The 112,772-nt window shown below is 46.1% G+C and overlaps 2 protein-coding genes across 16 annotated transcripts; both read right to left on the reverse strand.

Moving 5' to 3' along the window:
- Positions 1-10,933: 10,933 nt before the first annotated feature.
- On the reverse strand, positions 10,934-45,692 carry Ube2f (ubiquitin conjugating enzyme E2 F (putative)). Of its 15 annotated transcripts, XM_076914777.1 has the most exons (13): positions 45,143-45,537; positions 43,284-43,416; positions 42,712-42,828; positions 42,314-42,426; positions 41,564-41,697; positions 33,814-33,843; positions 30,774-30,839; positions 21,035-21,102; positions 19,978-20,048; positions 18,146-18,203; positions 16,917-16,949; positions 14,642-14,704; positions 10,934-12,180 (listed from the first exon to the last, which is right to left on the reverse strand). In XM_076914777.1, the coding sequence occupies exons 5-13, from the start codon at positions 41,679-41,681 to the stop codon at positions 12,130-12,132; spliced, it is 558 nt and encodes a 185-aa protein (XP_076770892.1). In that variant the 5' UTR covers positions 41,682-41,697; positions 42,314-42,426; positions 42,712-42,828; positions 43,284-43,416; positions 45,143-45,537; the 3' UTR covers positions 10,934-12,129. The 15 variants fall into 15 exon arrangements, with proteins under 15 accessions (XP_076770892.1, XP_034377310.1, XP_076770891.1 ...); XM_034521419.2 differs by lacking the exons at positions 42,314-42,426; positions 45,143-45,537 and adding an exon at positions 45,552-45,690; XM_076914776.1 differs by lacking the exon at positions 42,314-42,426 and having other exon boundaries at positions 41,564-41,694.
- Positions 45,693-66,759: 21,067 nt separating this feature from the next.
- Positions 66,760-112,303, reverse strand: Ramp1 (receptor activity modifying protein 1). The gene is made up of 3 exons (XM_034521078.2): positions 112,146-112,303; positions 96,917-97,055; positions 66,760-67,329 (listed from the first exon to the last, which is right to left on the reverse strand). Exons 1-3 carry the CDS (start codon positions 112,195-112,197, stop codon positions 67,074-67,076), a joined length of 447 nt encoding a protein of 148 aa, XP_034376969.1. The 5' UTR covers positions 112,198-112,303; the 3' UTR covers positions 66,760-67,073.
- Positions 112,304-112,772: the final 469 nt, after the last annotated feature.

Consider the following 112,772-nt stretch of genomic DNA (forward strand, 5'->3'; position numbering starts at 1 on the left):
ATCTTTTTTTAAAAAAATTGAAAGGCATGAAGCAGGGTGGTGGTAGCACAGGCCTTTTCATCACAGCCCTTCGGAGGCATAGGCACAATCTCTGTGAGTTTGAGGTCAGCCTGGTCTACAAAGTGAGTTCTGAACGTGTGTTTTTAGTGTCATATTCACTCTGAAACCTATCCATCCTCATCAGCACGCAGACCAGAACACCTGTCTGCTTAGCTGAGTGATGGTTAAGTGGGGCTGAGCTGACTGCATCCCAGTCAGTCCTCTATGAAACTAGACTGGAGCTCCAGCTTCCCTTTTTCTCAGATCGTCACCCTTATCTTAGATGATCTGGACCATCCTGGGCAGGTTTTACCTTCACTTTCAGTCCTTAACATGACTTTGTTATCACACAACAGCGATGTTTTCACACACCTGTACCAGATCTCTGTGACAGTTTGACACATTCTTATAATTCCTGATGTTACATCAGACACTATAATGACACACATCATAGCTTTCATCACATGATTTGCATGTAGTAGCCAATCCTCGAGCTCCAAACTCCTCCCAAATGCTGGTGTCCCACACACTAAACTTGGCCAGCTGTTGTTGCGGCCCAAGAGTGGCCATATACTTGTGGTACTCCCTGCCCAACCAGGGCTTCATCACCATCCCCCTGGTCTATCAGGCAACAGGAGGACCAGTGGCTTTGCCTGTTGCTGCTAAGCTGGTAGAAGAAAAGTGCTGGGATGTGGGGGACAGTGGGGAAACACAGCTGCAGCCAAGCTCCAGGAAGGGTTGGCTGCTAGTGCTATGCTTGCCCACCAGGGGGCAGTGATGGACACAGCAGCAGCCGAGCTCCAGGAAGGGTTGGCTGTTAGTCCTGTGCTTGCCCACCAGAGTGAGCTGGACATGCAGCTCTCCCTGTGAGAGTGTGGGTGAGGCACGTGCACGATACAAAAGCTGAGGAGGATGAGAGAGTGCAGTATGGATGGCTAATGGGGGCTACCTCTCCACTACCTTCCAGAACCAAGGATACAGGATGGGTTTTCCACTCGAAAGAGACCTCTTCTCCTTTCGGTGGTGCTTTGTAGTCCTCAGGGCATAAAACTTGTGGTCTTTTGATTATTATTATTTTTTTTTTGTGGTAATAGCAATGGAACCGAGGGCTTTGCTCATACTAAGAAAGCCCCAGTGTTTTTCAAATCGACAACTACTCTGTTTTTTAAACATTGCTATGGTGGAATTATTTTTCATTATTTTACTCATCTAGTGATAGTGTACATGACTCCTTGGTGCTTTGTGCATTGGTCAGTCAGGTGTTTTGCAACATAGGAAAAAAAAATCACTGACCTTGCTGAACTGATTCAAATCAAGAAAAAGCCTTACATGTGGGCTCATCCAGGGAATTACTAGATTTCTTGAGTAATGGCACATTTCCTTGGGAAGGAAGGCTTCAGAGAGCGACCTCTTCATTCTGCCCTCTCTGGTGGCTATAAAAATGAGCGGCATGATCCTGACACTACTGTGGGGTTCCTGTCAGTCTAAGTTACAGATACCACACCTCTGTTCTCACTGAGCTCTGTGGAATCCTCAGGATTGACATAGCCTTTGCTTTTTTTTTTTTTTTTTTTTTTTTCCTTTTGCCAGTTAATTTCTTGGTGAGCGGTCTCAGAAGCTCTTTGCCATCCAATACTGTTGAACATCCTCTCAGGTGCTCATTGGCTTATCTGGGAAAAAGCCTCAGCTGGATAGGGCAGCATGCAACTGTCGTTGCAGCCACATCTGTTCAGGCTGTCATTTAATGTTTCTTCTTAAGCAGTGTTCAGTGGCTACTATGGGTATTATGACACACACACACACACACACACACACACACACGTGTGAGTTAAGTCTGCTAGCACCAACATTAGGAACACTTTTTAATTATGCGGATCTGTCCATAGGAATGGGTACATGAGTACACGTGACCATGAATTCCAGAGAAGGGCTTTACAACCCCTGAAGCTGGAGTTACAGATGTTTTTAAGCCACCTCATGTGAGTGGTAGGAACCAAACTTGGGTCTTCCAGAAGAGCAGAACATAGTCTTAACTCCCGAGTCATCTCTGCTTCCTAGTGTCAACATTTTACCATTTTTGATGAATTGAGGGAATCTTACCTGAATTTGGTTTACGTTGTCTCTCTGCTTTTGGGGGGTGAGGCAATACTAGAGATGAAGCCAGGGTCTCACTTACGGTGGGTTAAGTGCTAAGTGCTGAACTGATTCAAATCAAGAAAAAGCCTTACATGTGGGCTCATCCAGGGAATTACTAGATTTCTTGAGTAATGGCACATTTTCTTGGGAAGGAAGGCTTCAGAGAGCAACCTCCTCATTCTGCTGGGAGGTCACCTCAGCCCTTTCCTCTTTTTTAAATGAAAATTCTTGAGAATACATAAATGCTGTATTTGCTTAATCCCTTCCTCCCATGATCCTCCTGTTTGCCCAGCCTCTCCTCTACTTTCATCACTATGCTTGAGCGCCAGGTGGGGGAATTTCTATTTAGCCACCATCTGTGACTTTTAAAGGCTCCATCATTCCATGTTTGAAGAACTTTGGTTTTACTTAATATTTGGGAGAGTCTCACTATGTAGCCCCGACTGGCCGTGGACTCAGAGATCTGCCTAGCTCTGCCTCCTGAGTGTTGAGTACTTCAATACTGCAGCAGTATTGAAGGTTTTAGTCAACCTTTACAAATAGGTCAGGAATTCATCATTTTACTTCATATGAGGAATGGAGCTGACTTTGTTTCCAGAAACAAGGTTTTCCTACATATAAACTTGCCAAGGGCTCTTACCAGCTCTTACCACACTTAACTACCACATATCTTCCTTCTGGCCTGTATGCTTTCTGAGACCATTGTTATTCAGTTTGGTGTCTCCTATAGGTAATGCCCACTTTTTTCCTCAGACTTTTAATTTTTTTTAATTAATTAATAATTTTTTAAAAGACCAAGCCACTAGCCAGGACTACACAGAGATAGCCAGGACTACACAGAGAAACCCTGTCTCAAAAAAACCAAAAAAAAAAAAAAAAAAAAAAAAAAAAAAAAAGACCAAGTCACACTATGGAGTCCTGGCTGGACTGGTACCAAGTAGACAGGCTGGTCTTGAACTTACAGAGATCTGCCTATCTCTGCAAATGTCTCTACTTGCTGAGCCATTTTGCCAGCCCAGTTGTTTTTAGTGTTTAAGAGATTGACGCTACGCCTTTAATCCCAGCACTTGGGAGGCAGAGGCCAGCCTGGTCTATAGAGTGAGTTCCAGGACAGCCAGGACTACACAGAGAAACCCTGTCTCGAAAAACCAAGAGAGAGAGAGAGAGAGAGAGAGAGAGAGAGAGAGAGAGAGAGAGAGAGAGAATTGACTGACGCTTTCTTCCGGTCTGGGACTGAACACTGAGCAGATCTTGGGTGGCAGCTCTGCCCCCAATCTCAAAGAACCCAGAGGAAGTGGGGCTCCAAGGTGCTCTAACCCGGGCAGTATCTTAGGTAAGCAGACAGGAACACCCGCCCCAAACAGGGAGTAACTGGGATCCACTAGGACCCAGGAAGTCACTGCTGACCAGGAGCACTGGTTCCTTCCTGTCTGCGCCTGAGCACTGAGCAGATTTTGGGTCCCAGCTCTTACCCCAGTAGTTACACCCACCCCACAAAGTTCTGATACAACCAAGATAATAGGAAAGACAGGCTCCAGTCAGGGACAGGGCAGGTAGCACTAAGGCGATCCAGATCGCGAAAGGCAAGCGCAAGAACATAAGCATCAGTAACCCAGGGTACTTGGCATCATTACAACCTAGTTCTCCCACACAAGAAAGTCCTGAATTCCCCATATTACTAGGAAAGTAATATTCAGATTTAAAGTCACTTCTAATGATGATGATAGAGGACTTTAAGAAGGACATACATAACACTCTCAAAGAATTTGAAGAGAACACAGGTAAATAGGTAGCAGCCCTTAAAGAGGAAACACAAAAATTCCTTAAAGAATAGAAAGAAAACACAACCAAACAGGTGAAGGAATTGAACAAAACCATCCAGGACATAAAAACGGAAGTAGAAACAATGATGAAATCACAAAGGGAGACTACCCTAAAGATAGAAAACCTAGGAAAGAAATCAGAAGTCATAGACGCAAGCATCACCAACAGAATACAAGAGATAGAAGAGAGAATCTCAGGTGCAGAAGATAGCATAGAAAATATTGACACAACTGTCAAAGAAAATGCAAAATGCAAAAAGTTCTTAACACAAAATATCCAGGAAATCCAGGACACAATGAGAAGACCAAACCTAAGGATAATAGGTATAGATGAGACTGAAGATTTCCAAATTAAAGGGCCAATAAATATCTTCAACAAAATTATAGACGAAAACTTCCCTAATCTAAAGAAAAGATGCCCATAAACGTACAAGAAGCCTATAGTATAGAACACCAAATAGACTAGACAAAAAAAAAAAAAAAAAACAAAACAACAACAAAAAAAAACCCTTCCATCACATAATAATCAAAACACCAAGTGCACAAAACAAAGAAAGAATATTAAATACAGTAAGGGAAAAAGGCCAAGTAACATATAAAGGCAGACCTATCAGAATCACACCAGACTTCTCACCAGATACTATAAAAGCTAGAAGATGCTGCACAGATGTCATACAGACCCTAAGGGAACACAAATGCCAGCCCAGGCTACTATACCCAGCAAAACTCGCAATTACCATAGATGGAGAAACCAAGATATTCCATGACAAAACCAAATTTACACAATATCTTTCCACAAACCCAGCATTACAAAGGATAATAGCAGGAAAGCTCCAATACAAGGAGGGAAATTATACCCTAGAAAGAGCAAGAAAGTAATCCTCTTCCAACAAATCCAAAAGAAGATAGCCACACAAAGATAATTCCACCTCTAATAACAAAAATAACAGGAAGCAACAATCACTGTTCCTTAATATCTCTTAACATCAGTGGACTCAATTCCCCAATTAAAACACATAGGCTAATGGACTGGATATGTAAACAGGACCCAGCATTTTGCTGCATACAGGAAACCCACCTCAGTGACAAAGACAGACTCTACCTTAGAGTAAAAGGCTGGAAAACAATTTTTCAATCAGAGGGTCCTAAGAAACAAGCTGGAGTAGCCATTCTAAAATCTCCAGCCCGAGAACACAAAGTGAGGGACTAATGGCTCCACCTGTATAGGTAGCTGAGAGTGGTCTTGCCAGGCATCAGTGGAAGTAAGATGGCCTTGGTACCTGAAAGTTTGGATTCCCTAGTGTTGGGGAATTTCAAGAGCAGGGAGGCAGGAATGGGAGGATGGTGGGAGCACCCCCTCATAGTAATTGGAGGAAGGGAGATGGGGTAAGGGGTTAGGCATCAGTGGAAGTGGGGGGCCTTGGTGCCTGAAAGTTTGGATTCCCTAGTGTTGGGGAATTTGAGAGCAGGGAGGCTGAAATGGGAGGATGATGGGAGCACACTTTCATAGAAACTCCCAGAATTATATGAATTAGACATGACAGAGGCAGGCTGCCAGAAGACTAGATTCCAGAATTCAAACAAAAAATTATCTTGCTACTAAAATTTGTTTTGAGAATTGTATATTGCAGAATACACAGCCTTGGTGTATCTACTCATCAAGCAAGCTGAGCAGACCTGCTTGAACCTCTGATGTCCTGGAATTCCAGCTGGATGCAGTGAAGACACAGTGTCAGAGGCTTATCAATTTACTTCCCCCCCCACCCCTGCCGCCCCTCTTCTAATATCTCAACGCCCATAATCATCTTGAAGAAGTTAATGAAGAGTCAGCGCCCCTATTCCCTGGGCTTGGGGACTGAGGTGGTTAATATTGATCTGTCTTTCTAGGGAAAAGTAGTGGTTTTGTTGGAATGGGGGATTAGCTAGGATTTATTGCATAGCCATAACCTATTGGTAGAAATATGCATAATTAAGATGAAGTCATAATTTCTTAAATGGTACAAAATTTACTTTGATTTCAAATTTAAGGTTTTCATTGGTACGAGCTTCTTATTGATATAAAAGTGAGATGAATATTGTTAGTCTCATAGGCATTGTGCCTGTATAACACATTTAGGAATATAAGGCTTAAACCCAGCTTGGCAACATTGGGTAGTGCTGGTGATGATTTGGCAAGCCTCTGGCTGCCTACCTTTCTCTTCTGGGAGGGCAAGCTTAAGTCTGCCTGATGGAAAGCCAGAAATAAACCTGGCTGGGCAGTCACTCTGAAGGGTGCCTCCCATTCATCCCTCTCCAGGGTACCTGTGTCTGCATGACCTGTGTCTGCTCTGAGTTCCACAACCTAAGATTCAGTTCCTTTGAAAGCTGGGGAGCTATGGTTGCCACGAGCCAGAATCTGGCAAGTGTCACTTAAGGGCATTGTCTGTTACACTGGTTGGTGATGAGTCTGAAAACTGACTTGTGTGTTACATGGCCAGATATTATTAGCTTGGTTAAGTGGGCAGGATCCTTTCAATCTGTTTTTCCAGCTACTGAGCAAACATGCAGTTTTCTCTGCACCCTTCCGAGGGACTGTGTTGTCTTCTGCATGATCCAGGGTCTGATTTGTCTCCATGTCGTGGATCCATCTGTATTGGCTGGTTTTGTGTGTCAACTCGACACAAGCTAGTCATCAGAGGAGCCTCACTTGAGGAAATGCCTCCATGAGATCCAGCTGCAAAGCACTCTCTGAACTCCTGATCAATGCAGGAGCCAGTCTATGGTGGGTGGTGCCATCCTTGTAGTCTTCGGTTCTTACAGGCTGGTAAACAGTACCCTTCCATGACTTCTACATTATCTGTCTCCAGGATCCTGTTCTGTTTGAATTCCTGTCCTGACTTCCTTCTCTGACAAATAGCAATATGGAAGTGTAAGCAAAATAAACCTTTTTTTTTTTTTTGTTTTTTGGTCATGGTGTTAGGTCAAAGCAACAGAAACCCTAACTAAAACACCATCCTTAAATTTTTAAAAATAATTTTTATTTCACATGCATTGGTGTTTCGCCTGCACATATTTACAAGGGTGTTGGATCCTCTGGAACGGAGTTACAGTTGTGAGCTGCCATGTGGGTGCTGGGAATCGAACCCGTGCTCTTACCCACTGATCCCATCCCTGGCAGGTGGATGGCTTTTGTCATGGCATGGCTTTCTCTGTTGTCTTTCACTTTAGCCTGTCTTTCCCTGACATTTTTTGGTCTGAGTCAGCATGTTATTTAAGGGGGCTGCCTACATTTTTTTCCATCCTATACTTTATTTCTATTCACATGGATAGGTAACTCTGAGCCTCTAGGAAAGATTTCTCTGTTCTTCTTTCCCTAGGCTCCTTACTCAGGCAAAGAAAATGGCATAAACAATGCAGACCAGCTCCCTCATCGGTGGGCAGATCCCTTCAGTCTCTGCATGGCTGGTCAGGGAACCCAGTTTCTTGGTAGTTCCTTGGGCAACCACCTCTGGTACACACTCCATACTCTCTATTTTGCTCAACAGTAAAGAGCCACACTATAACCTACCCAGGTTGTCAGAGGGCCAAGGTAAGGCTCCAGGTGTTTACCAGCTCCCAGAAGGACAGGAACACATATAAGGCCACATGACATTCCCACCGTGTTTCCTGATGGCTGGAAAGACTGGAGTCCTCACAAGTGCCTATCTATCTATGTGTAAAAAGTATGTGAACTAGATACGGACAGAGCCCCAAGAGGAAAGCTGAGACTAGACTGAACTGAGTAGATGTTTCAGGGCGTGAAGGCACTACTTTGAGGCTGGGGACCTCAATGACTGTTTCCTGTGGGGCTGGCAATGTGAGGGCAATGGAAACACTGGACCTCTGCCTATGTCTCCTGATTCATCTACAGCTCCTTGTCAGTCCTCCATCTTTTTCAGACACTAGTGTGAGGCCAAACTTCTGAAATGGAAGAAAGCTGTTCACCACAGTTCCGCCTGGCACGGACCCTCGGCTCCCACTCTTCAGTAAGGAAGGGTCTGGATTGTAGACCTGCAGTTTTCTTCTCTAAACAAATGTTTGCTAACACGAATGGCTGGCTTGATACCAAATCTCCCAATATCATGAGCTTCCTGAGTGAGGAGTGGCTAGAAAGTACAGCAGGGATGCAGAGGTGACAAAACTCAGGGTGGAGGAAATGACAGACAGCCTAGACCTGCCAGTGCCAAGTGCTTAGCAGTGTGGCATCAGCACACTGGATGCTCAGGAACAGCCTCAGGAACGACGTCAGCTCAGCTCCTTTCTTTTCTGGATGGATACCTGCCACAAGTGCTCCTGTCTGAGGCTGTGCAAGAGGCCCTGTTCACAGTAGCACTGCAACACCCAGAAGGCAGGCCCTGCTGTGGCCAATGGTCTTGATAGCTGAGAACCTAGGACATTTTTTGGAAAAACTCTGGCTCAGAAAATTTGAGAATGAGAGCAAATGAGTCCAAAGCTGAGATTTGAGATGATTCAGTTCTTTATGTCACTCAACATGTACAATACATTCCTAACTAAGGCCTCCAGCATGTGCTTTAAAATGTAATTCTTTCAGTATGCACAGACAGGTAGTGTGGCCTCCTGCATCAGCCCTCCCGTGCTGGTAGTGCTTGATACAGGTCATGGAAGGGAAGAGGCGTCACAGGCTTTATTGTTAAAGTTCTTCTTTGGCAAAAGTATGCCCAGCAACGTTACCATACCCTAGCATTTTACTAAGCATATCTTACTTCATCAACAGTGGAACTGTGGTGTCTGAATCTTAGATGGAGTATTTGTAATGGCTGAAGGTGAAAATCACCCTGGGACAGGCAATGAGAAAATGCCTACCGAGACTATGGCTACTGGCTTATAGCCTCGTCTTAAAATTTATTTTCTTATTATTAATGTATGAGCACGTGCCATACATAACTCACATGGAAGTCAGAGGACAGCTTTATGGAGCTGGTTCTCTTTCCACTCTTACAGGGGCTGGGAGGAGGGAGAAGAGGATCAGACTCAGGTCACCAGGCTTGTATACAAGCACCTTTGTCAGTGAACCGTCTTGCCAGTCCATTATTGGGTATTTCTAACCAAAAAAGAAAATTCTGCTGGGTTGTCAGCAAAAACCCTGGTGCTGGACTGGAGACATAGCTCAGTGGTTGAGAGCACTGGCTGGCTCTTCCAGAGGTCCCAAGTTCAATTTCCAGCAACCACATTTCTTAATAAGGGGATCCAGTTTCCCTTCTCTGGCATGCAGGAGTACATGCAGACAGAACACTCATATACATAAAATAAATGAATGAATGTAAACAAACAAAGCAACCCCGATGGCCACAGGGATCTGTGAGTGACTTTTCTGGTTTAGAAGAGTAAGTTCAACAAAGGTTAACCAGAGCATAGCCCCTACCACAGGCTTCACAGGGGAGGAAAACCAAAACCATGTGGGCTCTAGGTTGCTCTGAGAGTTGTCACTGCCATGCACCTACAGAAGTGGGTGGAGTTTGGGTAGCATAGTGGCGTCCCCTAGGAAGAAGCTCCACAAAGCTTCTCTACAGGACTGCTCTTGCAAGTACACACCTTGCTGTGTTCAGCAGCATGTACAGGCCATCTCTGGGGTTCTCAGCACTTGGAACAGGACGGAAAGGGAGGTCACCTGCAACTGAAGTCCCCGCTCCCTGGGATCTGCTTGCTAAACAGTGGGCGTTGTGACACCTGTCATGCTAGCTAGCACTTAGGAGACTGAGGCAGACGGCCAGCTTGGACCACGCAGCAACAAACAGAAAACCAACCAACATTAAATAGCAAGAGCAGGGCTGGGAGGAAAGAGGCACAGTGGCGTGCAGCCAAGACCTGGATGCTACCTAATGGTGCCCCTGCCTCAGCTCCTTAGAAAGACTGCAGGCAGAAGCTGCTGGGTGAGTGTTTAAGAGACAATTCAAGATGTGATTCTCCTTCTGAGAGGCCTACCCTGCAAGTGCTTCCTTCTCTGAGCACTTGAGAACACACGACTTTCACCCAGTTTGAGCAGCAGCCTCCAGGGCAGAGCCAAGACTCAGGAAGCAGAGGCTGATAGTCAGCAGTGTGTTCAAGCTACCAAGAGCTTCCATGCCCCAGGACAGACCACGAGTACCAGCTACCCATAGAGGGCTGGCCCAGCCTCTGCACAACTTTGAGGATCATATTTCCTTGGCAGACTAGAAATTATCAGCCTGGCTGGGGTCACAAGAACTAGAGTGTTGCTTTGTCCAGGGTGAAAAAAAAAAAAAATCAAGAAGCTGGCAGTCTAGAGGTCAGGTAAGCACCACTGCTCACTGTGAGTGGTGAGGCTACTGAGTCTGTGGATTGGGAAGAGTGATTTCCATTCAACAGAATGAGAAGGTATCCTCTTATCTGGAAATGTTGTGTCATAAACCATCTGACCTCTAATAAAACGCTACTGTGTGATACCCTGAGGTTAGCACCTTTCTCACAGTGCAGGCAAGCTGCTCTCCCGGCACTGTGAACACTGACAGGCACTAGTGTCATTTCTTCCACTCAAGCATTCTTGTGAGGATGTCCTACCTGTGATGCTAGCACTGCCAGGCAGGTACCTTGGTCAGCTGCTGGGCACCAGGAGTGCCCACGGTGCATGCCAGCACAGTGCCTGGCTGCTGAGTGACCAATGATATCAACACTGGCAGAGGGTTTGAGTCAGTTTTCCTTAGGATCTGGGAGGAGGATGCTGAGGCTCCTGGGCAAGTCTTAAACCTAAAGCACCGGAGTACTACCATCCTTCCTGCTCTGTTCCTCTAGGTATGTGGCTACCAGCAGAGGCCATCCTCATGGCTAACTGGCAAACTCCTGATGCCAAGTGGGAAGCAAAACTGACATTGCAAAGCATACTAAACCCAGAAGATGACAGGCAGGAAGACTGGCAGTTACGTGTGAATGCTAGGCAGGCAGTGAGTAAAACCAGACATGCATTTATTTTGCATTCGATTTCACTGGTTCAAATGTCTAAAGCCAGAATCAACCCACCTGTCTCTCTCCAGGGCTGACCCTGAAGTGCACTACTCTGACTATGGCGTACACGCTGCAGCTGCTGCTGCTTGGACTGCAAAGGGCTATGAGACTCCCCCACTTGGAACCACTGGCAAGTTGGAAGACGGTCACAGTAGAGGTTTGGCAGGGTCAGAGACCAGGCTGGTTCCCCAGGCAGGACAGCAATGACAGAGTCTGTTAAGGAGCCCCTGGCTTACGGTATGACAATGACAGAATCACCCACCCTCTGTGCTTAGAGAGCCCCAGCCTGCTGTGTCTGGGTAGCACATGAGGGAAGCCTCCCTGCCTTTGGTTTTGATCATCCAGTGCAGGTTCTAAGGCTCTAAGACATCCACATGTAGACCTGAAGGAAGAGCTGATGTCTAGGAGACAGATTCCTGCTGCATATGGAGAAAGTGAATTATATGCCTAGCATGGTCTCTTTGTATTTCTCTTCAGTAGTTTCTTGACCCAATATCTTTGTGTTTGCTCTATACAATGAATACAAAGTAAATAAGAATAGAAAAAATAATTAAAGCATCAAATTGTACAAATTACAAATCTGTTCCAAAATATACTTACATTAAATAAAATACGCATTTCAGTAAGATCTACAGTGAATGACTATGCATTCTGGGAAGCTTCACATCTAGGTAGGGTCAACATTCGTGGAAGAAGCTAAGAGAATGTGCATCCAATCACAGTTTATAGCGGGTTTCTTATTGCCAACCTGCCAGTCACACGGAACATGTCATTACATCACTTGTGCAGGACACCGATTGTTGGGGGAAAGGAAGCAAGCGCTACATCCTCAGCAGTGAGTTCATTACAACTTCGGAGGAATTCCACCAGACAGCCTAGACAGTAGTTTCAGTAAACATGTTAAGGGAAGCAGACAACTCTCTCGAGGCCCAGACACACTTTCTTGCTGTATTACGTTGTTCGCCACCTACAGTGGGTAGTCAGGAGGGTCTTCTTCAGGACAGCATGGTCGCAGGACTGGGACAATCCCAAGGGGCTGACAGGGTGTATGAGGATGGGGAGGAGGGCTACCTCGAGCTGTTTCACATCAGAGACAACTGTGACAAAGTCCTCAGACCTGCGATCTCTCCTCTTATCATCTGGCATAGCGTTTGATGTATTCATCCACTTTGTCCCGAAAATCCTCCTGCAGAGAGAGAAGACACAGCAGAGTGAGAGACCAAAATGACACTTCAGGAACACAGCAAACCGCCAAAGTGAAGGCCCCCATGGAGAGACCTGGCTTCCTGTCACCCATGGTCCACCTTTCCATGACTGCAGTGCAGTGTGTGGCGGGGAGGGAGGGGCACAGAGCATGTCTGAGCAGGGAAAATGCTAAGAGCAGCTCACCCCACCCCTCTCGTTTGCCAATAGGACCATCAAGTCTAGAAAAGCATGTTCATGGTCCCAATGCCCACACTTTTCTGCAAGGAGTATGAGCCACTCGGCTACTTTCTGAAGGGTCTCTGCTTCTAGATCCATCTTCATAGGACACAGCTGCCCACTTATAACGTGCTCACCTTTACAGTCCTACCATCCCTGCACCCACCACACATGAAGGAGAGGCATGTGGGATTATAATCATCTCAAGTCAAGAAAACAATGTCTACATGGGCTCCTCAGATGGCAAGACAGCAGAAACCCTAAGACTCACCCAGATCAGTATGAGTAGAAAAGCTTCCTAGATTTGGGCGACTGCCCAAGGTTCTCTACAAGGTTAGGAGCCAAATCCCATGGGACTGAAGCTCTCAGCTTACTCTTAGAATGCAGTTACAGGCCACTGCTGTCCCCACTGCAAAGGTATCAAATCATAAGCTTTTTTCCCAAGTCCTGAAGCATGGAGGGCTCCACATCTTGTTCCCTACACAGTACTGAGCACGATACAGACCAGAGCTTGGCACATCTTGAGAGGCTATACTCCTTAAAAAGTGTGCCTACCCCCAACTGTCTCTCTGCAATGGGGTCTCACCCTGACCAGCTCTATAGCAGGCCCTCCTGCTACATGCTGAAGAGTCACAGCTAGCCCTTCAAGGCTCAGCATGTCCTCAATTTGAACACTGTGAGAAGTTCAGGGACTTGCCTTCAGCCTAAGTGGTGATCTGACTCTAAAAGACCCTGCTGTGCACAGGGCAGTGTGCAAGGGTCCCACATTCGCCATTCATTCAAAATACAGGGTATTTGGGAAGGGTGACATAGAAATCCATCTTAACTCACACCCATCCTTAACTCAGGACAAAGACTTCCATTCCACTCTGGTCCCTACTGTACTGTTCATTTCCAGTGAATCCAGTACCAGGCCCAGAGGAGGCCTCCTACTGCAGTTCCTGCTGCTTCTAAGGCCTCTTCAGTTAAGGATATAATCTTTAGAAAGAAGACCACGGATGTTCAAGCTCAACTCCTTGGGTCTGCCCTTTGTGGCTGTGCAGACAGGATGAGCACCTTAGTCACTTACTGAGGCTGAACAACTTGAGTCACCTCCGCTCAGGTCACCCTAGAAGCTTCTCTGTATTTCTGCTCAGGACACACAGGACTGTTTCTGGTCTTCTGTAGAAGTCCCTTATGCAAAGTCATTCCAGGTGCATCTCCCTCAGTGCTCCATCCCTTCCCTTCCCTTTTCTTCAGTTCTGATGTTTTACTTATGATCCACACCCTGCTTAGACACAGGCCCCACAGTGCAGCCGCCGTGCACTGCCACGGCAACTCTTGCCAGCTTGGTACACTGACACTGGTTCCTTCAGGGGGCTTTTTCTCAGAAGCATCTCATACCCATCTGAAGTAGGTAAAACAGAAAGTGTGTGATGTACAAAACAAAGCTCTGCCCCCTGCGTGTTTAAAATGATGGCCTCAGAGTCAGGCCCTTAGCAGGCACATCAGAAAAAAATTTAAAACTCAAACAAGCTTCTGAGAATGGCTCAAAAATAAGAGCAAACTATTCAGAGATACAAAGCAAGTATACTCTGCAACACTTGATCTGCCTACAAGTTTCCCAGGCAGTGTATACAGGCTCCAGGGTTGTGCCCTGTTGAGCCTCAGAGATAAATAATCAGTCCACAATTCAAATTAAGGACACACAGTATCTCTGATCCAGTAATCTGCCTGTATTACAGGACCAAATCAAGTATCAGTACTTAAGGATGCAGTTGTATTTACTGACTTGCTGTGGGGAAAATCAGAATGATAAAAAAAAAACAAAAAAACAAAAAACCAAAAAAAACCAAAAAAACAAAACCAACAAAAACCAGCCGAGGAGTGAACATATGGACTGATCAGAAAGAAAAAGGAAGAATACAATGAGGCCTGATGTTACTCATTTCCCTTCTGTCCCTCTGAAGCACGTGGGTTTTGCAGTGCTAGACAAGTACTCTACCACAGAGCTATACCCTAGTCCTCTCTTATTGCCAATGAAGTAATGAAATTTTATTATGGTTTTACCTGTAATAAAAACCATGTTCACTATGAGCTAATCACACATTTACTGTTCCATCATATATAAATTGCCTTAAATGGCTGCTTGGCATCCACTACTAAAGTCTCACTTACCAGTTTTGAGACTCCTCCTACCTTTTACCTAATGTATCTACCTAGAAACAGCTCATTCGTCAGCTCACCTTGTCCCGCAAATGATGTTCTGCAGCTTCAATATTCAGTGGATCATCAAAATTCAAAAGATCCTTAAAAAGAGAGCAACTCATAATGAGTGTGGGAAAGATTCTGCTTTACACTGTAGCAAAACTTCCCTTTACAAAGTCTCAGTGCAGAATGACGTTTGAGAGCTCCAAGCACTCATGTCCCTCGCTGCAGAGTGCTGAGCAGGGGTGCCTTTCAAAATGGTGAATGACAGTTGAGTAAAAGGTAAGTGCCTGTTGACACATGACTATCCCCCACTTTGGGGGAACTGGAGACAATAGCAATCACATTAATTGAAGCTATCTGATAAGTAGTGAATAACAATCATTCTCTTAAGAAGATTTATTTGTATTTTTTATGTATGAGTGTTTTGCTTGCATGTATGTATGTATACTGTGTGTGTGTGTGTGTGTGTAAGACAGAGGAAGGAACTCAAGTTACAGGAAGTTGTGAGCTGCCATGTGGGTGCTGAAAATAGAACCTGGGTCCTCTAGAAAAGCAGCCAATGCTTTTAACCACTGAGTCATCTCTCTGGCCTTGAGTCACCATTCTTTGGGGGAGGTGGGGCAGCTGAGACAGGATCTCTCTGTGTAGTCCTGGTTCTCCTGGAACACATTCTGTAGACCAGGCAGGCTTCAAACTCAAGAGCTCCACCTGCCTCTGCATCTCAAGTGCTGGGATTAAAGGTGTGTGCCAGCACTGGCAGCTAGAGCATATTGTTTGAGACAGGGTTTCTCACTGGGACCTGGAACTCACTAACTAGGCTAGACTGGGTGAACTCAGATCCTCATGCTTATACAGCAAGCATTTTACTGACTCAGCTATCTCTCCAGCTCTACTGTTTTCTTTTTTGCAATATTTATTGTCACGCATTTTGACAGCGTATGCATGCATACACATGGTTAGAGGACAAGTTCTAGGAAGTGGTAGGTTTTGGGGATTTGAGATTATCATCAGGCTAGGGCCTTTCTCTGATACACCATCTAACTGGCTCTTCATTTCTTTTACTTCTGGAGACAGAGTATCTCTGTAGCCCTGGCTAGCCTGGAACTCACTATATAAACCAGGCTGAACTCAAACTCTGAGATCCAACTGCTCCTGTATCCCAAGTGCTGGGACTAGGCCTACTACACCCAGGTCCATTCCCTTTTAAAAGCATTCATTTCTCTAATTTCCTGTTTCCTCAGTGTGCACAAAGTTTCTCTTTTGACCTTGCCTGAGTGGTCTTATTCTTTTCTGACTTTCCTTCATCAGACGTACTAACTCAAAAATCCAAAGAGAACAGTATCTGGTGTCCCCAAACTCAGGGGAGCAGACTCCTTCCTCCTCTCCATGTACACCCAGGCTCAGCACAGAGGCCACAGCTGACCTGCCCAATCCTCTTGAACTCCAGCCCAGATATACTGTTCATATAGTAATTACTGCTTCTCAAAGGATATCTGAAAAGGCTTTGTTGCAGAGACTACTGTATTCCTCTGCAGTACTGTGTTCCTAATGAGAAAAAAACAAAAAAACATATACAGCTGTGAATGTTAATTCCAGCACACAGGAAGTTGACCAGGAGGAATGGCATGAGTCCATGGATTCCTTGAGTTAAGGTTTATAGAATGGTACCCTGGTTCAATTCCCAGCACCCACATGGTGGCTCACAACTACCTATAACCTCAGTCCTATGGCCTGTTCTGGACTTTGTGAACACCAGCCACATATGTAGTACACAGACTCAGATATAGGCAAAACACCCAAAGATAATAAATCTATTTAAAAAGACAGTGAAGCCCAGCTGCTGGAAGATTGTAAATGAGACTCAGCCTCCAGGATTACAAACACTGTGTTATCTCACCAGACATACCATCTGAGGGGTGGAGACAGTAACTACATAGGAACCAGGGAGAACCTGAAATGCCTGTGAATACTGGCTTCTCTGGAGGCATGTGCTACCCAGAAACACCACAACACTGGGCAGGGCCTCACAGACTAGTAGCAGTTTTGCTATTCTTTGTTTTGCTGAACACTAAAAACAAGCATGCTGTGCCCCACAAGACAGGACAAGTGGAAGAGCAGCTATGCTCTAGAAGGCAGGAACCTCCAAATGTCTCTCAAGCCCCCTAGGTTCCTGCATCAGTGCAACATCTGGTCATAAAGAATGGAAAAAAGGGCTAGTTTCTAAGACCCCATGATCTTTAAGGCTGTGTTTCAAATCAGCAGCCAGAAAAATCAAGAAGAGGGTGGGTGGGGGGTTAATAATATACTTACAGTAAATAAAGAGTTTAATCCCCAAACAACATCCTGAAAAAAATAAAGAAAACAATTCTCAGGCTCCAATCCACTAAAAGTCTTTTATTAAACATGTAACCAAGAAATATGCACCGTAGGCTGTCAAAATATGCATCACACTGTTTTTATTAAGACAAATAAATGCACTTTCAAGTCTAACTTCTAACCAACTTCCTGTCTCCCTACTCAGATACAGGGACCAGGAGCCATGGGCCACACATCCATGCTCTACCTGTTGCCATACAAACTGGACTTTTTGTAATTTAGGTCAAAACAAAGCCAGCTGTTTTGTCACATTACTATCTTTTGGGATTCATAAATAAATTACTCCATTACATTTTTTTAACCTTCTCTAGTTACTTTAAGAATTAAGGTAGACTCATATTTCTAAGATCATTAAGTCCCACTACTGAAAACCATTGTTTCTCTGTACTCACAGATCTGACTCTCAGACGGGAGCCATGATGCTCCCAACACCTCCTTTACCTGACTCTTTCCTCCACACTCTTGTTCCTTTAAGCTGACTCTCAGGGACATCCCACCTATTTGTCCTGTCACATCTGACCTGGTGTGAGCTGGAGGTGAAGACAAGCATTAAGCCTGAAGGAAAGCAGTAGATATTTGAGCCCCAAGCAGTTGAGACTGCAGAGGAAATGGCAGCCATGCCAGAGACTTGCAGGAGCAGTGTCATGAGTGGAGGGCTGGAGGAAACTGCCTTCTAGGTAGTGGGACAAGCTGGCAGGGTTAAATCCTGAGGAAAGGACACAGGAAAAGGCTGGGCAGTTCATGTGTCAGAGAGCACAGTTAGGAAGGAATGGGGCACAACTGCATGAGTCTGCATATTCTGACAGTGGACTCGTCCCCACTAAGGTGCCTATTCAGTAATAATCTACCTACTATCACTTCACAGACTTTCTGACCAGGAAGTAGCTTATACACACTGCAGCTCTTCCACACACCCAGAAAGGCTCAAGACAGCCCTGTTAAATGAACAAGACCAAGAAGCTTTTTCTTATGGTTCTGAAACCTACGGTTTGATTCTTGAATGATGTGGTGCTGGTCAACAAGGACTCTCGTCCCAATTAGAAATGGCTAAGCAATACTGGGTGGAGCAGACTCAGAAGGTTGTATGGTTGGCAGAGGAGGAGCAAGGGTGTACTTTTTACAGGAGGCTGGTTGCCTGAGGCCTACTGGAAGAATGCTCTCACCTTTAACGTTCTAGTGGGAGCCCAGCCAGTGCCATCAATTGAATGTTCTCTTAGTAAACTGGAAGAGAGAAGCACATGTTAATGGAGAGCCACAGCCCTACTGCAAGTTTCTACTCACAATAAAGGAACCAGTTCCATCTATGAAACCTTGTCTCTTCTTGGCTGCCCAGTCTTCCGTTCTGTCCTCCAGAGAATAGTCCTCACCTTCAAAGTTACATGTCTATTATTTTGTTTATTGACTATGTATAGACTATTAATTCTTCACATGCAAAGGTAAATTTTTTATTTTTTATTTTTTATTTTTTATTTATTTATTTATTTTTTTTGAGACAGGGACTTTTAGTCCTAGCTTGTTTGGAACTTGCTATATAGTCCAGTCTAGCTCAAACTTGTGGTAATTCTCCTGTATTTTCCCCAAGTGCTAGTACTATAGGCATGTGTCATTGCAACAAGCAGAAAAGTATTATTAAAAAAATATACATACACGTGTTGTCTAAAAGCCAGAAAACAGTGACAGCAACAAAAATTCTAGAAGGAATGACTGAGGATTGGAGTCTATAATTCATGTGTCAGGCATAATCCAAAACACAATTTCCCCAACAGGAGGAACCACTTTATCTGTGAAAGAAGGATACATTTGCCCAAATTCTCTTACTATTTGAAGCTGCCACCCACTCCAATTCCCCTCATGATGCTCCTGCATGTCTCCTGGTTGCCAGTGTGGTTAAGCACCTTACAGGCTGGCTGGTGAGTGGTGTCCTCCTGTGCCCACACTCCTCTGTTCAGTGTCAATGCCCAGCTTTTTCAAACTGAGTTACTATTTACATATACTGATAGTAAATAGTCGAGGGACCCTCTCTTTCAACTTTGTGTTTACGGCTGGTTATTTGTTTTTGCTTTGATATAGGGTCTCACTATGAAGCTATAGCTGGCCTAGAATTCAGAGGTCCATTTGCTTCTACCCTCTCAGTGCTGAGATTAAAAAGCATGCAGCGCCATTCCTGACAGTATTTTAAGGCTTTGGCATGGGTTGATGGCACTGACTAAATTTCTCAGACAAAAAGACCAGAGAGAGGCATCCAGGTGCAGCCCATCTTCCTTATGAAGTCACTAATGCTTACTAAGGAGACTGAAGAAACAGAGGACCCCTAAGATCAGCTTTAGATCCCAGCGCATTACACTGAACATGAGAAGCCTGCTTCCTAGGGTAGCTGACCATGAGGTAGTGCCTTGATAGCCTGTCCAAGTCCTACTGTCAGTTGGCACAGACCAGATACCCATCACTAACATCCTTATAGTACTAGAAAGTGGGGAAGAGGACAAAATAAAGGTTAAATGCTCTGTCTACTATGAAAGAAACCCTCCATTTTCTTCTCCAGCTCTTCTCCTTAGAGAGCAGTAACCTTCCAGGGAGAAGCCGGAACTGCTAGGCCTTGACCTGTTCACTGTGAAAGCAGGACACAGTCTACAGCTGATGCGACACAGGAAACCTGCCTTTTCTGAAAGGGCCAGTATGGGAAGTATCCTCAGTGCAGGTATCTGAGATACTGAAGTCAGGTTCCTGTAGTTTTTTTCTCCTGGGTTTTACTTCCCCCGAACCTACCTGTGTGTTAGCTAACATCAGTGGTAAATTGGGACTGTGGTTGCTCACTAAAGGAGGTGGAGACAGGACTACCAGGTCCTGGCAATGGTGGGCATAGAGGATGTGTTCCTAAAGTAGTTGCGTCAGTTTGACGCAGGCATTTCTGAATTGTAGCCAAGCAAGATCTCCTTACAAGAGTGAATTTGAAGAGGTTCACACATGCACAGGCAGAAGGGACGAAGAGACTCACCTTAGACATATTTCCCCTGTTTCTGTGATGTTGGGGTGCCAGATTTTAGTCAAGCATTTCACCTTGGGAGGCTAAGAGAGAGAAGGGGGGGGGGGAGGGAGAGAGTGTAAGTAGAGGGAGTCACAAAGCTGCCCGTCCATATCTGCAATGTGTGGTCTTTCTACGCCCCCAGTGAATCATCACATAGGCACATGGTCTGACCTATGGAACTAGAGAACAGATAGTAGATGGTGGCAGTATATACACACATACATACTTGTGACATAGATGGATGGATGGATGGATGGACGGACGGATAGACAGACAGACACAGAGGCACACACACACCACCTCCCAGTCTGAAACTCCAACCTGGAGTCCAAATTGCTATGCCCAAATCACAGATACAAGTACTAAATAGTTTCTCATACCAGGCTTAGTCTACTTTATTCTTTTATTTATTAACATGTGTATGTGCACATGAATGTATATGCACATTTATGTGCAAGTGTGGTGCTGGATTCTTCAGAGGTGAAGTTACATTCCACAACTTAGACTATACTTTCACACAACCCATGCCACCAGAGCCATGCCTCTGCCATGTTCCAAAGGAGGCGCTCTCCCCTTCTTCTCTCCCCTTCTCTACAGAGTCCATAAATCTACTTCCTACTATTGACCTGTCTCTCTAGCTACTTACCATTTTTATCACTCCAACTTTCTACATATCACCTTACTTCCCTACTGATCTAGCCTCAAAAACAAAAGCCATGTGGCAGCCTCTAGTATAATTAGTATGTAATATGGTCTTTAAACACTTACAGGAAACACACAGGCAGAACATCTATCTGCACAATGAGTACCTGACAGACAGATGAGTTTCAGTACTGAAATTCTCATATGGCTGCCAATGCCACAAGAGAAACACAAGTGGGCTCAGTGGGAAACATGGCTTCCAAGGCAGTGTCCCCCATGTCTCCATGCTTGCTCCCCCCCACCCCCGTGTGTGTGTGTGTGTGTGTGTGTGTGTGTGTGTGTGTGTGTCTCGGGAGATGGGGAGATTTATTTACAGGCTACTCACCACCATATTGTAGGCATCAGGAACTTCAGTTTCAAACTGAAATTTTCCACCCTGGTAGTAACCCTCATCTATTAAAAACACAAAACAAAACAAAAAAATCTTTAAATTAAAAAAAAAAAAAAGGAAACAAAAGCAAACATAAAGTTAGGATATGGCAAACACAGAATTAAGAGGTTAACACTAGGACCAGAGTCCGCAGGTTCCTTCAGCAAAGCTGCAGTGTAGAGCCTTGTCCTGCCAACACTGTCACCATCACCGCCTGCTCCAGGACAAAGGTGCCTTCAAAGAAAAAGGGCAGGGCATCCTTCAGGATGGCTGGCTCTTTTTTCAGGGCACTATAGTCACTGTGTCCCCTCTTAACCATCTCCTGTCCTGTGTGAGTTACCTTTTTACAGGACAGCTTCCAGATTCCCTAGGAGGAGGTCATTTCTGTGGGAAAGCTAATGAGATCTGACTGCTGTTTCCTCAGCACCTGCTTAACCAACAGCCCTCCCCTGCTAGATGGCTCAGGGTTTAGGGACACAGTGGGGAACTGAAGAGTTCCACCCATTGCTTCAGTGAGTGGGTGCTAAGATTCCAAGAAAGAACACACCCTTAGGAAATGGGTGTGGCAAGAACCTACAAGGATGTCCAGGCTTCTTTAGGCCTGCAAACGCCACAGCACATAGTCTCTCTTGCCTAACTGGACCCAACCCAGGTTCAAGAAGGAACTGAAGGGGCTGCTGCCAGCAGAGGGGCTGCAACCCCTTAGTCTCACTGTGGTGTGACTAGCACTGTCTTCATCTTTAAAGCTACAACACTAAGGCCCACTATTTCAACTTTTTACATAAATTAGATACATAAAGCAAGTTTTATCAGTTAATAAATCATTGCTAAAAGCAGGGTTCTTTAAGAACTTATAGGCTGTGGGCTGATGAAATGGCCCAGCAAGCAAAGGTACTTGCTTCCAAACCTGAGGACCTGAGTTCAATCTCCAGGACCCACAAGGTGGACAGAACGAACTCCTGCAAGTTATCCCCTGACCTCCACCCATGAACTGTGGCATATGAACATACAAAAATAAATGAATAAATAAAAAAGGAAAAGAACTTTGAGGCTGTGCCGGCATTATGTTATCCAATAGTTAAAGCAGCCATTCCTGGATGGTAGCATTCGTACTCTGGTAGTCTCATAAAAGACTAAGCACTTGACTACTAAGTGCTTTACTACACAGTCCTTGCCCAATGCCAGAAAAGGCTGAAATAGCTCAGTTTACTGGTTACTTATACTTCTTCCATAAGAACTGGTGTCCAGCTCTTGCAAGATGAATTTCTATCTCCCACTAATATAAGAGGCTCCTAGATTTACCTTTGCTTTGCAACATCCTAACTAATGCGGATGCTTGTATGTGGGGTGCCCATGGAGCCCCTAGAGCTGGAGTTACACACCTTGAGCTGAGGTGGGTGCTCTGATCCTCTGGAAGAGTATCAAGAACTCTGTATCATTGAGCTGTCATTGCAGAACACCTGTGCTATTTTATTTTCGGGTGGGGGTGGGATGGGGGTTGAAAAGGGAGTTAGAGACAGGGTATCCTTGAGTAACCATGGCAGTCCTGGAATTCACTCTGTATACAATAATGGCCTCAAACTCAGTTTGGCCACCATACTCAGCCAGTTCTACTTCATGGACTTAGTTTCTGGTGTAGTGGTTTTAAAAGGTCTTTCACAACCAAGATGTCTTAGTAAAAAAGTTCATTCGCTCATTTCACAGAATGTGGTTGTTTTGTTTTCTTCCCTCCCGTTGGCTGCTTAACTATTATTCCCTTTCCTCTGCTGATACATTACTCTGGATCTGAGTTTGGCTGAGTTGAGAACAGAAGAGATAGTGAGGTACAGCTCTGGGAGTCTCTGTGAGGCCTTTCCAGACAAATCACGACCCAAGGAGTTGTTTGTTCAGCTCAGGGTTTGAAAAGACAACTGGGAGGTTGGTGGGGCTGTGGAAGTGGGGCCTGATTGCAGTGATTCTGTGTGAGGCACCCAGGGTCACATCTTGCCCGGACTCTTTCCTATACTGCTTTTTTTTTTTTTTTTTTCCTGTTTGCCATGTTCTAAGGTCTACCATACCCTCCCTACAGAATGAACTGCCACCCCTAAAATGGTGAGCAAAACAAAGCCTTCCCTTTTTGTCTTTCCGAGACAGGGTTTCTCTGAGTAGTCCTGGCTATTCTGATAATCTGTAGATCAGGCTGGTCTCAAACTCAGAAATCCGCCTGTCTCTGCCTCCCAAGTACTGGGATTAAAGGCGTGTGCCACCACTGCCTTCCCTTTTTAAGATGTCAGATCATTTACCTTTTGTAAGTACTCCTGGATTTGTGACATAGTAACAAGTCTTGGGAAAAGACACTTGTTTTGGTAAGTTGTTTAGTAAATTTAGGTTCAAGATCAGTGATCTTGCTCTCTTATAGTGTCATTCACCATAGTACAGGATCGTTATGTTAAGTTTTTTCACTCTGCAGACCACATAGCCCACTCTAATATCTCTTCAGGAGTGACTGTGCCTCACATAAGACACAATGACCCACTACAAGGCTGTGCTGCACCCATCCCTCCTGCCATATGGTATTTCGCTGGCTGGCTTTGCATTTCACTGATACTATTCTGATTTTCTGCCCACCGGTCACGAAGATGTTAGTGTGTCTAATGTGCTACCATGTTTCTTCTGCTCTGATAAAGTTTTTATTTAATAATTAGAATTATATCCTAAAAAAAACTAAGATCCAAGAACACACTGTTCTATTTCTTTCCCCGTTAATGGAATTCTTCTCTCTAGAAAATGATGTGTTTCTTAGTTAGTATTTTGTACTCAAAGCTGAGTCAGACTTGACACACCCTCTTCACTTCACTACTAACTTCCACTTACAATGCAGTCAAGGAGCAGACTACCCTGCATAAAGCACAAGCTCAGTTCTGCCCCAGGTTTCAGGATGAGGACCAGTTAGTGAGCTCCCTCTGGCTCCCTCCTGCACTGAGCTCCACAGTCCACAGAGCCCGAGGAGGAGGCCTCCTATCCTCTGGAGTTGACAAACAGAAGACTATAGTGTACAATGCACTGTGGCCAGCAGCATAATGTGCTAACTCTAGACCACAGTTGCTGAAGTTAAACATGTTACTTCTTGGCAACTCGGACTGAATCCTGAAATATAGGAGAGAGCTCACTGTTACAGTTAGAGGACTTACCCTTCCTTCCACTGGAGTTTTATAGCCTGTTCTCTCTTGCCTTCAAAGCATCACAGTCGATGGGTAACTCCTGGGAAGACATTCTCTAAGGAAGGGTTCATGTACACTAACGCTTGGATACAATTTGCCCTACACCAGAATGACTGTTATGTGCTCTCAAGGTCCAGAAGTCTCACCAGCTCCACTTTTGCTCCTCCTATTTCATAGCCTTTCTCTACTTTAAGACATGCACAGAAACATGAACACACACACACACACACACACACACACACACGGCTGAAGAAGCAGTGGGAGCCTGTTGAATCTCTGTCTCCACAGTGGTTTTTCAAGACATTGTGACATTGGACATACCATATCCCAGTCCCTGCCACTGGTTCAGACACCATGCAGAGATGATTAATGTTTCATTTAGGTAGTTCGGTTTCAAGCTGTGTGACCTGTAATCCCATCACTCAAAAGGTACAGGCAGGATGATCAGAAGCCGGACATCCTTGGTTACACAGTAAATTATGAGACCACCCAAGCCACATCAGACTTTGTCTCAAACAAAACATAAAATACAAAGACAAGTCCAACCTTAAAATACTGTGAAAGAATGCACTGCTATCCTTTTGAGCAGATCTCTGCAGAACAGTGAAGATGTACTGTCTACAGTGATGCTATATAGACAAATAGAAGATTTCTTAATCCTTAATGATGACTCTATAGGAATTCCTAAAACTATAGTAATTACTAAGCTCTTTTATAATACACTGCTATTAAATCCTTTCTGATAGTCAAAACTGCAACTGAGAACACTGCAAGTCTTTAGTGTCATGAGTTGATAGATGCTTCTGAGATACCAAGCAAACACCTACTACAGAGCACATTCCAAGAGGTTGTAAAACCTTCACCAAAGGTTATAAAAAGGGAACTAAGGATTTACTATAGGTGCTAGGACAGAAGATAAAATGCTGACTGAGTTTATCTACACAAAACTTCACAAATACCTTGGTCACAAAAGTTATGGTTTTTAAATCTCCATGAACCTACAGAGCTGGTGACAGGTAATATATGTTTAGCCAGATAATTACTCCTAATGGATATGCATGTAAACATTCTCTGTCGTAAACAGAGATTTGATTTGAATTATGTGTAAACTTGTGATGAACTTTTTACCATGTGAGCATGTATTCTGAAAGCTGTGTATGTGCTGAGGACAGAGAGGAGGGTGCTCTTAATCCTGCAGCTCCTATCTGATGTTAGAGGGTTTAGATGGGTTCGCCCTTTGGGCTTTGCCACCTCTTTCTTGAGCCAGTTCCAATCTCTATGTGCAGCTCTCCTTGGCAGACACCCCATGGTTCTGGCCTAACACCCTGGGGTTTCCAATGCAACTGAGGCTTCACTTTCACAGTTTTATGCAATGGCCTCTGAGGACCTCCCTTGCCACACACCTAGCTCCATGTATCTTTCAAGACTCTAAACTCAGCACCCCATGACAGTGCCAAGGTTAGGCTACCAATGTGGATCTCTGAGTCACTTTGACAGCAGCTTTTATGTGCTGTTCTTCTCTAGGAGCAGCAATCCCTTAGGTCTTCCATTCACAAGGTGGAAGCTTGGTGGGGTAGGGATCTTACCCTGAGAGAGTAGAATGTGGTGATCTGACTAAGATCTCCCATAGTCTCGGTCAGTTTAACACTTGGTCCCCAGATGGTGGCACTTTTTGTGGGGGGACTTAGGTGGTGTGCGCTTGCTAGAGAAAAATATCACTGGGAGTGAGCTTTGTAGCTTCAAAGCCTTTCACTGTTTCCAGGTCACTCTCTGCTTCCTGCTTGCTGTATTAGACCTGAGCTCTCAGGTGTTCCTGCCACTACTCCGGCTGCTATGCTTCCCTAATGTGATGGTGTGACTCTTCTCTCTGGAACCATAAACTCAAATAACCCCTTCCTCTTACAAACTGTTTTGTTCATGATGTTTTGTCACAGCAAGAGAAAGCAAACTGACACCTTTGAAATACAAAGACAAAAGACATAAATCCACGCCAATCAACTTATTTATATGAACAAGCTGTTCTCAGTAGTTATAAAGACAAATGGAAGAGACTGGTATTAAATGATCTTCTGCTTCTGGCTTGAATTAATTTTCACTCACAAATACCAACTCTAATTGGAGAAAATGCTGATTGTAGGAATTTTTATTTCCAGAGATCACAGTACATGAAATCTTACCTCATGTTTAACAGCATAAAAATCTGTAACATATTACTTACACTGTAAGTTCCACCAAGACTTGCTAAGTGTCAACCACACACCAGACACTGCTCTCTAAGCACTGGGGACATAAGAGACAATGTCTGCCACGGGAAGCTTATACTTTGATGGAACCGAGAACAAATAAGTTGCACAGTGTAAGGTGAATACACTAAGGGAGTAACAAGGAGGAGGGGTGCAATTCAGATAGACTTAGGTAGAGAGCAAGACTGAAGAGTAGATGAGGTAGAGAGCAGAGTTAGCTGTGCATAATTAGCTAAACGTGATTATCAAGAAACATAAAAATGTGGGGAAAACTATTACATAAAGATACACACAAAACTGAAAACAGAATGTTGGTTATTTTTTAAATTCCAAAAAAACTTACCACTTAAATGCCATGCTACTTTTGGACACAACATGCATTTACCTTGATTTTTTTTTAAATTGCATTTATTCATTTTACCTGTTTTCTTATTTTAGTGTGTTGTGGGTTTAGTGTGTGCTAGTGTGCTCACCTGCACATAGAGATGTGAATTTGGAAGTCAGGTTAGCTTGCAGAAGTAGGGGTCTCCTTCCACCATGTGAACTCCAGGGATTAAACTCAGGCAGCCAGCAAGTGCCTTTACCCAATGAGCTATTTCCCTGGCTCACACTGTATATTTTTACTGGTGACGGGCACAATGTCCTATGAATGCTGGGCAAGCACTTTTGCCACTGAGCCACAACTCAGCGCAGAAGCTCTTTATAACAATGGTACTAAATGGCCTGAGAATCTTCTAAAAAATATTTAACTGGAAGACGTATGCTAGGGAAGGGGAGGAATAGCATAAAACAGATGACATGCCTGTTCATCAGGCAGGTCACACAGTGGCCCCGGGAACAGATGACATGCCTGTTCATCAGGCAGGTAACACAGTGGCCCCTGGGAACAGATGACATGCCTGTCCATCAGGCAGGTAACACAGTGGCCCCTGGGCACCATCATAAGCAAACATTACACCAACAGAGTTCTTGAAAGGAGCAAGGAAAGAGCAGTGAGTGTTTTCCTCAAAGTCAGAAGACTGATGACAGAGAGCTCACACATTTCTACTACACACAGAAGACAGCAAACTGCCACCTGTCTTTAGGGTTATTAGAAAGAAGAGACTTACCAAGGAGAAAAAAAAATCTGTTCTTAAAATTTACTGTTTTCTCACTGTGGCTAACTTCAGAGTGAAATTAAAAATCACTAGAAAGAACCAGGGACCAAAATATGAATGAGATTCTTAAGTATCATGTCTGAAACTGTGACATGTCACAAGATAACCACATACCCTAGACATTAGCAGGATAAACACACCATCCCAAACCTACAGTTCAAGTAAAATAGATCAATTCTGTCAAAGAACTATTTTAAAGCTGACTTAGAAAAAACAAATCAGTGCTAACACTGTATCTCCTAAACAAATTCCATTCATAAATATAAAACTTTCCTGGAAATGAAGTTCCAGGTTGACCACTGGTGACCCACCAGTCATTTCAGAGAGAAATAACACAAAGTTACTCTGAGAAGCACATCTAACTTATTTTACTACTGATAACAAAACCTAAGAAATTCATAAGAAAAACAAATCAAAATAACCTTCATGATTATTGACACAAAAGTTCCTAAGAAAATACTAATAAATGGAACCCAGCTCTTGCTCTGTGAGAGGTGACTGCAAACACACACTGAGAAGGCACACGTTCTCACACAGAACAAAGATTTCTGTGATAGTGGTCACAGAAGCCAACACTACCTTTTTAGATCTGTTTATTTTGTGTATGAGTGTTTTGCATCATGTTTAAACCTGGTATATAAGGAGGGCATTGGAGCCCCTGGAACTGGAGTAATAGATGGCTGTGAACTACCATGTAGTGCTGGGAATTGAACCTGGGTCCTCTGCAACAAGTGCTCTTAACTGGTGAACTCTTTCCAGCACTCAATACTATTTTTAAAAACTACTAGAATAAACAAGTAAATTTAGTCAGGTCATAAGTCACATAAACAACATATTTTTAAAATTTGCTATTTTTTTTTAATATGGTGTCAACTAAAGTCTTACAAATACTTTACTATAGTGTGGTAACTGAGTTTTGTAATGTCAGCATGTAAGAGGCTGAAGCTACAGGATGGGGAGTTCAAGGCCAGTCTGGGATACACAGTAAGAACCTATCTCAAAAACCAATGAAACAGCAAACCACCACCATTGAACTTAGCACAAAGTTTATCCCAGTTCTGGCAAGACCTCTACACTGTCAACTGAACATTGACCCAGAGAGATGTCTGTTCTTCCTGATATCATTATTTGAATTTATATTCCCAGGCACTAAAATAAAAATCTTTTATTGCCTGCTAGAATAGCAAATACTGAACCTCCAACAGTTGTTTACCTGACAGAGACAATCAGGATGAAGGTGTGGTCATATGTCATCTCAGTATCCACATTCATAGGCTTTAGTAAGAACCAACAGGTAAAACAAGGAAAGGGAGAAACATTCAGAGGAAACTACAGAAACACAACTATGACACTAACCAGGCTGGTAAAAACAAGGGTCTGTAAGCAGCTAAGGACTGCAGAAGTGTACTCAAGAGTGCCGCTGGACTGTCAGAGCCTAGCTCATTATAATACCCGAGGTACTTCGTAAACAGTGTTCTTCATGGTAACCCTGGGATGAGAGCAGGCACCTATGGACTCAGCATCCCTCACCAACAACACAGAAAACAGAAGATGTTTCAGAATGGGCATGGTCTTTACCAACTCACCCAATCAAAGATACCAGGCATGCAAAACACCCCATTTCTAAGGATGAGGTCCTGATACTAACCATATTGTAGTGTCTCCAAGCAACTGGTATCAAAAAAAAGTTACAAAGTTATAAAATTACAAGTATGTCCCAGAGCACTCTGTAATACCTTCATATAGGCTTCAGACAGGTTTTTGCTTAGTAACCCAAGCTGGCTTTGAACTTGTGAACTTTCTGCCTCAGCCTCGAGTGCTAGGATTATAAGCATGTACCACTGCAGCTAGATGTAAACAGAATTACAAATTATCAAGAACATTTTGAAATGGGATACTTATTATAAAACATTTTCCACAAGAAACAAGCCACTCTCCTTGCAGACATAGAAGGCCATGTTTATTCATGAACTCATTATCACATAACAAAATTCTGTACCTCTCACTTTTTAATTAGTTCATGACTCATTCTTCTCAGCTCCTTATCCCCTCCACTCTCCAAATAGGACAACACCCTCTATTTTTACAAGGAAACTGTCCTGTTTGTTTTCTTCTTTTTCTGTGCATCTCAGCTTAAGTAACAATATGAACTTTACAGCTGCCAAATGACGTCAGAAACATCTGTGGACTAACTGCCCCAGAACAACTCTGGACATGCAATCATAAACCCCAAAGATCAGACCATTCCAGCCTTAACAAGTGTCATATTACCTTGTCAGCATGACCTGAAGACAAACCACCCCTCTCCCTTTTCTCTGCATCATAATCCTTTGAATAATTTTCACATCTCTGAAGTATTGGTAACATCATTTAAATAATGTCCTCCTCTGGCTACTTTAACATTTTCACTTCAGATACAAAGTGTAGAACTGATGCAGTTCTCACTCTAATACCCTTTACAAACATCTATGAGCTAGTTTTCTTGGGAATTGATTCCTTTACTCTTCCTACCCCACCTACCCTGATGTAGCATGAACTGGCTACCAATGGTTGGCCACTGGAGGGAGACATGAGTTGATGATCAGTAACTCCTTTACTAGCACCTTCATTAGAAAAGTCTGACCAAGGAGATATGCTGCTGCCCCTGGAGACTAGGCACTTAATGTAGTCCTAAGAAGGATAGCTGGTAATCTGCTAGAACATGGGCCCAAGTGGTGTGCATACAAAAATCCATTCAATCCTGACATTGCCTGAGATTCACAACTCCCCTCTGTAGATGGGGGCTGCAGCTAAGCAATCACATCTCAGTCAAGCTCCACTGCAGAACCCACTCATGACTTCAGAGCCCATATTCAAAGAAAGCTGCCGTCAGTTTTCTTTGGTGTTAGCTGCCTGGCTTTCAGAGTCACTAGGACACTGAGTGCTTCACACTTGCTGTACTTTATCTGGCTCCAAGACATAGGCCACACCATCCTAGGAAATGGGAGAGCGCCAACATACCACAGGACACATCCAGAGAAAGACAGATTTGAGCAGACCTCTACACTTGCTGCTTAAAAATTACATGATCACTGAAGTATGCAGTATTTATTACCTGGGCTTACAGTCAGCTGAAAGCAATGAAGCTTGTTTGGATCAGGAAAATGTACTTTACATGTACCTGCAAAAGAAATAGCCATTAGGAAGGTCAGGAGTGAGCAGTGTCCACATAGTGAGCTAGCCTCCAAACACACAGAAGCCCGGAGAGCTGGCTCATAGGGCACGCTAATGGGTCCCACACGCTAATGGTAATCATGACTGCACACAATGGCAAGCGAGGGTTCTGTTGTCTCTGCCATTCAACCCCTTAGTCTTACTAGTTAATTCCAAATCAAGGTATTTACTTCAAATTTTAAATAGTCACTAAAGAGTTCTCTTCATTATAGAATTGTGCTATTTACAATGAAAGAAACTATCCCTCAAAGACATTAATGTATGTGGGTAAAAACTAACTAAACATGAAAAAAACCAGAAAAAGAAGCACATCAAACTTCTGTTCAAATTAGTCAGTACCACAGAGATCCACACAGACATGCATGTCCATCAGAAGTGAAGTTAGAAGTGAGATACTAAGAGTTAGCTGCCACCCAGAATTTACCGTAACACTGGAGGAAAAAAAAAAAATCTCAGAAATTCACCTGTCTCTACCTCCAGAGTGCACGGTTGCTCATCTTTAACCCCAGCACCTGGGAAGCAAAGGTAGGCAAACCTCCGAGTTCAAGGCCAACCTAGCCTACATAGTAGAACACTGTCTCAGGAATGGGTTCACAATTTTATCATTGGTCTTGTTTCATTTTGATATTTAATGAGCATGTTAGACATAAAACAACTGAGATAAAAAAACAAAGAACTGTTTAAGACTCATTGGCTTTCATTTTAGAGTAGGTGAAAAAAACCCTCAGTCTACAGTGGTTAGGAGTAGTTTCTGAAATGCACATTCTTTATTCTAGAAATAGCCTTCTGAATTAGCCTTCCAAGAATACAAAAATTAGTAAGATAAGCTTTAAAAATTAACAAAACTACCAAAATCAAATAACTAACCTTTAAGGTCAGGAAAGGATAAGTTAAAAAACATTGCATTACTATATGTATATTATATATAAATGTTTTTAACCTCTCCATATATATGTTTTTTAATGTATTCTTACACACACACACACACACACACACACACACACACACTCTTTAGTTTTCTCTACATGCAATAGCATCTATCCCAGGAAATGTGCATTTTCAGGGAGATGTCTACGCACGTGCACATACGAAGTTCTGAGGTTATTCCACAGTCTCTAATCACACTACCAAATAAAAAGCTATCCTTATAAGTACTAAATATTTATATAAATATTTTAGAAATGTTTAAACAGACAACAAAGAATGAGCATGTGATGGGTTGTTTCTTCTTTAGCATGATGATTTGCAGAAAACATGGGAAAAAAAGAAGCATGCCAAATAGTGTATGCTGGCTGACAGCTTAGCCAGAGGATAGGAAAACAGGCTCATGTCTTTTCCAAATCCTACAAGACTCACATCAAGTACACATGCTAGTTCTAAGGGGGAGCTTTCTGTGGTCTCTGATGAAAAGGCACTTTGAACAAACATGTGAGTCAGGGACAGCAGAAAGAGTTATTGAACTAGAACACAGAAAAATCACTGTTTGATGCCCTTTTTTTAGAAGAAAGTGCCCTAACACAGGCAGTGAGACAGACAGACAGCTAATCATCTGGCTTCAGAGACAGACAGACAGACAGCTAACTAGCTAGCTAATCCCCTGGCTTCAGGCCTTTGCCATCTGCCTGTCTGTCTCACTACTCACCCTGACTTTCTGAAGCATTTTAAAGAATGCCCTTTTACTTTTGCTCTACTCCACCCCCCCCCAACCCCCCCCCCCCAGTGGCTGGGATTGAAACCAGGGCACTATACATGCTAGGCAAGTACTCTGCTACTGAGCCATCCCCCACCTTCAAAATTAACCTTTCAATAAAATTCCCAAACAATACCTTCAGTTATGATTGGAAGTAACTTTTGGGAGGTTTTAGATGAGAGCCATAGCAAAAATATATTATCTATCATAACCCACTCTTCCCCCACACAAATGGCAGGCATCAATTGTTCAGCCTACCCAGGAGGTACACACCTTTGATCCCAGCAGTCATGAGGCAGAGGCAAACAGCTATTTGAGGCCAGTCTGGTCTATATAGTAAAGCCTAGGCTAGTCAAGGCTGCACAGTGAATTTTAACAAACAGCTTGTCTGTGCCCTCACAAACTAACTTTATAACCACCCTCAGATTCAGAATGACTTTTAAACCAAATATTACAATTAAAAAGCTTAACAACAACAAAGTAAAAATAGTCAAAGCTTTCAGGCTCTCATAAAACATATAAAATGTAAAATATTTGGTGAAAGGTTAATGATTAAAAATGTGATACATATCATCCAAGAGCATTTCTCAAGAGTGCACTGCTGGGCCCATGCGTGTCCTCAGGAAAGACAGAGTAAGGGATCACATCTGTGGGTGAAGGGCATGCAGCTGCCTTTTCTCAAACACAAAAACAAACCAACAATAAGCATCTCCTGAGCTACATGGAACACACTCCATTAACAACAGGGCTGTGTGCTCCTGACCTCCACTCCTTTCCACTCAGGAGAAGGGGAAACTGAATTAACTGACCAATCCTGCTCCACTACAGGGACACAGACAACACTCCACACATGTGACTGACTCAGAAGGACTAAAGACTCTTTCTGTTGCTTGTTGAAGGCAGGGTGGCTCTCTATCACCCTGTCCTGGAACTCACTCTGATGACCATCTATTGAACACAGATCTGCTTGCCTCTGCCTCCTAAGTTCTGTAGTTAAAGGCAAGTGCCACTGATACCTGGCTAGAACCTCATCTTAGATTTTGAAAAAAAAAAAAAAAAAAAAAAAAAAAAAAAAAAAACCAAAAAACCATGCCACTTCTTTTACAAAGTTAAAATTTATTCTTAATATACACACAAAATAGGCTTTTGCTATGCAAAGTTATTAAAACAAAACGAGTCTTCTTCATGTCATCACTATATAGTAATAATTCGATAGGAGTGCTATACTTACAAGGTAAATTAGCTTCAAGTTCTGCGACCTCTGTAGAAACAAAGAGACTGTAGTTAATAGTCATCTTCATAGTATACCAGTGTTAAATAAGCAAGTCCCCAGATTACAGAATAAAAAAGCTAGAAGAACTGAAACCTGGTCTAGAGTTTATATTTTAAGCCTAACTTCACACACAGACAGACAGACAGACAGACAGACAGACAGACCTCCCCCCACCCCCATGCATTTGTTTTTTTCCCCCAAATGTGCCTTCAAGTTAACCTGCTGTAACTTACTCTTCTTGGCCCCAGGCTCTCCCATGAGGCCTCAGACTATCCAGTTCATATCCTCAGTTACTCACTGTGTGTTTAAATCCAGCATCCTTCTGCACATCAAAACTACAGTTCTCCTTCCTGATATCATGTTAACTCTCCCCCATAAGGTATAGACAAACCCATGCCTACTCTCACCACTTTTATTCCACAGAGAATAAGAAGTATTAGAAGAATAGTCAGCTGTACAGAGGACATATTACACCAAGAAGGCCCTAGAAATTCCAACAGCAAGGCAACAAACATTAAAACTAATAAACTAAAAACACAAAAACCAATCTATTACATTAATAATGAACTACTTAAAAAAAAAAGTAATTCCAAGTGTGGTGGTGCACAATGTAATACCAGTTCTCTATGAATTCAAGGCCACTCAGGTGTTCCAGAGCCCTGCTCTTTCTTTAAAAAAAATAAAAGTATATAAAAAAACAGAGGGGAGGGGAGGGGAGGGGAGGAGAGGGAAAGGAGTTGGGAAGGAGAGAAGAGAGAGAAAAGAAACACGGAGGACTAGAGGTAGATTAGAGAGAACACTGTATATGGGAGGACACAGGTTCAGTCTCCAACACTGTACAGAAAGACAAAAAGAAACCAAGAAAGCAATCTCATTTACCAAAAATATTATTAAGGATTATATTTAATTACAGAGATGAAAGAGCTGTACTCTCAAACTGTAAATATGGAGGACAGAAACTATAGACCAGGAACCCGCCACCCAAAGCCTCTCACACAGGGCAACTCCATCACATTCTCAGTGGCATTCTTCACAGAACCATTATGAAGATCCACAGAATACTGAGAATGAACAAAATTAACACCGCTGTTCCTGACTTCAAATTATATTAGAGATACAGTAACCAAAACAATATAGTAATATGGGCATAAACACAGGCCACAGAACAACAGGGAGTCTAGAGCAAACCTAATAAGCACACACATTCAACTAGCACCCAAGGGCACCAACAAGACCACACAGGGCAGTGGGAGCCTCTTCTGTGAAGAACTAGGTGTCCTTATACAAATTATCAAACTAAACAAAAGGCTTAAATGTAAGCTGTAAAATTCATAAGGGTGGTGGTGGAGTAAATTCCCAAACCTTGCTTTAGCAATGATTATTATTTTATTTTTTAGTTGTTTATTATTTTAATTATGTGTACTGGAAGTGTGTATTGCACATGAATGCAAGTGCCTACAATGCTCAGGGGTGTGAGAGCCCCTGGAACATGAGTTACAGGCAGTTGTATGCTGTCTGATGTGGGTGCTGGGAATCAAACCCAGGTCCTCAGGAAAAACAGTATGTGCTATTAGCCACTGAGCCATCTCTCCATGCCCCAGTTACTTTATTTATTTTTTAAGAAAAAATTAAACAGTGAGACTACATTAAACTAAATGCTATAGCACAAAGAAAAGGTAGTCTATACAGACTGGGGATAAATGTCTGCACATCGTGTAGCTGATAAGGGTTTAACATAACACACACAAGTCAACAGGAAGGAAAGAAAGACAGAAAGAGAGAAAGAAAGGGAGGGAGGGAAAGAGAAAGAGAGGAAGGAAGATCAATCGATCAGGCAGAGGCTCTGAACAGACATTTCTCCAAAGAGATAAAAGTGATCAACAGTTTTATGAAAAGATGCAGTGTCACCAAGTACCAAAACAAGACCACGCCTGCTATCTTGAATCTTTCTGGTTGACCACTACTAGAGAGGTAAGAGACAGGAACTGATGGTTAGAATACAGAGAAAGGGAAAAGGGAACCCTCACACAATATTATAATATATATTAAATATTATACACACACGGGGGGGGGGAATCCCTCAAAAAGCTAAAAAGAGGGAAAAAACAAAGCAACTACCATATGACCAGGCAATCTTTGTGAATATACACACTCAAAATAAATGAGTCAGAACCTTTTAGAATAGCGATTCTTACCCAACGGGTCACAAGCTCTTTGGGGGTTGTGTATAAGATGGTTACATTATGACTCATAACAGCAGCATCAGTTATGAAGTAGCAAGGAAATAACTTTATGGTTGGGGTCAGCACAACCTGAGGAACTGAATTAAAAGGTCACAGCATGGGGACGGTGGAAGACCACTGCTGTACAGGAATGACCATCCCAGACAGTTATTTTTCATGATAGCCAAGATAAAAGAACCAGCCCAAGTATAAACTGAGTCGTAAAAAAGCCGTGAGATGTGTAAGAAACACTATTCAGCATCAGCAGAGACGAGCCTGCCATTTGTGACATGATGGAGCAAAGGACATCACACTAAGTGAAATAAGCCCGACAGAGAAGGAACAAACTGCTGAACACACAGAAACCAAACAATGGTGACAAGGGATAAGGGCAACGGCAAAGGGTACAAAGTTAGGTTTAGGTAGGATAAGTAACGTGTGCTAATGTGGCCACATAGAAAATGTATATGAATTCTCTTAGTATTGTTTTACTATGTACACACTATATGGGTGTGTAAAATCATAATCACAAGTAAAATGTTCTGTGTAGGGGGCAACAGGGGCGACACAGGATATGACACAATAAATAGGTCAGCAAAGCTGTCTTCACCTGGGACAGAGAGTAGCACACTTCCTGGCTCCACACAAAGACTCTGTCATTTCATACGTAATGCTTATACCTGAAGCCCAAGGGTCTCCAAACCCTGAGCCCAGCTCCCAGTCCTACTCATGCCTTCACCATTCAGCAAGCCCTCCACACTTCTCTTAATGAGTCTTTTAGTAATCTGACTGCTGCATCTAATCCTTGAAATTCAGTAGCTACAGGCATTCCAAAACCCTGAATGCCCGAGTCCCCACTCACTCACTCCATTACCATATAAAACCTAAATTAGTGTTATTCTCTTGGCCTGTGTGGCCTGATACAATAAAAATATTTTACATACATGGATGGTTTGTACACAGACACTAGTTTTTTATAATTCTGAAGGTTGCTTGGCCAAGACCAAGGCACCATAGATTCTGAATCTGGTGAGGGCTCAGAGCCCTTATAGATAACAAATTCCTGCTGTGTGTTCAAACCGTAGAAGAGACAAGGAAGCTATCTGGGATCTCTTGTTAGTACACTAATCCCATTCACAGAATTCTACCCAGGTGTTTAGATTTGGAGGACAGTCTTCCAGACTGTTTTAGACCACTGTCTGTGAAAATATCTAATAGCATTATATACATATAGAAACGTAATAAAAGTTCTAATTTTACATGACAGTCAATAATTTAAACTTAAAGGTTTGCTTGTATTCATCATGTTCAGTGTAGCTCACCCAAGAAAGGAAGACAAAGGCTGAGGAAAGTCCCAAACACAGCCTGCTGACTACACCAGGAATCCTACCAAGACTTCTTGGTTATACTAACTCCAACATCAGTAATGACAATCTTAGTGTCAACACAAATGAAACTAAAGCCAAGGTAGCCAGTCAGCTGCTTGGCAAGCCAGAGGGCCTCTGACAAAGCAACACAACTCGGGCCTGAAGAACACCGACTTCCCTACAAAATAACAAAAACTGACAACTATTTTTAAGCTGCTAAAGGCTTGTTTTCACAAGACAACAATGCCTCATTTGCTAGGTGGCCTAGCAATTCTGGGAGGCACCTGACACCTTGCATAACTCAGTGGCTACATAACTTCCTTCTGAGAAATTAAATTCTTTTCCTTTCTAAATAAGGATCAAACCAGAGTCCACTGGAAGCTTGACCACAACCAGATTACAAAATCTACCCAGTTACCACAATGATTCCCCACACCTCACAAATTCACCTCCTCTTGCTTTGGGCAGCCCACACACCTGGCTCTAGCTGTGTCCTCCTGATCTGCTACTGCATCTGCATCCCCTTCATAAACGTCAGCCCCTCAGAAAGCACTGACACAGCTAACTGGGTCAAAGGTGTTCTAGTGCTACTCTAAAATGCAAACCACAATCCTGAAAAAGCAGTTTCCTCTAACAAGAGCTAAGGATCACTGAGTGTAGCCCAAAACTTCATGCCACCTACTATTGACATGAGCACAGAAAATATCAAGGTGGGTGCCTATCTGTGGCATCTAGAGGACCTCTTGACCCATTTGGCTGTTTGGTTTACTTATGGACACTGTCCAAGTTCCCTGAACAGTCTCACTGGTGTTTAACTTTCAACAGAACACATTAGGCTGTGTTTGGTCAGATGTTTGACCTCCTACTTGACTTAGCAGGACTTGCTGAACTGCCCCTCAGATTCATGCGCTGTCAAATGCTGTGAGAGCCTTGGCAATGAGGCAAGCTGGACTGTGATCCACCAGAGATTAGTGTGGGAGACCAGCACAGGAAACAGGAACATGTGGCAGCCCTGGTAGAGAGTAAGGACCCAACCATACATGAACACATAATCCCTCACAGTCTTAAGGTGCTTGGCCCAGGCTCAAGGAGGACAGGAGTGGGCACCCAGCCTTTCCTGTTCTGCCTCCACTTTCCTAGAATCTGCTAGTTATCACCAGTAAGCGGAAAGATCCCATGAGCCCCTCCCCCATCTATAAAAGTACTAATTTTTTTGGCCTGTTAGTGTTCGTAATCTTTCCCATAGCTCTTTGGGATGCCAATGTAGACGAGACTTCTGTCCTAGATGAGGTCACTGGCCTGTGGACCCATGGCCTTTGTTCTAGAGTTTTATGGCTGTACAGACAAGCTATAAACCTTCCAACACAGCCACCACCTGACTAAAAGCAGAACAGGAAGACCTGAGCCTTTTGCCAGCTGGTGACAGCTCCAAGAGCTGAGCAAAGGCTATAGTAGGGCATTCTCCTCAAAGTATGATCATCCCTCAGCCTCTACTTGCTTCACTTCCCTCCACTGTATTGTTTCAAGATACTTTTTGATTGCCCTGCATGACAAACTCCCTGCCTCTCCCTTTCGGAATGCAGCTTGCAGTATTAAGTCCCAGACACAGTCATACAATTTCCTATAATGTGTCCATACCCATGAAAGACATCTTCACGCGAGCCTACTTTACTGCCCAGGACAATAAGCCCAACTATAGCAATCTTGCTAAAGTCAGACTCTTTCTAAGTCCCTATAGGGATGTTTATCTTCAACGTTTTTTCCCCATGATCACCCTGAAGCTATCTGAAAGCTCCCAGGTGAGTCTCTAGGCACAGGTTTGGTGGAGACTATTTGCCAAACTCTTTTCTATTAAACTGCATTTCTGCTCTTTAAATTACACGTTGAATCTGTTCTCCTAGAGCCTGCCTCACCCCTAAGATGTGGGTCTGGCCATCCTACTGCAACTACTGCAGGTTTCTTAGCCTAAGTCTCTCAGCTCTTCAGGTGGAAAATGAAGCTCCTGTCTGGCAAGAATTTAAAACTAAACCAAGAATTACCCTTTAAGTGCTTGCTAGGACACAAAATACCTGCTATGGTCTGAAGGCGCCCAAACTTCCTGTTAAAACCCAATGCCCAATATTAAGAGGTGGATTCTTTGAAGTGATTAATTCATGAGGGCTCTGTTCACATTCAACTTTTGTCTCTTCCTTCCAGAAGGACCAGTGATCCTTTCATCCTAGGATACAGCAAGGGGGGCCTCAACTTGGAAGCAGATTGCGGTTGTCACCAGAAACCAATATTTATCTTTTTCTCCGGTGGTGAGAACGGAAACCAGGGCCTGGCACATGTGAAGGAAAGTGGCTTTATCACTGAGTTCAATCCTGCTTGTTTGCTTTTCTTTTTTTCTTTCTTATTTATTTATTTATTGAGACAGGGTTTCTCTGTGTAGCCCTGACTATCCTGGAACTCGTTCTGTAGAACAGAGCCAGCCTTCAATTCAGAGATCAGTCTGCCTCTGCCTCATGAATGCTGGGGAATCCTACTTCCTTCCTTTCTTTTTAAAAGATTTATTTCTTTGTTTGTTTATTTAATGTTCATTGGTGTTTTGCCTTTATGTACATACATCTTCATGAGGGCGTTGGATCCCCTGGAACTGGAGTTACAGACAGTTGTGAATTGTTTGTTATGTGACTGCTCTTAACCAGTGAGCCATCTCTCCAGCCCCTAAATTCTGCATTCTTAACCTTAATCTTCTAGACCAAAGATCCTGAGAAAGACACTCCTACTTGTTTACAAGGTTTATAATTGTTTAGCCATAGCAGACAATGTCTAACTTGGGACCTGGCCCCAAGTGCTTGGTGTACCAAAGCTGTTATTAAACATGAGGGTTGCAATATGAAGGAACAGTTTATTCTCAGCTGATACCCAAGACTGCTCTAAGCGCTGCAACTACACCCCAAAACTCCTCAGCCTGGCTCTTCTGACTCTGGGCTGCTTCTACAGAAGGAACATCAAAGATTCTGAAAAATCAAATGTCATTAGGTTCATCCAAGTGAGGTGTTCCAGGCCTCCCTGTGAGGTTTATGATCTGGGTTGTTCTGAACTTAAAGACAAGAACAAGATGTGAACAATAATTTTACTTTTAACCAATCATGCATAAGATTTGTCAAGATTTAAGCTAATTCAAGATTTAAGCTAATTCAAGATTTAAGTACAGGGAGTATATAAGAGACCCTATTAAATCTTCATAAACCCACCGCCTTCAACCTTTACCTCTACATGTATATGCTTCCACATGTATACATCCTTGCCCCTACCCCATGCACATAAGAACATGCATGCCACATATATACTCTTATGCACACAGAAGGGAACCCTTTATCAAATATAATTTTCCTTTATAAACATGGACAGTTACTATGACCTTAGGAGAATTTTAATCATAATTCTATGAATTCCAAAAACAAAATTATAATATATATCATTAACAGTTCATATATTAGAGTGTGTGTGTCTGTGTGTTTGTGCAATATGTGACATAATTCTTTGAAGACATCAGATTTTCACAGGACTACTCAGGCTATGTCCCACATGAAACAAAAAAAAGAGTGCCTGTTCCTGGCTGGAAACTACTGCTGTGCATCCTGCAGCAAAAGGGACAGAGAGGAAAAGAACAGCAGTGCCCATGTGCCTTGGTCCTGCCAATTCCAACTGTCTTACTCTTTCCACAACACAGCACAGCACAGCAGAGCCAAAAAAGAATATTCCGGTGTGTCAGACATCACAGTTCTACACCATATCCTTGCTATTATAATGCTATTCTCTGCGTAGTATAAATCCTTCCACTGTAAGTGACAAACAACCACCCCCTTTTTTTAGACAGTATCTCTTCACTCTACACTCTGGTTGTCCTAGAATTCCATGTGTAGATGAGGCTGGCCTTGAACTCACGGAATTCAGCCTGCCTCTACCCGAGAGTGCTGAGCTTAAAGGTGTGCACCACTAGGCCTAGCTGATCATTATACTTCACATCAATCATTTCCATTCAAAGGACTACTGTACATCCATCCCAAGGAGCCTCCAGGCGAGCTTCATTTTGTTACAGGTACAAAGACAGCTCCCATGGATGGTGATTACCTTTAACAAGCAACTTGTCTCTCACAGAAACCCTCCGAGTAGAGTCAGATGTGGAGGCTGATGTCCGGGATCCTTTGAGACCATCATCCCGCTTCAACTTGCTTGCCAGCGTTAGCATTACTGCCACCTTTCTTCTGGAAGACAGGCAAGAGTAGGGTTAACGGCCATGTCTCCAGACACTAGACAAGAGAAACACACAGGTGTTTTCACTTTAGATTCTCTAAAATTTGTTTAAAAATATTTCTACATATATTAACATAACTAGATTCCTTCACAAGAAATCTGAAGAAGTGATGTGATTCTTCTTAAGTTTAGGGGAGTCATAAATTTCATACTCACTAGGTAGAGTGTGTGGTAGCCCAATCAGTCAAGCCCCACCCACTCCCACATTCCCAACTAGCACTCATTCGCTAACTCTACTGGTTTCAAATGGAGTGTCTGGAAGCAATAGGATCCAAGTGTGGTCTGGGCACAGAAGTCTCCAGGGCAGAAGGGACATCTGATGCTTTGCTTTCCTTCTCCCTCAGAGGAAAAGGTATAAAGCCTTCAAAGGACTGTCACATTTACTGATTTGCAATGCCAACATCAACAGCAAATTAGAATACCCCAAACTGGACTTTTCTCTGGCTATTTACAGACCTTGTGAATTTCAGGCTCTCAGGCTGTAACCTCCCTGGGAAGGACAACAAAATCCAAAGGCAGGTGAGGTAATAATGCTCCCGACTGCCTGCAAAAAGGACTGCCACTCACCCCGTAAGCCTTCAACGTTGACTCCGACAGCAGCACCAGAGCAACAGAACCACTGGGGAGAGGCACAGGCACTGCCCACGCACTGCTCTCTCCGTTCTCATGATCAGCACTCCCTACAAGGTGTGATTTGTTCTAACTGATGGACCCGAGTGAAGGCATTATCACTCAGAGTACAATTTACTTTAGTGTGCCAGGAATCTCTACCTCCACAATCTGCCTTCTGTTTTTATTACACACTTCCATCACTCAGTCACTCCTCAAACCGACACTCCAGTAAGAGTAACTACTTCAATGTTTGCATAATTTCCTTTCTTGTTTTAAAAACGTTTCCTTTCAACACAGGTTTGATAATTTCTCAGTCAAAAAAAACCCGAAAACTTACAGATGGAAAGTTTTACCTGCGAGGTCAAACACGAGGCTAATGCTGCGAACACAAGAATATTCCTCTCTTTGGAATTTAAAACATCCTCAAATGCAACTCTTGCCAAGTTTCTCATGCCACCTTCTGTGTATTCCTAGTGAAGGGCAGATTTCACTTTATATCACATATCAGAAAAACAAGACAGTGAATATGAGCTTCCAAACTATACATGGCCCTGACACACTAAGGACTGGTTACACTGGGCACAGTGGCACACACCTGTAGTAACATCAGTTTTGGGGGCGGGGGGGGGGTGGCGGCGGGAGCTGAGGGAGGAGAACTGTCAGTTGGAGTCTAGCCTGGGCCACAAAGGAAGATCATGTATCAAAAAAGCAAAATAAAAAGACCAAAACAAAACCAAAAAAGTAGCACTTGTCTAAATGCACCAAACAATTCTTGTATTGCATGTTAGTATGAATAAGCTCATAGCACTGAAATCTGGGAAAGACTCCTAACAGTAATACACCCAGGCAGGAACGCACATACTCACTCCCCGAACAGGCCTGGAGGGTTGAATGTCCAAGACACTAAGCTACAAGAAGCACTCACCACAAAAAACTAGTTTTCCTTTAGATGTGCTGTAAGTGTGGTCATGGCGTAGTTTATACAAACACTGATCAGTCAGTCATGAAGTGATGGGGCAGTTCGGTCCTACTCTATAATGGCTTCTCCTCAGGGGCATCTATGTGAAAAGATGAGCCTAGTCAGAACACATGCATCCTCAAGTCTTGACTAAGTCACTTCCCCCAGAGGGACTTCAGCTTACAAGCTACCAAAACAGCACAACATATATAACAATGCTTTCCTGCTTTGGTTGCATCATGTCAGAAATTCCTCAAGCAGGATCATGAGGTAGTGTTCCTACCTTGGCCAAGTCTAAGTCCACAACTACATGCTCAGACCTTGGGACATCAGGGGTGTCTGACAATGGCCCATCCAAGATAACAACCCTATGTATCGCTGGGGACAGTGAAGAGCATGTTCCTCATGGGGATCATCAGGTTTTCACCTTTGATATCAATAAGGCAAGTGGTGAAAGGGGAAAGCACTGATTAAGAGTTTAGCAGGCAGTCCCCTAGTGGTCACAACAAAGCTTCTTGGAAAAAGAAGAGCGCAAGCTGCTCCACATCCTGCAGACCTACACTGTGCTGCTCAGACCTGCCATGGCTGTCCAAGGGCTCTGCTTAATGCTCTCACACCCCTCACCTACACTGCTCTTTATCGGAGGCAGAGGATGGGCAAACCACACTGTACTCTGAGAGGTGTAGATTCTGCTTGTAATGTTCAGTAAGCTGTAGGCTTTTCCAATAGAACATGTTGTGCAAAGACTATGCAGGGTAAAAAAACAACACTGGTGGTGTCCCCACAGGAAACCCAACACTTTCTGATATTCTAAGGCAGGTAAGAATAGAGTACCCACCTATTTTTCTATCATATGTATCACTTTTCACTAGCATGGGAAGGAATAAACCAAAGTCTCAATTTGAAAATGTCCCCACAATCAGAAATGTAAATCTACACAAAGGGATCAAACAAAAATAATTGCTCAAACTATCAAAAGGGTAGCAGTTGCCTCAGAATTCTCCTTCCCTCCTCAACAGGTCCCACCTCTGGAAAACCCCATTTTGACCAAAACTTCCCTTTTCTCGAAAATCACACTGTGACTAAGGCAGTATTTTGGGAACAGATCAGCTATCCGGAACAGCATGCTCAGTTTCAAATTCCACAAGTTGTAATTGGCCTAGTTAGGTCCTCCTCTGGGTGGGACCAGCTTTTGTTATTTACCAGTCTCATCTAGTCATGTTTATTCAGCATTCCTACGTGCTGTGCTGAAATCAGGCCGGTGTCACCTGTGCAGGGCCACTCAGCTCAAAGTGAGGCTAACTCCTCACTGACAGTTCCAGTCTAAACCATTTATGAGAACCACGGGCCACTAGGGACCTGAACGTCCCAAGCCTAAAGAAACAGATCAGAACTTAAAGACGTCCGACCCCAGTACCGAACAGCATGAGTGCCCAAAGGTCTCTAACCCACCAGGCTTGTTGACTAACCACCTCCGGGGCTCATTTTTGATTTTGGGTAGTGAATGCCAAGTTAATTCTGTTCCTGAAGCTCCCCCCATCACTAACCCTCCTAATTTCCACCTATGAATCTCTCTCGTACTGCCGAGCTCCCCACATTCGGTCCAAACAGCTAGGAGGCCTCGGCACCAGGCCCACCAGTCACCCCACTGTTTTTCAACACCACCCTGCTCATTTCTGGAACCTTCTGTTCAAACTGATAACCAGGTCTTGGGATGCCCTCTTTCCCTTCACCGCCCAAGCCCTACCAGGTTCTTAAGGAGAGCAGATTTCTACCCAAAGGCCAAGGTCCCCTCCAGGAAGCCTTCTCCAGCAACTCCAACCCACCGGCAGGGCCGAGGAGTGGGTCCAATGCCCACCGGAGACAGAGGAAACGGAGCCCGCCGTGGAGAAGGCCACACCCCAGGTGACACGCCGCGGAACCGGGTCAGGGACCGAACCGGGCCAGGCGGGCCGGCCGCCCCTCCTCCCCGCCGTCGCCGTGGCGGGCCGCGTCCACCTCCTGCCTCCCTTCAGGGGCAGCGGCCTCCCCGCCGCGGCCTCGGCCTCCCGGACGGCCCGAGCTCCGCACCGTGACCTTGCGGGCGGCGGCACGGGGTCCACCTCGGCCCGGCCCTCAGAGCCGCGGGGGCTCGCTGCCCGCTCAGCACTTCCCGTCAGCCGCAGACCTCGCGGTCCCGCCTGGCGCCCGGCGAGAGGAGACTGGGTCTCAGGCCAGCCCGCGTGACCAGCTCACCTGAGCACCACGAGTCAGGCGAGGTGAGGCGGCACCCAAAACCATGCCCGGCCAGCAGCGGCACCGAGTCGCGCTGGCCTTCACAGCCGCACCGGCTCCCGGCAGCGGGACCGGAAGTGGCGGGGCGGGGACTGCGCCGTGACCGCAGCGGGCACTTTAAAAAAAAAAATTTTTTTTTCAAAGCTATAAAGAACTTTATTGGCAGTTCCACGCGCAGACAGTCGCGTACACAGGCCCACTAGGCGGCCGTCGTTCATTGGTGAAGAGCACGACCTGAGGGTGGGCCATGTGGCAAGACCTTTGCTGATTGGTCAGGGAGGCGCCTGCGTCCAGGATCCGGCGCGCGGCTTTCAGGCTTGTTTCCATTCATTTAGCGGCCTGATTTCCCTCGGAGTACCGTTCTAGTGCAGTGCCTGCTGGTGGAGCTATGTGTCTGTACCCCGCACCATTCCAGAATGCAGAGGATCCGACCTGTCTGCAGATGCATTAGGGCCATGAAATAGTTAGAGGTGCAGATTGCGCCAGGTGGCTGCTGGGTGTGAGGGCACTCTTCCTGCTCCTTATTTTTTTAATTTCTCGTATTCCTATGTGCACTTTAAAAATCTGCTTTAGGACGCGAGTTCCGGCGCTTCGATCCCAGCGCTCGAGAGACAGAGGAAGGCCTGGTCTACATAGTGAATTCCAGGACAGCCAGAGATATGTAGAGAGACAGGCCCCTTGATATACAGCAACGGTGGGGAATTCCTTGGCATATGTGAAGCTCTTGAGTTTCATGTGCAGCGTCCTACTTGCAGCTCACGGGGTATGAATTCTCTGTCTCTTTGGGACTGGAGACAGCCTACTTTGGGAGAGACTTAGGCGAGACTCCTAGAGAGGTAGGGACTTGATATTTGCTGTGGAAAAGACCAAAGAGTGTCCAGATTTTCATTTATTTTCTTGGCGGTTCTGGGGAATGAACCTCAGGAAGTCTCACATGCAAAACACTACCTTTGTGCTACAGCTCCCCCCCCCCCCCCCTAAAATTCCTTTGGGCTCAGTGAGAAAAGCATTTGTCAGCAAAAGGACCTGTTTCCAAGCAGGTGGGGAGATGTGAGGCCTAGGCAGAGGAATCCTCAGAAGATTAGGACCAGAGTTCCAAACCAGCCAAGGTTACTTAATGAGACCCTGTCTTAATAAACACAGACAAACAAAACAGTGAAAGAAAGTTATTCTTAGACCAGCCCATATGGCACATGGCTACACACATTCACCCAGGCTTGCCTGTGCATACATCAGATACAGATGCATGCACAGATCTAAAGATTAAAGGCAGCCAGGCATAGTGGCACATGTCTTTAATCCTATCACTAGGGGAGGCATAGGCAGACCTGCCAGCCTGGTCTACATAGTGAATTTCAGAACAATCTGAGCTACATAGTGAAACCCTCTGTTTGTTATTGTTGTTTTGGTTTTTCGAGACAGGATTTCTCTGTGTTGCCCTGGCTGTCCTGGAGCTCTGGCCTTGAACTCAGAAATCCGCCTGCCTCTGCCTCCCAAGTGCTGGGATTAAAGACGTGTGTGCTACCACTACCCGGCTGTGAAACCCTCTCTTAATAAACAAACAAACAAACAAACAAACCTTTTGATCTAAAGGAGGGGTCTCTACATAGTGAATTCCAGGACACCCAGAGCTACATAGTGAGACCATGTCACCACTCTGTGAACTCTTTATGACAAGCCACCTCATTTTCTTGGGAAAACACCTGTTCTTTGCTCAGCTAACTCTCGTCTCAGTTTCCTGAGCATAAACAGTACTTCTGTACAGCTCCTCCCCCTGCTAGCTCGCCCCGCTCTTCTTTGGACCCCTGCCAAGTGTTCAGAACCCATTTTGTTGAGCAAGCACTGCATGAGTTTGCGCAAAGTCCTGGTGAGAAAAGATAAGGGCTTTGAAGCCAGGCTACAGAGGCAGACACAGCTGGATCAGTGTGAACCGGTGTCTCACCAGTACCAATACCAGTCTCAACATTGCAAAGAGGTGAGTCACTTCTAGGTTCACTTCATGAGGGAGCGTCATGTGCTCACCTAAGACTTAGCAAGAGCCTACTGCATTGTTAGCTTATATAGTCCTCACAGCAACCTGAGGGAACTGTTTTCTATTAGCTCCAGCTTCAGGTGAGGGACCTGAACCACAGAAGTTGAGTGTTTTGCCCAGCATGGCTAAACTTGAATGTGAATGCAGTCCATCTGTCTCTGGCATTCAATTCCAGAGACAGGCTACTAACGCCAACAGCAAGGAAAGAGACAAAAGACTCTTAGAGACAAACTGAATGGATCTCCGAGGGCAGCCTGGTCTACAGAGTGAGCTCCAGGACATCGAGGGAGGTACACAGAGAAACCCTGTCTCAAAACAAAACAAACAAATCCCAAAACAACGTCAACAAACCTAGCAGCATCATTACAACAACAACAACCATAGCATCTTTTACAGTTTAGTTCTGGTAGAGGACCTCGGTTCCTTAGGGGCGGGGAGGAAGGGAGTGATTGGCAGGCCACACTACCGTTGTTTAAAAGCATACTTGTCTTATACTCTGGATCCTAGGGGTATGCTGATTTACTTGGGAACTGGGCTTTGCAAATTCGAATAAATCAATGTCCCTGAGTTGGGTTTGTCTTGAATTTTTCAAGTGGGTCTAGCGTAACCTCAAGGGTTCTCGTGTGAGGGAGGCAGGCTGTCAATCAGGACAGCAGGGTGGGGCATGTGAAGATGTAAGCATAGTTGAGCAATTTAAGGGGCGTGGGGTTCAGGAAGCTTCCAGACACTGTATTAGAATGTCTAGAGTCTCAGAAGGAACTTGACCGTCAGATGCTGTGACCTAAATTGTGTGTTCTCCAAACACATTGAAGATCTAACTCCACTGCCTAGAATGGGACTTTGCCTGAGATTTCCTTCGGAGACAGAGTCTTTGGGGTTGAGATGGGAGGTAAAACTTCTGTGAACACACGAATGCTCATCCCTGGCCCTGAGTATTTGAAACTCTCCTGGATGTGTCCACACAGTCTACATCTCTATGTAACCTCCAGGGGCCTTCCACTGTCACTGGAGATGAAGGCACTGGGAAGAAGGGGCAACTCCGGTGCAGCGATCCCTCCCTAACCAAAGCCACACAAGCAGGACTGACATTAGGGTGCAGCTCAGGTGGCATCCATGAGGAGAAGGAGCCACCACTTAGACCGATGTGTTGGCATCAGGAGACTCAGCGCAACCTCTTAGGAAGTTGCTATTCAGCTTCCTGATGCTGTGACAAAAACCTGAGACAAAGAGAGGGTGGGGCTGCCTAGGTGGCTCAGCAGGAATGAGTGCTTGCCACCGAGCCCAGCGACCCAGGTCAATACCCAGAGCCCAAATGATAGAAAGAACTGACCACCACAAATTGTCTTTTCACCTCTACACTCAAACCGTGGCATGTGCATGTACCCACACGCACACACATAAACAATAAATAAACGGCTAGCTGGTGGTGGCAGTGGTGACGCATGCCTTTAGTGCCAGCCCTGCTGAAGGAGAGGCAGCTGGATCTCTCTGAGTTACAAGGCCAGCCTGGTTTACAGAGCAAGTTTTAGGATAGCCAGGGGTACACGGTGAAACCCTGTCTTGAAAAACCCTAGCTAACTAACTAACTTATTAATTAATTAAAAGGGGAGGGTGAGATGGTTTTACAGCTAAAGGCACAAGCATGATGACCTGAGTTTGATTCCCAGGCCCCATGTGGTAGAAGGAGAGGACTGACTCCTACAAGCTGTCTGCTGACCTCCATATACTCACCTTGTATAACCATGGGGGGGGGGTGGACAAACAGACAGACAGACCCCCTTTGAAACTTTGTCCTAGGCAGGGAAACCACAGCAGGAAGGTATGAACTGTGTAGTAACATGGGGACTTGGAAGGTCCTCCCTCGAGGAGCACTGGGCATGGTTCACTAAGCTACCGTGAGTTTGCCTGTGGGAATGCTCACTGCAGAGGCATGTGCCTCGATCGCATTGCAGACTGTGTGGAGCCACAGAATTGCTTATTAAAGTAAAGAGCGCCATTCAAATTGCATACAGTCAATGACTGCAACCTAAAAAAGACAAATACGAATCTGAGACTAGAGAAAAAAAACTAACAAGAGTGAATGTAGTTTTTGTGCAGGGCAGGAGCATCTGGGGTGAATTTTCTTTTATTTAAAAACATTATTTTTATTTTTAATTATGTGTAGGTGTGTGTCTCATGTGGGTATGTTCACATGAGTTCAGGAGCCCACGGAGGCCAGAGGCATTTGGTCTCCAATTTCCTGGAACTGGAGTTACAAACAGTTGTGTGCTGCCTGACATGGGTACCAGGAACTAAAGCTGGGTTCTCTGAAAAAGCAGCAAGTGCTCTTAACCTCCTTCTCTTCCTCTTCCTCCTCTTCCTCCTCTTCCTCCTCTTCCTCCTCTTCCTCCTCTTCCTCCTCTTCCTCCTCTTCCTCCTCTTCCTCCTCTTCCTCCTCTTCCTCCTCTTCCTCCTCTTCCTCCTCTTCCTCCTCCTCCTCCTCCTCCTCCTCCTCCTCCTCCTCTTCTTCTTCTTCTTCTTCTTCTTCTTCTTCTTCTTCTTCTTCTTTCTTGACAGTGTTTCTCCTGGCTATCCCAGAAGCTCTGTAATACTAGGCTGGCCTGAAACTCATAAATCTGCCTGTCTTTGCTTCTGGATTGGTAGGATTAAAGGCATCCACCAGACCTGGCTCTCTCTCTCTCTCTCTCTCTCTTTTAAGTTGTTTTTCTTATATATTGTCTTCATAATGACAATTGGGTTTCTTTTAAAACAGAACTAGAAGCTGGTTGTAACAGGACACACCTTTAATTCTAGCATTCAAGAGGTAGAGGCAGAGGCAGGTGGATCTCTGTGAGTTCAAGATCAGCATGACCTAACAAAATAATAAACAAGCAAATAAACAATAAATAAAACATGACTGGGTTAAGGGCATAGCTTGGGGGAGGGGCATTTTGCCTGGCTTGGGAGAGGCATTGGGTTCAAAACAAAACATGAAAGATCAATCTTTAATCTGGAACACAGTTCTCATTTCAAAAGAGTAGTCTTTCAGTGTGTGACATGTGCCTTTACTTGGAAGGCTGAAGCAGGAGGATTGCTGTTTGTTTAAGGTTAGCCCAGGCTATATATAGTGAGACCTTGTTTCCTTAAAAGAAAGAAGACCTAAGAGATAGTTTAGTTGGTGAAGTGTTTGTCTTGCCAGCATGAGAACAAATATTCCAGAATCCATTAGAGAGAGAGAGAGAGAGAGAGAGAAAGAGAGAGAGAGAGAGAGAAAGAGAGAGAGAGAGAGAGAAAAGCACCATACATGTTAACACCCTCTTATAATCCTATCTCTGGGGAGGCAGATGGTGGCTCCTTTAAGGCTTACTGGCAGCCAGCTTAGCCATTGAAGAGCCGGGAAAAAGAAAGACAGTTCTGAGGAATGATGAAACCCAGTGCTTCCTCTGGGCTTACATACATATGTAGAAGGCATGAGGACCTATGTGGGTATCTCACAGAAACCTCTAGAGAGATCTGGGATACCAAATCTAGGTATCTAGGGTAGGCACCCCTTAGCCTTCTCCCATGCACGTTTGCAGCTGTTCACTTTCTGAGGCCTTAGTGGGGACCACGAGGATGGAGGCATGCCGGATTAGCCCTTCCAAGTCCATTCACTGCAGGGTGTGATTGTTGCTGCCTCTGTGTAGACACGTTTCGAACCTAGCTCCAGCTACCCTTTGTATGGAGAAGGCATCACACCTAGCTCCAACTGGACATAGGCACTCCCTACCCTTGCTAGGTCACAATGAGATACCTGCTGTCCAGGGCCAGGAGGAGAGGAGACTTCATCACGGAAGCCCCCAGGGGTCACAGGTGCATTGGTGATTGCAGATCTCTGTATCATAAGGCCCTGAACTGTGAGAAATGGCCATCCCTTCTGACTCCTTCCTATCCATCTCAGTCTTAGGCATGGTGGTCCTGCTGTTTTGGAGCCCCTATGAACTCCTTGCTCTGTGTTGTGCTCTCCCAAGGTTCCAGAGTCCATGCTGTGGACTGTCCTTCCCTAGGATACAGCATAATGGCAAAAGGCAGACAATGTTAGGGCTGTGGGACCGGGGTCATGGTTGAACAAGCTAGGTTACTTCTGCCCCTGCCAAGCCCCACTATTACTAGGGACCACCTGGTATACACAGGTCATGGCTGCCCCAGCAAGGTTACCAAATGAGTCACACTTGGCAGGGTCTGGACAAGGGTGGGGCTACTGGATTGAAGCAGGGCATTGCTACATGCCTGACGCTTGAGGCAACTTTCCTCTGCCTCCCTCTGGATCAGCAGTTCTCAATCTGTGGGTCGTTCAACCCCCCTCAGAGGGGGGTTGAACGACTCTTCCATAGGGGTCACATATTAAATATCCTCTATGTCAGATATTTATCTTATGATTCGTGACATTAGCAAAGTTACAGTTACATTATAGCAACAAAAATAATTTTATACCCATCCCCTCCACTCCTCACCACCTATGGCAGGTGAGTGAGCAGAGGTCCCCAAGGGCACGAGATCAGGAAAACTGGCCCTGCCCCTTGCTGGCTGGGGCATTAGATGAGCTAGTCCCAGCAGTGCTGGAGATCTAATCTAAAGCCACAGGATCTCCACAACACAGGGCTACCATAGGATAGCCCAGAGGAGTCCCAGTGAGAATCTGCTATTGACAGTGTAGCGGAAGCCAGAGGCCTCAAACCAGACCAGTGACTCACTGCAATGAACATTTGCAAGATGTGTAGACTAAAATGTATAGTATGAGACACAGTACAGTTTCCACAATGAGATTTTTTTTTCCCCTCTTGGGGGTTAGGTTGCAAGGGCGGAGGGCAGTTATGAAGGGACAGGGAGATGAACAGGATTAGGGTGCATAATGTGAAATTCACAAAGAATCAATAAAAAGTTTAAAAATATACATACAATTATGCATATATACATATATACATACACATATGTATACATACACACATACACACACACACACACACACACACACACACACACACACACACACACATATATATATATATATATATATATATATATATATATATATATACATACATACATGCTTGAGGCTCACCACAACATGAGGAACTGTGTATGTAGTAAAGAATTGCCGAATAAGGAAGGTTGAGAACCACTGCTCTGGATGGTGACCATTGGTGGCCTCACCCAGGATTCAGGATGAAACAAGTGAGTGAGGGGACTGTGCTCCTTTTAAGATGGTGCAGAGGGTGAGTTCTCTAAGTCCTTTTGGTCCCCATGTCCTGTAGGGACTGCTGAACTTGAGCTCTTGAAACCTGCAGTGTCTGAGGAGGACTGTGACCCAAGCCGCACTGTTGAAGGACCTGGACATAGCACAGCTCCAGCCTCCAGGGGGCATCCCAAGGATGTGGACCAAGCAAAGCCCAGCAATAACTTACTTGTGGAGAAGTTACACTTGCCTATGGAGCCCTTTTGGTCTGAGTCTCAAGCCTCAGGGCCCCTCTGCTCACCATTTCAAGGGAGAAATTATGAAGGGCTTTAGTTTCCAAGTGGAATGCAGATCTAAGCACAAAAGCTAAAACAGCAAGCGTTCCAGCTCCTGGAGAATTCACTAGAAGAATGCTGTCATGAGGAAGACAAAGATTCCTACACACACACTCACACACAGTACAAGGACACAGTGAACACTGAACTTAAAAGTTCCCTTCCAGAGCTAGGGATGTGGCTTAGTTGGTAGAGTACTTACCTATCATCCTGGGCTTAATCCCTAGTAATTGTGATGCAGGGATTGAACAGACCTATAATCCGGGCTTTTGGGAGACAGGATGATCAGAAGTTTGAGGTTGAGGGCTGATAGAACCAGTATCGGCTCAGGACTCCCACGGCCAAGTTCTCAGCACAAGGAAGATGTATTTGCCCCTAATGGATAGAGGGCAGGGGATAAGAGACAAAGACAGAAGGTAGCAGACAAGGAAGAGGTAAAGGTAACAAGGGGAGAGGGGAGACAGATGTGGCATATAGGAAAATGGCGGTTTATAAAGGTAAAAGGGAAAACCCTGTGTTAGGACAAGGTTTTTAATTGAACATGTTAATTAGATGAGCTGAAGGAGGCTTTTGATTGCTTCACTTTAATACTTTGATAGCTTGACTTTGGCAGTCAGCCTCAGGAAGAGGAAGTGGCCAAATAAGGGAATAGACATTGGTGGCTAGCTTTAGGAGTGTAACCCAACCTTTTTTTCTTTTTCCTTTTTTCTTTTTCTTTTTCTTTTTTTCTTTTTTCTTTTTTTTTTTTTGCAAGGCAGAAGAAATGGTAGAGAAGGACAAGGCCTGCCAGACCCATGATTGCCATGCTCGACCTGGGTAGAGTCCCTTCAAGGTCAGGCTGAGATACTGAGATATTGTTTCAAACAAAAACAAAAACAGACAGACAGGAAGGAAGGAAGGAAGGAAGGAAGGAAGGAAGGAAGGAAGGAAGGAAGGAAGGAAGGAAGGAAGGAGGAAGAGAGGGAGGGAAGGAAAGAAGGAAAGAAGGAAGGAAACTTCTTTTGACTAAATGACACAGTTAGGTGTTACAGGATATTCGATCACACTGTGAACCCTGAGATCATGCCGTTTGCAGGAAAAACCTGTTTCTGCTTGAGATGTGGCTCAGCCCTAACACACGCCTTTAATCCAGGAGTTCTTTGTTTATTGTAAACAGGATTAAATAAAGTCACTTATTGAACTGTGGAGACCAAAGTTGTGGGGCCACGACATTTGGCTAATGCATGGTTTAACGATGATTCGTCAACTACTGATGTTGTGGTAAATCTCTGACCCAAATAAGTCCGCTCAAGAAAAACACAACTCAATATTTATGGATATAAACTGGAGGCCTAGATTGGGCAGATTTACCATTGCACTACTCTATTCCCCAGCTATGAGATCCCTTACAACTTGCGATTTTTCCAGGCCACGTTCTTCTCCTCCTCTGTTGTCCTTCCACCTCCGGCTGCTCCGTAGCCTCTCCACAGAAACAAGACAGTGGCAAGCAGTCCAATGGTAAGCACACAAACTGCCAGTTCCAGTGAAAAACCACTGGGGTTAAAGTTTGCTCTCATATCTTCAGGCAATGCTGCCACAACTTCAGCTACTTGTGATTTGCGAGATTTTGATTCATCTTCTAGGGACTGTCTCCTTTTTGAAATATTGGCCATCAACTCATCTTGCTCAGAATATTTAGCTCTCTCTTCTTCTAGATCTTTCTCTAGGAGTAGTATTTCATCTTCAAGTTTAGATTTGGATGTTTCCATAGGTTGCCTCCAAACTTTGTGCTTCTGTTGACTCCTCCTCAAAGCTGGCCTCCTTTAAAGATAACTGTAAGCCTTCATACTCCTTTTGAACTAAGCTGACTTTTTCAGGTAGTTTACATTTTTCTTTAATTAGTGCAGAAAGCTCAAGAGCAATTTTTTTTCCTCTCCCCACATAAAATCGGCTTAGAATTGATCGGAAGCCTCTCCATTGGTCAACTACTGGTGGAACCAAAACTAATGGAAAGCAGCCGCCTGTAGACTGGGGATGGACCGGCCAATACTGAGGGAGGAGCCACAAAACCAGGGCAGCACTACGGGCTATAAGACAAACAACTAGGAGAGCAAGCGGAAAATGTTTGTCTTCACGATGCACAATACCTGTGCAATGGTATAGGTCATCAAAATGGAAAACCTCAAAACTGGCAGATAAATGGTAAAGATATCTGGTCAGTGCCAGGCAGTGGTGGTGCACGCCTTTAATCCCAGCACTTGGGAGGCAGAAGCAGGTGGATTTCTAGGTTCGAGGCCAGCCTGGTCTACAAAGTGAGTTCCAGGACAGCCAGGACTACACAGAGAAACCCTGTCTCGAAAAACCAAAAACCAAAAACCAAAAACAACCAACCAAACAACTCCCCCCACCCCCCGAAAAGATATCTGGTCAGGGGAGGTGTGATTGGAAATGGTCAAACCTAGCAAAACTTAGCAAGGTCATCAATTTTAATGTAGCTCGTACAGGCAAGACAGATAAAATGTCTGAAAATAATGAAATAGTGGACAAATTGACATCATGTTTAATTAAGACATGATGAATATTAAAATTTGTCAGGGAATAAATTCAGAATAAATCAACAAGAATGATAGATCACACATTCAAATAACTTGAATGTTTACCCCAACACTAAAAAATAAGGGAAGATGGAAAAACAAATTAAACCAGGAAGAACCTATGAGAATAACTTAAATTGAAAGGAATCCAGAGGCAGGCAGTGGTTCATACCTTTGATCCCAGCACTTGGAAGGCAGGGCAGGCACACAGGAATTACAGTGATTTAAATTTAAAAGCTGTTCACAAAAAACCAGGTTGAAATTCAAAATGAATCTCCTTTGTGGTCTAAAAATACACTTAAACCTTGAATTTATATATAAAGAGAAAAGAGAATATAGGTATATTTATCACACATTCTAAGGTATATTTAGTTTCCAAATTTCAAAAGAATTTTTTAAATTTTTAATTGAAAGATAATATTTTTTTCTCTTGTCAAAAAACATTTTGCCCCAGGAAAGATATAACCTACCAAAAAAAAGGAACCCCCCAGAGTTAGGGTTGGGACAGGGTTTTGTTTTTATCTTTCCAAAAGAATAAAAACATCCAACAATGGAATCTGGAGACTAGTGGACAAGTGAAACGCCTGAAGAAAAAGAACAGATCATCAAGAGAAAATGTCCCCAAATAAAGAGTAAATGGGCCCAATGGTACCGCCCACCTCCAGCTTGTCTCTGCTGCCCCCTACAGAGTGGCAAATGGTCTTTATTTAATTAAATAAATTTAATTTAATTAAAAATTAAAGCTGGCTTTGAGGTTAGAGCCTGGCTCTCTCCTCTAAATCCACACATGCTGTTAAAGGAAACTCAAAACCTCTTTCTCCTATCAGAAGAGCCACCCAGTCTGGAACAGAGGAACACAAAAAATAAGAGACTATTACTGTTCTATTGCCACTAATCTCATAATCTTCTGGTTTTCATTTGACTCTTTAAAACTTTTCTTAAGGTATAAATATTATCTCAAAATGTATAATATTATTATGTATATACAAGTTTTCTGTTGTGCTACAGTAGTGGTATCGTAATAGACAGTAGTCATACAGAAGTCATACAGAGTACTTACTCATCCTGGAAATAAGCTTTGTCTAGCTTCTTGTACACATTTTCAGGTTTGAGTCTGAAGCAGGCATCTAGGAACAAAGTCTGTGTGCCTGAGATGTACTTAACAGACTCTGGTCCTTAAACCTTTCTGGATCTGCTGAATTTAAAATGTTTAAGTTGTCTACCATTCTTAACAGTAACCTTTGAATAACCATCTCCAAGAAGATGATGGAGCCCTGCAACAACACATCCATCTGGGTTGCGTAGCGCTAACCACTGGCAAAAACTGCCCTACTCCCCTTCTGCCACCATGTTCTGTGAAAATAGTGGACATCTCTGCTGTGATGTACCTAGCCAGGAGTGCCGCTAAGATGACAAACACAACCCAGTGTTCAGCTTTAGACTACAAACTGCTCAGGACATTCAAGTTATTGAGTTCAGATAGGAAGGAGACCTGACACAAACGTTTTGTAGAACTTTGAACTCAAAAATACTCAATGCTAACGTTGCCAAAGATGGACATTGTGGAAAATTTGACAGGAATAGCTTCATTATTGCAAATAGTTCTACTGTGTTAAGAGTTAAGATCTTTCCTTTTTATTTAAACAAAGGGGGGAGGGTGTTACAGGGCATCTGAGCACTCTGTGAAATCCAAGATTGTGTTATGTACCGGGAAAAAAAAATGTTTCTAGTTGTGGTGTGGCTCAGTCCTAGCATACACCTTTAATTCAAGAGCTTCCTGTCTGTTGTAAACAGGGATAAATAAAGTCAACCATAGGTCAGAGGCAGGGCAAGCAACTAGGTGACAGGGAGAACATAGGGAAAAAAATAGAGTAGGAGGACAGTAGGAGACCGCAGGAAGTAGAAGGGAGGGACATTTAGCTGGAGAGGTTTTGAGACCAGAGTGGAGAAGAACTTTCTTTTCCTTTGGCTCATCAGTTGGAGGAAGTTCAGCTGCATGCTTCTCTGCCTCTTGAATCTAGCAGGTTTTCACCCAGCATCTGGCTCCCGAGTCTTTATTGGCAAAACTGAACATCTGAGATTTTGTTAAAAAACAACAGTTAGGGGGAAAAAAATAGGGGCTGGAGAAATGTCTCAGCAGTTCAGAGCACTTGTTCTTGCCGAGGACTCATAGTCACCATAACTGCAGTTCCAGGGGATCCAGTGACCTCCTCTGATCTCCATGGACACCAAGCACACATAATACACAGATATACATGCAGTAAGAAAACACTCCGACAGATGAATTACTAAATCTTTTTTTTTTTTTTTAAAGGGAGAAAGGAATTTTATAAAAGGAGGCAGAGTGGGGAACATGGCATACACAAAATGGCATTCCATTCTTTAATTTGAAATCTCATGATCACCTAGTGGGACATCCTGATCACCTAGTGGGACATCCTGATCACCTAGTGGGACATCTTAGTTTTGTTGCTGATGTTTGTTTTCAAAATAGGATCTCTTGTAGAGGAAGTTGGACTTGCCCTTGATAAGCACCTGAGGATGACCTTGAATTCTATAATCTCCTGCCTCCACTTCCCAAGTGCTGGGATCATAGGTGCATACCATCACGCCTAGCATCATGTGTAGCCTAGGCTAGCCACCCTGGCCACCCCCACCCCCACCCCCACCCCCCCAGTTCATCCTCTTGAGCATTTGTCTTTGTGCACTACTGACAACCGAGACCTGAGACATCTCGTCGATTCTCTCAGTCCTTCCCTGGGTTTCTCAGGTTCCATAAACCATTTAGGGCACAAAATAAAAAAAGTTTAGCTCACGAAATCCCAAGGAAAGCACAACTCTTTAAAAGAACAACCAGGGCTGGAGAGATGGCTTAGCGATTAAGGCTGCTCTTCCAGAGGTCCGGAGTTCAATTCCCAGCAACCACATGGTGGCTCACAACCATCTGTAATGGGATCTGGTGCCCTCTTCTGGGGTGTCTGAAGACAGCTACAGTGTACTCACATATAATACAATAAATAAATCTTTTTTTTTTAATCTAAAGAAAGCTGAATTTTGTGTATAACATGTGAACACGGTCAGGTCAGCCTGTCAGTGGAGCCCTCTCATGAAGAGGGGTTTGTTTGTGGTAAGGATCTGTGTGGTAATTCACTGAGACTTCCCATGGTCAGTGGCCACAGGAGACAGGTTGACCAGTCCACGGTCAGATGCATGAGGACAGCAGCTGAGAAAGTCTTTCCTCACCCAACTGATTCTCTCATTTGCTAGAGAAAAGAAACCATTGTCCCTTTTAGGCAAAAGCCTAAGTAGGAGTTCTAGTTGACACTGGTGACTGCGGGTGATGCAAGCACTTTTAAGGGACCTGGCAGTGTTTACTCAAAGCGCAAGGATCCCCTTGACCCACCAGTCTATTTCTAAACATTTACTTCAAGGACAAAAATAAGAAAGTACTCATCAGATCATTATATAAACCGGGATAAAATCCTTCCTCTGGGGCTTCTAAAAGCTCTGTGCTTACTTTTGAAAAAATGATATATACTCATCAGAGCATAATATAAACAAAAAGGATAAAACCCTTGCCTCTGGGACTTCTAAAAACTCTGTGATTACCTTTGAAAAAATTATGTATGTATATATATATATATATATTTTTTTCTTCTTCCAAGACAGGATTTCTCTGTGTAGCCCTGGCTGTCCTGGAACTTACTCTGTAGACCAGGCTGGCCTCAAACTCAGAGATCCCCCTCCTTCTGTCTCCCGAGTGCTGGGGTTAAAGGGATGAACCACCACTGCCCATCTTGATATCTTTTCTAATAATAGACTTTTTTTTTTAATTGGAAAAGTTATTTAACGGGGTAGAATGAGCCAATTTTAAAAAAGTGTCTATCTATTATCTATGTACCTATTAAAGTTTAGGCTAAAAGTTATCTGAGTGCTAGGAATTAAGGCCAGGAATTCTGTTTTGTTGTTTGTTTACCTGTCTCTTGCTCAATTTGCAGAACATTTCCATAGTAAAAACAGGCTTGCTGGTCAGTGGTGGCACACGCCTTTACTCCCAGCACTTGGGAGGCAGAGGCAGGCAGATTTCTGAGTTCGAGGCCAGCCTGGTCTACAGAGTGAGTTCCAGGGCAGCTAGGGATACACAGAGAAACCCTGTCTTGAAAAACCAAAAACAAACAAACAAGCAAACAAACAAAAAAAGGCTTTAAAAAAAAGTGTGTGGTGTGTATGTGTGTCCCACAGCTTGCATGTGACAACCAGAGAACAATCTTCTATCTTGTTTGAGGCAGGGTTTTATGCTGTGTACACTAATCTGGTTGGCACTCAGCCTCTTCCTGTGTCTGCTGGAATTAAAGATGGGTGTCATTGCATCCAGCTTTACATGGCATTGGGAGGCATCATGACTGTCTTAGTTAGGGTTTCTATTGCTCTGAAGAGACACCATGACCAGGGGAATTCTTATTTAAAAAAAAAAAAAAACCAACAACACATTTATTTGGGATCTGTTTACAGTTTCAGAGGTTTAGTCCATTATCATCATGACAGGAAGCATAGCAGCACACAGTCAGACATGGTGCTGGAAGAGCCAAAAGTTCTACATCTTGATCTGCAGGCAGCAGCAGGAGACTGTGTACCACCCTGGGCACAGCTTGAACATAGGAGACCTCAAAGCCTGCCCTCACAGTGACACACTTTCTCCAACAAGGCCACACCTCCTAACAGTGCCACTCCCTATGGGCCAGGCATTCAAACACATGGGGGCCCGTACCTATTCAAACCACCACAATGTCCTAAGCTTCCACAGTGAGTGCTTCACCCATCAAACCACTGTCCCAACCCAGGAGCTTATTTTTAAGTAGGATTTTAGGCTGACAACAGGAAATAATGTGTCATCCTAGTCAAATATCTACCCATGGAGGGATGAATGGCCAAGCGGTGGCTGCTGACATATTACTTACCATTAATGAAATAAATGCGCATTTTCTGAGCAACCGTGGAACACCGTCTTAAGCCTTAGAAATTATTTGACAGTTCTGTGTTGTGCTTGTGAATGTCTTTAGTTTAGAAAACTAGAGAACAAGAAATTTTAAACAAATAAGCAAAACAGAGGTAAAGGAAAGGAGACTGAGCAAAGGAGGAGTCAGTGCCTGGCCGGGCTGAGCTCGCCTCCCTAGTGGTCCTGGGGGCTCCTCGGCCTCTAGTGGACAGCCGAGGCAGAGAATTTCAGGCTTCCCTGTGCTTTGAGTTTTCCTTCCAGTGCCTGTCATCCAGCAGCCAGGTTGAGCTCTGAGGTCCTTGAGCAGGCTCTGCAGCCAGGTGCCCACCAACCACCAACTGCACCTGACCATGGAAAAGGCACTCCAGACTGGGGAAACAGCTGAGCCATTAGAACTAGCCTATCTCTGAGGCCCCAAATCATTCCCAGACGCTCCTGGACTTGCGCACAGCCAGGACTTAAGCACTAGAACGCTCCTTTGTTGTAAAGCTACAAGGAAAGGCCCCCCACTTCCTGGGGCCGGCAAGTAGAGGCAGAATGCATCACAAGTAAGTGTAAGTGAGGCTTCCAAACACATGTCAAGTTTGCAGAGGTGGGCCCAGGAGAGCTAGACAGACAAGCCTGAACAGGAAAGGACCATCACCCTGCAGAGAGACACCCACCTGGGCTTTTGGTACCTGAGTTGAAAATACTCAGTCAGGCAGTGGTGGTGCACACATTTAATTCCAGCACTTGGGAGGCAGAGGCAGGCAGATCTCTGAGTTTAAGGCCAGCCTGGTTTATAGAATGAGTTCCAAGGCACAGAGAAATCCTGTGTCAGAAAAAAGAAAACAAGGAAGGAAGGAAGGAAGGAAGGAAGGAAGGAAGGAAGGAAGGAAGGAAGGAAGAAAGAAAGAACTCAGCTGTTAGCATTTCCTCTAGGCTCTGCCCAACAGTTAGGTATGAGCCTGGCTCATAAATAAAAGGATTGTTTGGTCCTCTCTCTCATCTCTTCTCCTTCCCCCTTTCACTCCTTCCCCTTCCCCCTCTCTCCCTCCCATCTTCCTCTCCATCTTCTTTCCCAACGTGTTCCAAACTGACCTCTTCCCTTCTTTCTCTCCTCTCTCTTTCTGTCCTTCTCTGTCCCCTTTCTTTCTCTCCTTCTCCTCCCTTCCCCAGACCCCCTTCCCACATCCCAAATAAACTTCCTTTTATACTAGATCTGATACCTCGTTTGGAGGGGAAGGGGAGCAGGGAATGCCTCAGCATGGGGCCCACTAAGGCACCCCTTCCTGTCTGCAGCATCACACACTTTATAAAACTTAACAGCTGTGGTCCCCTAGAGACACCCCAGCTGGGGCAGCCAGACTTCTCACCTTCACCCCTTGCTGAACCCAATCTCGGTTCCCCCCCACCCCAGCCCTATAGGAAGGCACAGCACAGGTTCATGAAGGAATGCTGCTTCAGGCTGGAAAGCTCAGGCTTCACAGCCAGGCTTTGCCATCATGAGTCTAACATGACCTCTGAGTGAGGAAAACAGAGCAGAGGGGACAGAGGCCACAGCCCTTCCTGGAGACTCTGAACTGTGCCTTCTTCACTGCTGACCCACAGACAGCTTTTCTTACTAATAGCATACCTGCAGGCTTCCTCCAAGACTCTCTGGATCCACAGACCCCATCCACATTTCTGAACAATCTCCACCCCCAACCCCTGCTTTTCTGACAGCTGGCCCAGTTAAGTAAAGAAAAAAATTTCTTTCTTTTATACTCTCTCTCTCTCTCTCTCTCTCTCTCTCTCTCTCTCTCTCTCTCTCTCTGTCTGTCTATGTGGAGAGTGGAGAAGAAACATTATCAGCTCAGGAACAAGAAACGTTATCTAGTCAGGAACAGGGGGCAGCAGGAGAGGAACACTGCCTGTTTTTCTGAAAATGAGACAAAATGAAAGCCAGGAAGACCAGTTCTGGAATTTTCCGAGGAGTCTCCCCTGAGACCCTCCCCACCACCCCCCTTCCTAATTGAGCCTGGTGTTTTCCAACAAGAATGTGTGTTGATGGGCTTTGATGAGAAGCAGGTTTTTGTTCCCTCTTGCGATGATGCCTCTGCAGCACTTCTGGCCAGAGTTGTTTACCCTTAGTTTTCATGGAGATTTGCAACATCGGCCCATAACCGATTCAACTGGCTGCAGTGAGCCAGCTGGCCATAGGGGAGACAGGGTTTTGCCATGGGTAAATTGTCCATCTCCCTACCCCCAACCCAAATTCATATGTTAAGGTCCTAAGTTCCAGGATCTCAGATCCCTACTTAAAGGGAGGGTCTTTAAAGAGGTGATTATGGCCAGGCAACGTCATTGAGTGAGCCTTAGGCCATGATTGGAATCTGCAAGCCCAGAGTCTAGAAGCCAAGCCTGCTGACACCTGGATGTCAGGCTTCCAGCCTGGGGAACTGAAAACAAGTTTCTCCCAAGCAGGGGCCTGTGAGGTCTATGATGCAGCTCCAGGGAGCGTTTCTGGTCTGATACAGAAGGGAGGAATGACCTTGGTCTCCACCATGCCCACTTGGTAGTTCCTTTTGTTACCACCAGTAAGTGGTAACTTAATTTAGCCTCTGGGTGACAGAAAAGGACATATTGAGAGGTGGAAAGGTATACCCAGGGGGACAGTTGCAGTTGTCCATTCACAGGTCCCTGTACTAAGGTGAGTCCTTGTGGCCAAAGTGAACAGACTATTTGTGAAGTGCTGGGGACATGTTAAGGGCTCTCCTTGCAAATACTGAACTATAAAGTCCATAGTCATCCCTTGGTAGGAAGGAAACCGAGGGGTGGGGAGACCCTGGTTTGCTTTGCCACTGGCGGAACTGGTGTCTGATTTGATTGGCTTGCCCTCTCCACTGGTGAGCTGGCATCTGATTTGATCCAGGCAGTTTGCTATCATCGTTTGTACATGCCAACTTTGCATTTGGGTATTGGGGTGGGGCACACTGATATGCACATGAAAGTCTCATTGATTTGAGTTGGCTCAATGGCCAGTGAGCCTGAAAGAGAGTCACGTGTCTCCTTTTTCCCCACACAGGGATTACCAGTGGGCACCTCCAGGCCTCTTTGTTTTGTTTTTATTATAGAATCTGGGGTTTGAACTGAAGTCCCTAAGCTTGCATGACACTTGACCAACTGAGCCATCTCCTGTCCTCCTTTTTAAATGTGGAACTCCACCTGTCTCTGTGCCTTGGATGGGGTGGGCTTGTATAGTGTGCAGACACTAGCATAACAGCCTGTACTGAGCATGAACAGCAGCAGATGGCACGTGCCCTTGACCTCTAGTACCCGCCCACCGCCTGCCCTAACACCAGAGGTGACCCGAGAACAAACTGTCCCAGTCTCTTGTTGGAGAAAGTCCTTCAGGGTGGGCGGCTAGGCAGGAAGTATAGCTGATGTGGGTTCAAGAAGAGTGATCACGTTTCGAGCTGCCTGTCTCAGGAACTTCCTGTCTCTAACATATGTGAATAGACAGAGTAAAGTCGGCAACCCCTTAGCCCGTCTAGGCTTAGTCCCATAAGGAATTTGCTGTTCTGAGTAGCCTTGAAAAATGTGTCTTCTCATGCTCACCACGCAGGTGAACCACCAAGAAAAGCTTCTCTGAGCTGGAAAGATGGCTCAGTTAAACACTCTTACTGCTCCTGCAGAGAACCCAGGTTCAGTTCCCAACACCCACATGGCAGCTTTCAACCATCTGTAATCTCCGGAGAATCTGATACCTACTTCTGACCTCCAATGGCGTCAGGTCTGCATATGGTACACATACATATGTGCGGGCTAAATGCTCATACACATATACACATACATCCTGAATTTTTTTAAAAAATGTGTTTCACATGCAGGAGGCAGAGGCAGGCAGATCTCGGTGAGTTCAAGGCCAGCCTGGTCTACAGAGCTAGGACCACAGAACTAGTTCTAGTCAGGACTAAGAAACCCTAGCTGGAGAAAAAAAAAAATGGGGGTGTGTGTGTCTCATAGTTCCAAGATAGCCAGAGCTATACAAAGAAGCCCTGTCCTGAGCAGGGGGTCTGGGAAGGGGTGGGGAAGGGGAGAAGATCTCACTGCCAGTCTTTCCTTGGGAAAAACATGCTTCCTGCCTGGCCCTAAGGATGAGGCTCTGACTGGCTACTTGGTCCTTTAGGGGATCAAACACCATCTTGGGATAAGGCAGAGGGCTTCCATACACCAGGTCATCTCCCTCATGGCTACCAGAGCTGAGTTAGTTGCTCAACTACACACAGCTAGAACAACCAGTCGGGGTCTGACCACATCACCCTTCACCGGGAAGTGACGCCCAGCAGCTGGGATGGTAGCAGCCAGATGCAGACCTGAGTGTGTTTGTTTATTCTGTCTTCTGAGAGGCCTATTACAGGACATTCCCCCAACGTAATGTGGCCTGGGGAAAGGAACTTCGTGTGTAAACAAACATAGCATAAAGGTCACCTTGATTTCCTGTTTTAAAATCTGCATGTTCAATGAACTGCACACACTGTGAAACACCCCCTCTCCAACACCCCCCAAGTATGTCATTAAGGAAACCGTTGCCTTCCATCATCTGGAGTTAATCTGATGGAGTAGTACTTCTGTCGGTCCATTGAGGGTGTCTCCTCTCTTCCGCTCCTGGTCCCCACAGGCCCTTCTGCACATGGTAATTATGTACTTGGGATGAGTTTCTAGAGGAGAAATGACTGCAAACAGACACTCAGTCCTTCTGGTCCACCCTTCTGACTTGTTTTCAGGAGGATACCTCTGATGTTCATTTTTGAGGAATGGATGGAGATCACGCCCAGTGGACCAGGCTTCCCTAGAAGGCTGATGTACAAGCGGTCATCATGTGTGAGGGGGCTTGGGCTCCCTGTTCCCTTGTTTGCTTCCGACTTAGCTGGGCACAGGATGGCCATGCTCTGAAGATGACCTCAAACTCCAGCCTTCTTGGTTTACTGGAAACCCTGAGAACTGTTAATATGAGCAGTTCCAGAAATGAGACACTGGGTCAGTTCCATTTCCCGAGTCAGCTCCCTGGTTCTCCTGCAGTTTTTAGATTCTGTGACTTAAGAATGTCTTGTTTTCCCATCCTTTAGATTTCCATGTCAACGCCCAGGAAGGCAGGCTGGCCTCTGGTCTCCAGTTCAGGTCACAAGTGAGCCCAGTCTTATTTTCTTTTATGTTTTTCCTCTGTCTCTTCTTTATTCTTCCCCGCCCTTCCCCCTCCTTTTTTAAAAACAAAAAACCAAACCAAACCAAACCAACCAAACAAACAAAACCCCAGTGTGTCCTTATATAGCCCAGGTGGACCTTAAACTCACAGCAATCCTCCTACCTCAACACCCCAAAGTGTTTTGATTCCAGGCATGCACTGCCATAGCTCAATCTTATTTTTCAAATTAATACTGTCACTGCTGTCCATGGCTTCCCAGGGACCAAAGGGACAGTGCTGAGTAGAAGAGATCACATCCCTGGCATCTCTCGACTTTCACTTATCCTGTGTACTGGGGTTTCTCAGGGAAGGTAGTGTGACCTTTAGGGAAGAGGACACAAGGACAGCACAGCACCTTCTCCACGTTCGACTTAGCCAATCGGTCTGCCTCACACTAGGTATTCTCGCTAGTCTATAATTTATGATTATTTCCAAGTACTAAAAGCAGGGGCTGTGCTGGTCAGTGGTGGTGCATGCCTTTAATCCCAGAACTTGAGAGACAGAGGCAGGAGGATCTCTGTGAGTCCAAGGCCAGTTTGGTTTACAGGGCAAGTTCCAGGACAACCAGAGCTGCACGAAGAAACCCTGTTTCAAAAAAACCCAAGAAAGGCAAAGAGAAAGCAGGGGCCATGCAGTAGAGGCCAAGGGTACCAGAATCATTTGGGATGCCCTCAACAAACACAGAAGACCTTTGACTGGGTATCATCTGGTTAGAGACCCTGAGATAAACTCCAATCAGCAAAAGACAGATCTCCAGGAGTAGCTTTGTTTTCTTCCAGCCTTTACTTCCCTATATAGGTTATTTGTACCCAGAATTTAGAACACTTCCCAAGTTTAAGAATACTCTTTTAATCAAAAACTCTGCATCCACAAACACATCTGTGCAGTCTTCCTCGGAGATCAGAATGCCCACAGTGGTGATGAAGTGTATATCAGAGACCTGGTGCTTAGAACTCTCTCAGAGGTAAACAGAGGCAGGCCCCTGCTCCCCTGCTAAAAGCCTCTGGCTAGAGCATGTTCAGCTTAATGCAGAGCCACTCTCAAGTCCTGTGCTAACTAGGCTAGAGCAGGATGCAATGTGGGGCCTGCCCCTGATGCTGCTGCTGGGCCGGGCCCATGGTTCCCCATCCCCCATCACCTGGGATACCTACACGATGCCCTCTGTGCGCTTGCTCCTCCAGACCACCAGTGCAGTCATGAGCAGCGTGACCGTAATGGGGAGAGCAATGAAAGGGCACAGAATGCTGTTGGGAGGGTCTCGCAGGGCCCTGCCAGAGATGGGGCACTTGCTGAAGTAGCGATGGTGGACAGCGATGAAGAATCTGTCCACTTCCGGGTTGGGCCAGAAACAACCAATCTTGTTCGCTACGTGCCTGGTGCAGTAAGCAAGCTCCCCATAGCTCCTGTGGATACAAAAAGAAGCTGTCAGGAGATGCAGCTGGGACTCAGACTTGTTTAGCCAGAGGCAAAGCAGTCCTTTCCCTCCTCCCAGAAGCTCAGGCCTCAAGGCAGAGCTCTGACTCTGGCAGGTGAAGGATCCTTAGATAGCTCACACTAGTCCCAGAAATCCAGCTATCAGAAGGTGAGGTGCCCAGTGCCTGCTATAGCCTTAGGCCATAAGACTGGGGACCAAGCTGACAATGTGGTCATTCATGCTCCTGTTATCAGCCTATCTATGGTCCCCACTGAGCTGGTCACGACAGGACTCAATGAGAGTGGGCCGTCAGTGGGGGTGTGGGTGCTGTGGGCCAGAAACTGAGGGAGGCCTGCCTGCTTAGGCAAAGTCCTCTGAGTTCTTTCATATTGATTGATTGATTGATTGGTTTAGTGAGTGCGTGAGAGATATCACATGTATGTGGTGCAGGTAGATGCCAGAGAATGACTTGCAAGAATTGGTTCTCTCCCTATGATGTGGGTTTTGGGGATTGAACTTGGGTCTCCAGACTTGGCGGCATGGGTCTTTACCCTCTTGAACCATCTACCCAGCCCCAAGTCTCACAACTTCTGTGGAGACAGTTCATCGAGGAGCAGTGGAATCCTCCCAGTATGGCGTGGGATGCGGCTGGTCATCATGGGTCATCCATAAGTGTGTAAGACTCCTTATTTGTAACTGTATATAACAATTTTTGTGTGTGTGAGTTATTCTCAGTGGCTGTGTGGGACCCTGTTTGTGTGTCAGTGACTGTACACATATACACATATGACTCTGATCTAGTTTTGGTAGCTGTCTTTTTTTTTTTTTTTTTTTTTTTTTTTTTGTCACCTTGACACAGGCTAGAGTTATCTGGGAAAAGGAACCTCAATTAAGAAAATGCCTCCAGGGGGCTGGAGAAATGGCTCAGTGGTTACTCAGTGGTTAAGAGCACTGACTGCTCTTCCAGAGGTCCTGAGTTTAATTCCCAGCAACCACATGGTGGCTCACAACCATCTGTAATGGGATCAGATGCCCTCTTCTGGTGTGTCTGAAAAGAGCAGCAGTGTACTGACATACATAAAATAAATAAATAAATAAATCTTTAAAAAAAAAAAAAGAAAAGAAAATGCCTCTAGCTGGGCAGTGGTGGCGCACGCCTTTAATCCCAGCACTTGGGAGGCAGAGGCAGGTGGATTTCTGAGTTCGAGGCCAGGGCTATACAGAGAAACCCTGTCTTGAAAAACCAAAAAAAAAAAAAAAAAAAAAAAAAAAAAAAAAAAAAAAAAAGAAAGAAAGAAAAAAAAGAAAGAAAGAAAGAAAAGAAAGAAAAGAAAATGCCTCCAACCAGATTCCCTGTGGGCAATCTTCTTGATCAATGATTGATGAGGGTGGACTGGTGGACTCAGCCCACAGTGGGTGGAGGGAGGTGCCAGCCCTGGGCAGGTGATCCTCACTTGTATAAGGAAACAGACTGAGCAAGGCATGGAGGGTACACCAGTAAGCCGTGTTCCGCCATAGTCTCAGTTCCTGCCTTAAATGGCAGCTCTGACTTCCCTCAGTGATGGGGTGTGTGTGCTCTGAGAGTTGTAAGCTGAAAGAATCCCTTTCCTCTCTAAGTTGCTTTTGGTCGTGGTGTTTCATCACCACACTAGAAACCCTAAGACAAGAACTATCCTTCAAGTCAAACAACTGCCATCTTCAAGAGATCAGCTGTGCCCAGAGTGCCCGTCACCAAGCTGCCTGCTGACTGCAGACATTCCCTCTTAGTCGGGGCTGGGGTGGGTCAACAGCCTTTCATCTGTTTATCCAGCCGCTTCTTCCAGCTACATGTATGCAATTTCTCCCTGATTGCCCATGGCCTTGGGTGTCTTGCAGATGTGCAAGATTAGATAGGCTGGAGATGACTAGGACAGAAGAGAACCTCAGTCATTCCTAACATGGCAACGGAAGAGAAACTAGGGTGAATTGGAGCTGTGTGTGTGTGTGTGTGTGTGTGTGTGTGTGTGTGTGTGTGTGTGAAGTAGGTGGAGTCCTGCTGTACAAGCATGAGGACATAAGTTAAGATCCCCAAGCAAAAGCAGGGTGCATCAGTGTGTGCCGGCAATTGAGCAAGGCAGGTGTGGGGGATGGGAGAGACAGGCAGATCCTGGGGCCCGGAGGTCAGGCCAACGGGTCTAGCAAAAACTGCCATCTCCAGGTTCAGTGAGAGATCACTGTCGATTTAATGGTAGTCCTGATGTCCTGATGTTTCCATCCTGCCAGTCACCACACCTGCATTGTGGATACACAGAAGCAGAGGGAGCTTGTTTACCCAAGAGGAGCTTGGGAACCCAATGGGGTTGGATCTCATTGAGAAACTCAAGAGTGCTAGCCATGTGGCTTGTGACCCATTGTGGCTTCTAAACCCCTAGCAAGTCAAAAGTGGAGAATGAGAGAGGAAAACAGGTGATATTGACTTCTGACCTCCACATGTATATACACAGGCAAGTGTACCTGTACCCACATGTGTACACATGCACACACACACACACACACACAGAGAGAGAGAGAGAGAGAGAGAGAGAGAGAGAGAGAGAGAGAGAGAGAATAAGGTGATTCATTGCTCTTCCAGTTAGGGGGTGCAAGTGCAAATGTTCGGTTCTCACTGAACAACCATAAAACCTCACACTTCCTGGGATCCATCAGAGTTAGGCTATAGAGCTCCAGGTCACCTGAATTTCATGAGTGAGTACAGAACTGTGACCAAGCAGAGGAAGAAAAGTCTATTTGGAAAAAGTGGGGGACCAGCTCCAGGTAGCAACTGACAGCACCCAAGTTTGAGCCTGTGTGGCATTGCTGGGGCCTGAAAGTCTGGCAGGGCTGCTGACTCCCTAGTTTCCCATGAGAAGGTTCCACTGGATGCAGGTGATGAGGATGGGGAGGGCACAGCACACCGTGACTCATTTCCCATGTCCCCTTGGAGCAGCAGCAGCTGTTATCCTCCTGTTGTGGGCATAGCACCCTGTACCACACCAAGTAGAGGTTTTTCTAAAAGGGGAGGGGGGTCAGGAAACTCTGTAAAGGCCAGCCATCCTGCTCTGCCTCAGTTTCTTGGCCTCAGTCAAGAGGCTGAGAACCGCTGTTGGAGACACCGTGGCTGAGGGCACAGGCTCATTTAAACTGAGGCTGGATGGGGACAGAGATGTCTCCTATTCCCTGGTGACTCTGGCAGCAGTTGATCTGTGCTGTGGACAGCTGGGGGGACTTCGCGATGTGACACAAGCATCTAGGTGTGATGTAGCAAATTCCTCTAAAGCTAGAAGCTCACTGAGACACAGGAAGTTCGGGGCTGGAGAGACGGCTCAGGAGTGATGGCTCAGTGGTTAAGAGCACTTGCTCTTGCAGAGGACCCAGGTTCACATCTCAGTACCTGTGTGGTGGCTCACAACCATTCATAACTGTAGTTCCAGAGGATCTGATGCCTTTTGCTGACCTCCATGGGCACTGCATGCACATGGTACGCCAATGTTCATGAAGGCAAAATACTCATGCATAAAATAAAAATATCTAAGAAAACAAAAACAAAAATGTTTGTAAAAAAAAAAAAAGGAAGCAGGTGGATCTCTATGAGTTCAAGGCCAGCCTGGTCTTCAAAAGCAAGTTTGAGTTCAGCCTGGGCCGACAACACAGTGAGACCCTTTTTCAAAGGATATATATATATATATATATATATATATATATATATATATATATATGCTGGAGAGATGGCTCAGCAGTTAAGAGCACTGAGTTCAATTCCCAGAAATCACATGGTAGCTCACAAGCATCTGTAATGGGATCTGATGCCCTCTTCTAGCATGTCTGAAGAGAGCAATGGTGTACTTATATACATAAAATAAATGAATAAATCTTTAAAATATATATATATATCTCAGGAAGTCCTTGAAACCTACTAGACACAGTAGGCCCCTCTGTCCCCTAGGTTACATAAGCTATAAAGCCTGCTGAGGAGACTTAGCCCAGGCTCAGATCAGCCAAACTGTCTAGAAGTCCCTCCCCAACCTGTCAAGCTGCTTCTGAGTCATGCTCCAAGGTTGCAGCCTTCAGGAGTCATCACGGACTCTGGGTGGGCTTTTGGTAATGCAGCTGCCTCTGACTTGTCTATGATCTTGAAGTGACCCTTCACCTGGATTCCTGCTTGTGACCCCAATAAACTTCTTTTCCCCAACCAAATTGGAGTTTGGAGATAGCCCTACTTTGGTCTGTTGTTTTTTCTATCTGGGCTGAGTAGAGTTGGTGTAAGCATCTCCACAAGAATCGTGCCACAGGACAATAGGAGATAGTTGGAGACTGAGGGACTGTCTTTCTAGTCCTCTTCCCTGAACACAGCAATGACAGTTCATCTGCAGGGGGATCTAAACCCTGTGGGACACTGACCACAGCAACAGTAAATCCTTAACCCAGCTCAGCTCTTGACAGATTGACTGGAACCCCACCTATCCGACTGGCAGAGGGGGCCTGCCTGCTTCTATATGCAGATTCGTTTGACTTGGTCTGTGCCACACATGAACACTCAGCAGTGAGTTGAAAATGGTGAAACTCTCCCTGAAAACAGCAAGAACAAAAAGATGACCCGGAGTGTGACTATCAGACCGTGCTGCGCTCCAGTGCTATTTGGAGCTGGATCTAACCTCTGGGAGGTGGGGCCTTGTGGAATCATCTCAGGTCAGGGATTAGGGTGGTCTCATGAGAGCCTGAATTAGTCCATCAGCCTCTCTGGCTTTCTCACTGGTGATGGCAGCACGTGCTTCTGAACACACCCTACCATTGCTGCTTGCCACTGGTCCCTCGTCACAACCTCTGAAACTTTGGGGTAACTAGCCTACCTTAGGGTTTCATCATGGTAAAGCAAGACAGGGGCTTTACAATGATGACAATGTCGGGTACCAAGAAGGAAGGGACACATATACACAAATGAGTGCTTCATCAGGACTAGAAGCCTAGAGAATCCAAAGGGTCTGGGTGTGGTGCACAGACTTGTCATCCCAGCACTTGCAAAGCAAAGGAAGCAGAATCAAGAGTCCCAGTTCAGCTTAGAATACATAGAGAGACCCTGTCTTAAAAACAGGCGGGGGGGGGGGGGCAGGGTGGAAACAGGAGGAAGGGAGGAGGGGAGGAAGCCATAGCAAGAAAGATTACTGGAATCAGAAAGCATCAAAGATCATATTTTTGAGCCCTCGCTGCAAACCTGTGGAGTTTCTAAATCTGAGTCTCAGAACCAAATGTTGTGTTTTTATAAAAAGATAAAGAGAGAAGGAATATGTTTGGTGGATATTTGGTAAGGTATGGGGGAAGGGGGTGCCTCTGCGGGCCCATGCTGGGGCATCTCTTCCCCCTGAGGGACCAGCCACATGATGGTATAGTATAGAATAGAGTTTATTCAGGAATGGGGAGGGGAGTTGAGAGGGCAGTAAAGACAGAGAAAGGGAGAGAGAGAGAGAGAGAGAGAGAGAGAGAGTAGAGGCTAGCCAAGAGCAGTGGGAAGCAGGGGAAGGGATAAGAGGACAGAGTGGGAGAAGAAAAGCAAGATCAAGAGAGATCGAGTCAGAGATACCAGGCTGTTGCCAAGTAACTGTGGGGCGGAGCTTAGACAAAATGCTAACACTGGAGGACTGGGATTCAATTCCCATCACCCACATGGTAGTTGAGTATCTTGTTTATTGGGGCCCCAGGCACATACATGCTGAACATACATGCACGCAGGCAAAACAGCCATATGAAATAAAATGAGCAAATCTCATTGTTAAAAGGCCACTCTTGCTTCACTGCATGCAGGTGGTGGGGTTGGTGAGATGGAGGACAAGTTAGGAGAGCTTCTACAAACTGAAAGATCAAGAGGAAACGAAGGGAAGGCTTTGCAAAGGGGCCTGAGAGCTATGGGCACTTCGTACCACCACGTGCAATAAAGTCCAACTTGTCCATCAGTCCCAGAAGCAGGAGTGGGATGTCACAGAAGAGATATTTGAAAAGACAATGGCCAGAGACTTGCCCCAAGTTAATAAAAGACGTTCAATAAAAAAAACTCAAGGTCAGAGACCCCAAGAAAGGTTAAAAACAAAGCAACAGCAACCGACAAATATACAGACACTACCAAACACACATCGAAGCCTCAATGATGGAGAGTCTTAGTCATAAAACCACACAGAATGCCTCTGGGAACCAATGCTGACTTCCCTCCAAGCCTAGGCAAGCCAGAGGTCATAGGCCAAGGAAGTCACACTGCTGGCAGCCCAGAAGCCAACACTTAATATCCTTCAAGTATGGGGATAAGATAAATGGCTTCTTTTTCATTTTCGTTTTAAACAACAAAAGCAGCTCAGAGGGTCAGCAGGCCCACACTTTAAGGAAGGCTAAAGAAAGTTCTTCAGTCAAAAGACAGACCAAGGAGGACTCTGGATCCATACAAAAGAGTGAAAAGCCCCAAAATGGTGGCAAAGAAATTAAAACTATCTTTCCTTGCTTTATTTATTTATTTATTTATTTATTTATTTATTTATTTATTTGGTTTTTCGAGACAGGGTTTCTCTGTGTAGTCCTGGCTGTCCTGGAACTCACTTTGTAGGCCAGGCTGGCCTCAAACTCAGAAATCCACCTGCCTCTGCCTCCCAAGTGCTGGGATTAAAGACGTGTGCCACCACTGCCTGGCTCTTTCCTTGCTTTAATCTAGAAAGTCTATCAATGGAGCAAAGGCCGTACATCAGCCCTGAGGAGACCCTTAGGGCATCTAAGAAGCTCTTTAGTCGAAAGTGGAGGCTTTCCAAATCCAGGTATTCCCCACCCCCACCCCCCACCCCCCACCCCGGTCAGTGTATCACATGGCCTCTAAACTGCTAGGCCTCCCCCACCCCCAGCTGCCTTTGTGTCAGGCAGCCTGTCCAGAGCATTTCCCAGCCCACATCAGTGGTAATTTGGATGAGACACAGGAAGGGAGAAAGTGGCCTACCCCCACTGTTCATTGGCACCGAGGTGCATGGTCTTTCTGAGTAAGCAAAAGACCCATGCTTCAGTTAGAAAGCACACATGGGAAAGGCCATAGGAAGTTGGGATAGGGCCGGGCAATGGTGGCACACACCTTTAATCCCAGCACTTGGGAGGCAGAGGCAGGCAGATTTCTGAGTTTGAGACCAGCCTGGTCTACAGTTCCAGGACAGCCAGGGCTACACAGAGAAACCCTATCTTCAAAAAAAAAAAAAAAAAAAAAAAAAAGTTGGGATAGCCTGGATCATGAGAGACTCCAACACAGCAAGTATTAAATGTCTTCTTTAAAGTCAAAGGCCACATTTGGAGCTGACACTGGTTAACTGAACACCGGTGGTGGTGTAGACTGTCCTTCTCTACCCAAACCCAAAGATGGTTTTGGCAACAGAGCACCCAGAACAATGTCCTCTGTAGCCTGGGGGTGTCTCTGGCAGGAGATGCCTTCTCTTTCTCAGCTAACCAGAACGGTTAGGAGTCCCTGATACTGGAAGTCAGGTCACCACAGACTACACTCTCTGGGGCTGAGTCTGTGGCCTGCTATTCTGGGACCAGAACTCTGTCTCTGATATATTAGCCTTCTAGATTGAAGCCACCTATGCCTAAAAATATCTGTGGTGCAGGGATGGCTGCCCATTGGATCTCATTTGTTTATGCAGAAGTGACAGCTGAGGTTTTCAGTAACCATTGTGCATGCTCTGTCAGTTCGGTTGAGATAAAAGGATTCCCCTTGGAGGTTGGACATGCCTCTGCTAAAAGAACACAGAGATAGCCAGAGTACTCAAAATAGCTAGGAAGCGTGCTCTGGCTCTAACTCCCTAATTTTCAGTACTCATGTAACTGAATAATTATCCTTTTTTTTTTGGCTAGAGCTTGCTATTCTGGGCCCCTAAGCAAACTTTGCTTGGAATGTCCCTGAACACTTCAGTGGGACTTTTCCAAATGTCTGGATCTCGAGTCATGGCTCTGGGCTCCTCGGTGAGTGGCTGCTGACTTGCTGCCCACTGATGCACACAGTGAGGCTGCTCCTTTGGGGGATATCTTGAGGTTGCAGTTGTCCCCCTTCTGGCCACAACTGCCCCTAACACTGAGTATCTGAGCCTGTGTCCTGGCACCCATCATCTGGGTTTGAGTCCTAGCTTCCCCTCTTCTCTCAAGCAACCCTAAGGACTTCATCTCACACGTCCATGTGTTCAGAGCCTCATCTTAGAAAGAGGATCAGACCCCTCCCCAAATGACTGATCGGATCTAATTAAATGAAGTAAAGAGACAGACGGAATGAGTCCTCAAAGCCACAAGTGTTCTTGCCTCTTCTCTGACAACCACTAGTATAAAGCTCACTGTGTGTGTTTTATGTCCTATAAATGTCAAATATGTTATGTTATGTCAAATCTGACTAACTAGGGTCATCTACTTCCTCAGAAACTCCAAGGAGAAACTCTTGGGATTCGGGTAAATGTCTTAGCACTAACTAGCCTTTGCCTCCTATCCCCAAGATAACCACATCTTGGAAGCTCTAGCAGCTTTTAACACTGCTGAGGCAGGATGCTGTCTATGCCTTCCCACCCCAGCTGACCCACTCGGGGCAAACCTCAAGAGCCTGGGGAGATGCCAGCTGACACGGGTTGATGGATAGGGTGTGGGAGCCTGCAAACATGCAGACAGAGAGGTCCATGGCTGGCCGACTATGTATTTCTTCTGCAAATAGAAATGATTGGTGAGTACATCAGAAGTGCTCTTGGGCAGAAACTCACACAGAAACAAAGGAAGCCAGGTATGAAGTGACACCTGTAATCCCAACACTCAAGAGGCCAAGGAAGGAGGACCACAAGTTCAAAGCCATACTATACTACGTAGGAATAGCCTGTCTTTAAAAAAAAAAAAAGTTACAAGGCATGGATTCCATTCCCAGTGTTGCATAAACTGATTCCTGTGGCCCATGCCTGTAATCCTGTACTTGGGAAGTACAGGCTGGAGGATCAGGAGTTCAAAGTCATCCTTGGCTACATACTAAGTTTGAGGCCAGCTTGGGACTCTATCTCAAAACAAAACAAAACAAAATGCATGAAATGTGGACAAAGGCAGCAAGAGGAGGTGTGCACTAAGGTCAAGATCATGGAAGGCAGAAACCAGCACAGTAAAGGCACATGGAGGAGCCTCTACTAAGAAGACAACTTTCAGAAAGAATTCTAGGGCACGGGCAGGCACATCTCTCCATGAAGATGCTGAACAAAGAAAATGGATTGGTCCACACAGCAGCCTAAAGCCCGAAGTTCTGGTGGTATGTCCCTGTAGAAGAGCCATCCTTCAGGGGCTCTTCCCAATGCAGGGACAGTAGGCTGTGTTTTTCTGCACTTAGTATACATTATTTTATGGTTCCATGGAAGCTTATTTTAGGAAGAAAACTGCAGCAGATGCCACTACATTTCTAATCAGTGCCTCATTTCTGGGACAGTGGTCCTTCCTACTTCCTGGAGGTCGCTGTGTCCTCCTGGACATTGTAGGGACTAGGGCTGTCTGGGATGGGGCAAGGTGGGGCTCTGTTGGTAGGAGGTGAACTGCTATGACCCTTACTCACAACTGGGCTCTGATCCACTTTGGATATCTCAGCTCTCCTTTCCCCGCTTGCATTGCTGGGACCTCTAGCAAAGCCTAATCCTAGTTAGCCTGTCAGAACCGTCACCATAAATGAAGAGGGGAGCAGAAGCAGAGGGCCAGGCAGGCAGGAAAGCAGGCCTGGAGGCTGTGGCAGGGTAGCACCATGCAGTGTGGAACAGACACAGGCAGAGGGGCATTTATAGCACTGTGGTCCAGAAATTCCTGAGTGTGGTGTGTGTGTGGTGTGTATGTGATGTGGTGTGTATGTGTGGTGTATGTGATGTGTGTGTGATGTGTGTGTGTGTTGGGGTTGGGAGGTGGGAAGTCTGATAAATATACACATCTTCCCATCATGCCTCCAAAGTTTAGCCCAAAAGTAGTGCAAATTGAACGCAAAATATTAAGAACCAAAAATCTTGTCAAAAGTCCCCAGATCCATATTAGGCAGCAGAGAAAAAGCCAACAAAGTCCCAAAGTACAAGTCATAAGAAAGTATTCCTTGGCTACAATATTGAAAACTAAAATGCTAACCAAAAAAAAAAAAAAAAAAAAAGATACTCTTAAAAATGTACTCTATAGAAATGAAATGAAAGGTGACAAGTAGTTCAAGGGTCACCAAGAGTTAAAATACTCCATTAGAAGCAGACATGGAAATACAACAGTACTGCATGCGTGTACATGCTAATAACATGGAAATACAACAGTACTGCATGCGTGTACATGCTAATGACATCATTTCCAAAATGAATTCTGAGAAAAACATAGAGTTGTAAATTACTATTATTATAATGGAGTGGTGACATATGAGTCCTGTAATCCTAGGACTCTGAAGGCTAGATCCCTAGGAGTTGGAGGCCAGCCTGGGCTACCCAGTGAGTTCTGTGTGAGCTATGCAGAGAGACCTTGTATAAAAAAAAAAATCACCAAGTATCCAAATCAAGACTTTAAAAAAGAGCCTGTGAGATGGCTCAGTGGGGAAAGGCCCTGGCTCTGCAAGTTGGCAACCTGAGTTCAATTTCTATCGGAAAGGTGGAAGGAGAGAACAATACCATGAGGCTGACCTCTGACCTCCACATGCATGCTGTGGACTTGCAGCCCCTCCCCCCATCATTCCTGCACCTGTGGGATGGGGAAGTGTGCATTTAAAACCATAAAAAATGAACTTACTGATGCATTAAATACAATAAATAACATGGATAAGAAAATTCAAAAACACGCCCTCTCTCTCTTTCTCCCTTCTTTGTCTCACTCACTCTCTGTTCTCACATGTTCCCAGTCTCTCTTTCTGTCCTTTCCTGTCCCCCCTTATCTGCCCTTATGGCTCCTGTCTGTCTGCCTGCCTCTACCCCTTCTCCAGGTCCTCATTCCTTTCCCTCCCCCCAGATGAAATGGTTCCTGACTTTAGTCCCGTGACCTGGAGGCCACCCTGTTCTACAGTTCCAGGAGAGCCAGGACTACACAGAGAAACCCTGTCTCGGTGTGGGGGTGGGGGGTGGGGACAGGCATGACTCTGAAGAGCCTAATATAGAAAGAGAGAGACAGAGAGACACAGAGAGACACACAGAGAGACACAGAGAAGAGAGCAAGCAGAAAACATCAACTATAAAACCAGTAAGTAACTTAGAGAAAGCATCAAGGCATCGAGTTAACATATAAATAATTTACCGTGTGCTGTGCATAAGGCTGCACACCTTTAATCCCATCGTCCAGACACACAACAAGTATATCTCTGCAAATGTGAAGCTAGTCAGTCTTCATTATGAGACCTTGCCTCAAAAAAAGAAAGAAAGAAAAAGAGAAGGGAGGGAGGAAGGTAGGGAGGAGGAGAGGCACAGAAGTCCTCTGCAAAGCTCCCACAAGCTTTATCGAGCTGTACAGAACACATTAAAGTCTGTCATCATAAAACCACACTTCAACCTGTCAAAGGAGACAATATCATTTGATGTTGAAAAGCTTTTGATAAAAATTCACTTCTTTTCCTCCTCCTCCTTTCCCTACTTATTATTATTCTGAGACAGAGTCTTATTATGTAGTCCAGGCTGGCATCAAACTCACAATCCTGACACCTGGGCATGCACACCATCCTAGCCCACACTTAGTTCTGAGACCTCCTCTCCCATGCAGAGGCCCTTTCCCTCAGCAAGCACTTACTTCCTTGTGGTGTCTGAAACCATCCCATCAGTCAAGAAGGGGTTCTTCTGAAGGCCCAGCTACCTTCTGGATGGTGGCTGCTCGCTGCCTTTGGTGGCAGAGCTCAAAGTCCCCAAAACAGATGGCAGGGGCTTTCTGCTGTGGGCAGAGGCTGCTCCCCCGACTGCAGAAAGTCTAGCTCAGTCCAGCATGGTCAGGCATCAAGTGAACAGCTAGGTCTACCCGGACAGCCAGTCTGCACAGAAGGTCTCCACTCCAGTGCAGGAGAACTCAACCCACCCAGCTTATTGGTGGTATTCAGAGAAGCCAAGGAGATGCCCAGTTCTGTAGGAGGCAGCAGGTAACAGGGCATTTTCTCCTAGATTCTGGGCAGAGGTATGAGGGTGTCTTACTAATTGTTGGATTAAAGTACTTGGACCCTTTCCTAGGCTAGGGAAGTGTGTGCAGTGCTAGTGGGGTCTGAGCCAGCTGTGTGTTTCTGAGAGTCACACGGAGTGGCTGGTCCACTGGGACGTGTGGTGGGGGAAGGGAAAAGGACACTCAGCAAGGGATCCCTGGCTGTGTTGTGCCAACTCAGAGGGGAGCTGAGTGTTAAGAGGTCTCTATGCTCTGCCAGCCTTCGAGTTTCATTAACCATGTGGCAGGCAAATGGGTATTTTAGGATGACGTTGCCCAGAGCTGTGTAAAAGAGACTTCCGACATTGGAGTGAAGCCAGTTCCCAGGCAGTACAAGGGTGTTGTTGAAGACAAGGCACCATGAGTCAGGTTGCCAAGACCCTGGGTCAGCAACCAGCAACAGCACCACAGGCCTCGTGTAGAACCTCCTGCAGTCTGAAGTCACTTCCCTCACTCGTGTGTGCACATGGCACTCCCTGACCACTGCTGGGCATCTCTTCTCTCTCAAAACTGAAAACTGGAACAAAGATGGAAGAAGGAATTCTGAGAGGGTTCCAGTGGCAAGAAGGAGACTCCCTGCTGCATCATGGACGCCCCACCCAAGGCATGAAAGCAGAGGCCCAGAGAACAATGATAAAAATGGCATCTGAGATTTCAGTGCCCACCAGAGGGCACCACTTGCTATGGCCTTCAGGCCTAGGCAGAAGAGCCCTGGGGAAGCTTGGGGTTTCTGTGTGAGCATCTGGTCTGCAGGGGTGAGTCCTCAACTCACCAACCTATTGGAAATGCACCCCACATTCTGCACACTCAGCACTGGGACTCTCTCTCTGATCCCTGGAGAAGGACGATGAGGGTGGGGGTGGAGGTGAGGGGACATCAGGAATGTGTTTCTCAGAGGGGCAGTTTGACGCATCTGTGGGCCACACTGTTTGGAGAAGGCTGTCCCTCTTCTTCACAGGGCCCTGGGCTTGCTCAGTTAACAGAGTTTGCTGTCACCCATGTCTGCAAGCGATGTCATCTGCGTGACTGCTGAGTTGTGACAGAATCCCCACCCCTACATGGTCATCTGGGATAAGGGTTCCAGAGCTAAGAGGGAGTGCCACCGAGCAGAGCCCGTGAGAGCCCCCACTGTCCCCACAGAGAGAAATGCCCAGGCAAGGGGACTGCTACAATCCAGAGAGCCTGCATTTTGTTCTTAACATTTCTGGGGATTGAGACATAACTTGTAGGAGAGTGCGGTACAGTAATGTCACACACTCAAGCCCAAACCCAGGCCTGGGGCTCCCCTGGCTAAAGGGTGTTGGTCATAGCTTAAATAGTTGCCCCTCACCTGAGCCTCTATGATCTCTCAGGCTTCCACAGCCAAGACCAACCTGCAGAGAAGCAGGCTCCAAGGCAACAGAAATGTCGAACAAGGTAGATGCCAGGATCCAAGAGGGCTGCTGAGGCCTAGGCAGTCAGTCCAAGTCCTTGCCACTTGGAATCCATGGACACCTCATGTTAACTAAAGGCATATGAAATGAGGTTTGAGGTCACAGTCTCTTATGGCTGGCTCGTGCACACATCATATGCCTGAGATGGCTGAAGGCTTGTTTGCTTTTCAGAGGGCAGGAAACCATGGTACCCTGCCATCACAGTGGGCCCACCCCTCGCCTAGCCTTGTGACAGTAGCTACGTGTGTTCTCTCTATAGACCAGGGTATTTGGTGAGGAGGCCTGTTGAGAGATCACAGAGGGCTAGGGCAGAGCCTGGTGAGGCAGATGACTCTTTCTCTTCCATCCCTGCAGCCCCTTCCTCTGTCCCCTGAGAAGCCTCCTCTGTCCTGGCACTGTGTTCCCTTGTCTTTCTTTCTCCACCATTCCTTCTCTTCAGGCTCCAGGCCAAGGAGGAGTCTGGGCACCTTTGCCAGGCCAGGAGGAAGAGAGGTTTCTAAATCTATCACTGGCCCCACATGCAGCTGGCTCTGGCACAGATGCAGCCCATTGCTGCCAAGCCAGCTCCCCAATAGAGAGGCCCCACCAGGAGGGTGGGCACAATGCCACTTCTGAGAACAGGCCTGGTCAGGAACCAGCTCCTGGGGCTGGGAGATGAAGCAGTGTTAACATTCAGCAAGCATCCTAGGCAAAGTCACAGACTTCTCTGCCAATGCTGGCATCAGGGTCTGGACAGGGGGTTGTTCTTTGCCAGTGAGCACAGCCCTGGGAGCTGAGGATACAGGGCCCAGTGGCTGACTACTGAGGGACTGGGATCATGTGGGTTGAGTGTGATCTACCAGAGAGCTACCAGATCCCCCTTGTGGGGACCCTGTGTCTAGCTAAGAAAAGCTGACCTTAACTCCAGCTGAGTGGGGGGTGGGGCGCAGGGTTTATACGCAGGCAGGGTGAGGCCCAACAGCTCCCACACTCTTGGGGACATACATGTGTCCAAGTCTGGGATTAGGCATGACAGCCGGGATGCTATATTTAGACACTGCCATCCAGGGTTGCTGTTGTCCTTACGAAGCACGCAATGGTGGCTAGAAGGAGGGGGCTGTCTCCTCCAGTCTACCCTCCATCCCAGCTTCCAGGCAGCCATCCAAAGCCTGCCTCTCCCCATCCCTTTCTTCCCAAGAAACTGTGATTCTTCCGGGAGCCAGCGGACTTACAGGGCTTATCTGCAGGGCTTCCTGAATGTGTCCTTGAGCTGTCCTCCCTGCTGTACCCCTGCACAGGACAACCCATCACACTGGTCACCAACTCGCTGTGCCACTTATGCTCCTCTTGTTCTAACCCAACCTCTTTCAGGTTAGAGAAAGGGAAGATCTGGAATATTCCACTCCTGTAGTGTCCACTCTCAGTGTGACTTTACGATAGCAAGTTACTATTCAAAAGGCCTCAATGTTTGCACTTTTGGTCTAGGGGGTTGCCAGCAGCTTGTACTAACAACCTCCACTGATGGGTCCCTGCTTCCTGGTATCCCCCTGTCTCTGGATTTATGCTACTTGTGATGCAATCGTCTACCTCTTGCTAACTTGCAGGTCACTGAGACATGCCAGCAGGTGAGACCATTTGTTCCAGGACTTGGCACTGAATTGGCTGCCACAGATATAAGAGGCTTCCATTCAGATGTGTAAGATGCCAGACCAGTATGAAGGACATAAAGAAAAGACTGGAATTTGATCTGAGGACATAAACTCAGTCTGGGAGCTGGACAACCCCAGTGGGACAGGATGTGCATCAAGAGTTGCCAGTCTTGCTGGGCAGTGGTTGTGCATGCCTTTATCCCAGCACCCAGCACTTGAGAGGCAGAGGCAGGTGGATTTCTGAGTTCGGAGGCCAGCCTGGTCTACACAGTGAGTTCCAGGACAGCCAGGGCTACACAAAGAAACCCTGTCTCAGGGAAAAAAAAAAGAGTTGCCAGTCTATAGTGAAAATGGAAGCATTGAGGCAGGAACCTACTGTCCCTGTAGGATCCCTGACTAGCTGGATGGAAGGACTGACCTTGACTCCAGTTGAAATCTGGGACATGAGATGGGGGATGCGGGGAGAGTTATGCCTGAGAGAAATAGGAAGTGACTTGAAGTTGAAGCCCCCTGAAGAAGGGACAGTGGCTTCTCTCTGGCCTTTAACTTCCTGTCTTGACCTTGCTTCAGGCGGGAGGCTGGCGGCATGGGTTGGATGCCAGTTAGGAGCGATAGGGTCCATTCCCACCCGCTATTGGGTCGGATCCCAAAGAAGAACATGGGTTTCTCTAAGGGGGCATGAGATCCAGCTCTAGGAGGGCAAAGAAGGCCCTGTCCTGCTTAGTTCTTGGTGGCCAGCACCACTGGCCACATGCCTGCCACATCCCCAGCAAGTAGCTGCTGAGCTGAGTCAATCATTTGTCTGTAAAACCCTCTCTCAAATACTCAGACCCTTACCTAACTTGTCAGCAGATACCCACTCTACACAGGGTGATAGCCATGCCACACTCAACCTCAGCTCCCGCAAAGGTTTCTGTCTGTTCAGTCTTTGAGCATGCTAAGCATGATTGGCAGTTACTGTCCCCACTGGAAGGGAGAAGCTATCAGCTTCAGGGAACATCTCCATTATTCAAAACCACCCTGGTTGTAAGCCTGGGTCATAGAATAGCTGCTATGTATCAAAACCTACAGAACCTCAGACTCACCTGGCTTGGGGGCTTTACTCCCACCCAGGGCCAGCTGAGGAAGGGGACTTAGGTAACCATGTTCTTTATCCACAAGTGGCCTCTATGCAGGTACCAGTCTTTGCTTGCACCTCCCGCCTGGCCATGTCTTTTGAAATGCTGCCAGCCCTTGGGTCCTAGAGTTATAAAGACCAGGCAGAGCTTCCTCTGTGCCAATGCCCCAGGTGGCCAGGCCTGGTTCCATGTAGCAGCAATGGTGGCACTCACGTCTGCTGAAGGTAATTGTCCTCAGACCTAGGGAGTGGCAAAGGTCAGCTCCTGGCACCATGGTGTCAGCTGACAGTCATTGCAACATCCAACCAGGAAATGTTTTCTACAAAGTGAAAGGCCAGAAGTAAAAACAGACCATCTGGAAGAATGCTGCCAGAGAGAGGGTGTAGTGGCTAAGAGTGCAAATGTAGCCAAAGGATGAGTGGGGCACAGTCCCTGCAAGCAGGCAAGAGGTGGAAGAAGGTGTTAGATTTGCTGAGTTCACAGCTGACAGTGTGAGGACACTGTCCATCCGTCAAGGACCAGACCTAGGAGCTGCTACAGGCTGATGTCCCCATAGTTAAAGGGAAGCCACCATCTTAAGGCTTCACCAACACTTGATGCTGAAAGTCAGACCTCCAGCCACATATTCATCAATCAGCTGGTCAATCATCTGTAATTGCTCTGCCTTCTCAGCTAGCATTGACATCAAAGACAATGGAACCCAGTGAAGGGAACTTCAGAGGGGGGCAGGTTTGTTATCCTGCCAAGCTGTCACACACACACACAGGCAGCAGGAAGGGCCTTAGGCACTCTGAATTCTGTGAATGTCTTAAACACACAGCTTACTTCTAATAACAGACTGAATTTTAAAAATCCGTACCGAAGGGAATGAAGGTGCTAAAAAAAAAATAACAAGACATGTGTAAATTAACAACCCATCTGCAAAGTGAACAAAAGCCAGCTCAGAGCCAGGGTTGCCAGGATGAGACGCCAACTCACTGATGTGACTGTCCAAGAGAGACACAGTAAAACAGTCAAACCAAATAGAGAAGACAGAGGGAGGGGCAGCTTTTAAAACATAGAACTGTAGGCAGTGAGGAGTGAGTGGGAGAGGGAAAGAGAGAGGTAGGGAAGGAGGAAGGGAGGGAGAGGGGGAGATGGAAATCAGAGATTGCTGCTTTCACGGAGAGGGACCCAACGTGTATGGATTGACAAGAAAATAAACACGGGCATACAAATGCATGTGTTTCACACATCTGAGTTGGTTGGGTGAAAAATAGCTTGTCAATATTACAGTCTCACTTAAAAAGAGAAAAAATAACATATCTCAACAATGGGGGTGGGGAACAGTACAGAAAGAGGAGAAACACCTAAGAAGACAAAAGGCAGAGCGCCTGAGGGAGCCAAGAGCACACATTCCTCTCCTCATAGGCAACTTTGAAGGAGGCTTGTTGTCATCCACCATGGAGGTAAATCCCAGCAACTGTGCAGAAGACATACTGAAAACAGGAACACAGAGGACCATCGAAGAGCCAGCAGCTGAAATGTCGGCTGCCACTGTCAGGAGACTAAGCATCACCCAAAGCCGAGGCTACATGATCCTGTGATAAGGAGAGTTAGGTGGCAGCTTTGTCGGCAGCACGTGGCGTGCCCAGAACAGAGCGGGAACACACATGCAGATGCCTGACAGGAAAGTAAGACAGAAAATGATTTTCAAAAGAATTAGGGTTGAAGACTCTAATATCCAACATTACGTTCAGAAAACGGAGCTGCGGAGCGCAGCGACTGGCGCTCACCCTTGTTCCGGGAATTAAGAGTAGAAAGCAGACTTCACAGTCAAGTGTGCTTGGGTTCACAGAAGATCTTCAGGTGGGAGCCCACAATGAACCTCAAAAGAAACACAAATGCTGAGCCTACCTGCTGTCTCCTCTCTCTATAGCAGGAGGTGAACTTAAGAACTGAGCCTGTGGGCTGGGGTGTGGCTCAGAGGTAGAGAGCGTGCCCAGAGTGAGGTAGCCTTGGGTTCAATGGAGAGGATCAGACAGGAGAGCATAAGACAGGAGAGCATAGAAAACTGGAATCTATAAGGATTAAGATACATATGCTTGGGGATGAAGGCATGGCTCAGCGGTTAAGAGCACTGACTGCTCTTCCAGAGCACCCGAGTTCAATTCCCAGCAACCACATGATGGCTCACAACCATCTATACTGTGATCTGATGCCCTTTTCTGGCATGCAGGTGTACACGCAGATAGAGCACTCACATACATGAAATAAATGATTAAAAAAAAGATACATGTGCCTTAGGAGAGTCAGGAAGACAGTAAACACTAAAAGACAGACAGGAAGACTATAAAGAAGATATGAAAGTGACAACCAATCAAAACACAAAAAAGGAAAATAAAGAGAAATATCACAGCTTTAAATGCCTTTACTATTACTTAAAAATAAGAAACTATAAGCTGAAGGGGGAAAACTAAACCTTAGGTAAAAAACAAAGAGAAATCTTTTGAAATCCTATGTGTGTTTGATGCACATGAATGTCCATATGTACATGTATGTCTGCAGTGTGGAGGCCACAGGTTGATGTCCGATGTCTTCCTCTCTTATGCCCACCTTAGTGTTTGAGACAAAGTCTCTCACTGAAGCTGAAGCTAGAGGATACAGCTAGAGTAGTGGTCCAGGGAACCTTGGGTCCTCCTGTCTGAGAGTCCTCCAGCACAGGGTTACAGGCATACTTAGCCACACCCAGCTCTTACAGGGGTGCTAGGGATTTGAACTTGGGTCCTCGGGCTTACGTAATGGACATTTTACCCACTGAGTCTTCTCCTAGCTTCTAACTTTTTTTAAGGGGTAAAGTGAATGATAAAAGTTAAAGTAAGGGCTGGAGAGATGGCTCAGAGGTTAAGAGCACTGATTGCTCTTCCAGAGGTCCTGAGTTCAATTCCCAGCAACCATATGGTGGCTCACAACCATCTGTGATAGGATCTGATGCCTCTTCTGGTGTGTTTGAAGACAGCAACAATGTACTCATATACATTAAATGAATAAATAAATCTTTTTTTAAAAAAAAGTTAGAGTAAGGACTAGAGAGATGGCTCAGTGGTTATGAGCACATGCTGCTGTTCCTGAGGACCTGAGTTCGACTCCCAGCATCCACATCAGGTGGCTTACAACTGCCTGTAACCCCAGCTCCTGGGGGATCAGATGCCTCGGACTTCTATGGGACTTGCATTCATATGCATATACCCACACACGTGCACAATTAAAAATAATAAAAGCAAATCTTTTGTAAAAAGTTAAAGTTAAAAAACACAATTAAAAGACACTACTCTGGGAAGCATAGTCTGTCTTTTAGACCATCCCCGTCAGCTATGAAGGGTGTCATTCCCTTTAAAAACTTTTTTCTTTTTAATTAAAAAAAATTAAATGATTTGGTGATGGTCTCCAGCAAGCTCTCATGCGGCTGTCATGTGGGTGCTGGGAACCAAACTCAGGACCCGTAGAAGAGAAACCAACACTCTTAGCTGCGGAGCTATCTTTCCATCTCCATCCAGGCCTGCTCTCCCTGCCTTTTGATGAAGGAACTGGCAACAAAGCAGAGGAAAGAGAAAAAAAAAACTAGATAAAATAAGAATGGAGGCCTGAGAATGTTGGAGACTAAACATTCCAAGGGCTGCCGTGGGTCTTGGTGGAGTCAGGAGTCTGAAGGTGCTTGGCCCGGTAAATGCAGACGAAATACGAACATCAAAACAAGAGACAGCCAGAAGGAAGCAGAGAAAGGAAGCGAGGTCCAGTGGCTTGATCATGGACTCGTGCAAGCTCTCCCAAAGTCGTTCTCACACCAAGTTCCTCCTCACCCACCACTCCAAGTCAGCTGTGTCTATTTTGCCATATAAATGTGCTATCCCAAGTCTGAACCTTTCCTTTTGGAGACATCATGTGGCAGCACCCCGCCTCTGAGGTTTTTAAAACAAGGCAGATGGAAGTGACAACAGCCCACATGAATGGCCGCCATGCCTGTGGGGTGCTACCCATAATCCCCCACAAGAAAGATGCCCAGGAATTGGGACGAAGGGGGAGCTAAGAATGATGCAGTGGCTATTGGGCATAAAAGAGTGGCTGTCAACACCCCCTTCAACAACCTCCCTGGGGGCATGGGAAGGAAATAGGGTCCCCCCACACCCCGCCTTCCTATCCCAGCAGGCTGGCTCCACAGATCTTTGGCTCTGGGAATCTTTGATGGAACTTATCTTGGGGCAGGCATTCAGTGTTCAGTGAGCCAATCCCAACTGAAATGCCGTTGCAGCCTGCAACGGTGTCCTGAACTCTCACAATGAAGACAGTTCCTTCAGTGTGTGGAGTACAGCGAGAGGGGCAGTTGCTGATAGGGTAAAGATGGGCCTGGGTGGGGCAGACTTTGAGCTGCTGACTGCAGCTAGGTTCTAGTGTTTATGTTCTGCAACAAACCACCAGCTAGTTCTACAGCTCCAACTAGTTGTCACCTTGGAGGCAGGTAAGGGTTTTCTCACGACCTTTACTTGCCAAAGGGAAGGAAGCACAGCTGGAAAGACAGTATGGTGATGGGCAGGGAGTAGCTTTGGCCTAGGCAGTGCCTGCTTTAGATCCTGCAACATTTGACCTCCAAGGGTACCCATCCATTGGTCCTACTGGGCCAGGAAGACCTGCTACGTCATCACCAATTTCCCACCATCACACATGAGGTCATCAGCCCTATAGCCACCAGGCTCTGCACAAACATGACCTCAGTACTCACTTGGCACATGACAAGTTCCAGGGTGGGTGCCTCTGTGGATACATCCCCATGGTAAATGAGGTAGCCTCACAGTGGCAGGGTATAGGGATGCAGGCCAGTAGGTAGCCTCCTGTGCCAGGCTTCTGGCAACAAGGTTGCCCTATAGAGCATTCAGGTGTGTGTGTGGGGGGAAGTATAGCCCACTATTCTGTGAAGCAGGCAAGCAGAACATGCATCTGGAGAAGCTCATGCCTGCCTGCTGTTCAACTGCCATTTTAGAACCTTTGGGAATCTTAGAAGGAGCTTTGCTCTCAGTTCTTGTTGAAATTCAAAACATAGGCAACTCCTCCAGACCACTGGCAGCTGAGATAGTTTCCTGCCTCAACTCTTGCCCTGGATGCACAAAAGAAGGCTGTGTGCTCCAGCTTAGCAGGGCAGCCATCAGGCCTAAGTAAGACAAAGGGGTCATCAAACCCTGCCTAAATCAATTATTTTAAAGAGATATGTTACTTCCTACTCAGATCACAGGATTCTGGGTAGCCTTACATGGCAAGTCTCAGACATTTGTCCTTTTGTTAACCAATGGCATGGCCACCTTTACTCCTGGGGTCCCAGGAAGCCCTACTCATAACTCCATAGCTCCTGGGAGAGTCTTCATGGCTCAGCCCTGGGAAGCAGCCTTGGGTCCTCAGCCTCACAGACTCTGACAAGTCCTTAGAGAACTGGGCTCCTGGAATACAGGTCAGTGTAAGATACTATGAGGGGTGGGGACAGAAGGAGCCTGTATTTACAAATGCTAATGGCTTAATGGGGAGAGCAGACACCTTGTCTGACATGAAGGTAAACAGTGCTCTGGGGTGCCACTAAATTCCGGTGACTGAACCATGGCAGGTGGTGGCTCTGTCTAGATTGGCATCTTTTTGTCTTTAACATCTTTCTCCTGCCTAAGTTGACATCTCAGAGCCTGAAGCTGTTTGTCAACTGTGCTGGTTGGCTCTTTTGTCAACAAACTAGGTCATCTGGGAAGCCAGAACCTCAACCAAGAACATGACTCCATCAAATTTGCCCATAGGCAAGCCTGCGGGGGAATTTTCTTGATTAACGATTGATGGGGGGCCCAGGCCACTGTGGGTGGTGTCAACATGGGCAGGAGGACCTGGGAGACATAAGAAAGCAAACTGAGACAGCAAACCACTCTTCCACGGCTCCTGCTTCAGTTCCTCCTTCCAGGTTCTGGCCTTGGTTGAGTTTCTGCCCTAATTTCCCTGGATGTGATGGACTATAAGCTATAAACTGAAATAAACTCATTCCTCTCTGGGTTGCTTTCGGGTTTTGCTCTTTATTATGGCAACAGAAAGCAAAACAGGACAGCAAATTAGTATTTCTCATTAGGTGAGAAACCAGCCAGTTTCTTTGAAAAATCGAAGACAGTACCATATAGTCCAGCCGATCTAGTTCTCATTTATATAAAAAGTAGGTTCATCTGTGCTCACATGTCCTCTGAAGCACTGACCACAGCAGCTGAGACACAGAGAGAAGCTAACTGTCCATCATTGGACCACTGAGTAAATATAACATCAAACACACACACACACACAACTGGACACTATTAAGCCATCAGGAAGAAGTAAGGACTGCCGTTTTTGACAGGAACAGAACTGAATCTTTCAGTGAGGGAAGCCAGGTACAGAAACATGTGACCTCAGGCATACATAGGATCTCACACACTGGCCAATGAGACAGATGAGAACAGGGGCTCGTGATCACATGGTGAGCAGACAGGGCTGGGAGGAATGGGGGAAGGTTGGTGCTAAGTAACTAAGAGGAACAAGGAATGCTGACCTGAAATTGCACAGTGAGGCACCCGGTGGGGGGTTTGGAGGGAAGAGAGAGAGGGAGAGAGAGAGAGAGAGAGAGAGAGAGAGAGAGAGAGAGAGAGAGAGAGAGAGAGAGAGAGAGAGAGAGAGAGAGAAACACTACATTTGTTTAAAGAGGTACTACTATTGTTTAAAAAGAGGGAGGAGTGGTTTTGAATGTTTTCACCATAAGCTGTAAGGATAAATGCTTGTACCAGGATGTTTAACCTGACTTTAAACATTACACAAAGTGTATCAAATGTCACACAGCGCCCATCTGGTGTGTACAATCCCTATATGGATTTTTTTTTTTTTTTTTTTTGGTTTTTCGAGACAGGATTTCTCTGTGTAGCCCTGGCTGTCCTGCCACTCACTCTGTAGACTAGGCTGGCCTCGAACTCAGAAATCCACCTGCCTCTGCCTCCCAAGTGCTGGGATTAAAGGCGTGTGCCACCACTGCCCGGCTCCCTATATGTTTTTATGTACTAGTTTAAAAGTTAGGTTAGGGCTGACAAGATGACTCAGTGGATAAAGGCCCCTGTTACCAAGCCTGATGGCCTGAGTTCGATTCCTGGGACTCACATGCTTGAAAGAGAGAACCAATTCCAGAAAGTTGACCTCTGACCTCTATAAACAGGTTGTGGCATATTTGCTCCACACACAATAATAATGATAAATAAAAATTTTAAAGTAGATTATAAAGAAACAAAGCATCTACTTTCTAGCTGGATCTGGAAAGTTCCAGATCCTTCTGTTGTTTTTGTCTTCTCTCTCTCCCAGCACCTGCAGTGAGGTCTCTGGTAGTGAAGTTTCCCATGACACGTTTTTCCACGTTCTTTCTACCTTCCCCAGTCAGAGAAGATTCCCAGTTAATACACTAGATGACATTATGTTTCCATTAGCAGACCAGGGCTGTGGTTTAATGAGATAACTCTAGTAATGACAGGTCTCAGCCCAGCACACGGCGAGGTCATGCACTTTGCAGGTTCTTGCTGGGTGCTGCTGACCTGGAGATGCCCTGTGCTGCCCTCAAGAACTCTGGGTAAATCTGAGACTCTCTTCCAACAAGCATCCTGACAGATCCCCACCCCAGAGATAAGAGATGCGAAGCAGAGTTGTGGGGGGTCACAGTCAAAATGGAGGGCTGCTGTGGAGTCCTCGGCCAGTGTGAGGGAGGACTAGGCTCTCAGGTAACTTTGTAACACCTTGCTAGGTATTCCTTTGCAGCACTCAGGGCAGAGCTGAGAGGATAGCCACAAGTTCAAGGCCAGTCAGGCCTAGGTAGGATGTTCTATGTCAGCCTGGACTACAAAATAAGACTGTATCAAAAAAAAAAAAAAAAAAAAACCCTCAAAATTGTTACATACCATAACCATACAAAAATCAAATCAGGCTACAGGGTGAGGTGAGCCACTCCAGCAAGTCCTCTGCTTGTAAGAAATCATCCCAAATGCTATTGGTTTCTCTGTACTGCCACTCAGCAATTTCTTGTTTCTGAGACACACATAGTTGGGTCCCCCCAATGATGTATATGTACTCATGTGTGCACGTGTGTATGTGTGTGTGTGTGTGTGTGTGTGTGTGTGTGTGTGTGTGTGTTTTGCTTGTGATAGAGCCCAGGGCCTTCCAGAAACAGGTACACCCTATACATAGAGTACTTTGAAAATACTCCAGTGGCCCCTCCCTCCAGGCAGGGTCTTCCTCTGCCTGTTTTGTCATGGCTGCAGACTATCAGGTACACTCAGAGATCTGGCTGGTTTGAAATCATCCCAGTTCTCCTAGTCCAGTCTCTGTGTCCTTTAAAGGACGCCTCTCAAGCCATCCCAAACAATCAGGGAAAAGACACAATTTGATTCCTTCCTCTCATCTGTAGGGATGAACTCCAGCTTGGCGTGGATGTAGCTGCAGCCAGCAGAATTATAGACGCTCAAAGAAAGGCCAGTGTAAGAAAGGGCTTTCAAGCCTTGATTTGAACTCAGACATGAGGAAGAGTGACACATCTGACTCAGTTTTTAAAAAAAAAAATGCTCGTTGCTGGGCAATGAGACATTCACCACAGGAAATGAGTGGGAATAGAGAACTAGGAAAGGGTGGAAGGCAGGGGGGAGGGAGATATAACTTCACCTAGTGTATCCACATGGCCAGGCCCGAGACCCATTTAGTAAATCAAACACTAGTCTGGATGCCACTGGGGGAATTTGGGGAGAGTGAGTAACATACACAATCAAGAGAGTAATCCTGAGGAGGTGAATGGGCCTTACCTGGTCCATGGGAAGAGATTCAATCCTGAGACTTATGAATCCACAGATATGCAAGCCCTATTGATTAGATTCTCAGTCTGCTGCCTGCCCCGGGGAGTCTGCCAAATTCTCCAACTGTAAAGGCCAATTCTTTCATGTGTGCACGTGTCACATGTGTATGGGTCTCTGAGGAGGCCAGCAAAAGGTGTCAGATCCCCTGAGGCTGGAATTACAGGCAGTTGTGAGTGGATGTTGTGCATCTGAACCCTCTAGAAGGACAAGTGCTCTTAACCACTAAGCCATCTCAAGCCCTCTGATTCCTTCTTTTTTTAAAGAACTTATTTTTGTTCTGGTGGCGTCTATGTGTCTGTATATGCATGAACCTGTATGCTTGCCCACACACAGAGGCTTGAACGGACTGCCAAGTGTCTTTCTCTATTGCTTCCCCTCTGTCCTTTTGAGACAGGGTCTTTCATTGAGCCTGTTTTTTCCAACAGCTAAGCCAGTAGCCAGCAAGCCCCAGCAAGTCCCCTGTCTCTGTTCCTTTCAGCACTGTGATTACAGGTGTGTATAGCCGTGTGTGTGTGTGTGTGTGTGTGTGTTGCCCAGCATGTGCTGTTACCCACTTAGCCAACTCTCCAGATTCATAAGCCAGTTCTTAAAGTCTCTACTAAGAGGGGCTACCCATGTTTTTTTCTTTTTAACCCTGTGTGGTTATACTGGTTCCATCTAATCGAGTGTCTTCACTTCCAGTGTCTGGTGTCTTCAGTTCCACTTGCAATTTAACTCCTTTTCACCATGGAATGCAACAGGCTCACAGGATCCAAAGATGAAGGCAGGAACATGACTAGGGCCTTTGCTGTGTGGACCATAGAGCTGGAGCTTGCAGGCTGGAGATGACCTGTTGAGGTGCTGCTGTGATGTGGACCCTTCCTGCTGTACAACCCTGAGGCTCTGACTGTGGTCACATCTCCTTGGCCTGGTGCTAACTGTTACTCTTTTCACATCTATAGCCCATGGTCCCATGGTCCTTGCTTCTTCAGAGCATCCTTGTGCCACCCTGTCCATGTCTGTCATCCTGCCAGGCTTCACCTTGCTGTCAGTCTGCACAGTCGAGCAATCGCAAAGCTATGCAGCGCAGGCAGTGAATGCTTTCCCTCAGGGCCCTACTGTGTCTTCCCTGGATCATAATAAATGCAACTTTCATTTAAATACAAACTGCTCAGCTGAGGCTGAAAGCCAATTAGCCCCTAGAACAGGCTGTTCTGAGTTTAACAACCTGTCCCTTCTCCTTTTCCAACTTCTGATTCATTCCTCAGCTTAGCAGAGGAGGCCAGATGTCTCCAAGCAGCCCAGTAGGGCAAAGTAAGAAATGGTTGGATAAGAACCCCGACTGGCCCCCACTATACCCTGTGTGGTTTGTCTGAGGGTGGGGTGCAGGCATTTGGTGCTGCGATGATTGGTTTTAACTGTCAACTTGACACAACCTAGAATCACCAGAGTCGTAACTGAGGCCTTGTCCAGATCAGGTTGGATGGGGGGAATTATATGGGTTGTTAGTTGATGTAGGAAGACCTCTCCCACTGTGGGTGGCATCATTCCCTAGGCAGGAGGTCCAGAATTGTATAAGAGCGGAGAAAATTGAGTTGAGCACAGGCAAGCCAGTGTGCTTGCATGTATCCATTTCTCTCTGCTCTGACTGTGGATGTGACGTGGCTAAAATGTGACATTCTTATCTTATAAGTGATCCTTATAACCTGCAACTGTAAGCCAAATAAGCCCCTTTCTCCCCTAAGTTGCTTTTTCTCAGGTTATTTTATCACAACAAAAATAAATAAATAAATAAATAAATAAATAAATAAATAAATAAGATTTTCATTTTAGAGACTGTCTTCAACAAGTGTGTGTGGACCATAGACTCTGCTGCAGCAAAGGATCTCACAGAGAAGAAGGCAAAGGCTCTGTCCCCAGAGGGCAGGGAAGGTGAAGGTCACTGATCTCACTTAGTAAGAGGGAAGGGGCAAGGAGGGCCAGAGGGTGAGATAAGTCTGAACCCAAACTCATGAGGGAAAATGGATCCCACCCCCATGAACCAGTGCTTCTCATCCCGTGATCTCCAGCCTCCTTCTACCAGGGAGGTTGTGGAGTTCACATGAGAGCTTTATCATTCCACAGGACATGCCTGGCCTTCAGCAGGAGCCCAGGCAAGACCTGTGCCTTGGAACACCACCAAGCACACTCTTTGTGAATGGTACTGGCCTCCCTTTGTCCTGTGGAGATCCTCCCAAGGGAACCTTCTTCCTGTCTTCTTTTTCTTCTCTACCATGGGTCCCCAGGACTCCCTTTGTTTTCTCTCTGGCACTAGAAGAAAGTGCACAGGGCATCAAGTCTGCACACCTACTATGTGCTGTGCATGGTAATGAAGGAAAACCGTGTTCTGTGAAATGCCCTCAGTCACCCTCAAAATCCACTGAGACACCAGGCAGACTGTCATAGCTGGGTCATGGTCCATTCACCATGAATCCCTTCCTTGTGCTACCAGAGAAAAGTGTAGACAGACCTCTGAGCTTCACTGGCTTGTAGCTGGCTAGATTGTACAGTTTGGAGACCACACGATTCCCCTGAGCTCAACTGAAGATGACCGCTCTGCTGTGTGGTAGTAACTGCCACCTAGGTGGCTTTCCAGAGACGTGAGGGGCTTCTGATGACAACACTGACTTCATGACCTGCAGATGTCTGGGAAGGAGGCTTAGCATCTCTGCCTTCATATTGCATCTGTCTCCTTTGCTGTCTCAACTTTGGGTTGAATTCCTATTAGCTCTACACATAGATGGTTTGCAGATCATTTGAAAAGCATTTTGTCCAGGCCATAGTACAGCGTGAACTTAACTGTCGTTTGCCTGGTTGTTGACTGTCCATTTGAGGGTAAAGATGCCTACCCAGCTACCCTGACTAGAAACTAGGAAAGAAGAGGCAGAGGGGAAAGAAGAGAAGGAGGAGGAGGGGGGAGAAGAGGAAGAGGAGAATGAAGAGGAGGAAAAAGAGGAGGAGGAGGAAGAAGAGGAAGAGGAGGAGGAGGCAGGGTTATCTGAGTTTCTAGAACAGCTTGCTGGTTCCCAGAAAAGACGTGAGCATCCCCACCCCTTATCATATCAGTCTCTCTCTTTGTTGACATTCCTTCCCTGACTCCCTGGGCTGAAGAAGCTGACTCTTTTTTTTCTGTTCTATGGCTGTGAGTCAAAGGCCCTCTTCATCTCTAATGCCCTTCTCTTGAACGCTTTTTGTCTGAGAGCTGAGCTTCTAGACCGGGATTCTGTTGGCAGCACACACACACACACACACACTCATATACACATGCACACATACACACACACACACACACACACACACTCATACACACATGCACACATGCACACATACACACACATGCACACATACGCACATGCACACACATTCATATACACATATGCATACAAACACACGCATGCACACATATTTATACACACACATGCACACACACACTCATACACACATGCACACATACACAACATGCACACATACACACATATACACACATGCACACACATTCATGCACACACATTCATGCACACATATTCATATATACACATGTGCACACACACACACACAGGTGCACACACACCTATGCTCACCCACCCAATGCACTGCAGCTCCATGATGCTCCCAACCCCTCACAATGTAGTAGAAATGAAGCCTAGAAAATTTGTCTTTGACAGGCCAAGCTTTGATCCTTGTTCCTGCCCGTGGAAGGACTCTACCAGGGAGAACCTCCAAACCTGTTGTGGGGTCCTTGGGGCCTGCGAGACAGTGAGAAAACACTGTGGTAGGAAGAAGGAAGGGCCTTTGGGTTGAAAGACCAGGTCTCATGGGAGAAAAATCCAGTGGGTGCCACCCTTGGTGGGGCTGTGGGCCACCCCTTCAGTGACAGCCTGCCCCTGCAGTTCTGAAGCCTAAGCAGGGTGGACTGGGCAGAGAGATGAGGAGGACAACTCTGGCTTGACAGCAGGATGGAAGGAGCCATCAGGGAGATCCCTGAAGGCCTGGCTTCTGTTACAAGACAGTCACTCAGGATTCCGGCACTGGATGGGGCTCAACAGTCCCCATGTGCCTGCACGTGGTTGCTATATGGGTATGTCATCTGAACCCTTCATCTCTTGCTCCTCTGGCACCCATGGCTACCTAGACAGCCATTGAGGACACAGCTCCTCCCACCCACATGCTGATGAACATCTGCCAATGACTGGGGCTCCCTTTCCCCTCCATCCTTTCCCTTTAGACTCTGGCTTTTCCCCAGCCCCAGTGGCCTGATGCCCCAGGATAAAGGAGAGGGCGTGTCTCCCAGCCTCCTCCTCTCCTAACAGGACTCACCCTATGGTCTTTCCCCAGTCACACCATAGAGTCTTTCCGATGGTCTCCATGTCCTCCTTGAAGCGGCTGAGGCACAGCTCCTGGATGATAGTACCATAGTCAGGGTCCCGGCAGGCAGTGACCATGAAGAGATGAGGAGCTGTAAAAAACCAGACAGGGGCTGTTGCCTACTGGCTCTCGCTCTCATTGCCTCTGGTGGCCTCTCACCTTGCTCCCCCACCTATTGCCAGCCCAGCCCATCACACAGACACAGCAGAAATGTGTGTCTGTGTGATCAGGAGATAGCACCTGTCTGAGTTTCATTTTGTTGTGATAAAAGCAACTCAGGGAGGAAGGAACTTAACATTTGTGGTCACATCATATCTACAGACAAGAGCAGGGAAAGGTGAATGCATACATGTTCATTTGCTTGTGTTCTACTCAGTTTCTCCATTCTGACAAAGTTGAGGAACCTCTGCCTAGGGAATGGTGCTGCCCACGGTGGAGTTAAGACAACCACTCACAGACATGCCCTCAGGCCAACCCAATGTAGAAGAGATTTCCTGCTCAGGCAATTCTATGTTGTGTCAGGTTGATAACCAAAACTATGTACCACTGTGCTTTGGAAAGGCAGCAGGCACAGCTGGCTAGGAATGAGCCTAGGCCTGCCAACTACCAAACAAGGGCTGACCTGAGCCAGGTAGTGATCTAAACATGATGGGGAGGGGGAAACCACTGCAGCTCCAGGGTGGACTGCAGGAGAGGGTCCCGGTCCATTTTGTTAATTTAGCACCTGGAGGTGTACCACACTACCCAGCCCTGGGCATATTACCTGTGCCTGGGTATTTAGCAACCCTAAACCAAGCTGGCAAATTGTAATATGAACTGTGTCTTTCCTCTTTTGTCTGATGAAAATATGAGATCAAAAATAATCCCCAAAACTCCACATTGCACGAACTTGAAGGTGATCTATTTCCCCAGGAGCTGAATACTCGCTGTGGTTGATGTGGGCTGATGGAGAAGGGTTCTTTCTCTGGTTCCTGTTTTCAAATCTGCATGGTTTCTTTGGGTAGAAAGTTTATCCTCATCTCTGTGAGGGGAAGTACAGTCATCACATCCTTTGCTCAGAGTCTGGTTCCTTAGCCCCCTATCCCTCCCTCTCCCAGACCACGCTGGGCATCTTCTCCTGATGTGGTCCAGTTCCATTCATCAGCCGAGTCCTTATTTCTAGAAGAGGCTCAGTACAGGGACCCAGTACTGTACAGGGCACCATGGGATCCTTGCTGGTCCTTAGAAGAGAGATGTAGAATGGGGGAAAGCCTGGTTTTGTTTAACATCCTGTCTCAGGAGAATATCAAATTGTTCCTCACTGCTCTGGGGATCAGGGAGCCCACTGCAGCAATGGACAGAGTGACCCAAGGACTGAGCCCAGGTCCCAGGCTCAGGACCAAGGCCCGGAGAGGTTAGAGATGCGGCCTGTAGGCTCCAGACAGCACAGGGGAGCCAGAGCTGGGCTCTTCTGAACTGTTGGCTCCCCCACATTCTGATGAAGGGTGGTCCTATCATGACTACCTATTTACTGATGAGAAAACCAAAGTCTCACATCAGAAAATAGTTGAAGTCTCAGCATCAAAGGTGGTGCAGACCAGAGCTGATTTGGTCCTGGCTCTCACAGCCCAGTATGTGGCTCTGGTGCTGCCTGGCTTGAGATGAGACCCCAGAGAAGCTTGGAGTGAAGTCAAAGGGCGAGGCCTGTCCTTTGAGGTTGTCATGGTGGGGCAGGTAAGGAAGAGCTGAGGAGCACAGAGAAGGTGGGGAACAAAGGGACAGGAGGGTACCATCCACAGCCAGGAGGGGGGCAGTACTGGGTGGACCACTGGAAGGATGCAGATCTGGCATCTGCCAGCCCAGACCCTGATACTGAGGCCATGGACGCAGCAGAAGCACTGAGTAGCTCATAGAGAGCCAGAGGTTTCAAGTTGGGAGAAGAATGGGAGAAGAAAAAGTCCTGATCATAGGGACAGAGACATCAGCTGCCGGACAAGGACAGATGGACCCCAGGGAACAGGAGCTATCCATGGGGGCTGGAGTCCAGCTATGCAGCAGAAACTGGAGCGTCCCCTAGAAAGCGATCTCTACATTCATGTGCTTGTCCCATCATGGTCTAGGGAAAAGAGCTACCTGACTCTGGACAGGGTGCCCAGCATGGTTACAGCCAGTGTTTCTGAAGCCGGGGCAGTGTGACACAGAGCAAAAATTCACCAAAGTGGCACATGGTGGATTCTCTGGGAAGTAAGCTAGCCATGGGGACCATCCTTGTATGGTAAGAACAGACTTTAGATCATGTATCTTGACAATGAGGCCAAAGCAATGGAACTGAAGCCCTCTGTTTAATTAAAAATAAAAAGCCAAACAGCACACCAGAGCCCTGTCCCCAGCAGCATGTGGAGCCATGTGAGGCCTAGTGACAGAGCTCTGCAAACCTGGGCTTTCTCTCACTGCAGGTGGACATGCCACCAGGCTAGTGCTTGCTGCTGGCCTGAGACTTCCCACAGGCATCACAAACCAATAGGTCTAGACTGGGTAAGGCAGGATACCCTGGGAGGTCAGCTACTCAGGAAGAGGTTGAAGGAGGTTGTGTCTGAATGGTAGGCTTGGCACAGAGATGGCCACAACTCTGAGCTGGGGCTGGTGAGAAAGGGAGCTAGGTGCTGGTACACACCAGAGTCCTGAGAACAAAGCTGAGACCAGGGGACTTTGAGGAAAAGCTTATGAGTAGCCATGGGTGGAGACCTGTCCAAGGGGTAGGCTGGCAGATGGGAATCGCTCATGGGAGGCACTCCACAGCTGTCAGTGAGAGACCTCCGCTCCTGAGGGGCCACCGAAGGGCTGCTGGAAGTTTTCTGGGTCCAACCCAGAACTCTAGGAAATGCAGAAGCCAGCAAGGCGCCACCCCTGCTCCCCAGCAAGTCTCTGTACTTGAACTCCACTTGACCTCACAGAGCGCCCAGTATATGGATGCTCAGGCCACTTGAGTCCAGGGACTTCACCTGGGGACCGCGGAGACAACTGTGCAGACTTGATGATCATGTCAGCAGCAGTGGAGACTGGGGAAGGTGCAACTTACCACCCCTGTCCCACCGGGATCCCCTGTGGGAGCCTTCCTGTGATAGACAAGAAGCCTCAAGCATACAGCAAGCTCCGAAGCTGGGATGAGACCTCGTGTGAGTGTCAAGGGTCCTCTCTCCATTTATCTCCTATACTTTATGGCTCCTGGCACCCAGACCTGCTTTGCACCTCACATGACCTCTTCTCTCATGAACTTCATGCCCCAAGCTGTCCTCCTCCAGCTGCCCAAAGCTACAGGAAGCCAGCACATCCTCCACAGCCACAGGCACATCCGGGGTGCTCAGGGTGAGGGAGCAAAGTCTCTCTCTCTCTCTCTCTCTCTCTCTCTCTCTCTCTCTCTCTCTGTCTCTCTAACCACTTTTGCCCTGCTTTCACCTCCCACTCCTTTCTGACTCACACAGCGGCAGTCATCCCCAGCACCCAGCAGGGCAGCACATAAATTTTCATCAAATGCCTGAGATACCCACTGCCAGGAAACACCGCTAGGAAGCCAGGGTACCTGGGGCCATTGCCAGTGCAAGGGACTGACCAGGCAATGGAGAAGATCAAGAGTGACGTGACCTTCCTTCCTGTTCTGGAAGAGTCAGTTTTAGGGCAGAGGAGGGGATGCCTCAGGGAAGGTTCTGGACGCCATGCATTAGAAGCCAGTGTGTGCTGAAGTCGGCACCAAGGGGATCAGCTAAAGAGACCTGGTGTCACCAAGTCCCCTGTGAAGGGGCCAGGGAGGGGGATCAGGAGACACACACCTGTCCTGTAAAGCCATGACACAGGAGAGGTTGTACTGCCTCTGTGGAGAGATGGTTCCCAACAGAAAAGGGTGCTAAGAGGCTGGGGGCCCAGAAGGACCAACCATATCCCCACCTCCACCTCCCATGGAAATGATTCCCCCTCCCCTGCCCCCCAGCGCTCTGCCTTCAAGACAAAGGTCTCCTGGCTAGTTTTAGGGCCTCCCTGGTCTCGCTGCAGAGCTGACCCTACCTGACCTGGCCCTTGTACCTCCCATTTTTTCCGATTGCCCCTTCACCTCCCAAGCGGGGGGACCTGCTCTGCTTATCCCCCCCCCCATCCTTCTGCTAGACTCATAGACTCATCCTTTCCTGCCTTGGAGAGCACAGAGCCCACATCTGGACTGGGGCCATGGGCAGCTCTGCAGGCAGAGAGTAGCTTCATTTTGTAATCAGAATGCCCTAATCTCTCATAAAGAACAAAGCAACAGCAAACGGTAAAACTGCCCCAGACTTTAAGCTTACCGTTTAGAGTTAAGGCCTATTCTGTGTGCTGGTAAATGTGACCACTGGGGACCGCTGCCTTCTGGAACCCAGACAGAGGCAATGCTGCTCTCTCAGCTGCCTGTCAGGACAGGCGTGCCCCTGGGCTGCGCATAACTTAAGAATTCAGCATCTCTCCTCAGCTCCTTCTCTCTACTACTGGAAAATGACCCAACTGAGCACAAATAGCATCGCACAGAGAGAGAAGCCATCATGGGTGGACAACGTGGGAGTAGTGGTGCCGGCCCCCATCTTGAAGCGTGCTTGCCTTAGGAAATCTGGAGATGTGGGCTCAGGACTTCTCAGCTAGCAGTAATTACCCTCCCCACCCCCCACCCCCACTCCCGTCCCAGGGTTAGGGGAACCTCTGTCCTCAGAGGCTTTGAGACTCCAGGACAATCCTAGCAGATGACAGTCCCTGCCATATTACAGTGATGCCCAGCAGTAACCAGGCACCTGGGAACAGCATTTGCTCTCAGTGACAGATGGTTTCCACCAAGGAGGTGAAGAGAACAAGGTCATCCTGAGAGCATGAGGGCAGGCTGAGAGCAATCCTCTGCACCATCTCTCCCCAACACCAGGTCTTTAGGGCATCTTCCGTCTGTGTGGGTGGCTCTGACATCCCTGTTAGCTCATCCTACACGGTCCCAGGAGAACAAAGGGTTTTCACTGTTTGACACTAATGTTGGCACTTCAGGTTTTTCTTTCTTTCTTTCTTTCTTTCTTTCTTTCTTTCTTTCTTTTTTTTTTTTTTTTTGAAGAGGTCTGTCTGGAACCTTTTACTGAGTAGAGGATGTAAAATGTTCACCTTGGCAGCCCAAGGGTCTGTCTCAAGATTAGACCACCTTCTAGGACACAAAGCACGTCTTAACAAAGGTAAAAGAATCGAGCATTTTCTAGTGTCTTATCGGATCACAGTGAAACAAAACTAGAAATGAGTAACAAAATCAATCACGGAAACCACTCAATTATTTGAACTGAAGAACAAACACACTTTTACATACCTATCCTGGAGACCCACTGATTGCTCAGCCTCTGGTCTGATTACTTGGGGAGGCAGAGGCAGGTGGATTTCTATGAGTTCCAGACCAACAAGGCTACATAGAAAGGCCTGCTCAAAATAAAAAATGAAACTATAGTCCAGTTTCCCTGGTGAGCATAGACATGAAAATGCTCAAGCACTTACCTATATATAGAATTCAAGGACACCAAGAGGATTGTGGGTCATGACCAAGGTGACCAGGGGCTGCAAGGTTGCTTCGGCATACAGAAACCAATGAATGTATCACAACATAGAAGCACTCTATAGGGTTGCCAGAGAGAGAGAGAGAGAAAGAGAGAGAGAGAGAGAGAGAGAGAGAGAGAGCTCAGCAAGTTCAATTCCCAGCAACCACATGGTGGCTCACAACCATCTGTAATGGGATCTGATGCCCGCTTCTGGTGTGTCTGAAGACAGTGACAGTATATATATATATACTGTCACACATATGCACATATGCATGCACACATGAGCACACATACAAGCACACACACATATATATTTACATATATATATATATGTAAATCTTAGAAAGAAAGAAGGAAAGAAAGAAGCACATCGTAGGACAGAAATCACTTGATCACCTCTGAAGATGCGGAAAAGGCCTTTGAGAAAGTTCAGTGTTGCTTCATGAGGGAACTAAAGAACAGAGACAGTAGATTGTAACGAGATAAAGGCAGTCGACAGTAAACTATAGACAGGGAAAGCGAAAGCATTTCCTCCAATGTCTGAACAAGGGAAGGATGCTCACTCTTCTTTTTTCTGTATCTGTCTGTGTGTATATACACATGACATGCGAAGATGCATGTATCCAAAGCATGCATACACACACACAAGCATACACACGTGTACATGCACACACATATGAATTTACATGCTTACACACATATGCACATATGCATGCACACATGAGCACACATACAAGCACACACATATACACAAGCATGCACATGTGTACATACACACAGGCACACACACACGGATATATATTCATGTATGAAATGGCTGTGTGTGGAGGTCAGAGAAGAACACTTAGGATCATTTCTTTCCAGACATCTTGTGGGCTCCAGAGATCAAACACTGCATCTGAGGCACAACACAAATGCCTCCGAGGGGCCTCCTGCTGCTCCCGTTCTACAGTGCTTAAACTCAGAGAAAGACACAAAGATACAAACAGAAAAGGAGAAGTCTAAGTATCCCTATTTGCAGCTGACACAAACCTATACTTAAAGACCGTGAGGACCCCTCAGAAAACTCCTAGATCTTACCCATACTTTCAGCAAAGCACCGGGAAGCAAAGGCAACACACAACTCAGTAGCCTCCATTGATACCAACAATCAAAATTCTATCCCTGTGTCAAAAAGAAAAAAAAAGGAAAGAAAAAGAAAAAAAGAAAGAAGGAAAACAAAAAAGAAAGGAGGAAATGTAAAAACCAAAACCAACCAACCAAAACCAAACCAAAGCAACAACCAAAACCATCAAAATCAAAAAGCAAAGAAAGGAAGAAAAAAAAAAATCCTAAACAGTGTCAAAAAAATTAAAAAACAAACAAACAAAAACTCCAAAACAAAACAAAAAGTGCCAAACCAAACAACCAAACAAACAAAACCCCCAAAACTCAAAAGGAAGAAAAGAAGGAAGGACAGACAAACAGGATGTCTTCTACAAGTAGTAAACAGTGGGAAACAGAAAATAAAATCTTAAGTGGGGTTCTTATGTTTGTTTGTTTTTCTAAGACAGAATTTCTCTGTATAGCCTTGGCTGTCCTGGAACTCACTATGTAGAGCAGGCTGGCCTCGAACTCACTGAGATTCATCTGCCCTTGCTTTCTGAGTGCTGGGATTAAAAGTATGTGCCACCGTGTCTGGCTCCCAAGCACAGTCTTAAAACCAGAAAAGCTCAGAGAATGCTGACAGTGCCTCAGGTCCCAGTGGGCCTACGTGGGGGCAGAATCCTCACAACTGCATCAAGGGATGTGACTTTGGGCTACCTTCATTCTGGTGAGGAGCATGCCTAGATGACAGGAAGTAGCCAGCCAAGGTCACAGACCCAGGCCAGCAAATGCATGTCCTCCCAGTCCTTGGAAACACCAGATGCTACCTGGGTCTCAGTGCTGCCGGGAGAGGAAGGGTTAACCTTCTTCCAGGGATGAGCCCCTTCCTGCTTATCCAATACAAAGTGATCCTCTGAGAAACCCATATACACACATAAACAGCAAAATCAAACTCAGTAGGTTGTACTTACATAATTGTGCACACATGTACATAAACTACACACACACACACACACACACACACACGCACGCATGCACGCACATAACAATAATTAAAAAAAGTATCAATTTGAAATGAGGAGGACATGGAAGGGCTTAGAGGGAGGAGACCTGGGAGGCGCGAAAGGAAAGGGAAGGGGCAAAGTGATGTAATTCTATTTTAATTAAAAATGTGAAAAATGTTTTTTTAAAAGATTCAAAGAGCCACCACCAAGGGATTCCAGAACATCCAAAAGATGATCAGCAGAACGTCCCAGCAATCTAAGACTTAGAAGTGATAAATCACAAAGTGGTCCCTGACAAAGTGCGGTTCCACCCACAGAGTAATGGATGGTTCCTTCAGGATGGCTGCTGTAGCAGCCAACCCAGAAAACTTGTATGCTTGTGTGTGTGTATGCATGCTTTGGATACATGCATCTTCACATATACACACAGACAGATACAGAAAAAAGAAGAGTGAGCATCCTTCCCTTGTTCAGACATTGGAGGAAATGCTTTTGCTTTTGCATATCAACGCACCACATCTCCCTGGTTGGAGAAATAATCCGGTCGTGGTATGTCTATACAGTGGAGAGGTCTCTTTGACCTTCCAGAAGAAGGAAAGATTGACTCACACTGTAATTTGAATGAATCTTGAAAACATAGGCTGAATGTAAATTCCACATGATTCTATTCCATAAGGTACCACTGAGGCTAAGACCTAGATAGAGCATAGAGTGGCGGCTAGTGGCTGGGAGATGAAGGAAGAGGGCGTCAGTGTTTAATGAGAACAGGGCTTTAGGCATTCTGGGTGTTTCTGAGCTGGACTCCATGAATGTCCTTAAGCACATTTAACTGTACACTTGAAAGTGAACTCCAGAAGTATGTTAGGGAACTTGGCTAATAAGTTGACTGGATGTGAAATCAACTAAGAGATATGCTTCTAGGAGGGTCTGTGTGTGGGGGGGAGGGGGGGCAAGGGATAAGTGGGGAGAGAAAAGCCTCCCTTCAGAGTGAACAATGTCTTCCAGCTGTGGCCCAGATATAAAGAGATGCTAGGGAAAGCCACTTTTTGCTCATCTGCCTTCCCTTCTTGCTGGTATGCGCATCTATTCTGCTGCTGCTGCCTCCTCCCTGATCACCATCATTCATGGACATCAGCCTCCAGTTTCTTTGGCTTTCTACTGTGGACTGAAGACCAGGGATGCTTCAGGGATTGTCTAGGCCTTCAGTACCAGACTGGGAGACTGTTGAGGTACCCGGCCTTGTGAATTAAGTAGCTATCAGGTTCTCAGCCTCTTTGGTATGCAGTCAGTTGTTGCACTACCCAACCCACGTGGAGCACATCAATCTAGCAAGTCCCCTTTCACAGTATGTATTCATTCTACCTGTTCTTCTCCTCTAGAGAGCTGTGACTAAGACAAGCACAATTAAAAATAAAATGTCAAAAGCAACGTGTGGGAAGAGGAGGTGGTACTCTGAGTTGACTGCAGCAGTGACTGGCAGGGCTTATCTGTCTCCTGCACACAAGGCTTACGGAAGGGGAAGAATGGATGGCTCCCAAGTGTGAGGTTTCTAAAGCTCACAGATCTGGACAAGTGACGTGAACAAGGACACAGAGGACTAAGTTTTTTAACCTAATACAAGGAACACCTTATCCATTTGTGTGAGAGAGAGTGCTCTGTCAGTCCCCTGCTTGGCTGAATTTTGTAAGTTTTTGTCTGTCTTGTGCTTGATGTTGGTATCTTCAGAATTTTTCTGTTTGTGGTTTCCTATTTCCTCTTCGACATAGAAGGCATTTGGAAAAATGGTTTTTAAAAAACAGCGGTTGGAAGTTTTAGTCAAATGGCTGGAACCAACAGAAGACGGTGTTGTGGACTGAGTGGGCCATGACCATTCACAAAAGTCAACGTGGAGGGCTCAGGAGACACCTCAAGGTCATTCTAAGTGGGGGGCCGTGGCAGATGGTGTAGTAAAAAGCAGTAGTGATTGTCTGAGATCTCCAAAGCCTGACCAATGAGAGTTTTGAAATCTATTTACCAAATGCTTTCTGGGTCAAAGAGGAACTAAAAACCACAAACAGAAAAATCTGAAGATATCAACAGTAGGCACAAGACAGAGGAAGCCTCACAGAACTCAGCCAAGCAGGGGACTGAGCAATGCTCACCCGCACAAATGGATAAGGCACTCAAAGAAAATTGATCAGGTGCTCTCCAGCACTGACTCTTCAGAGGGAAAGGCATGAGGAACACCAGGCAATGTCCATCCTGGTCCTGAAACATAAAAACACCAGCTCACGAGACTGGACCAAGAAGGTCCCCATACATATGGAAGGAGAAGAACCATGCCCTACACAGAACTCCCAGACATGCGATGGACTTGCAGCTTTACAGATGGAACACATGCTATCCTGACACTTGGCCCAGTGGACTTGGCCTCCCCTTCCCCAGGCTTGCACAAAAGCCAGGGTCTGTGTCCAACCACTCTCTGGAGCTCTCCCCTCTGCCTGAGGCTTTGACACTGACCCGGACAAGGCTACTGCCCTAAGTATCTTCCTGGCCATGCCTCTTTCTTGTGAACCCTTGATTGACATAGATTCCTGTCTACCAGCAATTGTCCTGCTGTCTAAGGGCACCCGCCCTTTAGGCTGTGTGGAGAAATTATTCAGCAAATAAATGACAGGAATGCCCCACTCAATTCAAATTTAAGAAAATCTTAAAAGTATAAGGATGTCCCCAAATATTGCACGACATATGCTTATACTGAAATTGTTGTCTGAAAGTCCAGTTTACCCAAGGTTTCTGTCCTGCACCTTTACCTTGGGGCTCACCACCTAAATCTGGCCAGCTCCAGCACCTGTAGGCCACTAGCCCAGGCTGGGATAGCCCAGGGCTTATTTTGGTTTTTAAGACGGGGTGTTTCTGTATAGCTTTGGCTGTCCTGGAACTCTCTCTGTAGACCAAGCTGGCCTTGAACTCACAGAGATCTGCCTGCTTCTGCCTCCTGAGTGCTGGGATTAAAGGTACGCACTGCTCCGAGCACAGGGTTTTTCTAAGGCAGGGCTCAGTCAGCATACATTCCTTCAAGCTCCCACTGTCCTCTAAGTCATGGGATCTGGCTTTCTAAAGCATAGCTTCAGACGCTCAACAAGCTCTCACCCCACGTCAGTCAATATGGCTTCCAGGACCAGGTTCATTGCACAACCCCATAGTGAGAACTTCAGTTTTTTAAAAAACCTAGTTCCATTATACAAATATGTTTTTGTTTTAATCCCAGGTATGGGATATAGAGCTGCCTCCGCTGTCCACAGCCGGTAACTATGATTGTCTAGTACTCTAGGAAGGGCATGATTTTTGCCAGCTGCAGACAGTTTAATTGGGGGTTGGGGGAACTTATAAATGCCAGAGCCCTGAGAGGGGCTAGAGGCACTCCGAGAAGGCTGCTGCTCTTGCTTGCTGTTGTTGTGGTTTGACAAGAAGTTGGAAATACCCTGACTTCGAAGATTGGACTTGCCCCAAGAAACAGGGCATCCCTAATCAGCAGGAAGTAGTTGAGAGAAAGAGAGAGAGACAGAGAGAGAGAGAGAGAGAGAGAGAGAGAGAGGTACACTCCCCTTTCCCTCTAACCTTTCTCGCCTACTGAATGTTGGGGGGTTGGAGGGGATTAGTGTGGGAGGGAGGTAGAGATATAAGAACCCAATAAAATAGCTAAACAATTATGCCAACACAATCCTCCTGTGCTCAAGTTCTTCAGAGCTCTCTCAGTATCCCAGCTGTGGTCACCAGGGCTCCTCTTCATAGCCTGCTACCCACATTGCACCCAGTCTCCCCCCACCCCCATTTTACATTTACACACACACACACACACACACACACACACACACACACACACACACACTGTCCTGAGACCCACAAATTCTGGTTTTAGGAACTTGCTGACACTCAGCTGCACAGATGCACAGGCTCCTCATGGAAAACGGCGTGGTGTTTACATACAAACCACAAATCCAGCCATTTACTGTCTCAATAATCTCAAAGTGGCTTCGATTACATAATGCAATAGAAGTCCATGGGAATAATTGCTAGACTACATGCTTTCAAGCTGCACTTTAGTTGCAGTGGCAGGTGTGCATATGCACGTGTGAGATCACATGTGTGTGAGATCACATGTGTGTGAGATCACAGGACAACCGCAGGCAGGGGCACTTACCAACTTCCTGCATTGAGGCAGGGTCTCTTTGCTGCTTTTCGGCTGCATCCACCATACAAAGTCACCTGAGAACTCCCAGGCTCCTTTGTCTCTCTTAGCATCTGCTCTTAGGAGCACCGGTGTGACAGACCTTTGAGCTCTGTGTCTGGATTTCACGTGCATTCTGGGAATTCAAGCCCAGTCTTCCGGTGTGGCTGGGCTTTACCCACTGAGCGCTCTCTCCAATTCTGCCATTATTGTTGTCGATAACATTTTTATTATTATTTTTTTTTTGAGACAAGGTCTCCCTATGTATTATGTAGTCCAAGCTGTATAATCCTTCTGTCTCAGTCTCCTGGGTGCTGGGATTACACATGTGAGCCACCATGCCCAGGTTAAGAGCACTTTGACCATTTGGCTGGTTGTAGTGGATATAGGAGTGAGGGCAGAGGGGCAACTGCCTGGTTAAAATGGGGCATTTCTCCACCTTGGCACCATGGGCATTTTGGAACACATCACTCTGTCACAGGAGTAGGGCATGTCCTGTGCTGTACGGCACAGCTAAGGAGAGGTTTAACAGCATCCAGGCTCCTCACTATCTTTTGTGATGACACTGTTTGACCTCTGAGATATGGGACACATTGAAGGTTAGATACTTGGCTCAAACTTGATGAGTTCCTGGGGTGGATTCCAACTGGGGCTCAAGAGTTATGAGGAGCGCATCTGTTTCTCTCTTCCCTCTTTCACAGGACGGGAAGCCTGTGATACTGGCAACTGGCACTCAGATCACCCTGAAAACTGACCCACCTTTTCCGGGGCTCCAGCAGAAAACTGACTGTGTAGCTTGTAAGCATCCCAGGGGCCAGGCTTCGGCCAGAGCTCTAGTGTGGGTACAGCCTAGCAGGACACATGGAATCTTAGAAAGGAGGGGCTGCAGGCCCAAGGGAGGGGTGTGGCAGGGCGAGCCTAAAGGGAGCCACTCCCTGGCTCAGCACTTTCACTAGGATTCATACCACATGTGGTGCCCCTGTCACATACTCTACCAGATGCCAGTTTGGGTTTGAACAGAAACTATCAAACTGGTTCATTCAGGGGTATGTGTGGGGAAATCACAGGAGACTTTTCCAATGAGTTTTTTACCCCAAGTAAGGATTACATCTAAAATGTTTCCCTATGTTACTGCAACTCAGCATGGATGGAAACATTGGTCTGCAGCCCTGGGCTGGACTGACAATCTGAAGACAGACCCAGCGTGCATGCAGGGAAGAAGGACAAACACAAAAGAGTCCCTCTCTGTCTCCAAGCTCACACTGATAGCAAGTAAACACAGTGATTCAATTAGCAAGCTGGAGTCCTTGGATCTGAACTCCACGACAAGAACCACGTCCAGATAAAAACAGCAACACAGCCACACACCGACTTCCTCGGATGTCCGTTTCACTTGTAGTTTATATATAGTTCAACAAATAATCCAGAGTCGCCAATCCCCTGTTCTAGGTCCCCAGCATGACAGACAAGGAAAGCATGCATTCCCCAGTACAGAAGATCCAGGAGCGGATCCACTGGCATGCCCAAGTGAAATTTGCAAAAACAGGAGCTTGCAAAGCCGTCACCAAAGTTGTCCAAGCTGGCCTGCCTTGTATCCACAACTCATCTTTTCTGACTGCAGCAGAGCCTTTTGATGATTATGTATGAATTTTTTTTTTAAAAAATGCACATGGTCTCTCAGGAGATGCTTTATAAACAGCACACAGAGAAAAGTCAGCGAAAAGAAAAAGATGCATCTGCTGGGATTTTGATAACTATTAATAAAGCCAGCAGGTTGACTAAGCAAAGAACCAGCTTGTTTATAAAACTGTCCCGGATCAAGAGCTTAGTCCTGCAGATCAGCATACTTTAAGGAAAAACCAGAAACTCTTTCACGTAGCCATGCAAGATATCAAAGTCTATCACTAAGGAGATCTGGCCACTGCAGGGCTCGTGAAGAACAGTGTGAGCTCAGTGATCCCGCACATCACAGCTGGGCTCCGAAGTCATTAATTCACCGATAACCTCATAAAGTTGTGTTTGTTCTCCCAAGACATAAAACATCAGCCAGATTGCTCAGGGCTACGTCAAGAGCACAGGACATTGGACCGAGCAGAACCCTTTTCTTGGTAAACACAGGCGGTCCTTACATGTGGTCAAACATAGTGTTCTATTCACAAAAGCTTTCCAGGGTACAGACTCTGGTGCACTAGTAAAGAACCTTCTAGCATTGCTCCTTGCATTGCTAACACAGAAATGTTCATCTCTTAGGAAACTGAAGCTCAAATTCCACATCAGGCCAAAAGGATCTGAACATAGCCAGAGACATCAACATTATTATAAGGTTTTGATTTTCATGCGAGTTTAGCCAACACATGTAAGGAGCAAGATTCATCTTCTGATTCTATTACAGATTTCTTTTTTTTTTTTTTTTTTTTAATGTAGACGTGGCACTCCTTGGCAAGGACTACAAACAGGAGAGATCTGCCCGGCAAACGGAAGGGCTCCAGTGCTGTTCCTGCCCAGTCACCGTGGATAGACCACACTGCCCCAAGCTGCTTCCTTGGCTATAAACAGCACCAGTGGCCAGCCTTTGCCAGCACCAGAGCCTGTGCTCTGACCAACACCATGGGTATGGGAAAAGACCACAAGAACCATTGAGCCCCAGGCCTTTCCAGGGACACTGGACGCACTCTTTGTTTGCTTTCATTAAAATGTAGCTGTGTACCTGAATTATGTCCAACAGGTATGGCAGCCCAGAGTCCTGATTGAATTTTGAGCACAATACAGACAAGGGAACTAAGATGGGCAGTTTCTTGTTGGTTACCCATGGGCTACAGTTTCCGATCAATCTAAACCCAAAACCCCAGCAAGTCTGCCACCTCTAATATTTATTACCAACAAATGCCAAGCTAACAAGCCAACAACAGAACTGTGGAAATGGTCTTGACGAGCAACTGCTGTAAGTGACAGTCAATTGTCTAGTTAGTGTTGAGATCCCTGAGCTGTGGCCCTGGTTGAAGATTGCACATCTGTAAGCTGCTTCTGGCTCCGGGAGCTTTGCATCAGTTTGGAGAATTGAAGTGTGAGCAGGGGACTCCCGCGTCCCCCTCCCTCCCGGAAAGCAAGCTGCCCATTGTATGATCAAAAGTTGCTGATGCCTTCCGATGGCCAGCTGGGTGATGTGCCCGAGCCACCTTGTCTCCGTGGCAGCGTTAAGATGGTGCAGCCCCCCTCTATCACCACTCTACTGTTCTGCCTCGAGCCCATACCCTTAGTAAGGTGCGTTCAGATGCTGCCCTCCCGGCCCCAGGTCACCACCATCGCTGCAACCCTCGGCTACTCACCCAGCAGCAGCCAGAGGCCGCGCCGCGGGAGGCCCCGCAGGCCCGGGGCCATGGCAAGCAGAGCCCCGCCGTCCCAGCTCCTTGCCGAGCTCTGCGCCCGCTGGAGACGCGCCGGGGGCGGGAGCTAGGGAGAGACCGCGCCCGGCCCACTGCGGCTCCCACGCCCGCGGCTGTCGAGGGCGGAAGCTGGCGGGCGGCACCTGAGGTTGGAGCGCAGCTGGGACTAGAGGGGAGCCTCCTAGAATGTCTGCAGGGCCCAATGGACTTGGAGGGTCTCCAGGTCCCCAAACCCAGCACCTCGCTCTGCCTGCTGGGTTCCGCAGCTATGCTGTGGTCAGCTCTGCAAACAGCCCCGTGGTCCCATCTCCTTTTCCCGTGGGGTGTTGGAGTGGTGGGGACAAAACCAGCCCTGCCAACGAATGTAGGACAAGAAGTGGAGCCTCAGGAAGGATGGCCAGTGGCAACAAGGCTCCTTGGAGGGACAAAAGTGCCAGCAGGTGGTCACATAAATACCGAATTTTGGTAGGGCAGCAGAGTCCATAAATACCGAATTTTGGGACAAAAGAAATTGCTAGGTAAAAAGGTGAGAGTTCCGTTGGGGTTGGCTACTGGCCATGACTGTACACA

This window comes from Arvicanthis niloticus, chromosome 17 (assembly GCF_011762505.2).
Source record: "Arvicanthis niloticus isolate mArvNil1 chromosome 17, mArvNil1.pat.X, whole genome shotgun sequence".
Lineage (NCBI taxonomy): Eukaryota > Metazoa > Chordata > Mammalia > Rodentia > Muridae > Arvicanthis > Arvicanthis niloticus.

Excerpts from the sequence above, each read along its gene's own strand:
- Ube2f (XM_034521418.2), bottom strand. The coding sequence starts at position 41,681 with ATGCTAACGCTGGCAAGCAAGTTGAAGCGGGATGATGGTCTCAAAGGA. Across the intron at positions 18,204-19,977 it reads ACAGGGGAAATATGTCTAAG|TTTACTAAGAGAACATTCAA; the intron begins GTGAGTCTCTTC and ends TCTCTCTTCCAG. Across the intron at positions 14,705-16,916 it reads GATTAAACTCTTTATTTACT|GATCTTTTGAATTTTGATGA; the intron begins GTAAGTATATTA and ends TCTCTTTTTAAG.
- Ramp1 (XM_034521078.2), bottom strand. The coding sequence starts at position 112,197 with ATGGCCCCGGGCCTGCGGGGCCTCCCGCGGCGCGGCCTCTGGCTGCTG. Across the intron at positions 97,056-112,145 it reads CGGCCTCTGGCTGCTGCTGG|CTCCTCATCTCTTCATGGTC; the intron begins GTGAGTAGCCGA and ends GGTTTTTTACAG. Across the intron at positions 67,330-96,916 it reads GACTGGGGAAAGACCATAGG|GAGCTATGGGGAGCTTGCTT; the intron begins GTGAGTCCTGTT and ends TTGTATCCACAG.